We start from the raw sequence: 144,179 nt of genomic DNA, 5'->3' as shown, positions 1-144,179 counted from the left end.
TTCAGATGACTGTGTAGATATTTCCATGTTTTTACAGATGGCAGTGTGGATATTTCAATGTTTATAGAGATGGCGCTGTAGATATTTCCAAGTTTATACAGATAACGGTGGAGATATTTCCATGTTTATACAGAGAGGAGTCGAGATATTTCCATGTTTATACACATAGCGGTGTACATATTTCCATGATTATAGAGACAGCGGTGTAGGTATTTCCATGTTTATGCAGATAGCGGTGCAGATATTTCCATGTTTACACAGATGCCTATGCAGATATTTCCATATTTACACAGAGGGCTGTGTAGATATTTCTATGTTTATACAGAAGACAGTGTAGATATTTAAATGTTCCTACACATGACTGTGTAGGTATTTCCATGTTTATACAGATGTCTTTGTAGATATTTCCATGTTAATAGAGATAGCGGTGTAGACATTTCCATGTTTATACAGATAGCGGTGTAGATATTTCCATGTTTATACAGATAGTGGTGTAGATATTTCCATGTTTATACAGACCGCGGTGTAGATATTTCCATGTTTATACAAATAGCGGTGCAGATATTTCCATGTTTGTACAGATGGCGGTGTTGATATTTCCATTTATACACAGATGACCGTGTAGATATTTCCATGTTTATACAGACGGCGGCGCAGATATTTCCATGGATATGTAGATGGCGGTGTAGATATTTCCATGTTTATACAGATTGCGGTGTAGTTATTTCCATGTTTATATAGATAGCGGTTAAGTTATTTCCATGTATATACACATGGCTGTGTAGATATTTCCATGTTTATACAGATGGCGGTGTAGATATTTCCATGTTTATAAAGATAACTTTGTATTGCCATGTTTATACAGATGGCGGTGTAGATATTTCCATGTCTATAGAGATAGCAGTGGAGATAATTCCATGTTTATACAGATAGCGGTGTAGATATTTCCATGTTTATTCTGTTCGTGGTGTAGATATTTCCATGTTTATAGAGATGGCGGTGTAGATATTTACATGTTCATAGAGATAGCGGTGTTGATTTTTCCATGTTTATAGAGACAGCGGTGTGGATATTTCCTTGCTTATACAGATAGGGGTGTAGATATTTCCATGTTTATAGAGATAGCGGTGAAGATATTTCCATGTTTATACAGATCACGGTGTAGATATTTCCTTGCTTGTACTAATAGCAGTGTAGTTATTTCCATGTTTATACAGATAGCGGTGTAGATATTTCCATGTATATACAGATGGCTGTGTAGATATTTCCATGTTTATACAGATGGCTGTGTAGATATTTCCATGTTTATACAGATGACTTTGTAGGTATTTGCATGTTTATACAGATGGCGGTGTAGGTTTTCCATGTTTATAGTGATAGCTGTGTAGATATTTCCATGTTTATACAGATAGCGGTGTTGATATTTCCATGTTTATAAAGATCGCGGTGTAGATATTTCCATGTTTATACAGATCGCGGTGCAGATATTTATATCTTTATACAGATGGCATTGTAGATATTTCCTTATTCACACAGATGGCGGTGTAGATGTTTCCATGTTTATACAGATGGCAGAGTAGTTAGTTCCATGTTTATGGAGATGGCAGTGTAGATACTTTCATGTTTACAGAGATGGCGGTGTAGATATTTCCATGTTTATAGAGATAGCAGTGTAGATATTTACATGTTTATACAGATGTCTGTGTAGATATTTCCATGTGTATACAGATGGCATTGTAGATATTTCCATGTTTATACAGATGACTGTATAGGTATTTCCATGTTTTTACAGGTGGCAGTGCAGATATTTCCATGTTTATAGAGATAGCGGTGTAGATATTTCCATGTTTCTACAGATGGCGGTGTTGATATTTCCATCTATACACAGATGGCCGTGTAGATATTTCCATGTTTATACAGATGGCGGCGTAGATATTTCCATGGACATGCAGATGGCGGTGTAGATATTTCCATGTTTAAACAGATAGCGGTGTAGATATTTCCATGTTTACACAGATAGTGGTGTAGATATTTCCGTGTTTATACACATGGCAGAGTAGATACTTCCATCTTTATGGAGATGGCAGTGTAGATATTTTCATGTTTATAGAGATGGCGGTGTAGATATTTCCATATTTATAGAGATAGCGGTGTAGATACTTCCATCTTTCTACAGATGGCAGTGTAGATATTTCCATGTTTATACAGATGGCGGTGTAGATATTTCCATATTTATACAGATGTCTGTGTAGATATTTCCATCTGTATACAGATGGTATTGTAGGTATTTCCATGTTTATACAGATGGTGGTGAAGATATTTCCATGTTTATTCAGATGACTGTGTAGATATTTCCTTGTTTTTACAGATGGCAGTGTGGATATTTCAATGTTTATAGAGATGGCGCTGTAGATATTTCCAAGTTTATACAGATAACGGTGGAGATGTTTCCATGTTTATACACATAGCGGTGTACATATTTCCATGATTATAGAGACAGCGGTGTAGGTATTTCCATGTTTATGCAGATAGCGGTGCAGATATTTCCATGTTTACACAGATGCCTATGCAGATATTTCCATATTTACACAGAGGGCTGTGTAGATATTTCTATGTTTATACAGAAGACAGTGTAGATATTTAAATGTTCCTACACATGACTGTGTAGGTATTTCCATGTTTATACAGATGTCTTTGTAGATATTTCCATGTTAATAGAGATAGCGGTGTAGACATTTCCATGTTTATACAGATAGCGGTGTAGATATTTCCATGTTTATACAGATAGTGGTGTAGATATTTCCATGTTTATACAGACCGCGGTGTAGATATTTCCATGTTTATACAAATAGCGGTGCAGATATTTTCATGTTTGTACAGATGGCGGTGTCGATATTTCCATTTATACACAGATGACCGTGTAGATATTTCCATGTTTATACAGATGTCGGTGCAGATATTTCCATGGATATGAAGATGGCGGTGTAGATATTTCCATGTTTATACAGATTGCGGTGTAGTTATTTCCATGTTTATATAGATAGCGGTGTAGTTATTTCCATGTATATACACATGGCTGTGTAGATATTTCCATGTTTATACAGATGGCGGTGTAGATATTTCCATGTTTATACAGATAGTGGTGTAGATATTTCCATGTTTATACAGACCGCGGTGTAGATATTTCCATGTTTATACAAATAGCGGTGCAGATATTTCCATGTTTGTACAGATGGCGGTGTTGATATTTCCATTTATACACAGATGACCGTGTAGATATTTCCATGTTTATACAGATTGCGGCGCAGATATTTCCATGGATATGTAGATGGCGGTGTAGTTATTTCCATGTTTATACAGATTGCGGTGTAGTTATTTCCATGTTTATATAGATAGCGGTGTAGTTATTTCCATGTATATACACATGGCTGTGTAGATATTTCCATGTTTATACAGATGGCGGTGTAGATATTTCCATGTTTATACAGATAACTTTGTATTTCCATGTTTATACAGATGGCGGTGTAGATATTTCCATGTCTATAGAGATAGCAGTGGAGATAATTCCATGTTTATACAGATAGCGGTGTAGATATTTCCATGTTTATTCTGATCGTGGTGTAGATATTTCCATGTTTATAGAGACGGCAGTGTAGATATTTACATGTTCATAGACATAGCGGTGTTGATTTTTCCATGTTTATAGAGACAGCGGTGTGGATATTTCCTTGCTTATACAGATAGGGGTGTAGATATTTCCATGTTTATAGAGATAGCGGTGAAGATATTTCCATGTTTTTACAGATCACGGTGTAGATATTTCCTTGCTTGTACTAATAGCGGTGTAGTTATTTCCATGTTTATACAGATAGCGGTGTAGATACTTCCATGTATATACAGATGGCTGTGTAGATATTTCCATGTTTATACAGATGGCTGTGTAGATATTTCCATGTTTATACAGATGACTTTGTAGGTATTTGCATGTTTATACAGATGGCGGTGTAGGTTTTCCATGTTTATAGTGATAGCTGTGTAGATATTTCCATGTTTATACAGATAGCGGTGTTGATATTTCCATGTTTATAAAGATCGCGGTGTAGATATTTCCATGTTTATACAGATCGCGGTGCAGATATTTATGTCTTTATACAGATGGCATTGTAGATATTTCCTTATTCACACAGATGGCGGTGTAGATGTTTCCATGTTTATACAGATGGCAGAGTAGTTAGTTCCATGTTTATGGAGATGGCAGTGTAGATACTTTCATGTTTACAGAGATGGCGGTGTAGATATTTCCATGTTTATAGAGATAGCAGTGTAGATATTTACATGTTTATACAGATGTCTGTGTAGATATTTCCATGTGTATACAGATGGCATTGAAGATATTTCCATGTTTATACAGATGACTGTATAGGTATTTCCATGTTTTTACAGGTGGCAGTGCAGATATTTCCATGTTTATAGAGATAGCGGTGTAGATATTTCCATGTTTCTACAGATGGCGGTGTTGATATTTCCATCTATACACAGATGGCCGTGTAGATATTTCCATGTTTATACAGATGGCGGCGTAGATATTTCCATGGACATGCAGATGGTGGTGTAGATATTTCCATGTTTAAACAGATAGCGGTGTAGATATTTCCATGTTTACACAGATAGTGGTGTAGATATTTCCGTGTTTATACACATGGCAGAGTAGATACTTCCATCTTTATGGAGATGGCAGTGTAGATATTTTCATGTTTATAGAGATGGCGGTGTAGATATTTCCATATTTATAGAGATAGCGGTGTAGATATTTCCATCTTTCTACAGATGGCAGTGTAGATATTTCCATGTTTATACAGATGGCGGTGTAGATATTTCCATATTTATACAGATGTCTGTGTAGATATTTCCATCTGTATACAGATGGTATTGTAGGTATTTCCATGTTTATACAGATGGTGGTGAAGATATTTCCATGTTTATTCAGATGACTGTGTAGATATTTCCATGTTTTTACAGATGGCAGTGTGGATATTTCAATGTTTATAGAGATGGCGCTGTAGATATTTCCAAGTTTATACAGATAACGGTGGAGATATTTCCATGTTTATACAGAGAGGAGTCGAGTTATTTCCATGGTTCGAGTTATTTCCATGTTTATACACATAGCGGTGTACATATTTCCATGATTATAGAGACAGCGGTGTAGGTATTTCCATGTTTATGCAGATAGCGGTGCAGATATTTCCATGTTTACACAGATGCCTATGCAGATATTTCCATATTTACACAGAGGACTGTGTAGATATTTCTATGTTTATACAGAAGACAGTGTAGATATTTAAAAGTTCCTACACATGACTGTGTAGGTATTTCCATGTTTATACAGATGTCTTTGTAGGTATTTCCATGTTAATAGAGATAGCGGTGTAGACATTTCCATGTTTATACAGATAGCGATGTAGATATTTCCATGTTTATACAGATAGTGGTGTAGATATTTCCATGTTTATACAGACCGCGGTGTAGATATTTCCATGTTTATACAAATAGCGGTGCAGATATTTCCATGTTTGTACAGATGGCGGTGTTGATATTTCCATTTATACACAGATGACCGTGTAGATATTTCCATGTTTATACAGATGGCGATGCAGATATTTCCATGGATATGTAGATGGCGGTGTAGATATTTCCATGTTTGTACAGATTGCGGTGTAGTCATTTCCATGTTTATATAGATAGCGGTGTAGTTATTTCCATGTATATACACATGGCTGTGTAGATATTTCCATGTTTATACAGATGGTGGTGTAGATATTTCCATGTTTATACAGATAACTTTGTATTTCCATGTTTATACAGATGGCGGTGTAGATATTTCCATGTCTATAGAGATAGCAGTGAAGATAATTCCATGTTTATACAGATAGCGGTGTAGATATTTCCATGTTTATTCTGATCGTGGTGTAGATATTTCCATGTTTATAGAGATAGCGGTGTAGATATTTACATGTTCATAGAGATAGCGGTGTTGATTTTTCCATGTTTATAGAGACAGCGGTGTGGATATTTCCTTGCTTATACAGATAGGGGTGTAGATATTTCCATGTTTATAGAGATAGCGGTGAAGATATTTCCATGTTTATACAGATCACGGTGTAGATATTTCCTTGCTTGTACTAATAGCGGTGTAGTTATTTCCATGTTTATACAGATAGCGGTGTAGATATTTCCATGTATATACAGATGGCTGTGTAGATATTTCCATGTTTATACAGATGGCTGTGTAGATATTTCCATGTTTATACAGATGACTTTGTAGGAATTTGCATGTTTATACAGATGGCGGTGTAGGTTTTCCATGTTTATAGTGATAGCTGTGTAGTTATTTCCATGTTTATACAGATAGCGGTGTTGATATTTCCATGTTTATAAAGATCGCGGTGTAGATATTTCCATGTTTATACAAATAGCGGTGCAGATATTTCCATGTTTGTACAGATGGCGGTGTTGATATTTCCATTTATACACAGATGACCGTGTAGATATTTCCATGTTTATACAGATGGCGGTGCAGATATTTCCATGGATATGTAGATGGCGGTGTAGATATTTCCATGTTTATACAGATTGCGGTGTAGTTATTTCCATGTTTATATAGATAGCGGTGTAGTTATTTCCATGTATATACACATGGCTGTGTAGATATTTCCATGTTTATACAGATGGCGGTGTAGATATTTCCATGTTTATACAGATGGCGGTGTAGATATTTCCATGTCTATAGAGATAGCAGTGGAGATAATTCCATGTTTATACAGATAGCGGTGTAGATATTTCCATGTTTATTCTGATCGTGGTGTAGATATTTCCATGTTTATAGAGATGGCGGTGTAGATATTTACATGTTCATAGAGATAGCGGTGTTGATTTTTCCATGTTTATAGAGACAGCGGTGTGGATATTTCCTTGCTTATACAGATAGGGGTGTAGATATTTCCATGTTTATAGAGATAGCGGTGAGGATATTTCCATGTTTATACAGATCACGGTGTAGATATTTCCTTGCTTGTACTAATAGCGGTGTAGTTATTTCCAAGTTTATACAGATAGCGGTGTAGATATTTCCATGTATATACAGATGGCTGTGTAGATATTTCCATGTTTATATAGATGGCTGTGTAGATATTTCCATGTTTATACAGATGACTTTGTAGGTATTTGCATGTTTATACAGATGGCGGTGTAGGTTTTCCATGTTTATAGTGATAGCTGTGTAGATATTTCCATGTTTATACAGATAGCGGTGTTGATATTTCCATGTTTATAAAGATCGCGGTGTAGATATTTCCATGTTTATACAGATCGCGGTGCAGATATTTATATCTTTATACAGATGGCATTGTAGATATTTCCTTATTCACACCGATGGCGGTGTAGATGTTTCCATGTTTATACAGATGGCAGAGTAGTTAGTTCCATGTTTATGGAGATGGCAGTGTAGATACTTTCATGTTTACAGAGATGGCGGTGTAGATATTTCCATGTTTATAGAGATAGCAGTGTAGATATTTACATGTTTATACAGATGTCTGTGTAGATATTTCCATGTGTATACAGATGGCATTGTAGATATTTCCATGTTTATACAGATGACTGTATAGGTATTTCCATGTTTTTACAGGTGGCAGTGCAGATATTTCCATGTTTATAGAGATAGCGGTGTAGATATTTCCATGTTTCTACAGATGGCGGTGTTGATATTTCCATCTATACACAGATGGCCGTGTAGATATTTCCATGTTTATACAGATGGCGGCGTAGATATTTCCATGGACATGCAGATGGCGGTGTAGATATTTCCATGTTTAAACAGATAGCGGTGTAGATATTTCCATGTTTACACAGATAGTGGTGTAGATATTTCCGTGTTTATACACATGGCAGAGTAGATACTTCCATCTTTATGGAGATGGCAGTGTAGATATTTTCATGTTTATAGAGATGGCGGTGTAGATATTTCCATATTTATAGAGATAGCGGTGTAGATATTTCCATCTTTCTACAGATGGCAGTGTAGATATTTCCATGTTTATACAGATGGCGGTGTAGATATTTCCATATTTATACAGATGTCTGTGTAGATATTTCCATCTGTATACAGATGGTATTGTAGGTATTTCCATGTTTATACAGATGGTGGTGAAGATATTTCCATGTTTATTCAGATGACTGTGTAGATATTTCCATGTTTTTACAGATGGCAGTGTGGATATTTCAATGTTTATAGAGATGGCGCTGTAGATATTTCCAAGTTTATACAGATAACGGTGGAGATATTTCCATGTTTATACAGAGAGGAGTCGAGATATTTCCATGTTTATACACATAGCGGTGTACATATTTCCATGATTATAGAGACAGCGGTGTAGGTATTTCCATGTTTATGCAGATAGCGGTGCAGATATTTCCATGTTTACACAGATGCCTATGCAGATATTTCCATATTTACACAGAGGGCTGTGTAGATATTTCTATGTTTATACAGAAGACAGTGTAGATATTTAAATGTTCCTACACATGACTGTGTAGGTATTTCCATGTTTATACAGATGTCTTTGTAGATATTTCCATGTAAATAGAGATAGCGGTGTAGACATTTCCATGTTTATACAGATAGCGGTGTAGATATTTCCATGTTTATACAGATAGTGGTGTAGATATTTCCATGTTTATACAGACCGCGGTGTAGATATTTCCATGTTTATACAAATAGCGGTGCAGATATTTCCATGTTTGTACAGATGGCGGTGTTGATATTTCCATTTATACACAGATGACCGTGTAGATATTTCCATGTTTATACAGATGGCGGTGCAGATATTTCCATGGATATGTAGATGGCGGTGTAGATATTTCCATGTTTATACAGATTGCGGTGTAGTTATTTCCATGTTTATATAGATAGCGGTGTAGTTATTTCCATGTATATACACATGGCTGTGTAGATATTTCCATGTTTATACAGATGGCGGTGTAGATATTTCCATGTTTATACAGATGGCGGTGTAGATATTTCCATGTCTATAGAGATAGCAGTGGAGATAATTCCATGTTTATACAGATAGCGGTGTAGATATTTCCATGTTTATTCTGATCGTGGTGTAGATATTTCCATGTTTATAGAGATGGCGGTGTAGATATTTACATGTTCATAGAGATAGCGGTGTTGATTTTTCCATGTTTATAGAGACAGCGGTGTGGATATTTCCTTGCTTATACAGATAGGGGTGTAGATATTTCCATGTTTATAGAGATAGCGGTGAGGATATTTCCATGTTTATACAGATCACGGTGTAGATATTTCCTTGCTTGTACTAATAGCGGTGTAGTTATTTCCAAGTTTATACAGATAGCGGTGTAGATATTTCCATGTATATACAGATGGCTGTGTAGATATTTCCATGTTTATATAGATGGCTGTGTAGATATTTCCATGTTTATACAGATGACTTTGTAGGTATTTGCATGTTTATACAGATGGCGGTGTAGGTTTTCCATGTTTATAGTGATAGCTGTGTAGATATTTCCATGTTTATACAGATAGCGGTGTTGATATTTCCATGTTTATAAAGATCGCGGTGTAGATATTTCCATGTTTATACAGATCGCGGTGCAGATATTTATATCTTTATACAGATGGCATTGTAGATATTTCCTTATTCACACCGATGGCGGTGTAGATGTTTCCATGTTTATACAGATGGCAGAGTAGTTAGTTCCATGTTTATGGAGATGGCAGTGTAGATACTTTCATGTTTACAGAGATGGCGGTGTAGATATTTCCATGTTTATAGAGATAGCAGTGTAGATATTTACATGTTTATACAGATGTCTGTGTAGATATTTCCATGTGTATACAGATGGCATTGTAGATATTTCCATGTTTATACAGATGACTGTATAGGTATTTCCATGTTTTTACAGGTGGCAGTGCAGATATTTCCATGTTTATAGAGATAGCGGTGTAGATATTTCCATGTTTCTACAGATGGCGGTGTTGATATTTCCATCTATACACAGATGGCCGTGTAGATATTTCCATGTTTATACAGATGGCGGCGTAGATATTTCCATGGACATGCAGATGGCGGTGTAGATATTTCCATGTTTAAACAGATAGCGGTGTAGATATTTCCATGTTTACACAGATAGTGGTGTAGATATTTCCGTGTTTATACACATGGCAGAGTAGATACTTCCATCTTTATGGAGATGGCAGTGTAGATATTTTCATGTTTATAGAGATGGCGGTGTAGATATTTCCATATTTATAGAGATAGCGGTGTAGATATTTCCATCTTTCTACAGATGGCAGTGTAGATATTTCCATGTTTATACAGATGGCGGTGTAGATATTTCCATATTTATACAGATGTCTGTGTAGATATTTCCATCTGTATACAGATGGTATTGTAGGTATTTCCATGTTTATACAGATGGTGGTGAAGATATTTCCATGTTTATTCAGATGACTGTGTAGATATTTCCATGTTTTTACAGATGGCAGTGTGGATATTTCAATGTTTATAGAGATGGCGCTGTAGATATTTCCAAGTTTATACAGATAACGGTGGAGATATTTCCATGTTTATACAGAGAGGAGTCGAGTTATTTCCATGGTTCGAGTTATTTCCATGTTTATACACATAGCGGTGTACATATTTCCGTGATTATAGAGACAGCGGTGTAGGTATTTCCATGTTTATGCAGATAGCGGTGCAGATATTTCCATGTTTACACAGATGCCTATGCAGATATTTCCATATTTACACAGAGGGCTGTGTAGATATTTCTATGTTTATACAGAAGACAGTGTAGATATTTAAATGTTCCTACACATGACTGTGTAGGTATTTCCATGTTTATACAGATGTCTTTGTAGGTATTTCCATGTTAATAGAGATAGCGGTGTAGACATTTCCATGTTTATACAGATAGCGGTGTAGATATTTCCATGTTTATACAGATAGCGGTGTAGATATTTCCATGTTTATACAGACCGCGGTGTAGATATTTCCATGTTTATACAAATAGCGGTGCAGATATTTCCATGTTTGTACAGATGGCGGTGTTGATATTTCCATTTATACACAGATGACCGTGTAGATATTTCCATGTTTATACAGATGGCGGTGCAGATATTTCCATGGATATGTAGATGGCGGTGTAGATATTTCCATGTTTATACAGATTGCGGTGTAGTCATTTCCATGTTTATATAGATAGCGGTGTAGTTATTTCCATGTATATACACATTGCTGTGTAGATATTTCCATGTTTATACAGATGGCGGTGTAGATATTTCCATGTTTATACAGATAACTTTGTATTTCCATGTTTATACAGATGGCGGTGTAGATATTTCCATGTCTATAGAGATAGCAGTGAAGATAATTCCATGTTTATACAGATAGCGGTGTAGATATTTCCATGTTTATTCTGATCGTGGTGTAGATATTTCCATGTTTATAGAGATAGCGGTGTAGATATTTACATGTTCATAGAGATAGCGGTGTTGATTTTTCCATGTTTATAGAGACAGCGGTGTGGATATTTCCTTGCTTATACAGATAGGGGTGTAGATATTTCCATGTTTATAGAGATAGCGGTGAAGATATTTCCATGTTTATACAGATCACGGTGTAGATATTTCCTTGCTTGTACTAATAGCGGTGTAGTTATTTCCATGTTTATACAGATAGCGGTGTAGATATTTCCATGTATATACAGATGGCTGTGTAGATATTTCCATGTTTATACACATGGCTGTGTAGATATTTCCATGTTTATACAGATGACTTTGTAGGAATTTGCATGTTTATACAGATGGCGGTGTAGGTTTTCCATGTTTATAGTGATAGCTGTGTAGATATTTCCATGTTTATACAGATAGCGGTGTTGATATTTCCATGTTTATAAAGATCGCGGTGTAGATATTTCCATGTTTATACAGATCGCGGTGCAGATATTTATATCTTTATACAGATGGCATTGTAGATATTTCCTTATTCACACAGATGGCGGTGTAGATGTTTCCATGTTTATACAGATGGCAGAGTAGTTAGTTCCATGTTTATGGAGATGGCAGTGTAGATACTTTCATGTTTACAGAGATGGCGGTGTAGATATTTCCATGTTTATAGAGATAGCAGTGTAGATATTTACATGTTTATACAGATGTCTGTGTAGATATTTCCATGTGTATACAGATGGCATTGTAGATATTTCCATGTTTATACAGATGACTGTATAGCTATTTCCATGTTTTTACAGGTGGCAGTGCAGATATTTCCATGTTTATAGAGATAGAGGTGTAGATATTTCCATGTTTCTACAGATGGCGGTGTTGATATTTCCATCTATACACAGATGGCCGTGTAGATATTTCCATGTTTATACAGATGGCGGCGTAGATATTTCCATGGACATGCAGATGGCGGTGTAGATATTTCCATGTTTAAACAGATAGCGGTGTAGATATTTCCATGTTTACACAGATAGTGGTGTAGATATTTCCGTGTTTATACACATGGCAGAGTAGATACTTCCATCTTTATGGAGATGGCAGTGTAGATATTTTCATGTTTATAGAGATGGCGGTGTAGATATTTCCATATTTAAAGAGATAGCGGTGTAGGTATTTCCATCTTTCTACAGATGGCAGTGCAGATATTTCCATGTTTATACAGATGGCGGTGTAGATATTTCCATATTTATACAGATGTCTGTGAAGATATTTCCATCTGTATACAGACGGTATTGTAGGTATTTCCATGTTTATACAGATGGTGGTGAAGATATTTCCATGTTTATTCAGATGACTGTGTAGATATTTCCATGTTTTTACAGATGGCAGTGTGGATATTTCAATGTTTATAGAGATGGCGCTGTAGATATTTCCAAGTTTATACAGATAACGGTGGAGATATTTCCATGTTTATACAGAGAGGAGTCGAGATATTTCCATGTTTATACACATAGCGGTGTACATATTTCCATGATTATAGAGACAGCGGTGTAGGTATTTCCATGTTTATGCAGATAGCGGTGCAGATATTTCCATGTTTACACAGATGCCTATGCAGATATTTCCATATTTACACAGAGGGCTGTGTAGATATTTCTATGTTTATACAGAAGACAGTGTAGATATTTAAATGTTCCTACACATGACTGTGTAGGTATTTCCATGTTTATACAGATGTCTTTGTAGATATTTCCATGTAAATAGAGATAGCGGTGTAGACATTTCCATGTTTATACAGATAGCGGTGTAGATATTTCCATGTTTATACAGATAGTGGTGTAGATATTTCCATGTTTATACAGACCGCGGTGTAGATATTTCCATGTTTATACAAATAGCGGTGCAGATATTTCCATGTTTGTACAGATGGCGGTGTTGATATTTCCATTTATACACAGATGACCGTGTAGATATTTCCATGTTTATACAGATTGCAGTGTAGTTATTTCCATGTTTATATAGATAGCGGTGTAGTTATTTCCATGTATATACACATGGCTGTGTAGATATTTCCATGTTTATACAGATGGCGGTGTAGATATTTCCATGTTTATACAGATGGCGGTGTAGATATTTCCATCTCTATAGAGATAGCAGTGGAGATAATTCCATGTTTATACAGATAGCGGTGTAGATATTTCCATGTTTATTCTGATCGTGGTGTAGATATTTCCATGTTTATAGAGATGGCGGTGTAGATATTTACATGTTCATAGAGATAGCGGTGTTGATTTTTCCATGTTTATAGAGACAGCGGTGTGGATATTTCCTTGCTTATACAGATAGGGGTGTAGATATTTCCATGTTTATAGAGATAGAGGTGAGGATATTTCCATGTTTATACAGATCACGGTGTAGATATTTCCTTGCTTGTACTAATAGCGGTGTAGTTATTTCCAAGTTTATACAGATAGCGGTGTAGATATTTCCATGTATATACAGATGGCTGTGTAGATATTTCCATGTTTATATAGATGGCTGTGTAGATATTTCCATGTTTATACAGATGACTTTGTAGGTATTTGCATGTTTATACAGATGGCGGTGTAGGTTTTCCATGTTTATAGTGATAGCTGTGTAGATATTTCCATGTTTATACAGATAGCGGTGTTGATATTTCCATGTTTATAAAGATCGCGGTGTAGATATTTCCATGTTTATACAGATCGCGGTGCAGATATTTATATCTTTATACAGATGGCATTGTAGATATTTCCTTATTCACACCGATGGCGGTGTAGATGTTTCCATGTTTATACAGATGGCAGAGTAGTTAGTTCCATGTTTATGGAGATGGCAGTGTAGATACTTTCATGTTTACAGAGATGGCGGTGTAGATATTTCCATGTTTATAGAGATAGCAGTGTAGATATTTACATGTTTATACAGATGTCTGTGTAGATATTTCCATGTGTATACAGATGGCATTGTAGATATTTCCATGTTTATACAGATGACTGTATAGGTATTTCCATGTTTTTACAGGTGGCAGTGCAGATATTTCCATGTTTATAGAGATAGCGGTGTAGATATTTCCATGTTTCTACAGATGGCGGTGTTGATATTTCCATCTATACACAGATGGCCGTGTAGATATTTCCATGTTTATACAGATAACGGTGGAGATATTTCCATGTTTATACAGATGGCGGCGTAGATATTTCCATGGACATGCAGATGGCGGTGTAGATATTTCCATGTTTAAACAGATAGCGGTGTAGATATTTCCATGTTTACACAGATAGTGGTGTAGATATTTCCGTGTTTATACACATGGCAGAGTAGATACTTCCATCTTTATGGAGATGGCAGTGTAGATATTTTCATGTTTATAGAGATGGCGGTGTAGATATTTCCATATTTATAGAGATAGCGGTGTAGATATTTCCATCTTTCTACAGATGGCAGTGTAGATATTTCCATGTTTATACAGATGGCGGTGTAGATATTTCCATATTTATACAGATGTCTGTGTAGATATTTCCATCTGTATACAGATGGTATTGTAGGTATTTCCATGTTTATACAGATGGTGGTGAAGATATTTCCATGTTTATTCAGATGACTGTGTAGATATTTCCATGTTTTTACAGATGGCAGTGTGGATATTTCAATGTTTATAGAGATGGCGCTGTAGATATTTCCAAGTTTATACAGATAACGGTGGAGATATTTCCATGTTTATACAGATGGCGGCGTAGATATTTCCATGGACATGCAGATGGCGGTGTAGATATTTCCATGTTTAAACAGATAGCGGTGTAGATATTTCCATGTTTACACAGATAGTGGTGTAGATATTTCCGTGTTTATACACATGGCAGAGTAGATACTTCCATCTTTATGGAGATGGCAGTGTAGATATTTTCATGTTTATAGAGATGGCGGTGTAGATATTTCCATATTTATAGAGATAGCGGTGTAGATATTTCCATCTTTCTACAGATGGCAGTGTAGATATTTCCATGTTTATACAGATGGCGGTGTAGATATTTCCATATTTATACAGATGTCTGTGTAGATATTTCCATCTGTATACAGATGGTATTGTAGGTATTTCCATGTTTATACAGATGGTGGTGAAGATATTTCCATGTTTATTCAGATGACTGTGTAGATATTTCCATGTTTTTACAGATGGCAGTGTGGATATTTCAATGTTTATAGAGATGGCGCTGTAGATATTTCCAAGTTTATACAGATAACGGTGGAGATATTTCCATGTTTATACAGAGAGGAGTCGAGTTATTTCCATGGTTCGAGTTATTTCCATGTTTATACACATAGCGGTGTACATATTTCCATGATTATAGAGACAGCGGTGTAGGTATTTCCATGTTTATGCAGATAGCGGTGCAGATATTTCCATGTTTACACAGATGCCTATGCAGATATTTCCATATTTACACAGAGGGCTGTGTAGATATTTCTATGTTTATACAGAAGACAGTGTAGATATTTAAATCTTCCTACACATGACTGTGTAGGTATTTCCATGTTTATACAGATGTCTTTGTAGGTATTTCCATGTTAATAGAGATAGCGGTGTAGACATTTCCATGTTTATACAGATAGCGGTGTAGATATTTCCATGTTTATACAGATAGCGGTGTAGATATTTCCATGTTTATACAGACCGCGGTGTAGATATTTCCATGTTTATACAAATAGCGGTGCAGATATTTCCATGTTTGTACAGATGGCGGTGTTGATATTTCCATTTATACACAGATGACCGTGTAGATATTTCCATGTTTATACAGATGGCGGTGCAGATATTTCCATGGATATGTAGATGGCGGTGTAGATATTTCCATGTTTATACAGATTGCGGTGTAGTCATTTCCATGTTTATATAGATAGCGGTGTAGTTATTTCCATGTATATACACATTGCTGTGTAGATATTTCCATGTTTATACAGATGGCGGTGTAGATATTTCCATGTTTATACAGATAACTTTGTATTTCCATGTTTATACAGATGGCGGTGTAGATATTTCCATGTCTATAGAGATAGCAGTGAAGATAATTCCATGTTTATACAGATAGCGGTGTAGATATTTCCATGTTTATTCTGATCGTGGTGTAGATATTTCCATGTTTATAGAGATAGCGGTGTAGATATTTACATGTTCATAGAGATAGCGGTGTTGATTTTTCGATGTTTATAGAGACAGCGGTGTGGATATTTCCTTGCTTATACAGATAGGGGTGTAGATATTTCCATGTTTATAGAGATAGCGGTGAAGATATTTCCATGTTTATACAGATCACGGTGTAGATATTTCCTTGCTTGTACTAATAGCGGTGTAGTTATTTCCATGTTTATACAGATAGCGGTGTAGATATTTCCATGTATATACAGATGGCTGTGTAGATATTTCCATGTTTATACAGATGGCTGTGTAGATATTTCCATGTTTATACAGATGACTTTGTAGGAATTTGCATGTTTATACAGATGGCGGTGTAGGTTTTCCATGTTTATAGTGATAGCTGTGTAGATATTTCCATGTTTATACAGATAGCGGTGTTGATATTTCCATGTTTATAAAGATCGCGGTGTAGATATTTCCATGTTTATACAGATCGCGGTGCAGATATTTATATCTTTATACAGATGGCATTGTAGATATTTCCTTATTCACACAGATGGCGGTGTAGATGTTTCCATGTTTATACAGATGGCAGAGTAGTTAGTTCCATGTTTATGGAGATGGCAGTGTAGATACTTTCATGTTTACAGAGATGGCGGTGTAGATATTTCCATGTTTATAGAGATAGCAGTGTAGATATTTACATGTTTATACAGATGTCTGTGTAGATATTTCCATGTGTATACAGATGGCATTGTAGATATTTCCATGTTTATACAGATGACTGTATAGCTATTTCCATGTTTTTACAGGTGGCAGTGCAGATATTTCCATGTTTATAGAGATAGAGGTGTAGATATTTCCATGTTTCTACAGATGGCGGTGTTGATATTTCCATCTATACACAGATGGCCGTGTAGATATTTCCATGTTTATACAGATGGCGGCGTAGATATTTCCATGGACATGCAGATGGCGGTGTAGATATTTCCATGTTTAAACAGATAGCGGTGTAGATATTTCCATGTTTACACAGATAGTGGTGTAGATATTTCCGTGTTTATACACATGGCAGAGTAGATACTTCCATCTTTATGGAGATGGCAGTGTAGATATTTTCATGTTTATAGAGATGGCGGTGTAGATATTTCCATATTTAAAGAGATAGCGGTGTAGGTATTTCCATCTTTCTACAGATGGCAGTGTAGATATTTCCATGTTTATACAGATGGCGGTGTAGATATTTCCATATTTATACAGATGTCTGTGAAGATATTTCCATCTGTATACAGACGGTATTGTAGGTATTTCCATGTTTATACAGATGGTGGTGAAGATATTTCCATGTTTATTCAGATGACTGTGTAGATATTTCCATGTTTTTACAGATGGCAGTGTGGATATTTCAATGTTTATAGAGATGGCGCTGTAGATATTTCCAAGTTTATACAGATAACGGTGGAGATATTTCCATGTTTATACAGAGAGGAGTCGAGATATTTCCATGTTTATACATATAGCGGTGTACATATTTCCATGATTATAGAGACAGCGGTGTAGGTATTTCCATGTTTATGCAGATAGCGGTGCAGATATTTCCATGTTTACACAGATGCCTATGCAGATATTTCCATATTTACACAGAGGACTGTGTAGATATTTCTATGTTTATACAGAAGACAGTGTAGATATTTAAAAGTTCCTACATATGACTGTGTAGGTATTTCCATGTTTATACAGATGTCTTTGTAGGTATTTCCATGTTAATAGAGATAGCGGTGTAGACATTTCCATGTTTATACAGATAGCGATGTAGATATTTCCATGTTTATACAGATAGTGGTGTAGATATTTCCATGTTTATACAGACCGCGGTGTAGATATTTCCATGTTTATACAAATAGCGGTGCAGATATTTCCATGTTTGTACAGATGGCGGTGTTGATATTTCCATTTATACACAGATGACCGTGTAGATATTTCCATGTTTATACAGATGGCGATGCAGATATTTCCATGGATATGTAGATGGCGGTGTAGATATTTCCATGTTTGTACAGATTGCGGTGTAGTCATTTCCATGTTTATATAGATAGCGGTGTAGTTATTTCCATGTATATACACATGGCTGTGTAGATATTTCCATGTTTATACAGATGGCGGTGTAGATATTTCCATGTTTATACAGATAACTTTGTATTTCCATGTTTATACAGATGGCGGTGTAGATATTTCCATGTCTATAGAGATAGCAGTGAAGATAATTCCATGTTTATACAGATAGCGGTGTAGATATTTCCATGTTTATTCTGATCGTGGTGTAGATATTTCCATGTTTATAGAGATAGCGGTGTAGATATTTACATGTTCATAGAGATAGCGGTGTTGATTTTTCCATGTTTATAGAGACAGCGGTGTGGATATTTCCTTGCTTATACAGATAGGGGTGTAGATATTTCCATGTTTATAGAGATAGCGGTGAAGATATTTCCATGTTTATACAGATCACGGTGTAGATATTTCCTTGCTTGTACTAATAGCGGTGTAGTTATTTCCATGTTTATACAGATAGCGGTGTAGATATTTCCATGTATATACAGATGGCTGTGTAGATATTTCCATGTTTATACAGATGGCTGTGTAGATATTTCCATGTTTATACAGATGACTTTGTAGGAATTTGCATGTTTATACAGATGGCGGTGTAGGTTTTCCATGTTTATAGTGATAGCTGTGTAGTTATTTCCATGTTTATACAGATAGCGGTGTTGATATTTCCATGTTTATAAAGATCGCGGTGTAGATATTTCCATGTTTATACAGATCGCGGTGCAGATATTTATATCTTTATACAGATGGCATTGTAGATATTTCCTTATTCACACCGATGGCGGTGTAGATGTTTCCATGTTTATACAGATGGCAGAGTAGTTAGTTCCATGTTTATGGAGATGGCAGTGTAGATACTTTCATGTTTACAGAGATGGCGGTGTAGATATTTCCATGTTTATAGAGATAGCAGTGTAGATATTTACATGTTTATACAGATGTCTGTGTAGATATTTCCATGTGTATACAGATGGCATTGTAGATATTTCCATGTTTATACAGATGACTGTATAGGTATTTCCATGGTTTTACAGGTGGCAGTGCAGATATTTCCATGTTTATAGAGATAGCGGTGTAGATATTTCCATGTTTCTACAGATGGCGGTGTTGATATTTCCATCTATACACAGATGGCCGTGTAGATATTTCCATGTTTATACAGATGGCGGCGTAGATATTTCCATGGACATGCAGATGGCGGTGTAGATATTTCCATGTTTAAACAGATAGCGGTGTAGATATTTCCATGTTTACACAGACAGTGGTGTAGATATTTCCGTGTTTATACACATGGCAGAGTAGATACTTCCATCTTTATGGAGATGGCAGTGTAGATATTTTCATGTTTATAGAGATGGCGGTGTAGATATTTCCATATTTATAGAGATAGCGGTGTAGATATTTCCATCTTTCTACAGATGGCAGTGTAGATATTTCCATGTTTATACAGATGGCGGTGTAGATATTTCCATATTTATACAGATGTCTGTGAAGATATTTCCATCTGTATACAGATGGTATTTTAGGTATTTCCATGTTTATACAGATGGTGGTGAAGGTATTTCCATGTTTATTCAGATGACTGTGTAGATATTTCCATGTTTTTACAGATGGCAGTGTGGATATTTCAATGTTTATAGAGATGGCGCTGTAGATATTTCCAAGTTTATACAGATAACGGTGGAGATATTTCCATGTTTATACAGAGAGGAGTCGAGATATTTCCATGGTTCGAGATATTTCCATGTTTATACACATAGCGGTGTACATATTTCCATGATTATAGAGACAGCGGTGTAGGTATTTCCATGTTTATGCAGATAGCGGTGCACATATTTCCATGTTTACACAGATGCCTATGCAGATATTTCCATATTTACACAGAGGGCTGTGTAGATATTTCTATGTTTATACAGAAGACAGTGTAGATATTTAAATGTTCCTACACATGACTGTGTAGGTATTTCCATGTTTATACAGATGTCTTTGTAGATATTTCCATGTTAATAGAGATAGCGGTGTAGACATTTCCATGTTTATACAGATAGCGGTGTAGATATTTCCATGTTTATACAGATAGTGGTGTAGATATTTCCATGTTTATACAGACCGCGGTGTAGATATTTCCATGTTTATACAAATAGCGGTGCAGATATTTCCATGTTTGTACAGATGGCGGTGTTGATATTTCCATTTATACACAGATGACCGTGTAGATATTTCCATGTTTATACAGATGGCGGTGCAGATATTTCCACGGATATGTAGATGGCGGTGTAGATATTTCCATGTTTATACAGATTGCGGTGTAGTTATTTCCATGTTTATATAGATAGCGGTGTAGTTATTTCCATGTATATACACATGGCTGTGTAGATATTTCCATGTTTATACAGATGGCGGTGTAGATATTTCCATGTTTATACAGATGGCGGTGTAGATATTTCCATGTCTATAGAGATAGCAGTGGAGATAATTCCATGTTTATACAGATAGCGGTGTAGATATTTCCATGTTTATTCTGATCGTGGTGTAGATATTTCCATGTTTATAGAGATGGCGGTGTAGATATTTACATGTTCATAGAGATAGCGGTGTTGATTTTTCCATGTTTATAGAGACAGCGGTGTGGATATTTCCTTGCTTATACAGATAGGGGTGTAGATATTTCCATGTTTATAGAGATAGCGGTGAAGATATTTCCATGTTTATACAGATCACGGTGTAGATATTTCCTTGCTTGTACTAATAGCGGTGTAGTTATTTCCAAGTTTATACAGATAGCGGTGTAGATATTTCCATGTATATACAGATGGCTGTGTAGATATTTCCATGTTTATACAGATGGCTGTGTAGATATTTCCATGTTTATACAGATGACTTTGTAGGTATTTGCATGTTTATACAGATGGCGGTGTAGGTTTTCCATGTTTATAGTGATAGCTGTGTAGATATTTCCATGTTTATACAGATAACGGTGTTGATATTTCCATGTTTATAAAGATCGCGGTGTAGATATTTCCATGTTTATACAGATCGCAGTGCAGATATTTATATCTTTATACAGATGGCATTGTAGATATTTCCTTATTCACACCGATGGCGGTGTAGATGTTTCCATGTTTATACAGATGGCAGAGTAGTTAGTTCCATGTTTATGGAGATGGCAGTGTAGATACTTTCATGTTTACAGAGATGGCGGTGTAGATATTTCCATGTTTATAGAGATAGCAGTGTAGATATTTACATGTTTATACAGATGTCTGTGTAGATATTTCCATGTGTATACAGATGGCATTGTAGATATTTCCATGTTTATACAGATGACTGTATAGGTATTTCCATGTTTTTACAGGTGGCAGTGCAGATATTTCCATGTTTATAGAGATAGCGGTGTAGATATTTCCATGTTTCTACAGATGGCGGTGTTGATATTTCCATCTATACACAGATGGCCGTGTAGATATTTCCATGTTTATACAGATGGCGGCGTAGATATTTCCATGGACATGCAGATGGCGGTGTAGATATTTCCATGTTTAAACAGATAGCGGTGTAGATATTTCCATGTTTACACAGATAGTGGTGTAGATATTTCCGTGTTTATACACATGGCAGAGTAGATACTTCCATCTTTATGGAGATGGCAGTGTAGATATTTTCATGTTTATAGAGATGGCGGTGTAGATATTTCCATATTTATAGAGATAGCGGTGTAGATATTTCCATCTTTCTACAGATGGCAGTGTAGATATTTCCATGTTTATACAGATGGCGGTGTAGATATTTCCATATTTATACAGATGTCTGTGTAGATATTTCCATCTGTATACAGATGGTATTGTAGGTATTTCCATGTTTATACAGATGGTGGTGAAGATATTTCCATGTTTATTCAGATGACTGTGTAGATATTTCCATGTTTTTACAGATGGCAGTGTGGATATTTCAATGTTTATAGAGATGGCGCTGTAGATATTTCCAAGTTTATACAGATAACGGTGGAGATATTTCCATGTTTATACAGAGAGGAGTCGAGATATTTCCATGTTTATACACATAGCGGTGTACATATTTCCATGATTATAGAGACAGCGGTGTAGGTATTTCCATGTTTATGCAGATAGCGGTGCAGATATTTCCATGTTTACACAGATGCCTATGCAGATATTTCCATATTTACACAGAGGGCTGTGTAGATATTTCTATGTTTATACAGAAGACAGTGTAGATATTTAAATGTTCCTACACATGTCTGTGTAGGTATTTCCATGTTTATACAGATGTCTTTGTAGATATTTCCATGTTAATAGAGATAGCGGTGTAGACATTTCCATGTTTATACAGATAGCGGTGTAGATATTTCCATGTTTATACAGATAGTGGTGTAGATATTTCCATGTTTATACAGACCGCGGTGTAGATATTTCCATGTTTATACAAATAGCGGTGCAGATATTTCCATGTTTGTACAGATGGCGGTGTTGATATTTCCATTTATACACAGATGACCGTGTAGATATTTCCATGTTTATACAGATGGCGGTGCAGATATTTCCATGGATATGTAGATGGCGGTGTAGATATTTCCATGTTTATACAGATTGCGGTGTAGTTATTTCCATGTTTATATAGATAGCGGTGTAGTTATTTCCATGTATATACACATGGCTGTGTAGATATTTCCATGTTTATACAGATGGCGGTGTAGATATTTCCATGTTTATACAGATAACTTTGTATTTCCATGTTTATACAGATGGCGGTGTAGATATTTCCATGTCTATAGAGATAGCAGTGGAGATAATTCCATGTTTATACAGATAGCGGTGTAGATATTTCCATGTTTATTCTGATCGTGGTGTAGATATTTCCATGTTTATGGAGATAGCGGTGTAGATATTTACATGTTCATAGAGATAGCGGTGTTGATTTTTCCATGTTTATAGAGAGAGCGGTGTGGATATTTCCTTGCTTATACAGATAGGGGTGTAGATATTTCCATGTTTATAGAGATAGCGGTGAAGATATTTCCATGTTTATACAGATCACGGTGTAGATATTTCCTTGCTTGTACTAATAGCGGTGTAGTTATTTCCATGTTTATACAGATAGCGGTGTAGATATTTCCATGTATATACAGATGGCTGTGTAGATATTTCCATGTTTATACAGATGGCTGTGTAGATATTTCCATGTTTATTCAGATGACTTTGTAGGTATTTGCATGTTTATACAGATGGCGGTGTAGGTTTTCCATGTTTATAGTGATAGCTGTGTAGATATTTCCATGTTTATACAGATAGCGGTGTTGATATTTCCATGTTTATAAAGATCGCGGTGTAGATATTTCCATGTTTATACAGATCGCGGTGCAGATATTTATATCTTTATACAGATGGCATTGTAGATATTTCCTTATTCACACAGATGGCAGTGTAGATGTTTCCATGTTTATACAGATGGCAGAGTAGCTATTTCCATGTTTATGGAGATGGCAGTGTAGATACTTTCATGTTTACAGAGATGGCGGTGTAGATATTTCCATGTTTATAGAGATAGCAGTGTAGATATTTACATGTTTATACAGATGTCTGTGTAGACATTTCCATGTGTATACAGATGGCATTGTAGATATTTCCATGTTTATACAGATGACTGTATAGGTATTTCCATGTTTTTACAGGTGGCAGTGCAGATATTTCCATGTTTATAGAGATAGCGGTGTAGATATTTCCATGTTTCTACAGATGGCGGTGTTGATATTTCCATCTATACACAGATGGCCGTGTAGATATTTCCATGTTTATACAGATGGCGGCGTAGATATTTCCATGGACATGCAGATGGCGGTGTAGATATTTCCATGTTTAAACAGATAGCGGTGTAGATATTTCCATGTTTACACAGATAGTGGTGTAGATATTTCCGTGTTTATACACATGGCAGAGTAGATACTTCCATCTTTATGGAGATGGCAGTGTAGATATTTTCATGTTTATAGAGATGGCGGTGTAGATATTTCCATATTTATAGAGATAGCGGTGTAGATATTTCCATCTTTCTACAGATGGCAGTGTAGATATTTCCATGTTTATACAGATGGCAGTGTAGATATTTCCATGTTTATACAGACGGCAGTGTAGATATTTCCATAATTATACAGATGTCTGTGTAGATATTTCCATCTGTATACAGATGGTATTGTAGGTATTTCCATGTTTATACAGATGGTGGTGAAGATATTTCCATGTTTATTCAGATGACTGTGTAGATATTTCCATGTTTTTACAGATGGCAGTGTGGATATTTCAATGTTTATAGAGATGGCGCTGTAGATATTTCCAAGTTTATACAGATAACGGTGGAGATATTTCCATGTTTATACAGAGAGGAGTCGAGATATTTCCATGTTTATACACATAGCGGTGTACATATTTCTATGATTATAGAGACAGCGGTGTAGGTATTTCCATGTTTATGCAGATAGCGGTGCAGATATTTCCATGTTTACACAGATGCCTATGCAGATATTTCCATATTTACACAGAGGGCTGTGTAGATATTTCTATGTTTATACAGAAGACAGTGTAGATATTTAAATGTTCCTACACATGACTGTGTAGGTATTTCCATGTTTATACAGATGTCTTTGTAGATATTTCCATGTTAATAGAGATAGCGGTGTAGACATTTCCATGTTTATACAGATAGCGGTGTAGATATTTCCATGTTTATACAGATAGTGGTGTAGATATTTCCATGTTTATACAGACCGCGGTGTAGATATTTCCATGTTTATACAAATAGCGGTGCAGATATTTCCATGTTTGTACAGATGGCGGTGTTGATATTTCCATTTATACACAGATGACCGTGTAGATATTTCCATGTTTATACAGACGGCGGTGCAGATATTTCCATGGATATGTAGATGGCGGTGTAGATATTTCCATGTTTATACAGATTGCGGTGTAGTTATTTCCATGTTTATATAGATAGCGGTGTAGTTATTTCCATGTATATACACATGGCTGTGTAGATATTTCCATGTTTATACAGATGGCGGTGTAGATATTTCCATGTTTATACAGATAACTTTGTATTTCCATGTTTATACAGATGGCGGTGTAGATATTTCCATGTCTATAGAGATAGCAGTGGAGATAATTCCATGTTTATACAGATAGCGGTGTAGATATTTCCATGTTTATTCTGTTCGTGGTGTAGATATTTCCATGTTTATAGAGATGGCGGTGTAGATATTTACATGTTCATAGAGATAGCGGTGTTGATTTTTCCATGTTTATAGAGACAGCGGTGTGGATATTTCCTTGCTTATACAGATAGGGGTGTAGATATTTCCATGTTTATAGAGATAGCGGTGAAGATATTTCCATGTTTATACAGATCACGGTGTAGATATTTCCTTGCTTGTACTAATAGCGGTGTAGTTATTTCCATGTTTATACAGATAGCGGTGTAGATATTTCCATGTATATACAGATGGCTGTGTAGATATTTCCATGTTTATACAGATGGCTGTGTAGATATTTCCATGTTTATACAGATGACTTTGTAGGTATTTGCATGTTTATACAGATGGCGGTGTAGGTTTTCCATGTTTATAGTGATAGCTGTGTAGATATTTCCATGTTTATACAGATAGCGGTGTTGATATTTCCATGTTTATAAAGATCGCGGTGTAGATATTTCCATGTTTATACAGATCGCGGTGCAGATATTTATATCTTTATACAGATGGCATTGTAGATATTTCCTTATTCACACAGATGGCGGTGTAGATGTTTCCATGTTTATACAGATGGCAGAGTAGTTAGTTCCATGTTTATGGAGATGGCAGTGTAGATACTTTCATGTTTACAGAGATGGCGGTGTAGATATTTCCATGTTTATAGAGATAGCAGTGTAGATATTTACATGTTTATACAGATGTCTGTGTAGATATTTCCATGTGTATACAGATGGCATTGTAGATATTTCCATGTTTATACAGATGACTGTATAGGTATTTCCATGGTTTTACAGGTGGCAGTGCAGATATTTCCATGTTTATAGAGATAGCGGTGTAGATATTTCCATGTTTCTACAGATGGCGGTGTTGATATTTCCATCTATACACAGATGGCCGTGTAGATATTTCCATGTTTATACAGATGGCGGCGTAGATATTTCCATGGACATGCAGATGGCGGTGTAGATATTTCCATGTTTAAACAGATAGCGGTGTAGATATTTCCATGTTTACACAGATAGTGGTGTAGATATTTCCGTGTTTATACACATGGCAGAGTAGATACTTCCATCTTTATGGAGATGGCAGTGTAGATATTTTCATGTTTATAGAGATGGCGGTGTAGATATTTCCATATTTATAGAGATAGCGGTGTAGATATTTCCATCTTTCTACAGATGGCAGTGTAGATATTTCCATGTTTATACAGATGGCGGTGTAGATATTTCCATATTTATACAGATGTCTGTGTAGATATTTCCATCTGTATACAGATGGTATTGTAGGTATTTCCATGTTTATACAGATGGTGGTGAAGATATTTCCATGTTTATTCAGATGACTGTGTAGATATTTCCATGTTTTTACAGATGGCAGTGTGGATATTTCAATGTTTATAGAGATGGCGCTGTAGATATTTCCAAGTTTATACAGATAACGGTGGAGATATTTCCATGTTTATACAGAGAGGAGTCGAGATATTTCCATGTTTATACACATAGCGGTGTACATATTTCCATGATTATAGAGACAGCGGTGTAGGTATTTCCATGTTTATGCAGATAGCGGTGCAGATATTTCCATGTTTACACAGATGCCTATGCAGATATTTCCATATTTAAACAGAGGGCTGTGTAGATATTTCTATGTTTATACAGAAGACAGTGTAGATATTTAAATGTTCCTACACATGACTGTGTAGGTATTTCCATGTTTATACAGATGTCTTTGTAGATATTTCCATGTTAATAGAGATAGCGGTGTAGACATTTCCATGTTTATACAGATAGCGGTGTAGATATTTCCATGTTTATACAGGTAGTGGTGTAGATATTTCCATGTTTATACAGACCGCGGTGTAGATATTTCCATGTTTATACAAATAGCGGTGCAGATATTTCCATGTTTGTACAGATGGCGGTGTTGATATTTCCATTTATACACAGATGACCGTGTAGACATTTCCATGTTTATACAGACGGCGGCGCAGATATTTCCATGGATATGTAGATGGCGGTGTAGATATTTCCATGTTTATACAGATTGCGGTGTAGTTATTTCCATGTTTATATAGATAGCGGTGTAGTTATTTCCATGTATATACACATGGCTGTGTAGATATTTCCATGTTTATACAGTTGGCGGTGTAGATATTTCCATGTTTATACAGATAACTTTGTATTTCCATGTTTATACAGATGGCGGTGTAGATATTTCCATGTCTATAGAGATAGCAGTGGAGATAATTCCATGTTTATACAGATAGCGGTGTAGATATTTCCATGTTTATTCTGTTCGTGGTGTAGATATTTCCATGTTTATAGAGATGGCGGTGTAGATATTTACATGTTCATGGAGATAGCGGTGTTGATTTTTCCATGTTTATAGAGACAGCGGTGTGGATATTTCCTTGCTTATACAGATAGGGGTGTAGATATTTCCATGTTTATAGAGATAGCGGTGAAGATATTTCCATGTTTATACAGATCACGGTGTAGATATTTCCTTGCTTGTACTAATAGCGGTGTAGTTATTTCCATGTTTATACAGATAGCGGTGTAGATATTTCCATGTATATACAGATGGCTGTGTAGATATTTCCATGTTTATACAGATGGCTGTGTAGATATTTCCATGTTTATACAGATGACTTTGTAGGTATTTGCATGTTTATACAGATGACGGTGTAGGTTTTCCATGTTTATAGTGATAGCTGTGTAGATATTTCCATGTTTATACAGATAGCGGTGTTGATATTTCCATGTTTATAAAGATCGCGGTGTAGATATTTCCATGTTTATACAGATCGCGGTGCAGATATTTATATCTTTATTCAGATGGCATTGTAGATATTTCCTTATTCACACAGATGGCGGTGTAGATGTTTCCATGTTTATACAGATGGCAGAGTAGTTAGTTCCATGTTTATGGAGATGGCAGTGTAGATACTTTCATGTTTACGGAGATGGCGGTGTAGATATTTCCATGTTTATAGAGATAGCAGTGTAGATATTTACATGTTTATACAGATGTCTGTGTAGATATTTCCATGTGTATACAGATGGCATTGTAGATATTTCCATGTTTATACAGATGACTGTATAGGTATTTCCATGTTTTTACAGGTGGCAGTGCAGATATTTCCATGTTTATAGAGATAGCGGTGTAGATATTTCCATGTTTCTACAGATGGCGGTGTTGATATTTCCATCTATACACAGATGGCCGTGTAGATATTTCCATGTTTATACAGATGGCGGCGTAGATATTTCCATGGACATGCAGATGGCGGTGTAGATATTTCCATGTTTAAACAGATAGCGGTGTAGATATTTCCATGTTTACACAGATAGTGGTGTAGATATTTCCGTGTTTATACACATGGCAGAGTAGATACTTCCATCTTTATGGAGATGGCAGTGTAGATATTTTCATGTTTATAGAGATGGCGGTGTAGATATTTCCATATTTATAGAGATAGCGGTGTAGATATTTCCATCTTTCTACAGATGGCAGTGTAGATATTTCCATGTTTATACAGATGGCGGTGTAGATATTTCCATGTTTATACAGATGTCTTTGTAGATATTTCCATGTTAATAGAGATAGCGGTGTAGACATTTCCATGTTTATACAGATAGCGGTGTAGATATTTCCATGTTTATACAGATAGTGGTGTAGATATTACCATGTTTATACAGACCGCGGTGCAGATATTTCCATGTTTATACAAATAGCGGTGCAGATATTTCCATGTTTGTACAGATGGCGGTGTTGATATTTCCATTTATACACAGATGACCGTGTAGATATTTCCATGTTTATACAGACGGCGGCGCAGATATTTCCATGGATATGTAGATGGCGGTGTAGATATTTCCATGTTTATACAGATTGCGGTGTAGTTATTTCCATGTTTATATAGATAGCGGTGTAGTTATTTCCATGTATATACACATGGCTGTGTAGATATTGCCATGTTTATACAGATGGCGGTGCAGGTATTTCCATGTTTATACAGATAACTTTGTATTTCCATGTTTATACAGATGGCGGTGTAGATATTTCCATGTCTATAGAGATAGCAGTGGAGATAATTCCATGTTTATACAGATAGCGGTGTAGATATTTCCATGTTTATTCTGATCGTGGTGTAGATATTTCCATGTTTATAGAGATGGCGGTGTAGATATTTACATGTTCATAGAGATAGCGGTGTTGATTTTTCCATGTTTATAGAGACAGCGGTGTGGATATTTCCTTGCTTATACAGATAGGGTTGTAGATATTTCCATGTTTATAGAGATAGCGGTGAAGATATTTCCATGTTTATACAGATCACGGTGTAGATATTTCCTTGCTTGTACTAATAGCGGTGTAGTTATTTCCATGTTTATACAGATAGCGGTGTAGATATTTCCATGTATATACAGATGGCTGTGTAGATATTTCCATGTTTATACAGATGGCTGTGTAGATATTTCCATGTTTATACAGATGACTTTGTAGGTATTTGCATGTTTATACAGATGGCGGTGTAGGTTTTCCATGTTTATAGTGATAGCTGTGTAGATATTTCCATGTTTATACAGATAGCGGTGTTGATATTTCCATGTTTATAAAGATCGCGGTGTAGATATTTCCATGTTTATACAGATCGCGGTGCAGATATTTATATCTTTATACAGATGGCATTGTAGATATTTCCTTATTCACACAGATGGCGGTGTAGATGTTTCCATGTTTATACAGATGGCAGAGTAGTTAGTTCCATGTTTATGGAGATGGCAGTGTAGATACTTTCATGTTTACAGAGATGGCGGTGTAGATATTTCCATGTTTATAGAGATAGCAGTGTAGATATTTACATGTTTATACAGATGTCTGTGTAGATATTTCCATGTGTATACAGATGGCATTGTAGATATTTCCATGTTTATACAGATGACTGTATAGGTATTTCCATGTTTTTACAGGTGGCAGTGCAGATATTTCCATGTTTATAGAGATAGCGGTGTAGATATTTCCATGTTTCTACAGATGGCGGTGTTGATATTTCCATCTATACACAGATGGCCGTGTAGATATTTCCATGTTTATACAGATGGCGGCGTAGATATTTCCATGGACATGCAGATGGCGGTGTAGATATTTCCATGTTTAAACAGATAGCGGTGTAGATATTTCCATGTTTACACAGATAGTGGTGTAGATATTTCCGTGTTTATACACATGGCAGAGTAGATACTTCCATCTTTATGGAGATGGCAGTGTAGATATTTTCATGTTTATAGAGATGGCGGTGTAGATATTTCCATATTTATAGAGATAGCGGTGTAGATATTTCCATCTTTCTACAGATGGCAGTGTAGATATTTCCATGTTTATACAGATGGCGGTGTAGATATTTCCATATTTATACAGATGTCTGTGTAGATATTTCCATCTGTATACAGATGGTATTGTAGGTATTTCCATGTTTATACAGATGGTGGTGAAGATATTTCCATGTTTATTCAGATGACTGTGTAGATATTTCCATGTTTTTACAGATGGCAGTGTGGATATTTCAATGTTTATAGAGATGGCGCTGTAGATATTTCCAAGTTTATACAGCTAACGGTGGAGATATTTCCATGTTTATACAGAGAGGAGTCGAGATATTTCCATGTTTATACACATAGCGGTGTACATATTTCCATGATTATAGAGACAGCGGTGTAGGTATTTCCATGTTTATGCAGATAGCGGTGCAGATATTTCCATGTTTACACAGATGCCTATGCAGATATTTCCATATTTACACAGAGGGCTGTGTAGATATTTCTATGTTTATACAGAAGACAGTGTAGATATGTAAATGTTCCTACACATGACTGTGTAGGTATTTCCATGTTTATACAGATGTCTTTGTAGATATTTCCATGTTAATAGAGATAGCGGTGTAGAAATTTCCATGTTTATACAGATAGCGGTGTAGATATTTCCATGTTTATACAGATAGTGGTGTAGATATTACCATGTTTATACAGACCGCGGTGTAGATATTTCCATGTTTATACAAATAGCGGTGCAGATATTTCCATGTTTGTACAGATGGCGGTGTTGATATTTCCATTTATACACAGATGACCGTGTAGATATTTCCATGTTTATACTGACGGCGGCGCAGATATTTCCATGGATATGTAGATGGCGGTGTAGATATTTCCATGTTTATACAGATTGCGGTGTAGTTATTTCCATGTTTATATAGATAGCGGTGTAGTTATTTCCATGTATATACACATGGCTGTGTAGATAGTGCCATGTTTATACAGATGGCGGTGTAGGTATTTCCATGTTTATACAGATAACTTTGTATTTCCATGTTTATACAGATGGCGGTGTAGATATTTCCATGTCTATAGAGATAGCAGTGGAGATAATTCCATGTTTATACAGATAGCGGTGTAGATATTTCCATGTTTATTCTGATCGTGGTGTAGATATTTCCATGTTTATAGAGATGGCGGTGTAGATATTTACATGTTCATAGAGATAGCGGTGTTGATTTTTCCATGTTTATAGAGACAGCGGTGTGGATATTTCCTTGCTTATACAGATAGGGTTGTAGATATTTCCATGTTTATAGAGATAGCGGTGAAGATATTTCCATGTTTATACAGATCACGGTGTAGATATTTCCTTGCTTGTACTAATAGCGGTGTAGTTATTTCCATGTTTATACAGATAGCGGTGTAGATATTTCCATGTATATACAGATGGCTGTGTAGATATTTCCATGTTTATACAGATGGCTGTGTAGATATTTCCATGTTTATACAGATGACTTTGTAGGTATTTGCATGTTTATACAGATGGCGGTGTAGGTTTTCCATGTTTATAGTGATAGCTGTGTAGATATTTCCATGTTTATACAGATAGCGGTGTTGATATTTCCATGTTTATAAAGATCGTGGTGTAGATATTTCCATGTTTATACAGATCGCGGTGCAGATATTTATATCTTTATTCAGATGGCATTGTAGATATTTCCTTATTCACACAGATGGCGGTGTAGATGTTTCCATGTTTATACAGATGGCAGAGTAGTTAGTTCCATGTTTATGGAGATGGCAGTGTAGATACTTTCATGTTTACAGAGATGGCGGTGTAGATATTTCCATGTTTATAGAGATAGCAGTGTAGATATTTACATGTTTATACAGATGTCTTTGTAGATATTTCCATGTGTATACAGATGGCATTGTAGATATTTCCATGTTTATACAGATGACTGTATAGGTATTTCCATGTTTTTACAGGTGGCAGTGCAGATATTTCCATGTTTATAGAGATAGCGGTGTAGATATTTCCATGTTTCTACAGATGGCGGTGTTGATATTTCCATCTATACACAGATGGCCGTGTAGATATTTCCATGTTTATACAGATGGCGGCGTAGATATTTCCATGGACATGCAGATGGCGGTGTAGATATTTCCATGTTTAAACAGATAGCGGTGTAGATATTTCCATGTTTACACAGATAGTGGTGTAGATATTTCCGTGTTTATACACATGGCAGAGTAGATACTTCCATCTTTATGGAGATGGCAGTGTAGATATTTTCATGTTTATAGAGATGGCGGTGTAGATATTTCCATATTTATAGAGATAGCGGTGTAGATATTTCCATCTTTCTACAGATGGCAGTGTAGATATTTCCATGTTTATACAGATGGCGGTGTAGATATTTCCATATTTATACAGATGTCTGTGTAGATATTTCCATCTGTATACAGATGGTATTGTAGGTATTTCCATGTTTATACAGATGGTGGTGAAGATATTTCCATGTTTATTCAGATGACTGTGTAGATATTTCCATGTTTTTACAGATGGCAGTGTGGATATTTCAATGTTTATAGAGATGGCGCTGTAGATATTTCCAAGTTTATACAGATAACGGTGGAGATATTTCCATGTTTATACAGAGAAGAGTCGAGATATTTCCATGTTTATACACATAGCGGTGTACATATTTCCATGATTATAGAGACAGCGGTGTAGGTATTTCCATGTTTATGCAGATAGCGGTGCAGATATTTCCATGTTTACACAGATGCCTATGCAGATATTTCCATATTTACACAGAGGGCTGTGTAGATATTTCTATGTTTATACAGAAGACAGTGTAGATATGTAAATGTTCCTACACATGACTGTGTAGGTATTTCCATGTTTATACAGATGTCTTTGTAGATATTTCCATGTTAATAGAGATAGCGGTGTAGACATTTCCATGTTTATACAGAGAGCGGTGTAGATATTTCCATGTTTATACAGATAGTGGTGTAGATATTTCCATGTTTATACAGACCGCGGTGTAGATATTTCCATGTTTATACAAATAGCGGTGCAGATATTTCCATGTTTGTACAGATGGCGGTGTTGATATTTCCATTTATACACAGATGACCGTGTAGATATTTCCATGTTTATACAGATGGTGGCGCAGATATTTCCATGGATATGTAGATGGCGGTGTAGATATTTCCATGTTTATACAGATTGCGGTGTAGTTATTTCCATGTTTATATAGATAGCGGTGTAGTTATTTCCATGTATATACACATGGCTGTGTAGATATTTCCATGTTTATACAGATGGCGGTGTAGATATTTCCATGTTTATACAGATAACTTTGTATTTCCATGTTTATACAGATGGCGGTGTAGATATTTCCATGTCTATAGAGATAGCAGTGGAGATAATTCCATGTTTATACAGATAGCGGTGTAGATATTTCCATGTTTATTCTGATCGTGGTGTAGATATTTCCATGTTTATAGAGATGGCGGTGTAGATATTTACATGTTCATAGAGATAGCGGTGTTGATTTTTCCATGTTTATAGAGACAGCGGTGTGGATATTTCCTGGCTTATACAGATAGGGTTGTAGATATTTCCATGTTTATAGAGATAGCGGTGAAGATATTTCCATGTTTATACAGATCACGGTGTAGATATTTCCTTGCTTGTACTAATAGCGGTGTAGTTATTTCCATGTTTATACAGATAGCGGTGTAGATATTTCCATGTATATACAGATGGCTGTGTAGATATTTCCATGTTTATACAGATTGCTGTGTAGATATTTCCATGTTTATACAGATGACTTTGTAGGCATTTGCATGTTTATACAGATGGCGGTGTAGGTTTTCCATGTTTATAGTGATAGCTGTGTAGATATTTCCATGTTTATACAGATAGCGGTGTTGATATTTCCATGTTTATAAAGATCGCGGTGTAGATATTTCCATGTTTATACAGATCGCGGTGCAGATATTTATATCTTTATACAGATGGCATTGTAGATATTTCCTTATTCACACAGATGGCGGTGTAGATGTTTCCATGTTTATACAGATGGCAGAGTATTTAGTTCCATGTTTATGGAGATGGCAGTGTAGATACTTTCATGTTTACAGAGATGGCGGTGTAGATATTTCCATGTTTATAGAGATAGCAGTGTAGATATTTACATGTTTATACAGATGTCTGTGTAGATATTTCCATGTGTATACAGATGGCATTGTAGATATTTCCATGTTTATACAGATGACTGTATAGGTATTTCCATGTTTTTACAGGTGGCAGTGCAGATATTTCCATGTTTATAGAGATAGCGGTGTAGATATTTCCATGTTTCTACAGATGGCGGTGTTGATATTTCCATCTATACACAGATGGCCGTGTAGATATTTCCATGTTTATACAGATGGCGGCGTAGATATTTCCATGGACATGCAGATGGCGGTGTAGATATTTCCATGTTTAAACAGATAGCGGTGTAGATATTTCCATGTTTACACAGATAGTGGTGTAGATATTTCCGTGTTTATACACATGGCAGAGTAGATACTTCCATCTTTATGGAGATGGCAGTGTAGATATTTTCATGTTTATAGAGATGGCGGTGTAGATATTTCCATATTTATAGAGATAGCGGTGTAGATATTTCCATCTTTCTACAGATGGCAGTGTAGATATTTCCATGTTTATACAGATGGCGGTGTAGATATTTCCATATTTATACAGATGTCTGTGTAGATATTTCCATCTGTATACAGATGGTATTGTAGGTATTTCCATGTTTATACAGATGGTGGTGAAGATATTTCCATGTTTATTCAGATGACTGTGTAGATATTTCCATGTTTTTACAGATGGCAGTGTGGATATTTCAATGTTTATAGAGATGGCGCTGTAGATATTTCCAAGTTTATACAGCTAACGGTGGAGATATTTCCATGTTTATACAGAGAGGAGTCGAGATATTTCCATGTTTATACACATAGCGGTGTACATATTTCCATGATTATAGAGACAGCGGTGTAGGTATTTCCATGTTTATGCCGATTGCGGTGCAGATATTTCCATGTTTACACAGATGCCTATGCAGATATTTCCATATTTACACAGAGGGCTGTGTAGATATTTCTATGTTTATACAGAAGACAGTGTAGATATGTAAATGTTCCTACACATGACTGTGTAGGTATTTCCATGTTTATACAGATGTCTTTGTAGATATTTCCATGTTAATAGAGATAGCGGTGTAGACATTTCCATGTTTATACAGATAGCGGTGTAGATATTTCCATGTTTATACAGATAGTGGTGTAGATATTTCCATGTTTATACAGACCGCGGTGTAGATATTTCCATGTTTATACAAATAGTGGTGCAGATATTTCCATGTTTGTACAGATGGCGGTGTTGATATTTCCATTTATACACAGATGACCGTGTAGATATTTCCATGTTTATACAGACGGCGGCGCAGATATTTCCATGGATATGTAGATGGCGGTGTAGATATTTCCATGTTTATACAGATTGCGGTGTAGTTATTTCCATGTTTATATAGATAGCGGTGTAGTTATTTCCATGTATATACACATGGCTGTGTAGATATTTCCATGTTTATACAGATGGCGGTGTAGATATTTCCATGTTTATACAGATAACTTTGTATTTCCATGTTTATACAGATGGCGGTGTAGATATTTCCATGTCTATAGAGATAGCAGTGGAGATAATTCCATGTTTATACAGATAGCGGTGTAGATATTTCCATGTTTATTCTGTTCGTGGTGTAGATATTTCCATGTTTATAGAGATGGCGGTGTAGGTATTTACATGTTCATAGAGATAGCGGTGTTGATTTTTCCATGTTTATAGAGACAGCGGTGTGGATATTTCCTTGTTTATACAGATAGGGGTGTAGATATTTCCATGTTTATAGAGATAGCGGTGAAGATATTTCCATGTTTATACAGATCACGGTGTAGATATTTCCTTGCTTGTACTAATAGCGGTGTAGTTATTTCCATGTTTATACAGATAGCGGTGTAGATATTTCCATGTATATACAGATGGCTGTGTAGATATTTCCATGTTTATACAGATGGCTGTGTAGATATTTCCATGTTTATACAGATGACTTTGTAGGTATTTGCATGTTCATACAGATGGCGGTGTAGGTTTTCCATGTTTATAGTGATAGCTGTGTAGATATTTCCATGTTTATACAGATAGCGGTGTTGATATTTCCATGTTTATAAAGATCGCGGTGTAGATATTTCCATGTTTATACAGATCGCGGTGCAGATATTTATATCTTTATACAGATGGCATTGTAGATATTTCCTTATTCACACAGATGGCGGTGTAGATGTTTCCATGTTTATACAGATGGCAGAGTAGTTAGTTCCATGTTTATGGAGATGGCAGTGTAGATACTTTCATGTTTACAGAGATGGCGGTGTAGATATTTCCATGTTTATAGAGATAGCAGTGTAGATATTTACATGTTTATACAGATGTCTGTGTAGATATTTCCATGTGTATACAGATGGCATTGTAGATATTTCCATGTTTATACAGATGACTGTATAGGTATTTCCATGTTTTTACAGGTGGCAGTGCAGATATTTCCATGTTTATAGAGATAGCGGTGTAGATATTTCCATGTTTCTACAGATGGCGGTGTTGATATTTCCATCTATACACAGATGGCCGTGTAGATATTTCCATGTTTATACAGATGGCGGCGTAGATATTTCCATGGACATGCAGATGGCGGTGTAGATATTTCCATGTTTAAACAGATAGCGGTGTAGATATTTCCATGTTTACACAGATAGTGGTGTAGATATTTCCGTGTTTATACACATGGCAGAGTAGATACTTCCATCTTTATGGAGATGGCAGTGTAGATATTTTCATGTTTATAGAGATGGCGGTGTAGATATTTCCATATTTATAGAGATAGCGGTGTAGATATTTCCATCTTTCTACAGATGGCAGTGTAGATATTTCCATGTTTATACAGATGGCGGTGTAGATATTTCCATATTTATACAGATGTCTGTGTAGATATTTCCATCTGTATACAGATGGTATTGTAGGTATTTCCATGTTTATACAGATGGTGGTGAAGATATTTCCATGTTTATTCAGATGACTGTGTAGATATTTCCATGTTTTTACAGATGGCAGTGTGGATATTTCAATGTTTATAGAGATGGCGCTGTAGATATTTCCAAGTTTATACAGCTAACGGTGGAGATATTTCCATGTTTATACAGAGAGGAGTCGAGATATTTCCATGTTTATACACATAGCGGTGTACATATTTCCATGATTATAGAGACAGCGGTGTAGGTATTTCCATGTTTATGCCGATTGCGGTGCAGATATTTCCATGTTTACACAGATGCCTATGCAGATATTTCCATATTTACACAGAGGGCTGTGTAGATATTTCTATGTTTATGCAGAAGACAGTGTAGATATGTAAATGTTCCTACACATGACTGTGTAGGTATTTCCATGTTTATACAGATGTCTTTGTAGATATTTCCATGTTAATAGAGATAGCGGTGTAGACATTTCCATGTTTATACAGATAGCGGTGTAGATATTTCCATGTTTATACAGATAGTGGTGTAGATATTTCCATGTTTATACAGACCGCGGTGTAGATATTTCCATGTTTATACAAATAGCGGTGCAGATATTTCCATGTTTGTACAGATGGCGGTGTTGATATTTCCATTTATACACAGATGACCGTGTAGATATTTCCATGTTTATACAGACGGCGGCGCAGATATTTCCATGGATATGTAGATGGCGGTGTAGATATTTCCATGTTTATACAGATTGCGGTGTAGATATTTCCATGTTTATATAGATAGCGGTGTAGTTATTTCCATGTATATACACATGGCTGTGTAGATATTTCCATGTTTATACAGATGGCGGTGTAGATATTTCCATGTTTATACAGATAACTTTGTATTTCCATGTTTATACAGATGGCGGTGTAGATATTTCCATGTCTATAGAGATAGCAGTGGAGATAATTCCATGTTTATACACATAGCGGTGCAGATATTTCCATGTTTATTCTGTTCGTGGTGTAGATATTTCCATGTTTATAGAGATGGCGGTGTAGGTATTTACATGTTCATAGAGATAGCGGTGTTGATTTTTCCATGTTTATAGAGACAGCGGTGTGGATATTTCCTTGTTTATACAGATAGGGGTGTAGATATTTCCATGTTTATAGAGATAGCGGTGAAGATATTTCCATGTTTATACAGATCACGGTGTAGATATTTCCTTGCTTGTACTAATAGCGGTGTAGTTATTTCCATGTTTATACAGATAGCGGTGTAGATATTTCCATGTATATACAGATGGCTGTGTAGATATTTCCATGTTTATACAGATGGCTGTGTAGATATTTCCATGTTTATACAGATGACTTTGTAGGTATTTGCATGTTCATACAGATGGCGGTGTAGGTTTTCCATGTTTATAGTGATAGCTGTGTAGATATTTCCATGTTTATACAGATAGCGGTGTTGATATTTCCATGTTTATAAAGATCGCGGTGTAGATATTTCCATGTTTATACAGATCGCGGTGCAGATATTTATATCTTTATACAGATGGCATTGTAGATATTTCCTTATTCACACAGATGGCGGTGTAGATGTTTCCATGTTTATACAGATGGCAGAGTAGTTAGTTCCATGTTTATGGAGATGGCAGTGTAGATACTTTCATGTTTACAGAGATGGCGGTGTAGATATTTCCATGTTTATAGAGATAGCAGTGTAGATATTTACATGTTTATACAGATGTCTGTGTAGATATTTCCATGTGTATACAGATGGCATTGTAGATATTTCCATGTTTATACAGATGACTGTATAGGTATTTCCATGTTTTTACAGGTGGCAGTGCAGATATTTCCATGTTTATAGAGATAGCGGTGTAGATATTTCCATGTTTCTACAGATGGCGGTGTTGATATTTCCATCTATACACAGATGGCCGTGTAGATATTTCCATGTTTATACAGATGGCGGCGTAGATATTTCCATGGACATGCAGATGGCGGTGTAGATATTTCCATGTTTAAACAGATAGCGGTGTAGATATTTCCATGTTTACACAGATAGTGGTGTAGATATTTCCGTGTTTATACACATGGCAGAGTAGATACTTCCATCTTTATGGAGATGGCAGTGTAGATATTTTCATGTTTATAGAGATGGCGGTGTAGATATTTCCATATTTATAGAGATAGCGGTGTAGATATTTCCATCTTTCTACAGATGGCAGTGTAGATATTTCCATGTTTATACAGATGGCGGTGTAGATATTTCCATATTTATACAGATGTCTGTGTAGATATTTCCATCTGTATACAGATGGTATTGTAGGTATTTCCATGTTTATACAGATGGTGGTGAAGATATTTCCATGTTTATTCAGATGACTGTGTAGATATTTCCATGTTTTTACAGATGGCAGTGTGGATATTTCAATGTTTATAGAGATGGCGCTGTAGATATTTCCAAGTTTATACAGCTAACGGTGGAGATATTTCCATGTTTATACAGAGAGGAGTCGAGATATTTCCATGTTTGTACACATAGCGGTGTACATATTTCCATGATTATAGAGACAGCGGTGTAGGTATTTCCATGTTTATGCAGATAGCGGTGCAGATATTTCCATGTTTACACAGATGTCTATGCAGATATTTCCATATTTACACAGAGGGCTGTGTAGATATTTCTATGTTTATACAGAAGACAGTGTGGATATTTAAATGTTCCCACACATGACTGTGTAGGTATTTCCATGTTTATACAGATGTCTTTGTAGGTATTTCCATGTTAATAGAGATAGCGGTGTGGACATTTCCATGTTTATACAGATAGTGGTGTAGATATTTCCATGTTTATACAGACCGCGGTGTAGATATTTCCATGTTTATACAAATAGCGGTGCAGATATTTCCATGTTTGTACAGATGGCGGTGTTGATATTTCCATTTATACACAGATGACCGTGTAGATATTTCCATGTTTATACAGATGGTGGCGCAGATATTTCCATGGATATGTAGATGGCGGTGTAGATATTTCCATGTTTATACAGATTGCGGTGTAGTTATTTCCATGTTTATATAGATAGCGGTGTAGTTATTTCCATGTATATACACATGGCTGTGTAGATATTTCCATGTTTATACAGATGGCGGTGTAGATATTTCCATGTTTATACAGATAACTTTGTATTTCCATGTTTATACAGATGGCGGTGTAGATATTTCCATGTCTATAGAGATAGCAGTGGAGATAATTCCATGTTTATACAGATAGCGGTGTAGATATTTCCATGTTTATTCTGATCGTGGTGTAGATATTTCCATGTTTATAGAGATGGCGGTGTAGATATTTACATGTTCATAGAGATAGCGGTGTTGATTTTTCCATGTTTATAGAGACAGCGGTGTGGATATTTCCTTGCTTATACAGATAGGGTTGTAGATATTTCCATGTTTATAGAGATAGCGGTGAAGATATTTCCATGTTTATACAGATCACGGTGTAGATATTTCCTTGCTTGTACTAATAGCGGTGTAGTTATTTCCATGTTTATACAGATAGCGGTGTAGATATTTCCATGTTTATACAGAGAGGAGTCGAGATATTTCCATGTTTATACACATAGCGGTGTACATATTTCCATGATTATAGAGACAGCGGTGTAGGTATTTCCATGTTTATGCAGATAGCGGTGCAGATATTTCCATGTTTACACAGATGCCTATGCAGATATTTCCATATTTACACAGAGGGCTGTGTAGATATTTCTATGTTTATACAGAAGACAGTGTAGATATGTAAATGTTCCTACACATGACTGTGTAGGTATTTCCATGTTTATACAGATGTCTTTGTAGATATTTCCATGTTAATAGAGATAGCGGTGTAGACATTTCCATGTTTATACAGATAGCGGTGTAGATATTTCCATGTTTATACAGATAGTGGTGTAGATATTTCCATGTTCATGCAGACCACGGTGTAGATATTTCCATGTTTATACAAATAGCGGTGCAGATATTTCCATGTTTGTACAGATGGCGGTGTTGATATTTCCATTTATACACAGATGACCGTGTAGATATTTCCATGTTTATACAGACGGCGGCGCAGATATTTCCATGGATATGTAGATGGCGGTGTAGATATTTCCATGTTTATACAGATTGCGGTGTAGTTATTTCCATGTTTATATAGATAGCGGTGTAGTTATTTCCATGTATATACACATGGCTGTGTAGATATTTCCATGTTTATACAGATGGCGGTGTAGATATTTCCATGTTTATACAGATAACTTTGTATTTCCATGTTTATACAGATGGCGGTGTAGATATTTCCATGTCTATAGAGATAGCAGTGGAGATAATTCCATGTTTATACAGATAGCGGTGCAGATATTTCCATGTTTATTCTGTTCGTGGTGTAGATATTTCCATGTTTGTAGAGATGGCGGTGTAGGTATTTACATGTTCATAGAGATAGCGGTGTTGATTTTTCCATGTTTATAGAGACAGCGGTGTGGATATTTCCTTGCTTATACAGATAGGGGTGTAGATATTTCCATGTTTATAGAGATAGCGGTGAAGATATTTCCATGTTTATACAGATCACGGTGTAGATATTTCCTTGCTTGTACTAATAGCGGTGTAGTTATTTCCATGTTTATACAGATAGCGGTGTAGATATTTCCATGTATATACAGATGGCTGTGTAGATATTTCCATGTTTATACAGATGGCTGTGTAGATATTTCCATGTTTATACAGATGACTTTGTAGGTATTTGCATGTTTATACAGATGGCGGTGTAGGTTTTCCATGTTTATAGTGATAGCTGTGTAGATATTTCCATGTTTATACAGATAGCGGTGTTGATATTTCCATGTTTATAAAGATCGCGGTGTAGATATTTCCATGTTTATACAGATCGCGGTGCAGATATTTATATCTTTATACAGATGGCATTGTAGATATTTCCTTATTCACACAGATGGCGGTGTAGATGTTTCCATGTTTATACAGATGGCAGAGTAGTTAGTTCCATGTTTATGGAGATGGCAGTGTAGATACTTTCATGTTTACAGAGATGGCGGTGTAGATATTTCCATGTTTATAGAGATAGCAGTGTAGATATTTACATGTTTATACAGATGTCTGTGTAGATATTTCCATGTGTATACAGATGGCATTGTAGATATTTCCATGTTTATACAGATGACTGTATAGGTATTTCCATGTTTTTACAGGTGGCAGTGCAGATATTTCCATGTTTATAGAGATAGCGGTGTAGATATTTCCATGTTTCTACAGATGGCGGTGTTGATATTTCCATCTATACACAGATGGCCGTGTAGATATTTCCATGTTTATACAGATGGCGGCGTAGATATTTCCATGGACATGCAGATGGCGGTGTAGATATTTCCATGTTTAAACAGATAGCGGTGTAGATATTTCCATGTTTACACAGATAGTGGTGTAGATATTTCCGTGTTTATACACATGGCAGAGTAGATACTTCCATCTTTATGGAGATGGCAGTGTAGATATTTTCATGTTTATAGAGATGGCGGTGTAGATATTTCCATATTTATAGAGATAGCGGTGTAGATATTTCCATCTTTCTACAGATGGCAGTGTAGATATTTCCATGTTTATACAGATGGCGGTGTAGATATTTCCATATTTATACAGATGTCTGTGTAGATATTTCCATCTGTATACAGATGGTATTGTAGGTATTTCCATGTTTATACAGATGGTGGTGAAGATATTTCCATGTTTATTCAGATGACTGTGTAGATATTTCCATGTTTTTACAGATGGCAGTGTGGATATTTCAATGTTTATAGAGATGGCGCTGTAGATATTTCCAAGTTTATACAGATAACGGTGGAGATATTTCCATGTTTATACAGAGAGGAGTCGAGATATTTCCATGTTTATACACATAGCGGTGTACATATTTCCATGATTATAGACACAGCGGTGTAGGTATTTCCATGTTTATGCAGATAGCGGTGCAGATATTTCCATGTTTACACAGATGCCTATGCAGATATTTCCATATTTACACAGAGGGCTGTGTAGATATTTCTATGTTTATACAGAAGACAGTGTAGATATGTAAATGTTCCTACACATGACTGTGTAGGTATTTCCATGTTTATACAGATGTCTTTGTAGATATTTCCATGTTAATAGAGATAGCGGTGTAGACATTTCCATGTTTATACAGATAGCGGTGTAGATATTTCCATGTTTATACAGATAGTGGTGTAGATATTTCCATGTTTATGCAGACCACGGTGTAGATATTTCCATGTTTATACAAATAGCGGTGCAGATATTTCCATGTTTGTACAGATGGCGGTGTTGATATTTCCATTTATACACAGATGACCGTGTAGATATTTCCATGTTTATACAGACGGCGGCGCAGATATTTCCATGGATATGTAGATGGCGGTGTAGATATTTCCATGTTTATACAGATTGCGGTGTAGTTATTTCCATGTTTATATAGATAGCGGTGTAGTTATTTCCATGTATATACACATGGCTGTGTAGATATTTCCATGTTTATACAGATGGCGGTGTAGATATTTCCATGTTTATACAGATAACTTTGTATTTCCATGTTTATACAGATGGCGGTGTAGATATTTCCATGTCTATAGAGATAGCAGTGGAGATAATTCCATGTTTATACAGATAGCGGTGTAGATATTTCCATGTTTATTGTGATCGTGGTGTAGATATTTCCATGTTTATAGAGATGGCGGTGTAGATATTTACATGTTCATAGAGATAGCGGTGTTGATTTTTCCATGTTTATAGAGACAGCGGTGTGGATATTTCCTGGCTTATACAGATAGGGTTGTAGATATTTCCATGTTTATAGAGATAGCGGTGAAGATATTTCCATGTTTATACAGATCACGGTGTAGATATTTCCTTGCTTGTACTAATAGCGGTGTAGTTATTTCCATGTTTATACAGATAGCGGTGTAGATATTTCCATGTATATACAGATGGCTGTGTAGATATTTCCATGTTTATACAGATTGCTGTGTAGATATTTCCATGTTTATACAGATGACTTTGTAGGCATTTGCATGTTTATACAGATGGCGGTGTAGGTTTTCCATGTTTATAGTGATAGCTGTGTAGATATTTCCATGTTTATACAGATAGCGGTGTTGATATTTCCATGTTTATAAAGATCGCGGTGTAGATATTTCCATGTTTATACAGATCGCGGTGCAGATATTTATATCTTTATACAGATGGCATTGTAGATATTTCCTTATTCACACAGATGGCGGTGTAGATGTTTCCATGTTTATACAGATGGCAGAGTATTTAGTTCCATGTTTATGGAGATGGCAGTGTAGATACTTTCATGTTTACAGAGATGGCGGTGTAGATATTTCCATGTTTATAGAGATAGCAGTGTAGATATTTACATGTTTATACAGATGTCTGTGTAGATATTTCCATGTGTATACAGATGGCATTGTAGATATTTCCATGTTTATACAGATGACTGTATAGGTATTTCCATGTTTTTACAGGTGGCAGTGCAGATATTTCCATGTTTATAGAGATAGCGGTGTAGATATTTCCATGTTTCTACAGATGGCGGTGTTGATATTTCCATCTATACACAGATGGCCGTGTAGATATTTCCATGTTTATACAGATGGCGGCGTAGATATTTCCATGGACATGCAGATGGCGGTGTAGATATTTCCATGTTTAAACAGATAGCGGTGTAGATATTTCCATGTTTACACAGATAGTGGTGTAGATATTTCCGTGTTTATACACATGGCAGAGTAGATACTTCCATCTTTATGGAGATGGCAGTGTAGATATTTTCATGTTTATAGAGATGGCGGTGTAGATATTTCCATATTTATAGAGATAGCGGTGTAGATATTTCCATCTTTCTACAGATGGCAGTGTAGATATTTCCATGTTTATACAGATGGCGGTGTAGATATTTCCATATTTATACAGATGTCTGTGTAGATATTTCCATCTGTATACAGATGGTATTGTAGGTATTTCCATGTTTATACAGATGGTGGTGAAGATATTTCCATGTTTATTCAGATGACTGTGTAGATATTTCCATGTTTTTACAGATGGCAGTGTGGATATTTCAATGTTTATAGAGATGGCGCTGTAGATATTTCCAAGTTTATACAGCTAACGGTGGAGATATTTCCATGTTTATACAGAGAGGAGTCGAGATATTTCCATGTTTATACACATAGCGGTGTACATATTTCCATGATTATAGAGACAGCGGTGTAGGTATTTCCATGTTTATGCCGATTGCGGTGCAGATATTTCCATGTTTACACAGATGCCTATGCAGATATTTCCATATTTACACAGAGGGCTGTGTAGATATTTCTATGTTTATACAGAAGACAGTGTAGATATGTAAATGTTCCTACACATGACTGTGTAGGTATTTCCATGTTTATACAGATGTCTTTGTAGATATTTCCATGTTAATAGAGATAGCGGTGTAGACATTTCCATGTTTATACAGATAGCGGTGTAGATATTTCCATGTTTATACAGATAGTGGTGTAGATATTTCCATGTTTATACAGACCGCGGTGTAGATATTTCCATGTTTATACAAATAGTGGTGCAGATATTTCCATGTTTGTACAGATGGCGGTGTTGATATTTCCATTTATACACAGATGACCGTGTAGATATTTCCATGTTTATACAGACGGCGGCGCAGATATTTCCATGGATATGTAGATGGCGGTGTAGATATTTCCATGTTTATACAGATTGCGGTGTAGTTATTTCCATGTTTATATAGATAGCGGTGTAGTTATTTCCATGTATATACACATGGCTGTGTAGATATTTCCATGTTTATACAGATGGCGGTGTAGATATTTCCATGTTTATACAGATAACTTTGTATTTCCATGTTTATACAGATGGCGGTGTAGATATTTCCATGTCTATAGAGATAGCAGTGGAGATAATTCCATGTTTATACAGATAGCGGTGTAGATATTTCCATGTTTATTCTGTTCGTGGTGTAGATATTTCCATGTTTATAGAGATGGCGGTGTAGGTATTTACATGTTCATAGAGATAGCGGTGTTGATTTTTCCATGTTTATAGAGACAGCGGTGTGGATATTTCCTTGTTTATACAGATAGGGGTGTAGATATTTCCATGTTTATAGAGATAGCGGTGAAGATATTTCCATGTTTATACAGATCACGGTGTAGATATTTCCTTGCTTGTACTAATAGCGGTGTAGTTATTTCCATGTTTATACAGATAGCGGTGTAGATATTTCCATGTATATACAGATGGCTGTGTAGATATTTCCATGTTTATACAGATGGCTGTGTAGATATTTCCATGTTTATACAGATGACTTTGTAGGTATTTGCATGTTCATACAGATGGCGGTGTAGGTTTTCCATGTTTATAGTGATAGCTGTGTAGATATTTCCATGTTTATACAGATAGCGGTGTTGATATTTCCATGTTTATAAAGATCGCGGTGTAGATATTTCCATGTTTATACAGATCGCGGTGCAGATATTTATATCTTTATACAGATGGCATTGTAGATATTTCCTTATTCACACAGATGGCGGTGTAGATGTTTCCATGTTTATACAGATGGCAGAGTAGTTAGTTCCATGTTTATGGAGATGGCAGTGTAGATACTTTCATGTTTACAGAGATGGCGGTGTAGATATTTCCATGTTTATAGAGATAGCAGTGTAGATATTTACATGTTTATACAGATGTCTGTGTAGATATTTCCATGTGTATACAGATGGCATTGTAGATATTTCCATGTTTATACAGATGACTGTATAGGTATTTCCATGTTTTTACAGGTGGCAGTGCAGATATTTCCATGTTTATAGAGATAGCGGTGTAGATATTTCCATGTTTCTACAGATGGCGGTGTTGATATTTCCATCTATACACAGATGGCCGTGTAGATATTTCCATGTTTATACAGATGGCGGCGTAGATATTTCCATGGACATGCAGATGGCGGTGTAGATATTTCCATGTTTAAACAGATAGCGGTGTAGATATTTCCATGTTTACACAGATAGTGGTGTAGATATTTCCGTGTTTATACACATGGCAGAGTAGATACTTCCATCTTTATGGAGATGGCAGTGTAGATATTTTCATGTTTATAGAGATGGCGGTGTAGATATTTCCATATTTATAGAGATAGCGGTGTAGATATTTCCATCTTTCTACAGATGGCAGTGTAGATATTTCCATGTTTATACAGATGGCGGTGTAGATATTTCCATATTTATACAGATGTCTGTGTAGATATTTCCATGTGTATACAGATGGTATTGTAGGTATTTCCATGTTTATACAGATGGTGGTGAAGATATTTCCATGTTTATTCAGATGACTGTGTAGATATTTCCATGTTTTTACAGATGGCAGTGTGGATATTTCAATGTTTATAGAGATGGCGCTGTAGATATTTCCAAGTTTATACAGCTAACGGTGGAGATATTTCCATGTTTATACAGAGAGGAGTCGAGATATTTCCATGTTTATACACATAGCGGTGTACATATTTCCATGATTATAGAGACAGCGGTGTAGGTATTTCCATGTTTATGCCGATTGCGGTGCAGATATTTCCATGTTTACACAGATGCCTATGCAGATATTTCCATATTTACACAGAGGGCTGTGTAGATATTTCTATGTTTATGCAGAAGACAGTGTAGATATGTAAATGTTCCTACACATGACTGTGTAGGTATTTCCATGTTTATACAGATGTCTTTGTAGATATTTCCATGTTAATAGAGATAGCGGTGTAGACATTTCCATGTTTATACAGATAGCGGTGTAGATATTTCCATGTTTATACAGATAGTGGTGTAGATATTTCCATGTTTATACAGACCGCGGTGTAGATATTTCCATGTTTATACAAATAGTGGTGCAGATATTTCCATGTTTGTACAGATGGCGGTGTTGATATTTCCATTTATACACAGATGACCGTGTAGATATTTCCATGTTTATACAGACGGCGGCGCAGATATTTCCATGGATATGTAGATGGCGGTGTAGATATTTCCATGTTTATACAGATTGCGGTGTAGATATTTCCATGTTTATATAGATAGCGGTGTAGTTATTTCCATGTATATACACATGGCTGTGTAGATATTTCCATGTTTATACAGATGGCGGTGTAGATATTTCCATGTTTATACAGATAACTTTGTATTTCCATGTTTATACAGATGGCGGTGTAGATATTTCCATGTCTATAGAGATAGCAGTGGAGATAATTCCATGTTTATACACATAGCGGTGCAGATATTTCCATGTTTATTCTGTTCGTGGTGTAGATATTTCCATGTTTATAGAGATGGCGGTGTAGGTATTTACATGTTCATAGAGATAGCGGTGTTGATTTTTCCATGTTTATAGAGACAGCGGTGTGGATATTTCCTTGTTTATACAGATAGGGGTGTAGATATTTCCATGTTTATAGAGATAGCGGTGAAGATATTTCCATGTTTATACAGATCACGGTGTAGATATTTCCTTGCTTGTACTAATAGCGGTGTAGTTATTTCCATGTTTATACAGATAGCGGTGTAGATATTTCCATGTATATACAGATGGCTGTGTAGATATTTCCATGTTTATACAGATGGCTGTGTAGATATTTCCATGTTTATACAGATGACTTTGTAGGTATTTGCATGTTCATACAGATGGCGGTGTAGGTTTTCCATGTTTATAGTGATAGCTGTGTAGATATTTCCATGTTTATACAGATAGCGGTGTTGATATTTCCATGTTTATAAAGATCGCGGTGTAGATATTTCCATGTTTATACAGATCGCGGTGCAGATATTTATATCTTTATACAGATGGCATTGTAGATATTTCCTTATTCACACAGATGGCGGTGTAGATGTTTCCATGTTTATACAGATGGCAGAGTAGTTAGTTCCATGTTTATGGAGATGGCAGTGTAGATACTTTCATGTTTACAGAGATGGCGGTGTAGATATTTCCATGTTTATAGAGATAGCAGTGTAGATATTTACATGTTTATACAGATGTCTGTGTAGATATTTCCATGTGTATACAGATGGCATTGTAGATATTTCCATGTTTATACAGATGACTGTATAGGTATTTCCATGTTTTTACAGGTGGCAGTGCAGATATTTCCATGTTTATAGAGATAGCGGTGTAGATATTTCCATGTTTCTACAGATGGCGGTGTTGATATTTCCATCTATACACAGATGGCCGTGTAGATATTTCCATGTTTATACAGATGGCGGCGTAGATATTTCCATGGACATGCAGATGGCGGTGTAGATATTTCCATGTTTAAACAGATAGCGGTGTAGATATTTCCATGTTTACACAGATAGTGGTGTAGATATTTCCGTGTTTATACACATGGCAGAGTAGATACTTCCATCTTTATGGAGATGGCAGTGTAGATATTTTCATGTTTATAGAGATGGCGGTGTAGATATTTCCATATTTATAGAGATAGCGGTGTAGATATTTCCATCTTTCTACAGATGGCAGTGTAGATATTTCCATGTTTATACAGATGGCGGTGTAGATATTTCCATATTTATACAGATGTCTGTGTAGATATTTCCATCTGTATACAGATGGTATTGTAGGTATTTCCATGTTTATACAGATGGTGGTGAAGATATTTCCATGTTTATTCAGATGACTGTGTAGATATTTCCATGTTTTTACAGATGGCAGTGTGGATATTTCAATGTTTATAGAGATGGCGCTGTAGATATTTCCAAGTTTATACAGCTAACGGTGGAGATATTTCCATGTTTATACAGAGAGGAGTCGAGATATTTCCATGTTTGTACACATAGCGGTGTACATATTTCCATGATTATAGAGACAGCGGTGTAGGTATTTCCATGTTTATGCAGATAGCGGTGCAGATATTTCCATGTTTACACAGATGCCTATGCAGATATTTCCATATTTACACAGAGGGCTGTGTAGATATTTCTATGTTTATACAGAAGACAGTGTGGATATTTAAATGTTCCCACACATGACTGTGTAGGTATTTCCATGTTTATACAGATGTCTTTGTAGATATTTCCATGTTAATAGAGATAGCGGTGTAGACATTTCCATGTTTATACAGATAGTGGTGTAGATATTTCCATGTTTATACAGACCGCGGTGTAGATATTTCCATGTTTATACAAATAGCGGTGCAGATATTTCCATGTTTGTACAGATGGCGGTGTTGATATTTCCATTTATACACAGATGACCGTGTAGATATTTCCATGTTTATACAGATGGTGGCGCAGATATTTCCATGGATATGTAGATGGCGGTGTAGATATTTCCATGTTTATACAGATTGCGGTGTAGTTATTTCCATGTTTATATAGATAGCGGTGTAGTTATTTCCATGTATATACACATGGCTGTGTAGATATTTCCATGTTTATACAGATGGCGGTGTAGATATTTCCATGTTTATACAGATAACTTTGTATTTCCATGTTTATACAGATGGCGGTGTAGATATTTCCATGTCTATAGAGATAGCAGTGGAGATAATTCCATGTTTATACAGATAGCGGTGTAGATATTTCCATGTTTATTCTGATCGTGGTGTAGATATTTCCATGTTTATAGAGATGGCGGTGTAGATATTTACATGTTCATAGAGATAGCGGTGTTGATTTTTCCATGTTTATAGAGACAGCGGTGTGGATATTTCCTTGCTTATACAGATAGGGTTGTAGATATTTCCATGTTTATAGAGATAGCGGTGAAGATATTTCCATGTTTATACAGATCACGGTGTAGATATTTCCTTGCTTGTACTAATAGCGGTGTAGTTATTTCCATGTTTATACAGATAGCGGTGTAGATATTTCCATGTATATACAGATGGCTGTGTAGATATTTCCATGTTTATACAGATGGCTGTGTAGATATTTCCATGTTTATACAGATGACTTTGTAGGTATTTGCATGTTTATACAGATGGCGGTGTAGGTTTTCCATGTTTATAGTGATAGCTGTGTAGATATTTCCATGTTTATACAGATAGCGGTGTTGATATTTCCATGTTTATACAGATCGCGGTGTAGATATTTCCATGTTTAAACAGATCGCGGTGCAGATATTTATATCTTTATACAGATGGCATTGTAGATATTTCCTTATTCACACAGATGGCGGTGTAGATGTTTCCATGTTTATACAGATGGCAGAGTAGTTAGTTCCATGTTTATGGAGATGGCAGTGTAGATACTTTCATGTTTACAGAGATGGCGGTGTAGATATTTCCATGTTTATAGAGATAGCAGTGTAGATATTTACATGTTTATACAGATGTCTGTGTAGATATTTCCATGTGTATACAGATGGCATTGTAGATATTTCCATGTTTATACAGATGACTGTATAGGTATTTCCATGTTTTTACAGGTGGCAGTGCAGATATTTCCATGTTTATAGAGATAGCGGTGTAGATATTTCCATGTTTCTACAGATGGCGGTGTTGATATTTCCATCTATACACAGATGGCCGTGTAGATATTTCCATGTTTATACAGATGGCGGTGTAGATATTTCCATGGACATGCAGATGGCGGTGTAGATATTTCCATGTTTAAACAGATAGCGGTGTAGATATTTCCATGTTTACACAGATAGTGGTGTAGATATTTCCGTGTTTATACACATGGCAGAGTAGATACTTCCATCTTTATGGAGATGGCAGTGTAGATATTTTCATGTTTATAGAGATGGCAGTGTAGATATTTCCATATTTATAGAGATAGCGGTGTAGATATTTCCATCTTTCTACAGATGGCAGTGTAGATATTTCCATGTTTATACAGATGGCGGTGTAGATATTTCCATATTTATACAGATGTCTGTGTAGATATTTCCATCTGTATACAGATGGTATTGTGGGTATTTCCATGTTTATACAGATGGTGGTGAAGATATTTCCATGTTTATTCAGATGACTGTGTAGATATTTCCATGTTTTTACAGATGGCAGTGTGGATATTTCAATGTTTATAGAGATGGCGCTGTAGATATTTCCAAGTTTATACAGCTAACGGTGGAGATATTTCCATGTTTATACAGAGAGGAGTCGAGATATTTCCATGTTTATACACATAGCGGTGTACATATTTCCATGATTATAGAGACAGCGGTGTAGGTATTTCCATGTTTATGCAGATAGCGGTGCAGATATTTCCATGTTTACACAGATGCCTATGCAGATATTTCCATATTTACACAGAGGGCTGTGTAGATATTTCTATGTTTATACAGAAGACAGTGTAGATATGTAAATGTTCCTACACATGACTGTGTAGGTATTTCCATGTTTATACAGATGTCTTTGTAGATATTTCCATGTTAATAGAGATAGCGGTGTAGACATTTCCATGTTTATACAGATAGCGGTGTAGATATTTCCATGTTTATACAGATAGTGGTGTAGATATTTCCATGTTTATGCAGACCACGGTGTAGATATTTCCATGTTTATACAAATAGCGGTGCAGATATTTCCATGTTTGTACAGATGGCGGTGTTGATATTTCCATTTATACACAGATGACCGTGTAGATATTTCCATGTTTATACAGACGGCGGCGCAGATATTTCCATGGATATGTAGATGGCGGTGTAGATATTTCCATGTTTATACAGATTGCGGTGTAGTTATTTCCATGTTTATATAGATAGCGGTGTAGTTATTTCCATGTATATACACATGGCTGTGTAGATATTTCCATGTTTATACAGATGGCGGTGTAGATATTTCCATGTTTATACAGATAACTTTGTATTTCCATGTTTATACAGATGGCGGTGTAGATATTTCCATGTCTATAGAGATAGCAGTGGAGATAATTCCATGTTTATACAGATAGCGGTGCAGATATTTCCATGTTTATTCTGTTCGTGGTGTAGATATTTCCATGTTTGTAGAGATGGCGGTGTAGGTATTTACATGTTCATAGAGATAGCGGTGTTGATTTTTCCATGTTTATAGAGACAGCGGTGTGGATATTTCCTTGTTTATACAGATAGGGGTGTAGATATTTCCATGTTTATAGAGATAGCGGTGAAGATATTTCCATGTTTATACAGATCACGGTGTAGATATTTCCTTGCTTGTACTAATAGCGGTGTAGTTATTTCCATGTTTATACAGATAGCGGTGTAGATATTTCCATGTATATACAGATGGCTGTGTAGATATTTCCATGTTTATACAGATGGCTGTGTAGATATTTCCATGTTTATACAGATGACTTTGTAGGTATTTGCATGTTCATACAGATGGCGGTGTAGGTTTTCCATGTTTATAGTGATAGCTGTGTAGATATTTCCATGTTTATACAGATAGCGGTGTTGATATTTCCATGTTTATAAAGATCGCGGTGTAGATATTTCCATGTTTATACAGATCGCGGTGCAGATATTTATATCTTTATACAGATGGCATTGTAGATATTTCCTTATTCACACAGATGGCGGTGTAGATGTTTCCATGTTTATACAGATGGCAGAGTAGTTAGTTCCATGTTTATGGAGATGGCAGTGTAGATACTTTCATGTTTACAGAGATGGCGGTGTAGATATTTCCATGTTTATAGAGATAGCAGTGTAGATATTTACATGTTTATACAGATGTCTGTGTAGATATTTCCATGTGTATACAGATGGCATTGTAGATATTTCCATGTTTATACAGATGACTGTATAGGTATTTCCATGTTTTTACAGGTGGCAGTGCAGATATTTCCATGTTTATAGAGATAGCGGTGTACATATTTCCATGTTTCTACAGATGGCGGTGTTGATATTTCCATCTATACACAGATGGCCGTGTAGATATTTCCATGTTTATACAGATGGCGGCGTAGATATTTCCATGGACATGCAGATGGCGGTGTAGATATTTCCATGTTTAAACAGATAGCGGTGTAGATATTTCCATGTTTACACAGATAGTGGTGTAGATATTTCCGTGTTTATACACATGGCAGAGTAGATACTTCCATCTTTATGGAGATGGCAGTGTAGATATTTTCATGTTTATAGAGATGGCGGTGTAGATATTTCCATATTTATAGAGATAGCGGTGTAGATATTTCCATCTTTCTACAGATGGCAGTGTAGATATTTCCATGTTTATACAGATGGCGGTGTAGATATTTCCATATTTATACAGATGTCTGTGTAGATATTTCCATCTGTATACAGATGGTATTGTAGGTATTTCCATGTTTATACAGATGGTGGTGAAGATATTTCCATGTTTATTCAGATGACTGTGTAGATATTTCCATGTTTTTACAGATGGCAGTGTGGATATTTCAATGTTTATAGAGATGGCGCTGTAGATATTTCCAAGTTTATACAGCTAACGGTGGAGATATTTCCATGTTTATACAGAGAGGAGTCGAGATATTTCCATGTTTGTACACATAGCGGTGTACATATTTCCATGATTATAGAGACAGCGGTGTAGGTATTTCCATGTTTATGCAGATAGCGGTGCAGATATTTCCATGTTTACACAGATGCCTATGCAGATATTTCCATATTTACACAGAGGGCTGTGTAGATATTTCTATGTTTATACAGAAGACAGTGTGGATATTTAAATGTTCCCACACATGACTGTGTAGGTATTTCCATGTTTATACAGATGTCTTTGTAGATATTTCCATGTTAATAGAGATAGCGGTGTAGACATTTCCATGTTTATACAGATAGTGGTGTAGATATTTCCATGTTTATACAGACCGCGGTGTAGATATTTCCATGTTTATACAAATAGCGGTGCAGATATTTCCATGTTTGTACAGATGGCGGTGTTGATATTTCCATTTATACACAGATGACCGTGTAGATATTTCCATGTTTATACAGATGGTGGCGCAGATATTTCCATGGATATGTAGATGGCGGTGTAGATATTTCCATGTTTATACAGATTGCGGTGTAGTTATTTCCATGTTTATATAGATAGCGGTGTAGTTATTTCCATGTATATACACATGGCTGTGTAGATATTTCCATGTTTATACAGATGGCGGTGTAGATATTTCCATGTTTATACAGATAACTTTGTATTTCCATGTTTATACAGATGGCGGTGTAGATATTTCCATGTCTATAGAGATAGCAGTGGAGATAATTCCATGTTTATACAGATAGCGGTGTAGATATTTCCATGTTTATTCTGATCGTGGTGTAGATATTTCCATGTTTATAGAGATGGCGGTGTAGATATTTACATGTTCATAGAGATAGCAGTGTTGATTTTTCCATGTTTATAGAGACAGCGGTGTGGATATTTCCTTGCTTATACAGATAGGGTTGTAGATATTTCCATGTTTATAGAGATAGCGGTGAAGATATTTCCATGTTTATACAGATCACGGTGTAGATATTTCCTTGCTTGTACTAATAGCGGTGTAGTTATTTCCATGTTTATACAGATAGCGGTGTAGATATTTCCATGTTTATACAGAGAGGAGTCGAGATATTTCCATGTTTATACACATAGCGGTGTACATATTTCCATGATTATAGAGACAGCGGTGTAGGTATTTCCATGTTTATGCAGATAGCGGTGCAGATATTTCCATGTTTACACAGATGCCTATGCAGATATTTCCATATTTACACAGAGGGCTGTGTAGATATTTCTATGTTTATACAGAAGACAGTGTAGATATGTAAATGTTCCTACACATGACTGTGTAGGTATTTCCATGTTTATACAGATGTCTTTGTAGATATTTCCATGTTAATAGAGATAGCGGTGTAGACATTTCCATGTTTATACAGATAGCGGTGTAGATATTTCCATGTTTATACAGATAGTGGTGTAGATATTTCCATGTTCATGCAGACCACGGTGTAGATATTTCCATGTTTATACAAATAGCGGTGCAGATATTTCCATGTTTGTACAGATGGCGGTGTTGATATTTCCATTTATACACAGATGACCGTGTAGATATTTCCATGTTTATACAGACGGCGGCGCAGATATTTCCATGGATATGTAGATGGCGGTGTAGATATTTCCATGTTTATACAGATTGCGGTGTAGTTATTTCCATGTTTATATAGATAGCGGTGTAGTTATTTCCATGTATATACACATGGCTGTGTAGATATTTCCATGTTTATACAGATGGCGGTGTAGATATTTCCATGTTTATACAGATAACTTTGTATTTCCATGTTTATACAGATGGCGGTGTAGATATTTCCATGTCTATAGAGATAGCAGTGGAGATAATTCCATGTTTATACAGATAGCGGTGCAGATATTTCCATGTTTATTCTGTTCGTGGTGTAGATATTTCCATGTTTGTAGAGATGGCGGTGTAGGTATTTACATGTTCATAGAGATAGCGGTGTTGATTTTTCCATGTTTATAGAGACAGTGGTGTGGATATTTCCTTGCTTATACAGATAGGGGTGTAGATATTTCCATGTTTATAGAGATAGCGGTGAAGATATTTCCATGTTTATACAGATCACGGTGTAGATATTTCCTTGCTTGTACTAATAGCGGTGTAGTTATTTCCATGTTTATACAGATAGCGGTGTAGATATTTCCATGTATATACAGATGGCTGTGTAGATATTTCCATGTTTATACAGATGGCTGTGTAGATATTTCCATGTTTATACAGATGACTTTGTAGGTATTTGCATGTTTATACAGATGGCGGTGTAGGTTTTCCATGTTTATAGTGATAGCTGTGTAGATATTTCCATGTTTATACAGATAGCGGTGTTGATATTTCCATGTTTATAAAGATCGCGGTGTAGATATTTCCATGTTTATACAGATCGCGGTGCAGATATTTATATCTTTATACAGATGGCATTGTAGATATTTCCTTATTCACACAGATGGCGGTGTAGATGTTTCCATGTTTATACAGATGGCAGAGTAGTTAGTTCCATGTTTATGGAGATGGCAGTGTAGATACTTTCATGTTTACAGAGATGGCGGTGTAGATATTTCCATGTTTATAGAGATAGCAGTGTAGATATTTACATGTTTATACAGATGTCTGTGTAGATATTTCCATGTGTATACAGATGGCATTGTAGATATTTCCATGTTTATACAGATGACTGTATAGGTATTTCCATGTTTTTACAGGTGGCAGTGCAGATATTTCCATGTTTATAGAGATAGCGGTGTAGATATTTCCATGTTTCTACAGATGGCGGTGTTGATATTTCCATCTATACACAGATGGCCGTGTAGATATTTCCATGTTTATACAGATGGCGGCGTAGATATTTCCATGGACATGCAGATGGCGGTGTAGATATTTCCATGTTTAAACAGATAGCGGTGTAGATATTTCCATGTTTACACAGATAGTGGTGTAGATATTTCCGTGTTTATACACATGGCAGAGTAGATACTTCCATCTTTATGGAGATGGCAGTGTAGATATTTTCATGTTTATAGAGATGGCGGTGTAGATATTTCCATATTTATAGAGATAGCGGTGTAGATATTTCCATCTTTCTACAGATGGCAGTGTAGATATTTCCATGTTTATACAGATGGCGGTGTAGATATTTCCATATTTATACAGATGTCTGTGTAGATATTTCCATCTGTATACAGATGGTATTGTAGGTATTTCCATGTTTATACAGATGGTGGTGAAGATATTTCCATGTTTATTCAGATGACTGTGTAGATATTTCCATGTTTTTACAGATGGCAGTGTGGATATTTCAATGTTTATAGAGATGGCGCTGTAGATATTTCCAAGTTTATACAGATAACGGTGGAGATATTTCCATGTTTATACAGAGAGGAGTCGAGATATTTCCATGTTTATACACATAGCGGTGTACATATTTCCATGATTATAGACACAGCGGTGTAGGTATTTCCATGTTTATGCAGATAGCGGTGCAGATATTTCCATGTTTACACAGATGCCTATGCAGATATTTCCATATTTACACAGAGGGCTGTGTAGATATTTCTATGTTTATACAGAAGACAGTGTAGATATGTAAATGTTCCTACACATGACTGTGTAGGTATTTCCATGTTTATACAGATGTCTTTGTAGATATTTCCATGTTAATAGAGATAGCGGTGTAGACATTTCCATGTTTATACAGATAGCGGTGTAGATATTTCCATGTTTATACAGATAGTGGTGTAGATATTTCCATGTTTATGCAGACCACGGTGTAGATATTTCCATGTTTATACAAATAGCGGTGGAGATATTTCCATGTTTGTACAGATGGCGGTGTTGATATTTCCATTTATACACAGATGACCGTGTAGATATTTCCATGTTTATACAGACGGCGGCGCAGATATTTCCATGGATATGTAGATGGCGGTGTAGATATTTCCATGTTTATACAGATTGCGGTGTAGTTATTTCCATGTTTATATAGATAGCGGTGTAGTTATTTCCATGTATATACACATGGCTGTGTAGATATTTCCATGTTTATACAGATGGCGGTGTAGATATTTCCATGTTTATACAGATAACTTTGTATTTCCATGTTTATACAGATGGCGGTGTAGATATTTCCATGTCTATAGAGATAGCAGTGGAGATAATTCCATGTTTATACAGATAGCGGTGCAGATATTTCCATGTTTATTCTGTTCGTGGTGTAGATATTTCCATGTTTGTAGAGATGGCGGTGTAGGTATTTACATGTTCATAGAGATAGCGGTGTTGATTTTTCCATGTTTATAGAGACAGCGGTGTGGATATTTCCTTGCTTATACAGATAGGGGTGTAGATATTTCCATGTTTATAGAGATAGCGGTGAAGATATTTCCATGTTTATACAGATCACGGTGTAGATATTTCCTTGCTTGTACTAATAGCGGTGTAGTTATTTCCATGTTTATACAGATAGCGGTGTAGATATTTCCATGTATATACAGATGGCTGTGTAGATATTTCCATGTTTATACAGATGGCTGTGTAGATATTTCCATGTTTATACAGATGACTTTGTAGGTATTTGCATGTTTATACAGATGGCGGTGTAGGTTTTCCATGTTTATAGTGATAGCTGTGTAGATATTTCCATGTTTATACAGATAGCGGTGTTGATATTTCCATGTTTATAAAGATCGCGGTGTAGATATTTCCATGTTTATACAGATCGCGGTGCAGATATTTATATCTTTATACAGATGGCATTGTAGATATTTCCTTATTCACACAGATGGCGGTGTAGATGTTTCCATGTTTATACAGATGGCAGAGTAGTTAGTTCCATGTTTATGGAGATGGCAGTGTAGATACTTTCATGTTTACAGAGATGGCGGTGTAGATATTTCCATGTTTATAGAGATAGCAGTGTAGATATTTACATGTTTATACAGATGTCTGTGTAGATATTTCCATGTGTATACAGATGGCATTGTAGATATTTCCATGTTTATACAGATGACTGTATAGGTATTTCCATGTTTTTACAGGTGGCAGTGCAGATATTTCCATGTTTATAGAGATAGCGGTGTAGATATTTCCATGTTTCTACAGATGGCGGTGTTGATATTTCCATCTATACACAGATGGCCGTGTAGATATTTCCATGTTTATACAGATGGCGGCGTAGATATTTCCATGGACATGCAGATGGCGGTGTAGATATTTCCATGTTTAAACAGATAGCGGTGTAGATATTTCCATGTTTACACAGATAGTGGTGTAGATATTTCCGTGTTTATACACATGGCAGAGTAGATACTTCCATCTTTATGGAGATGGCAGTGTAGATATTTTCATGTTTATAGAGATGGCGGTGTAGATATTTCCATATTTATAGAGATAGCGGTGTAGATATTTCCATCTTTCTACAGATGGCAGTGTAGATATTTCCATGTTTATACAGATGGCGGTGTAGATATTTCCATATTTATACAGATGTCTGTGTAGATATTTCCATCTGTATACAGATGGTATTGTAGGTATTTCCATGTTTATACAGATGGTGGTGAAGATATTTCCATGTTTATTCAGATGACTGTGTAGATATTTCCATGTTTTTACAGATGGCAGTGTGGATATTTCAATGTTTATAGAGATGGCGCTGTAGATATTTCCAAGTTTATACAGATAACGGTGGAGATATTTCCATGTTTATACAGAGAGGAGTCGAGATATTTCCATGTTTATACACATAGCAGTGTACATATTTCCATGATTATAGACACAGCGGTGTAGGTATTTCCATGTTTATGCAGATAGCGGTGCAGATATTTCCATGTTTACACAGATGCCTATGCAGATATTTCCATATTTACACAGAGGGCTGTGTAGATATTTCTATGTTTATACAGAAGACAGTGTAGATATTTAAATGTTCCTACACATGACTGTGTAGGTATTTCCATGTTTATACAGATGTCTTTGTAGATATTTCCATGTTAATAGAGATAGCGGTGTAGACATTTCCATGTTTATACAGATAGCGGTGTAGATATTTCCATGTTTATACAGATAGTGGTGTAGATATTTCCATGTTTATACAGACCGCGGTGTAGATATTTCCATGTTTATACAAATAGCGGTGCAGATATTTCCATGTTTGTACAGATGGCGGTGTTGATATTTCCAGTTATACACAGATGACCGTGTAGATATTTCCATGTTTATACAGACGGCGGCGCAGATATTTCCATGGATATGTAGATGGCGGTGTAGATATTTCCATGTTTATACAGATTGCGGTGTAGTTATTTCCATGTTTATATAGATAGCGGTGTAGTAATTTCCATGTATATACACATGGCTGTGTAGATATTTCCATGTTTATACAGATGGCGGTGTAGATATTTCCATGTTTATACAGATAACTTTGTATTTCCATGTTTATACAGATGGCGGTGTAGATATTTCCATGTCTATAGAGATAGCAGTGGAGATAATTCCATGTTTATACAGATAGCGGTGTAGATATTTCCATGTTTATTCTGATCGTGGTGTAGATATTTCCATGTTTTTAGAGATGGCGGTGTAGATATTTACATGTTCATAGAGATAGCGGTGTTGATTTTTCCATGTTTATAGAGACAGCGGTGTGAATATTTCCTTGCTTATACAGATAGGGTTGTAGATATTTCCATGTTTATAGTGATAGCGGTGAAGATATTTCCATGTTTATACAGATCACGGTGTAGATATTTCCTTGCTTGTACTAATAGCGGTGTAGTTATTTCCATGTTTATACAGATAGCGGTGTAGATATTTCCATGTATATACAGATGGCTGTGTAGATATTTCCATGTTTATACAGATGGCTGTGTAGATATTTCCATGTTTATACAGATGGCTGTGTAGATATTTCCATGTTTATACAGATGACTTTGTAGGTATTTGCATGTTTATACAGATGGCGGTGTAGGTTTTCCATGTTTATAGTGATAGCTGTGTAGATATTTCCATGTTTATACAGATAGCGGTGTTGATATTTCCATGTTTATAAAGATCGCGGTGTAGATATTTCCATGTTTATACAGATCGCGGTGCAGATAATTATATCTTTATTCAGATGGCATTGTAGATATTTCCTTATTCACACAGATGGCGGTGTAGATGTTTCCATGTTTATACAGATGGCAGAGTAGTTAGTTCCATGTTTATGGTTATGGCAGTGTAGATACTTTCATGTTTACAGAGATGGCGGTGTAGATATTTCCATGTTTATAGAGATAGCAGTGTAGATATTTACATGTTTATACAGATGTCTGTGTAGATATTTCCATGTGTATACAGATGGCATTGTAGATATTTCCATGTTTATACAGATGACTGTATAGGTATTTCCATGTTTTTACAGGTGGCAGTGCAGATATTTCCATGTTTATAGAGATAGCGGTGTAGATATTTCCATGTTTCTACAGATGGCGGTGTTGATATTTCCATCTATACACAGATGGCCGTGTAGATATTTCCATGTTTATACAGATGGCGGCGTAGATATTTCCATGGACATGCAGATGGCGGTGTAGATATTTCCATGTTTAAACAGATAGCGGTGTAGATATTTCCATGTTTACACAGATAGTGGTGTAGATATTTCCGTGTTTATACACATGGCAGAGTAGATACTTCCATCTTTATGGAGATGGCAGTGTAGATATTTTCATGTTTATAGAGATGGCGGTGTAGATATTTCCATATTTATAGAGATAGCGGTGTAGATATTTCCATCTTTCTACAGATGGCAGTGTAGATATTTCCATGTTTATACAGATGGCGGTGTAGATATTTCCATATTTATACAGATGTCTGTGTAGATATTTCCATCTGTATACAGATGGTATTGTAGGTATTTCCATGTTTATACAGATGGTGGTGAAGATATTTCCATGTTTATTCAGATGACTGTGTAGATATTTCCATGTTTTTACAGATGGCAGTGTGGATATTTCAATGTTTATAGAGATGGCGCTGTAGATATTTCCAAGTTTATACAGATAACGGTGGAGATATTTCCATGTTTATACAGAGAGGAGTCGAGATATTTCCATGTTTATACACATAGCGGTGTACATATTTCCATGATTATAGAGACAGCGGTGTAGGTATTTCCATGTTTATGCAGATAGCGGTGCAGATATTTCCATGTTTACACAGATGCCTATGCAGATATTTCCATATTTACACAGAGGGCTGTGTAGATATTTCTATGTTTATACAGAAGACAGTGTAGATATTTAAATGTTCCTACACATGACTGTGTAGGTATTTCCATGTTTATACAGATGTCTTTGTAGATATTTCCATGTTAATAGAGATAGCGGTGTAGACATTTCCATGTTTATACAGATAGCGGTGTAGATATTTCCATGTTTATACAGATAGTGGTGTAGATATTTCCATGTTTATACAGACCGCGGTGTAGATATTTCCATGTTTATACAAATAGCGGTGCAGATATTTCCATGTTTGTACAGATGGCGGTGTTGATATTTCCAGTTATACACAGATGACCGTGTAGATATTTCCATGTTTATACAGACGGCGGCGCAGATATATCCATGGATATGTAGATGGCGGTGTAGATATTTCCATGTTTATACAGATTGCGGTGTAGTTATTTCCATGTTTATATAGATAGCGGTGTAGTTATTTCCATGTATATACACATGGCTGTGTAGATATTTCCATGTTTATACAGATGGCGGTGTAGGTATTTCCATGTTTATACAGATAACTTTGTATTTCCATGTTTATACAGATGGCGGTGTAGATATTTCCATGTCTATAGAGATAGCAGTGGAGATAATTCCATGTTTATACAGATAGTGGTGTAGATATTTCCATGTTTATTCTGATCGTGGTGTAGATATTTCCATGTTTATAGAGATGGCGGTGTAGATATTTACATGTTCATAGAGATAGCGGTGTTGATTTTTCCATGTTTATAGAGACAGCGGTGTGGATATTTCCTTGCTTATACAGATAGGGGTGTAGATATTTCCATGTTTATAGAGATAGCGGTGAAGATATTTCCATGTTTATACAGATCACGTTGTAGATATTTCCTTGCTTGTACTAATAGCGGTGTAGTTATTTCCATGTTTATACAGATAGCGGTGTAGATATTTCCATGTATATACAGATGGCTGTGTAGATATTTCCATGTTTATACAGATGGCTGTGTAGATATTTCCATGTTTATACAGATGACTTTGTAGGTATTTGCATGTTTATACAGATGGCGGTGTAGGTTTTCCATGTTTATAGTGATAGCTGTGTAGATATTTCCATGTTTATACAGATAGCGGTGTTGATATTTCCATGTTTATAAAGATCGCGGTGTAGATATTTCCATGTTTATACAGATCGCGGTGCAGATATTTATATCTTTATACAGATGGCATTGTAGATATTTCCTTATTCACACAGATTGCGGTGTAGATGTTTCCATGTTTATACAGATGGCAGAGTAGTTAGTTCCATGTTTATGGAGATGGCAGTGTAGATACTTTCATGTTTACAGAGATGGCTGTGTAGATATTTCCATGTTTATAGAGATAGCAGTGTAGATATTTACATGTTTATACAGATGTCTGTGTAGATATTTCCATGTGTATACAGATGGCATTGTAGATATTTCCATGTTTATACAGATGACTGTATAGGTATTTCCATGGTTTTACAGGTGGCAGTGCAGATATTTCCATGTTTATAGAGATAGCGGTGTAGATATTTCCATGTTTCTACAGATGGCGGTGTTGATATTTCCATCTATACACAGATGGCCGTGTAGATATTTCCATGTTTATACAGATGGCGGCGTAGATATTTCCATGGACATGCAGATGGCGGTGTAGATATTTCCATGTTTAAACAGATAGCAGTGTAGATATTTCCATGTTTACACAGATAGTGGTGTAGATATTTCCGTGTTTATACACATGGCAGAGTAGATACTTCCATCTTTATGGAGATGGCAGTGTAGATATTTTCATGTTTATAGAGATGGCGGTGTAGATATTTCCATATTTATAGAGATAGCGGTGTAGATATTTCCATCTTTCTACAGATGGCAGTGTAGATATTTCCATGTTTATACAGATGGCGGTGTAGATATTTCCATATTTATACAGATGTCTGTGTAGATATTTCCATCTGTATACAGATGGTATTGTAGGTATTTCCATGTTTATACAGATGGTGGTGAAGATATTTCCATGTTTATTCAGATGACTGTGTAGATATTTCCATGTTTTTACAGATGGCAGTGTGGATATTTCAATGTTTATAGAGATGGCGCTGTAGATATTTCCAAGTTTATACAGCTAACGGTGGAGATATTTCCATGTTTATACAGAGAGGAGTCGAGATATTTCCATGTTTATACACATAGCGGTGTACATATTTCCATGATTATAGAGACAGCGGTGTAGGTATTTCCATGTTTATGCAGATAGCGGTGCAGATATTTCCATGTTTACACAGATGCCTATGCAGATATTTCCATATTTACACAGAGGGCTGTGTAGATATTTCTATGTTTATACAGAAGACAGTGTAGATATTTAAATGTTCCTACACATGACTGTGTAGGTATTTCCATGTTTATACAGATGTCTTTGTAGATATTTCCATGTTAATAGAGATAGCGGTGTAGACATTTCCATGTTTATACAGATAGCGGTGTAGATATTTCCATGTTTATACAGATAGTGGTGTAGATATTTCCATGTTTATACAGACCGCGGTGTAGATATTTCCATGTTTATTCAAATAGCGGTGCAGATATTTCCATGTTTGTACAGATGGCGGTGTTGATATTTCCATTTTTACACAGATGACCGTGTAGATATTTCCATGTTTATACAGACGGCGGCGCAGATATTTCCATGGATATGTAGATGGCGGTGTAGATATTTCCATGTTTATACAGATTGCGGTGTAGTTATTTCCATGTTTATATAGATAGCGGTGTAGTTATTTCCATGTATATACACATGGCTGTGTAGATATTTCCATGTTTATACAGATGGCGGTGTAGATATTTCCATGTTTATACAGATAACTTTGTGTTTCCATGTTTATACAGATGGCGGTGTAGATATTTCCATGTCTATAGAGATAGCAGTGGAGATAATTCCATGTTTATACAGATAGCGGTGTAGATATTTCCATGTTTATTCTGATCGTGGTGTAGATATTTCCATGTTTATAGAGATGGCGGTGTAGATATTTTCATGTTCATAGAGATAGCGGTGTTGATTTTTCCATGTTTATAGAGACAGCGGTGTGGATATTTCCTTGCTTATACAGATAGGGGTGTAGATATTTCCATGTTTATAGAGATAGCGGTGAAGATATTTCCATGTTTATACAGATCACGGTGTAGATATTTCCTTGCTTGTACTAATAGCGGTGTAGTTATTTCCATGTTTATACAGATAGCGGTGTAGATATTTCCATGTATATACAGATGGCTGTGTAGATATTTCCATGTTTATACAGATGGCTGTGTAGATATTTCCATGTTTATACAGATGACTTTGTAGGTATTTGCATGTTCATACAGATGGCGGTGTAGGTTTTCCATGTTTATAGTGATAGCTGTGTAGATATTTCCATGTTTATACAGATAGCGGTGTTGATATTTCCATGTTTATAAAGATCGCGGTGTAGATATTTCCATGTTTATACAGATCGCGGTGCAGATATTTATATCTTTATACAGATGGCATTGTAGATATTTCCTTATTCACACAGATGGCGGTGTAGATGTTTCCATGTTTATACAGATGGCAGAGTAGTTAGTTCCATGTTTATGGAGATGGCAGTGTAGATACTTTCATGTTTACAGAGATGGCGGTGTAGATATTTCCATGTTTATAGAGATAGCAGTGTAGATATTTACATGTTTATACAGATGTCTGTGTAGATATTTCCATGTGTATACAGATGGCATTGTAGATATTTCCATGTTTATACAGATGACTGTATAGGTATTTCCATGTTTTTACAGGTGGCAGTGGAGATATTTCCATGTTTATAGAGATAGCGGTGTAGATATTTCCATGTTTCTACAGATGGCGGTGTTGATATTTCCATCTATACACAGATGGCCGTGTAGATATTTCCATGTTTATACAGATGGCGGCGTAGATATTTCCATGGACATGCAGATGGCGGTGTAGATATTTCCATGTTTAAACAGATAGCGGTGTAGATATTTCCATGTTTACACAGATAGTGGTGTAGATATTTCCGTGTTTATACACATGGCAGAGTAGATACTTCCATCTTTATGGAGATGGCAGTGTAGATATTTTCATGTTTATAGAGATGGCGGTGTAGATATTTCCATATTTATAGAGATAGCGGTGTAGATATTTCCATCTTTCTACAGATGGCAGTGTAGATATTTCCATGTTTATACAGATGGCGGTGTAGATATTTCCATATTTATACAGATGTCTGTGTAGATATTTCCATCTGTATACAGATGGTATTGTAGGTATTTCCATGTTTATACAGATGGTGGTGAAGATATTTCCATGTTTATTCAGATGACTGTGTAGATATTTCCATGTTTTTACAGATGGCAGTGTGGATATTTCAATGTTTATAGAGATGGCGCTGTAGATATTTCCAAGTTTATACAGATAACGGTGGAGATATTTCCATGTTTATACAGAGAGGAGTCGAGATATTTCCATGTTTATACACATAGCGGTGTACATATTTCCATGATTATAGAGACAGCGGTGTAGGTATTTCCATGTTTATGCAGATAGCGGTGCAGATATTTCCATGTTTACACAGATGCCTATGCAGATATTTCCATATTTACACAGAGGGCTGTGTAGATATTTCTATGTTTATACAGAAGACAGTGTAGATATTTAAATGTTCCTACACATGACTGTGTAGGTATTTCCATGTTTATACAGATGTCTTTGTAGATATTTCCATGTTAATAGAGATAGCGGTGTAGACATTTCCATGTTTATACAGATAGCGGTGTAGATATTTCCATGTTTATACAGATAGTGGTGTAGATATTTCCATGTTTATACAGACCGCGGTGTAGATATTTCCATGTTTATTCAAATAGCGGTGCAGATATTTCCATGTTTGTACAGATGGCGGTGTTGATATTTCCATTTTTACACAGATGACCGTGTAGATATTTCCATGTTTATACAGACGGCGGCGCAGATATTTCCATGGATATGTAGATGGCGGTGTAGATATTTCCATGTTTATACAGATTGCGGTGTAGTTATTTCCATGTTTATATAGATAGCGGTGTAGTTATTTCCATGTATATACACATGGCTGTGTAGATATTTCCATGTTTATACAGATGGCGGTGTAGATATTTCCATGTTTATACAGATAACTTTGTGTTTCCATGTTTATACAGATGGCGGTGTAGATATTTCCATGTCTATAGAGATAGCAGTGGAGATAATTCCATGTTTATACAGATAGCGGTGTAGATATTTCCATGTTTATTCTGATCGTGGTGTAGATATTTCCATGTTTATAGAGATGGCGGTGTAGATATTTTCATGTTCATAGAGATAGCGGTGTTGATTTTTCCATGTTTATAGAGACAGCGGTGTGGATATTTCCTTGCTTATACAGATAGGGGTGTAGATATTTCCATGTTTATAGAGATAGCGGTGAAGATATTTCCATGTTTATACAGATCACGGTGTAGATATTTCCTTGCTTGTACTAATAGCGGTGTAGTTATTTCCATGTTTATACAGATAGCGGTGTAGATATTTCCATGTATATACAGATGGCTGTGTAGATATTTCCATGTTTATACAGATGGCTGTGTAGATATTTCCATGTTTATACAGATGACTTTGTAGGTATTTGCATGTTCATACAGATGGCGGTGTAGGTTTTCCATGTTTATAGTGATAGCTGTGTAGATATTTCCATGTTTATACAGATAGCGGTGTTGATATTTCCATGTTTATAAAGATCGCGGTGTAGATATTTCCATGTTTATACAGATCGCGGTGCAGATATTTATATCTTTATACAGATGGCATTGTAGATATTTCCTTATTCACACAGATGGCGGTGTAGATGTTTCCATGTTTATACAGATGGCAGAGTAGTTAGTTCCATGTTTATGGAGATGGCAGTGTAGATACTTTCATGTTTACAGAGATGGCGGTGTAGATATTTCCATGTTTATAGAGATAGCAGTGTAGATATTTACATGTTTATACAGATGTCTGTGTAGATATTTCCATGTGTATACAGATGGCATTGTAGATATTTCCATGTTTATACAGATGACTGTATAGGTATTTCCATGTTTTTACAGGTGGCAGTGGAGATATTTCCATGTTTATAGAGATAGCGGTGTAGATATTTCCATGTTTCTACAGATGGCGGTGTTGATATTTCCATCTATACACAGATGGCCGTGTAGATATTTCCATGTTTATACAGATGGCGGCGTAGATATTTCCATGGACATGCAGATGGCGGTGTAGATATTTCCATGTTTAAACAGATAGCGGTGTAGAAATTTCCATGTTTACACAGATAGTGGTGTAGATATTTCCGTGTTTATACACATGGCAGAGTAGATACTTCCATCTTTATGGAGATGGCAGTGTAGATATTTTCATGTTTATAGAGATGGCGGTGTAGATATTTCCATATTTATAGAGATAGCGGTGTAGATATTTCCATCTTTCTACAGATGGCAGTGTAGATATTTCCATGTTTATACAGATGGCGGTGTAGATATTTCCATATTTATACAGATGTCTGTGTAGATATTTCCATCTGTATACAGATGGTATTGTAGGTATTTCCATGTTTATACAGATGGTGGTGAAGATATTTCCATGTTTATTCAGATGACTGTGTAGATATTTCCATGTTTTTACAGATGGCAGTGTGGATATTTCAATGTTTATAGAGATGGCGCTGTAGATATTTCCAAGTTTATACAGATAACGGTGGAGATATTTCCATGTTTATACAGAGAGGAGTCGAGATATTTCCATGTTTATACACATAGCGGTGTACATATTTCCATGATTATAGAGACAGCGGTGTAGGTATTTCCATGTTTATGCAGATAGCGGTGCAGATATTTCCATGTTTACACAGATGCCTATGCAGATATTTCCATATTTACACAGAGGGCTGTGTAGATATTTCTATGTTTATACAGAAGACAGTGTAGATATTTAAATGTTCCTACACATGACTGTGTAGGTATTTCCATGTTTATACAGATGTCTTTGTAGATATTTCCATGTTAATAGAGATAGCGGTGTAGACATTTCCATGTTTATACAGATAGCGGTGTAGATATTTCCATGTTTATACAGATAGTGGTGTAGATATTTCCATGTTTATACAGACCGCGGTGTAGATATTTCCATGTTTATTCAAATAGCGGTGCAGATATTTCCATGTTTGTACAGATGGCGGTGTTGATATTTCCATTTATACACAGATGACCGTGTAGATATTTCCATGTTTATACAGATGGCGGCGCAGATATTTCCATGGATATGTAGATGGCGGTGTAGATATTTCCATGTTTATACAGATTGCGGTGTAGTTATTTCCATGTTTATATAGATAGCGGTGTAGTTATTTCCATGTATATACACATGGCTGTGTAGATATTTCCATGTTTATACAGATGGCGGTGTAGATATTTCCATGTTTATACAGATAACTTTGTATTTCCATGTTTATACAGATGGCGGTGTAGATATTTCCATGTCTATAGAGATAGCAGTGGAGATAATTCCATGTTTATACAGATAGCGGTGTAGATATTTCCATGTTTATTCTGATCGTGGTGTAGATATTTCCATGTTTATAGAGATGGCGGTGTAGATATTTACATGTTCATAGAGATAGCGGTGTTGATTTTTCCATGTTTATAGAGACAGCGGTGTGGATATTTCCTTGCTTATACAGATAGGGGTGTAGATATTTCCATGTTTATAGAGATAGCGGTGAAGATATTTCCATGTTTATACAGATCACGGTGTAGATATTTCCTTGCTTGTACTAATAGCGGTGTAGTTATTTCCATGTTTATACAGATAGCGGTGTAGATATTTCCATGTATATACAGATGGCTGTGTAGATATTTCCATGTTTATACAGATGGCTGTGTAGATATTTCCATGTTTATACAGATGACTTTGTAGGTATTTGCATGTTTATACAGATGGCGGTGTAGGTTTTCCATGTTTATAGTGATAGCTGTGTAGATATTTCCATGTTTATACAGATAGCGGTGTTGATATTTCCATGTTTATAAAGATCGCGGTGTAGATATTTCCATGTTTATACAGATCGCGGTGCAGATATTTATATCTTTATACAGATGGCATTGTAGATATTTCCTTATTCACACAGATGGCGGTGTAGATGTTTCCATGTTTATACAGTTGGCAGAGAAGTTAGTTCCATGTTTATGGAGATGGCAGTGTAGATACTTTCATGTTTACAGAGATGGCGGTGTAGATATTTCCATGTTTATAGAGATAGCAGTGTAGATATTTACATGTTTATACAGATGTCTGTGTAGATATTTCCATGTGTATACAGATGGCATTGTAGATATTTCCATGTTTATACAGATGACCGTATAGGTATTTCCATGGTTTTACAGGTGGCAGTGCAGATATTTCCATGTTTATAGAGATAGCGGTGTAGATATTTCCATGTTTCTACAGATGGCGGTGTTGATATTTCCATCTATACACAGATGGCCGTGTAGATATTTCCATGTTTATACAGATGGCAGCGTAGATATTTCCATGGACATGCAGATGGCGGTGTAGATATTTCCATGTTTAAACAGATAGCGGTGTAGATATTTCCATGTTTACACAGATAGTGGTGTAGATATTTCCGTGTTTATACACATGGCAGAGTAGATACTTCCATCTTTATGGAGATGGCAGTGTAGATATTTTCATGTTTATAGAGATGGCGGTGTAGATATTTCCATATTTATAGAGATAGCGGTGTAAATATTTCCATCTTTCTACAGATGGCAGTGTAGATATTTCCATGTTTATACAGATGGCGGTGTAGTTATTTCCATATTTATACAGATGTCTGTGTAGATATTTCCATCTGTATACAGATGATATTGTAGGTATTTCCATGTTTCTACAGATGGTGGTGAAGATATTTCCATGTTTATTCAGATGACTGTGTAGATATTTCCATGTTTTTACAGATGGCAGTGTGGATATTTCAATGTTTATAGAGATGGCGCTGTAGATATTTCCAAGTTTATACAGATAACGGTGGAGATATTTCCATGTTTATACAGAGAGGAGTCGAGATATTTCCATGTTTATACACATAGCGGTGTACATATTTCCATGATTATAGAGACAGCGGTGTAGGTATTTCCATGTTTATGCAGATAGCGGTGCAGATATTTCCATGTTTACACAGATGCCTATGCAGATATTTCCATATTTACACAGAGGGCTGTGTAGATATTTCTATGTTTATACAGAAGACAGTGTAGATATGTAAATGTTCCTACACATGACTGTGTAGGTATTTCCATGTTTATACAGATGTCTTTGTAGATATTTCCATGTTAATAGAGATAGCGGTGTAGACATTTCCATGTTTATACAGATAGCGGTGTAGATATTTCCATGTTTATACAGATAGTGGTGTAGATATTTCCATGTTTATACAGACCGCTGTGTAGATATTTCCATGTTTATTCAAATAGCGGTGCAGATATTTCCATGTTTGTACAGATGGCGGTGTTGATATTTCCATTTATACACAGATGACCGTGTAGATATTTCCATGTTTATACAGACGGCGGCGCAGATATTTCCATGGATATGTAGATGGCGGTGTAGATATTTCCATGTTTATACAGATTGCGGTGTAGTTATTTCCATGTTTATATAGATAGCGGTGTAGTTATTTCCATGTATATACACATGGCTGTGTAGATATTTCCATGTTTATACAGATGGCGGTGTAGATATTTCCATGTTTATACAGATAACTTTGTATTTCCATGTTTATACAGATGGCGGTGTAGATATTTCCATGTCTATAGAGATAGCAGTGGAGATAATTCCATGTTTATACAGATAGCGGTGTAGATATTTCCATGTTTATTCTGATCGTGGTGTAGATATTTCCATGTTTATAGAGATGGCGGTGTAGATATTTACATGTTCATAGAGATAGCGGTGTTGATTTTTCCATGTTTATAGAGACAGCGGTGTGGATATTTCCTTGCTTATACAGATGGGGTGTAGATATTTCCATGTTTATAGAGATAGCGGTGAAGATATTTCCATGTTTATACAGATCACGGTGTAGATATTTCCTTGCTTGTACTAATAGCGGTGTAGTTATTTCCATGTTTATACAGATAGCGGTGTAGATATTTCCATGTATATACAGATGGCTGTGTAGATATTTCCATGTTTATACAGATGGCTGTGTAGATATTTCCATGTTTATACAGATGACTTTGTAGGTATTTGCATGTTCATACAGATGGCGGTGTAGGTTTTCCATGTTTCTACTAGTGATAGCTGTGTAGATATTTCCATGTTTATACAGATAGCGGTGTTGATATTTCCATGTTTATAAAGATCGCGGTGTAGATATTTCCATGTTTATACAGATCGCGGTGCAGATATTTATATCTTTATACAGATGGCATTGTAGATATTTCCTTATTCACACAGATGGCGGTGTAGATGTTTCCATGTTTATACAGATGGCAGAGTAGTTAGTTCCATGTTTATGGAGATGGCAGTGTAGATACTTTCATGTTTACAGAGATGGCGGTGTAGATATTTCCATATTTATAGAGATAGCAGTGTGGATATTTACATGTTTATACAGATGTCTGTGTAGATATTTCCATGTGTATACAGATGGCATTGTAGATATTTCCATGTTTATACAGATGACTGTATAGGTATTTCCATGTTTTTACAGGTGGCAGTGCAGATATTTCCATGTTTATAGAGATAGCGGTGTAGATATTTCCATGTTTCTACAGATGGCGGTGTTGATATTTCCATCTATACACAGATGGCCGTGTAGATATTTCCATGTTTATACAGATGGCGGCGTAGATATTTCCATGGACATGCAGATGGCGGTGTAGATATTTCCATGTTTAAACAGATAGCGGTGTAGATATTTCCATGTTTACACAGATAGTGGTGTAGATATTTCCGTGTTTATACACATGGCAGAGTAGATACTTCCATCTTTATGGAGATGGCAGTGTAGATATTTTCATGTTTATAGAGATGGCGGTGTAGATATTTCCATATTTATAGAGATAGCGGTGTAGATATTTCCATCTTTCTACAGATGGCAGTGTAGATATTTCCATGTTTATACAGATGGCGGTGTAGATATTTCCATATTTATACAGATGTCTGTGTAGATATTTCCATCTGTATACAGATGGTATTGTAGGTATTTCCATGTTTATACAGATGGTGGTGAAGATATTTCCATGTTTATTCAGATGACTGTGTAGATATTTCCATGTTTTTACAGATGGCAGTGTGGATATTTCAATGTTTATAGAGATGGCGCTGTAGATATTTCCAAGTTTATACAGATAACGGTGGAGATATTTCCATGTTTATACAGAGAGGAGTCGAGATATTTCCATGTTTATACACATAGCGGTGTACATATTTCCATGATTATAGAGACAGCGGTGTAGGTATTTCCATGTTTATGCAGATAGCGGTGCAGATATTTCCATGTTTACACAGATGCCTATGCAGATATTTCCATATTTACACAGAGGGCTGTGTAGATATTTCTATGTTTATACAGAAGACAGTGTAGATATGTAAATGTTCCTACACATGACTGTGTAGGTATTTCCACGTTTATACAGATGTCTTTGTAGATATTTCCATGTTAATAGAGATAGCGGTGTAGACATTTCCATGTTTATACAGATAGCGGTGTAGATATTTCCATGTTTATACAGACCGCGGTGTAGATATTTCCATGTTTATACAAATAGCGGTGCAGATATTTCCATGTTTGTACAGATGGCGGTGTTGATATTTCCATTTATACACAGATGACCGTGTAGATATTTCCATGTTTATACAGATGGTGGCGCAGATATTTCCATGGATATGTAGATGGCGGTGTAGATATTTCCATGTTTATACAGATTGCGGTGTAGTTATTTCCATGTTTATATAGATAGCGGTGTAGTTATTTCCATGTATATACACATGGCTGTGTAGATATTTCCATGTTTATACAGATGGCGGTGTAGATATTTCCATGTCTATAGAGATAGCAGTGGAGATAATTCCATGTTTATACAGATAGCGGTGTAGATATTTCCATGTTTATTCTGATCGTGGTGTAGATATTTCCATGTTTATAGAGATGGCGGTGTAGATATTTACATGTTCATAGAGATAGCGGTGTTGATTTTTCCATGTTTATAGAGACAGCGGTGTGGATATTTCCTTGCTTATACAGATAGGGTTGTAGATATTTCCATGTTTATAGAGATAGCGGTGAAGATATTTCCATGTTTATACAGATCACGGTGTAGATATTTCCTTGCTTGTACTAATAGCGGTGTAGTTATTTCCATGTTTATACAGATAGCGGTGTAGATATTTCCATGTATATACAGATGGCTGTGTAGATATTTCCATGTTTATACAGATGGCTGTGTAGATATTTCCATGTTTATACAGATGACTTTGTAGGTATTTGCATGTTTATACAGATGGCGGTGTAGGTTTTCCATGTTTATAGTGATAGCTGTGTAGATATTTCCATGTTTACACAGATAGCGGTGTTGATATTTCCATGTTTATAAAGATCGCGGTGTAGATATTTCCATGTTTAAACAGATCGCGGTGCAGATATTTATATCTTTATACAGATGGCATTGTAGATATTTCCTTATTCACACAGATGGCGGTGTAGATGTTTCCATGTTTATACAGATGGCAGAGTAGTTAGTTCCATGTTTATGGAGATGGCAGTGTAGATACTTTCATGTTTACAGAGATGGCGGTGTAGATATTTCCATGTTTATAGAGATAGCAGTGTAGATATTTACATGTTTATACAGATGTCTGTGTAGATATTTCCATGTGTATACAGATGGCATTGTAGATATTTCCATGTTTATACAGATGACTGTATAGGTATTTCCATGTTTTTACAGGTGGCAGTGCAGATATTTCCATGTTTATAGAGATAGCGGTGTAGATATTTCCATGTTTCTACAGATGGCGGTGTTGATATTTCCATCTATACACAGATGGCCGTGTAGATATTTCCATGTTTATACAGATGGCGGCGTAGATATTTCCATGGACATGCAGATGGCGGTGTAGATATTTCCATGTTTAAACAGATAGCGGTGTACATATTTCCATGTTTACACAGATAGTGGTGTAGATATTTCCGTGTTTATACACATGGCAGAGTAGATACTTCCATCTTTATGGAGATGGCAGTGTAGATATTTTCATGTTTATAGAGATGGCAGTGTAGATATTTCCATATTTATAGAGATAGCGGTGTAGATATTTCCATCTTTCTACAGATGGCAGTGTAGATATTTCCATGTTTATACAGATGGCGGTGTAGATATTTCCATATTTATACAGATGTCTGTGTAGATATTTCCATCTGTATACAGATGGTATTGTAGGTATTTCCATGTTTATACAGATGGTGGTGAAGATATTTCCATGTTTATTCAGATGACTGTGTAGATATTTCCATGTTTTTACAGATGGCAGTGTGGATATTTCAATGTTTATAGAGATGGCGCTGTAGATATTTCCAAGTTTATACAGCTAACGGTGGAGATATTTCCATGTTTATACAGAGAGGAGTCGAGATATTTCCATGTTTATACACATAGCGGTGTACATATTTCCATGATTATAGAGACAGCGGTGTAGGTATTTCCATGTTTATGCAGATAGCGGTGCAGATATTTCCATGTTTACACAGATGCCTATGCAGATATTTCCATATTTACACAGAGGGCTGTGTAGATATTTCTATGTTTATACAGAAGACAGTGTAGATATGTAAATGTTCCTACACATGACTGTGTAGGTATTTCCATGTTTATACAGATGTCTTTGTAGATATTTCCATGTTAATAGAGATAGCGGTGTAGACATTTCCATGTTTATACAGATAGCGGTGTAGATATTTCCATGTTTATACAGATAGTGGTGTAGATATTTCCATGTTTATACAGACCGCGGTGTAGATATTTCCATGTTTATACAAATAGCGGTGCAGATATTTCCATGTTTGTACAGATGGCGGTGTTGATATTTCCATTTATACACAGATGACCATGTAGATATTTCCATGTTTATACAGACGGCGGCGCAGATATTTCCATGGATATGTAGATGGCGGTGTAGATATTTCCATGTTTATACAGATTGCGGTGTAGTTATTTCCATGTTTATATAGATAGCGGTGTAGTTATTTCCATGTATATACACATGGCTGTGTAGATATTTCCATGTTTATACAGATGGCGGTGTAGATATTTCCATGTTTATACAGATAACTTTGTATTTCCATGTTTATACAGATGGCGGTGTAGATATTTCCATGTCTATAGAGATAGCAGTGGAGATAATTCCATGTTTATAAAGATAGCGGTGCAGATATTTCCATGTTTATTCTGTTCGTGGTGTAGATATTTCCATGTTTGTAGAGATGGCGGTGTAGGTATTTACATGTTCATAGAGATAGCGGTGTTGATTTTTCCATGTTTATAGAGACAGCGGTGTGGATATTTCCTTGCTTATACAGATAGGGGTGTAGATATTTCCATGTTTATAGAGATAGCGGTGAAGATATTTCCATGTTTATACAGATCACGGTGTAGATATTTCCTTGCTTGTACTAATAGCGGTGTAGTTATTTCCATGTTTATACAGATCGCGGTGCAGATATTTATATCTTTATACAGATGGCATTGTAGATATTTCCTTATTCACACAGATGGCGGTGTAGATGTTTCCATGTTTATACAGTTGGCAGAGAAGTTAGTTCCATGTTTATGGAGATGGCAGTGTAGATACTTTCATGTTTACAGAGATGGCGGTGTAGATATTTCCATGTTTATAGAGATAGCAGTGTAGATATTTACATGTTTATACAGATGTCTATGTAGATATTTCCATGTGTATACAGATGGCATTGTAGATATTTCCATGTTTATACAGATGACCGTATAGGTATTTCCATGGTTTTACAGGTGGCAGTGCAGATATTTCCATGTTTATAGAGATAGCGGTGTAGATATTTCCATGTTTCTACAGATGGCGGTGTTGATATTTCCATCTATACACAGATGGCCGTGTAGATATTTCCATGTTTATACAGATGGCAGCGTAGATATTTCCATGGACATGCAGATGGCGGTGTAGATATTTCCATGTTTAAACAGATAGCGGTGTAGATATTTCCATGTTTACACAGATAGTGGTGTAGATATTTCCGTGTTTATACACATGGCAGAGTAGATACTTCCATCTTTATGGAGATGGCAGTGTAGATATTTTCATGTTTATAGAGATGGCGGTGTAGATATTTCCATATTTATAGAGATAGCGGTGTAAATATTTCCATCTTTCTACAGATGGCAGTGTAGATATTTCCATGTTTATACAGATGGCGGTGTAGTTATTTCCATATTTATACAGATGTCTGTGTAGATATTTCCATCTGTATACAGATGATATTGTAGGTATTTCCATGTTTCTACAGATGGTGGTGAAGATATTTCCATGTTTATTCAGATGACTGTGTAGATATTTCCATGTTTTTACAGATGGCAGTGTGGATATTTCAATGTTTATAGAGATGGCGCTGTAGATATTTCCAAGTTTATACAGATAACGGTGGAGATATTTCCATGTTTATACAGAGAGGAGTCGAGATATTTCCATGTTTATACACATAGCGGTGTACATATTTCCATGATTATAGAGACAGCGGTGTAGGTATTTCCATGTTTATGCAGATAGCGGTGCAGATATTTCCATGTTTACACAGATGCCTATGCAGATATTTCCATATTTACACAGAGGGCTGTGTAGATATTTCTATGTTTATACAGAAGACAGTGTAGATATGTAAATGTTCCTACACATGACTGTGTAGGTATTTCCATGTTTATACAGATGTCTTTGTAGATATTTCCATGTTAATAGAGATAGCGGTGTAGACATTTCCATGTTTATACAGATAGCGGTGTAGATATTTCCATGTTTATACAGATAGTGGTGTAGATATTTCCAGGTTTATACAGACCGCTGTGTAGATATTTCCATGTTTATTCAAATAGCGGTGCAGATATTTCCATGTTTGTACAGATGGCGGTGTTGATATTTCCATTTATACACAGATGACCGTGTAGATATTTCCATGTTTATACAGACGGCGGCGCAGATATTTCCATGGATATGTAGATGGCGGTGTAGATATTTCCATGTTTATACAGATTGCGGTGTAGTTATTTCCATGTTTATATAGATAGCGGTGTAGTTATTTCCATGTATATACACATGGCTGTGTAGATATTTCCATGTTTATACAGATGGCGGTGTAGATATTTCCATGTTTATACAGATAACTTTGTATTTCCATGTTTATACAGATGGCGGTGTAGATATTTCCATGTCTATAGAGATAGCAGTGGAGATAATTCCATGTTTATACAGATAGCGGTGTAGATATTTCCATGTTTATTCTGATCGTGGTGTAGATATTTCCATGTTTATAGAGATGGCGGTGTAGATATTTACATGTTCATAGAGATAGCGGTGTTGATTTTTCCATGTTTATAGAGACAGCGGTGTGGATATTTCCTTGCTTATACAGATGGGGTGTAGATATTTCCATGTTTATAGAGATAGCGGTGAAGATATTTCCATGTTTATACAGATCACGGTGTAGATATTTCCTTGCTTGTACTAATAGCGGTGTAGTTATTTCCATGTTTATACAGATAGCGGTGTAGATATTTCCATGTATATACAGATGGCTGTGTAGATATTTCCATGTTTATACAGATGGCTGTGTAGATATTTCCATGTTTATACAGATGACTTTGTAGGTATTTGCATGTTCATACAGATGGCGGTGTAGGTTTTCCATGTTTCTACTAGTGATAGCTGTGTAGATATTTCCATGTTTATACAGATAGCGGTGTTGATATTTCCATGTTTATAAAGATCGCGGTGTAGATATTTCCATGTTTATACAGATCGCGGTGCAGATATTTATATCTTTATACAGATGGCATTGTAGATATTTCCTTATTCACACAGATGGCGGTGTAGATGTTTCCATGTTTATACAGATGGCAGAGTAGTTAGTTCCATGTTTATGGAGATGGCAGTGTAGATACTTTCATGTTTACAGAGATGGCGGTGTAGATATTTCCATATTTATAGAGATAGCAGTGTGGATATTTACATGTTTATACAGATGTCTGTGTAGATATTTCCATGTGTATACAGATGGCATTGTAGATATTTCCATGTTTATACAGATGACTGTATAGGTATTTCCATGTTTTTACAGGTGGCAGTGCAGATATTTCCATGTTTATAGAGATAGCGGTGTAGATATTTCCATGTTTCTACAGATGGCGGTGTTGATATTTCCATCTATACACAGATGGCCGTGTAGATATTTCCATGTTTATACAGATGGCGGCGTAGATATTTCCATGGACATGCAGATGGCGGTGTAGATATTTCCATGTTTAAACAGATAGCGGTGTAGATATTTCCATGTTTACACAGATAGTGGTGTAGATATTTCCGTGTTTATACACATGGCAGAGTAGATACTTCCATCTTTATGGAGATGGCAGTGTAGATATTTTCATGTTTATAGAGATGGCGGTGTAGATATTTCCATATTTATAGAGATAGCGGTGTAGATATTTCCATCTTTCTACAGATGGCAGTGTAGATATTTCCATGTTTATACAGATGGCGGTGTAGATATTTCCATATTTATACAGATGTCTGTGTAGATATTTCCATCTGTATACAGATGGTATTGTAGGTATTTCCATGTTTATACAGATGGTGGTGAAGATATTTCCATGTTTATTCAGATGACTGTGTAGATATTTCCATGTTTTTACAGATGGCAGTGTGGATATTTCAATGTTTATATAGATGGCGCTGTAGATATTTCCAAGTTTATACAGATAACGGTGGAGATATTTCCATGTTTATACAGAGAGGAGTCGAGATATTTCCATGTTTATACACATAGCGGTGTACATATTTCCATGATTATAGAGACAGCGGTGTAGGTATTTCCATGTTTATGCAGATAGCGGTGCAGATATTTCCATGTTTACACAGATGCCTATGCAGATATTTCCATATTTACACAGAGGGCTGTGTAGATATTTCTATGTTTATACAGAAGACAGTGTAGATATGTAAATGTTCCTACACATGACTGTGTAGGTATTTCCACGTTTATACAGATGTCTTTGTAGATATTTCCATGTTAATAGAGATAGCGGTGTAGACATTTCCATGTTTATACAGATAGCGGTGTAGATATTTCCATGTTTATACAGACCGCGGTGTAGATATTTCCATGTTTATACAAATAGCGGTGCAGATATTTCCATGTTTGTACAGATGGCGGTGTTGATATTTCCATTTATACACAGATGACCGTGTAGATATTTCCATGTTTATACAGATGGTGGCGCAGATATTTCCATGGATATGTAGATGGCGGTGTAGATATTTCCATGTTTATACAGATTGCGGTGTAGTTATTTCCATGTTTATATAGATAGCGGTGTAGTTATTTCCATGTATATACACATGGCTGTGTAGATATTTCCATGTTTATACAGATGGCGGTGTAGATATTTCCATGTCTATAGAGATAGCAGTGGAGATAATTCCATGTTTATACAGATAGCGGTGTAGATATTTCCATGTTTATTCTGATCGTGGTGTAGATATTTCCATGTTTATAGAGATGGCGGTGTAGATATTTACATGTTCATAGAGATAGCGGTGTTGATTTTTCCATGTTTATAGAGACAGCGGTGTGGATATTTCCTTGCTTATACAGATAGGGTTGTAGATATTTCCATGTTTATAGAGATAGCGGTGAAGATATTTCCATGTTTATACAGATCACGGTGTAGATATTTCCTTGCTTGTACTAATAGCGGTGTAGTTATTTCCATGTTTATACAGATAGCGGTGTAGATATTTCCATGTATATACAGATGGCTGTGTAGATATTTCCATGTTTATACAGATGGCTGTGTAGATATTTCCATGTTTATACAGATGACTTTGTAGGTATTTGCATGTTTATACAGATGGCGGTGTAGGTTTTCCATGTTTATAGTGATAGCTGTGTAGATATTTCCATGTTTACACAGATAGCGGTGTTGATATTTCCATGTTTATAAAGATCGCGGTGTAGATATTTCCATGTTTAAACAGATCGCGGTGCAGATATTTATATCTTTATACAGATGGCATTGTAGATATTTCCTTATTCACACAGATGGCGGTGTAGATGTTTCCATGTTTATACAGATGGCAGAGTAGTTAGTTCCATGTTTATGGAGATGGCAGTGTAGATACTTTCATGTTTACAGAGATGGCGGTGTAGATATTTCCATGTTTATAGAGATAGCAGTGTAGATATTTACATGTTTATACAGATGTCTGTGTAGATATTTCCATGTGTATACAGATGGCATTGTAGATATTTCCATGTTTATACAGATGACTGTATAGGTATTTCCATGTTTTTACAGGTGGCAGTGCAGATATTTCCATGTTTATAGAGATAGCGGTGTAGATATTTCCATGTTTCTACAGATGGCGGTGTTGATATTTCCATCTATACACAGATGGCCGTGTAGATATTTCCATGTTTATACAGATGGCGGCGTAGATATTTCCATGGACATGCAGATGGCGGTGTAGATATTTCCATGTTTAAACAGATAGCGGTGTACATATTTCCATGTTTACACAGATAGTGGTGTAGATATTTCCGTGTTTATACACATGGCAGAGTAGATACTTCCATCTTTATGGAGATGGCAGTGTAGATATTTTCATGTTTATAGAGATGGCAGTGTAGATATTTCCATATTTATAGAGATAGCGGTGTAGATATTTCCATCTTTCTACAGATGGCAGTGTAGATATTTCCATGTTTATACAGATGGCGGTGTAGATATTTCCATATTTATACAGATGTCTGTGTAGATATTTCCATCTGTATACAGATGGTATTGTAGGTATTTCCATGTTTATACAGATGGTGGTGAAGATATTTCCATGTTTATTCAGATGACTGTGTAGATATTTCCATGTTTTTACAGATGGCAGTGTGGATATTTCAATGTTTATAGAGATGGCGCTGTAGATATTTCCAAGTTTATACAGCTAACGGTGGAGATATTTCCATGTTTATACAGAGAGGAGTCGAGATATTTCCATGTTTATACACATAGCGGTGTACATATTTCCATGATTATAGAGACAGCGGTGTAGGTATTTCCATGTTTATGCAGATAGCGGTGCAGATATTTCCATGTTTACACAGATGCCTATGCAGATATTTCCATATTTACACAGAGGGCTGTGTAGATATTTCTATGTTTATACAGAAGACAGTGTAGATATGTAAATGTTCCTACACATGACTGTGTAGGTATTTCCATGTTTATACAGATGTCTTTGTAGATATTTCCATGTTAATAGAGATAGCGGTGTAGACATTTCCATGTTTATACAGATAGCGGTGTAGATATTTCCATGTTTATACAGATAGTGGTGTAGATATTTCCATGTTTATACAGACCGCGGTGTAGATATTTCCATGTTTATACAAATAGCGGTGCAGATATTTCCATGTTTGTACAGATGGCGGTGTTGATATTTCCATTTATACACAGATGACCATGTAGATATTTCCATGTTTATACAGACGGCGGCGCAGATATTTCCATGGATATGTAGATGGCGGTGTAGATATTTCCATGTTTATACAGATTGCGGTGTAGTTATTTCCATGTTTATATAGATAGCGGTGTAGTTATTTCCATGTATATACACATGGCTGTGTAGATATTTCCATGTTTATACAGATGGCGGTGTAGATATTTCCATGTTTATACAGATAACTTTGTATTTCCATGTTTATACAGATGGCGGTGTAGATATTTCCATGTCTATAGAGATAGCAGTGGAGATAATTCCATGTTTATAAAGATAGCGGTGCAGATATTTCCATGTTTATTCTGTTCGTGGTGTAGATATTTCCATGTTTGTAGAGATGGCGGTGTAGGTATTTACATGTTCATAGAGATAGCGGTGTTGATTTTTCCATGTTTATAGAGACAGCGGTGTGGATATTTCCTTGCTTATACAGATAGGGGTGTAGATATTTCCATGTTTATAGAGATAGCGGTGAAGATATTTCCATGTTTATACAGATCACGGTGTAGATATTTCCTTGCTTGTACTAATAGCGGTGTAGTTATTTCCATGTTTATACAGATAGCGGTGTAGATATTTCCATGTATATACAGATGGCTGTGTAGATATTTCCATGTTTATACAGATGGCTGTGTAGATATTTCCATGTTTATAGAGATGACTTTGTAGGTATTTGCATGTTTATACAGATGGCGGTGTAGGTTTTCCATGTTTATAGTGATAGCTGTGTAGATATTTCCATGTTTATACAGATAGCGGTGTTGATATTTCCATGTTTATAAAGATCGCGGTGTTGATATTTCCATGTTTATACAGATCGCGGTGCAGATATTTATATCTTTATACAGATGGCATTGTAGATATTTCCTTATTCACACAGATGGCGGTGTAGATGTTTCCATGTTTATACAGATGGCAGAGTAGTTAGTTCCATGTTTATGGAGATGGCAGTGTAGATACTTTCATGTTTACAGAGATGGCGGTGTAGATATTTCCATGTTTATAGAGATAGCAGTGTAGATATTTACATGTTTATACAGATGTCTGTGTAGATATTTCCATGTGTATACGGATGGCATTGTAGATATTTCCATGTTTATACAGATGACTGTATAGGTATTTCCATGTTTTTACAGGTGGCAGTGCAGATATTTCCATGTTTATAGAGATAGCGGTGTAGATATTTCCATGTTTCTACAGATGGCGGTGTTGATATTTCCATCTATACACAGATGGCCGTGTAGATATTTCCATGTTTATACAGATGGCGGCGTAGATATTTCCATGGACATGCAGATGGCGGTGTAGATATTTCCATGTTTAAACAGATAGCGGTGTAGATATTTCCATGTTTACACAGATAGTGGTGTAGATATTTCCGTGTTTATACACATGGCAGAGTAGATACTTCCATCTTTATGGAGATGGCAGTGTAGATATTTTCATGTTTATAGAGATGGCGGTGTAGATATTTCCATATTTATAGAGATAGCGGTGTAGATATTTCCATCTTTCTACAGATGGCAGTGTAGATATTTCCATGTTTATACAGATGGCGGTGTAGATATTTCCATATTTATACAGATGTCTGTGTAGATATTTCCATCTGTATACAGATGGTATTGTAGGTATTTCCATGTTTATACAGATGGTGGTGAAGATATTTCCATGTTTATTCAGATGACTGTGTAGATATTTCCATGTTTTTACAGATGGCAGTGTGGATATTTCAATGTTTATAGAGATGGCGCTGTAGATATTTCCAAGTTTATACAGATAACGGTGGAGATATTTCCATGTTTATACAGAGAGGAGTCGAGATATTTCCATGTTTATACACATAGCGGTGTACATATTTCCATGATTATAGAGACAGCGGTGTAGGTATTTCCATGTTTATGCAGATAGCGGTGCAGATATTTCCATGTTTACACAGATGCCTATGCAGATATTTCCATATTTACACAGAGGGCTGTGTAGATATTTCTATGTTTATACAGAAGACAGTGTAGATATTTAAATGTTCCTACACATGACTGTGTAGGTATTTCCATGTTTATACAGATGTCTTTGTAGATATTTCCATGTTAATAGAGATAGCGGTGTAGACATTTCCATGTTTATACAGATAGCGGTGTAGATATTTCCATGTTTATACAGATAGTGGTGTAGATATTTCCATGTTTATACAGACCGCGGTGTAGATATTTCCATGTTTATACAAATAGCGGTGCAGATATTTCCATGTTTGTACAGATGGCGGTGTTGATATTTCCAGTTATACACAGATGACCGTGTAGATATTTCCATGTTTATACAGACGGCGGCGCAGATATTTCCATGGATATGTAGATGGCGGTGTAGATATTTCCATGTTTATACAGAATGCGGGGTAGTTATTTCCATGTTTATATAGATAGCGGTGTAGTTATTTCCATGTATATACACATGGCTGTGTAGATATTTCCATGTTTATACAGATGGCGGTGTAGATATTTCCATGTTTATACAGATAACTTTGTATTTCCATGTTTATACAGATGGCGGTGTAGATATTTCCATGTCTATAGAGATAGCAGTGGAGATAATTCCATGTTTATACAGATAGCGGTGTAGATATTTCCATGTTTATTCTGATTGTGGTGTAGATATTTCCATGTTTATAGAGATGGCGGTGTAGATATTTACATGTTCATAGAGATAGCGGTGTTGATTTTTCCATGTTTATAGAGACAGCGGTGTGAATATTTCCTTGCTTATACAGATAGGGTTGTAGATATTTCCATGTTTATAGAGATAGCGGTGAAGATATTTCCATGTTTATACAGATCACGGTGTAGATATTTCCTTGCTTGTACTAATAGCGGTGTAGTTATTTCCATGTTTATACAGATAGCGGTGTAGATATTTCCATGTATATACAGATGGCTGTGTAGATATTTCCATGTTTATACAGATGGCTGTGTAGATATTTCCATGTTTATACAGATGACTTTGTAGGTATTTGCATGTTTATACAGATGGCGGTGTAGGTTTTCCATGTTTATAGTGATAGCTGTGTAGATATTTCCATGTTTATACAGATAGCGGTGTTGATATTTCCATGTTTATAAAGATCGCGGTGTAGATATTTCCATGTTTATACAGATCGCGGTGCAGATATTTATATCTTTATTCAGATGGCATTGTAGATATTTCCTTATTCACACAGATGGCGGTGTAGATGTTTCCATGTTTATACAGATGGCAGAGTAGTTAGTTCCATGTTTATGGAGATGGCAGTGTAGATACTTTCATGTTTACAGAGATGGCGGTGTAGATATTTCCATGTTTATAGAGATAGCAGTGTAGATATTTACATGTTTATACAGATGTCTGTGTAGATATTTCCATGTGTATACAGATGGCATTGTAGATATTTCCATGTTTATACAGATGACTGTATAGGTATTTCAATGTTTTTACAGGTGGCAGTGCAGATATTTCCATGTTTATAGAGATAGCGGTGTACATATTTCCATGTTTCTACAGATGGCGGTGTTGATATTTCCATCTATACACAGATGGCCGTGTAGATATTTCCATGTTTATACAGATGGCGGCGTAGATATTTCCATGGACATGCAGATGGCGGTGTAGATATTTCCATGTTTAAACAGATAGCGGTGTAGATATTTCCATGTTTACACAGATAGTGGTGTAGATATTTCCGTGTTTATACACATGGCAGAGTAGATACTTCCATCTTTATGGAGATGGCAGTGTAGATATTTTTATGTTTATAGAGATGGCGGTGTAGATATTTCCATATTTATAGAGATAGCGGTGTAGATATTTCCATCTTTCTACAGATGGCAGTGTAGATATTTCCATGTTTATACAGATGGCGGTGTAGATATTTCCATATTTATACAGATGTCTGTGTAGATATTTCCATCTGTATACAGATGGTATTGTAGGTATTTCCATGTTTATACAGATGGTGGTGAAGATATTTCCATGTTTATTCAGATGACTGTGTAGATATTTCCATGTTTTTACAGATGGCAGTGTGGATATTTCAATGTTTATAGAGATGGCGCTGTAGATATTTCCAAGTTTATACAGCTAACGGTGGAGATATTTCCATGTTTATACAGAGAGGAGTCGAGATATTTCCATGTTTATACACATAGCGGTGTACATATTTCCATGATTATAGAGACAGCGGTGTAGGTATTTCCATGTTTATGCTGATAGCGGTGCAGATATTTCCATGTTTACACAGATGCCTATGCAGATATTTCCATATTTACACAGAGGGCTGTGTAGATATTTCTATGTTTATACAGAAGCAGTGTAGATATTTAAATGTTCCTACACATGACTGTGTATGTATTTCCATGTTTATACAGATGTCTTTGTAGATATTTCCATGTTAATAGAGATAGCGGTGTAGACATTTCCATGTTTATACAGATAGCGGTGTAGATATTTCCATGTTTATACAGATAGTGGTGTAGATATTTCCATGTTTATACAGACCGCGGTGTAGATATTTCCATGTTTATACAAATAGCGGTGCAGATATTTCCATGTTTGTACAGATGGCGGTGTTGATATTTCCAGTTATACACAGATGACCGTGTAGATATTTCCATGTTTATACAGATGGCGGCGCAGATATTTCCATGGATATGTAGATGGCGGTGTAGATATTTCAATGTTTATACAGATTGCGGTGTAGTTATTTCCATGTTTATATAGATAGCGGTGTAGTTATTTCCATTTATATACACATGGCTGTGTAGATATTTCCATGTTTATATAGATGGCGGTGTAGATATTTCCATGTTTATACAGATAACTTTGTATTTCCATGTTTATACAGATGGCGGTGTAGATATTTCCATGTCTATAGAGATAGCAGTGGAGATAATTCCATGTTTATACAGATAGCGGTGTAGATATTTCCATGTTTATTCTGATCGTGGTGTAGATATTTCCATGTTTATAGAGATGGCGGTGTAGATATTTACATGTTCATAGAGATAGCGGTGTTGATTTTTCCATGTTTATAGAGACAGCGGTGTGGATATTTCCTTGCTTATACAGATAGGGGTGTAGATATTTCCATGTTTATAGAGATAGCGGTGAAGATATTTCCATGTTTATACAGATCACGGTGTAGATATTTCCTTGCTTGTACTAATAGCGGTGTAGTTATTTCCATGTTTATACAGATAGCGGTGTAGATATTTCCATGTATATACAGATGGCTGTGTAGATATTTCCATGTTTATACAGATGGCTCTGTAGATATTTCCATGTTTATACGGATGACTTTGTAGGTATTTGCATGTTTATACAGATGGCGGTGTAGGTTTTCCATGTTTATAGTGATAGCTGTGTAGATATTTCCATGTTTATACAGATAGCGGTGTTGATATTTCCATGTTTATAAAGATCGCAGTGTAGATATTTCCATGTTTATACAGATCGCGGTGCAGATATTTATATCTTTATACAGATGGCATTGTAGATATTTCCTTATTCACACAGATGGCGGTGTAGATGTTTCCATGTTTATACAGATGGCAGAGTAGTTAGTTCCATGTTTATGGAGATGGCAGTGTAGATAGTTTCATGTTTACAGAGATGGCGGTGTAGATATTTCCATGTTTATAGAGATAGCAGTGTAGATATTTACATGTTTATACAGATGTCTGTGTAGATATTTCCATGTGTATACAGATGGCATTGTAGATATTTCCATGTTTATACAGATGACTGTATAGGTATTTCCATGTTTTTACAAGTGGCAGTGCAGATATTTCCATGTTTATAGAGATAGCGGTGTAGATATTTCCATGTTTCTACAGATGGCGGTGTTGATATTTCCATCTATACACAGATGGCCGTGTAGATATTTCCATGTTTATACAGATGGCAGCGTAGATATTTCCATGGACATGCAGATGGCGATGTAGATATTTCCATGTTTAAACAGATAGCGGTGTAGATATTTCCATGTTTACACAGATAGTGGTGTAGATATTTCCGTGTTTATACACATGGCAGAGTAGATACTTCCATCTTTATGGAGATGGCAGTGTAGATATTTTCATGTTTATAGAGATGGCGGTGTAGATATTTCCATATTTATAGAGATAGCGGTGTAGATATTTCCATCTTTCTACAGATGGCAGTGTAGATATTTCCATGTTTATACAGATGGCGGTGTAGATATTTCCATATTTATACAAATGTCTGTGTAGATATTTCCATCTGTATACAGATGATATTGTAGGTATTTCCATGTTTATACAGATGGTGGTGAAGATATTTCCATGTTTATTCAGATGACTGTGTAGATATTTCCATGTTTTTACAGATGGCAGTGTGGATATTTCAATGTTTATAGAGATGGCGCTGTAGATATTTCCAAGTTTATACAGATAACGGTGGAGATATTTCCATGTTTATACAGAGAGGAGTCGAGATATTTCCATGTTTATACACATAGCGGTGTACATATTTCCATGATTATAGAGACAGCGGTGTAGGTATTTCCATGTTTATGCAGATAGCGGTGCAGATATTTCCATGTTTACACAGATGCCTATGCAGATATTTCCATATTTACACAGAGGGCTGTGTAGATATTTCTATGTTTATACAGAAGACAGTGTAGATATGTAAATGTTCCTACACATGACTGTGTAGGTATTTCCACGTTTATACAGATGTCTTTGTAGATATTTCCATGTTAATAGAGATAGCGGTGTAGACATTTCCATGTTTATACAGATAGCGGTGTAGATATTTCCATGTTTATACAGATAGTGGTGTAGATATTTCCATGTTTATACAGACCGCGGTGTAGATATTTCCATGTTTACACAAATAGCGGTGCAGATATTTCCATGTTTGTACAGATGGCGGTGTTGGTATTTCCATTTATACACAGATGACCGTGTAGATATTTCCATGTTTATACAGACGGTGGTGCAGATATTTCCATGGATATGTAGATGGCGGTGTAGATATTTCCATGTTTATACAGATTGCGGTGTAGTTATTTCCATGTTTATATAGATAGCGGTGTATTTATTTCCATGTATATACACATGGCTGTGTAGATATTTCCATGTTTATACAGATGGCGGTGTAGATATTTCCATGTTTATACAGATAACTTTGTATTTCCATGTTTATACAGATGGCGGTGTAGATATTTCCATGTCTATAGAGATAGCAGTGGAGATAATTCCATGTTTATACAGATAGCGGTGTAGATATTTCCATGTTTATTCTGATCGTGGTGTAGATATTTCCATGTTTATAGAGATGGCGGTGTAGATATTTACATGTTCATAGAGATAGCTGTGTTGATTTTTCCATCTTTATAGAGACAGCGGTGTGGATATTTCCTTGCTTATGCAGATAGGGGTGTAGATATTTCCATGTTTATAGAGATAGCGGTGAAGATATTTCCATGTTTATACAGATCACGGTGTAGATATTTCCTTGCTTGTACTAATAGCGGTGTAGTTATTTCCATGTTTATACAGATAGCGGTGTAGATATTTCCATGTATATACAGATGGCTGTGTAGGTATTTCCATGTTTATACAGATGGCTGTGTAGATATTTCCATGTTTATACAGATGACTTTGTAGGTATTTGCATGTTTATACAGATGGCGGTGTAGGTTTTCCATGTTTATAGTGATAGCTGTGTAGATATTTCCATGTTTATACAGATAGCGGTGTTGATATTTCCATGTTTATAAAGATCGCGGTGTAGATATTTCCATGTTTATACAGATCGCGGTGCAGATATTTATATCTTTATACAGATGGCATTGTAGATATTTCCTTATTCACACAGATGGCGGTGTAGATGTTTCCATGTTTATACAGATGGCAGAGTAGTTAGTTCCATGTTTATGGAGATGGCAGTGTAGATACTTTCATGTTTACAGAGATGGCGGTGTAGATATTTCCATGTTTATAGAGATAGCAGTGTAGATATTTACATGTTTATACAGATGTCTGTGTAGATATTTCCATGTGTATACGGATGGCATTGTAGATATTTGCATGTTTATACAGATGACTGTATAGGTATTTCCATGTTTTTACAGGTGGCAGTGCAGATATTTCCATGTTTATAGAGATAGCGGTGTAGATATTTCCATGTTTCTACAGATGGCGGTGTTGATATTTCCATCTATACACAGATGGCCGTGTAGATATTTCCATGTTTATACAGATGGCGGCGTAGATATTTCCATGGACATGCAGATGGCGGTGTAGATATTTCCATGTTTAAACAGATAGCGGTGTAGATATTTCCATGTTTACACAGATAGTGGTGTAGATATTTCCGTGTTTATACACATGGCAGAGTAGATACTTCCATCTTTATGGAGATGGCAGTGTAGATATTTTCATGTTTATAGAGATGGCGGTGTAGATATTTCCATATTTATAGAGATAGCGGTGTAGATATTTCCATCTTTCTACAGATGGCAGTGTAGATATTTCCATGTTTATACAGATGGCGGTGTAGATATTTCCATATTTATACAGATGTCTGTGTAGATATTTCCATCTGTATACAGATGGTATTGTAGGTATTTCCATGTTTATACAGATGGTGGTGAAGATATTTCCATGTTTATTCAGATGACTGTGTAGATATTTCCATGTTTTTACAGATGGCAGTGTGGATATTTCAATGTTTATAGAGATGGCGCTGTAGATATTTCCAAGTTTATACAGATAACGGTGGAGATATTTCCATGTTTATACAGAGGAGTCGAGATATTTCCATGTTTATACACATAGCGGTGTACATATTTCCATGATTATAGAGACAGCGGTGTAGGTATTTCCATGTTTATGCAGATAGCGGTGCAGATATTTCCATGTTTACACAGATGCCTATGCAGATATTTCCATATTTACACAGAGGGCTGTGTAGATATTTCTATGTTTATACAGAAGACAGTGTACATATTTAAATGTTCCTACACATGACTGTGTAGGTATTTCCATGTTTATACAGATGTCTTTGTAGATATTTCCATGTTAATAGAGATAGCGGTGTAGACATTTCCATGTTTATACAGATAGCGGTGTAGATATTTCCATGTTTATACAGATAGTGGTGTAGATATTTCCATGTTTATACAGACCGCGGTGTAGATATTTCCATGTTTATACAAATAGCGGTGCAGATATTTCCATGTTTGTACAGATGGCGGTGTTGATATTTCCATTTATACACAGATGACCGAGTAGATATTTCCATGTTTATACAGACGGCGGCGCAGATATTTCCATGGATATGTAGATGGCGGTGTAGATATTTCCATGTTTATACAGATTGCGGTGTAGTTATTTCCATGTTTATATAGATAGCGGTGTAGTTATTTCCACGTATATACACATGGCTGTGTAGATATTTCCATGTTTATACAGATGGCGGTGTAGATATTTCCATGTTTATACAGATAACTTTGTATTTCCATGTTTATACAGATGGCGGTATAGATATTTCCATGTCTATAGAGATAGCAGTGGAGATAATTCCAGGTTTATACAGATAGCGGTGTAGATATTTCCATGTTTATTCTGATCATGGTGTAGATATTTCCATGTTTATAGCGATGGCGGTGTAGATATTTACATGTTCATAGAGATAGCGGTGTTGATTTTTCCATGTTTATAGAGACAGCGGTGTGGATATTTCCTTGCTTATACAGATAGGGGTGTAGATATTTCCATGTTTATAGAGATAGCGGTGAAGATATTTCCATGTTTATACAGATCACGGTGTAGATATTTCCTTGCTTGTACTAATAGCGGTGTAGTTATTTCCATGTTTATACAGATAGCGGTGTAGATATTTCCATGTATATACAGATGGCTGTGTAGATATTTCCATGTTTATACAGATGGCTGTGTAGATATTTCCATGTTTATACAGATGACTTTGTAGGTATTTGCATGTTTATACAGATGGCGGTGTAGGTTTTCCATGTTTATAGTGATAGCTGTGTAGATATTTCCATGTTTATACAGATAGCGGTGTTGATATTTCCATGTTTATAAAGATCGCGGTGTAGATATTTCCATGTTTATACAGATCGCGGTGCAGATATTTATATCTTTATACAGATGGCATTGTAGATATTTCCTTATTCACACAGATGGCGGTGTAGATGTTTCCATGTTTATACAGATGGCAGAGTAGTTAGTTCCATGTTTATGGAGATGGCAGTGTAGATACTTTCATGTTTACAGAGATGGCGGTGTAGATATTTCCATGTTTATAGAGATAGCAGTGTAGATATTTACATGTTTATACAGATGTCTGTGTAGATATTTCCATGTGTATACAGATGGCATTGTAGATATTTCCATGTTTATACAGATGACTGTATAGGTATTTCCATGTTTTTACAGGTGGCAGTGCAGATATTTCCATGTTTATAGAGATAGCGGTGTAGATATTTCCATGTTTCTACAGATGGCGGTGTTGATATTTCCATCTATACACAGATGGCCGTGTAGATATTTCCATGTTTATACAGATGGCGGCGTAGATATTTCCATGGACATGCAGATGGCGGTGTAGATATTTCCATGTTTAAACAGATAGCGGTGTAGATATTTCCATGTTTACACAGATAGTGGTGTAGATATTTCCGTGTTTATACACATGGCAGAGTAGATACTTCCATCTTTATGGAGATGGCAGTGTAGATATTTTCATGTTTATAGAGATGGCGGTGTAGATATTTCCATATTTATAGAGATAGCGGTGTAGATATTTCCATCTTTCTACAGATGGCAGTGTAGATATTTCCATGTTTATACAGATGGCGGTGTAGATATTTCCATATTTATACAGATGTCTGTGTAGATATTTCCATCTGTATACAGATGGTATTGTAGGTATTTCCATGTTTATACAGATGGTGGTGAAGATATTTCCATGTTTATTCAGATGACTGTGTAGATATTTCCATGTTTTTACAGATGGCAGTGTGGATATTTCAATGTTTATAGAGATGGCGCTGTAGATATTTCCAAGTTTATACAGATAACGGTGGAGATATTTCCATGTTTATACAGAGAGGAGTCGAGATATTTCCATGTTTATACACATAGCGGTGTACATATTTCCATGATTATAGAGACAGCGGTGTAGGTATTTCCATGTTTATGCAGATAGCGGTGCAGATATTTCCATGTTTACACAGATGCCTATGCAGATATTTCCATATTTACACAGAGGGCTGTGTAGATATTTCTATGTTTATACAGAAGACAGTGTAGATATTGAAATGTTCCTACACATGACTGTGTAGGTATTTCCATGTTTATACAGATGTCTTTGTAGATATTTCCATGTTAATAGAGATAGCGGTGTAGACATTTCCATGTTTATACAGATAGCGGTGTAGATATTTCCATGTTTATACAGATAGTGGTGTAGATATTTCCATGTTTATACAGACCGCGGTGTAGATATTTCCATGTTTATACAAATAGCGGTGCAGATATTTCCATGTTTGTACAGATGGCGGTGTTGATATTTCCATTTATACACAGATGACCGTGTAGATATTTCCATGTTTATACAGACGGCGGCGCAGATATTTCCATGGATATGTAGATGGCGGTGTAGATATTTCCATGTTTATACAGATTGCGGTGTAATTATTTCCATGTTTATATAGATAGCGGTGTAGTTATTTCCACGTATATACACATGGCTGTGTAGATATTTCCATGTTTATACAGATGGCGGTGTAGATATTTCCATGTTTATACAGATAACTTTGTATTTCCATGTTTATACAGATGGCGGTGTAGATATTTCCATGTCTATAGAGATAGCAGTGGAGATAATTCCAGGTTTATACAGATAGCGGTGTAGATATTTCCATGTTTATTCTGATCATGGTGTAGATATTTCCATGTTTATAGCGATGGCGGTGTAGATATTTACATGTTCATAGAGATAGCGGTGTTGATTTTTCCATGTTTATAGAGACAGCGGTGTGGATATTTCCTTGCTTATACAGATAGGGGTGTAGATATTTCCATGTTTATAGAGATAGCGGTGAAGATATTTCCATGTTTATACAGATCACGGTGTAGATATTTCCTTGCTTGTACTAATAGCGGTGTAGTTATTTCCATGTTTATACAGATAGCGGTGTAGATATTTCCATGTATATACAGATGGCTGTGTAGATATTTCCATGTTTATACAGATGGCTGTGTAGATATTTCCATGTTTATACAGATGACTTTGTAGGTATTTGCATGTTTATACAGATGGCGGTGTAGGTTTTCCATGTTTATAGTGATAGCTGTGTAGATATTTCCATGTTTATACAGATAGCGGTGTTGATATTTCCATGTTTATAAAGATCGCGGTGTAGATATTTCCATGTTTATACAGATCGCGGTGCAGATATTTATATCTTTATACAGATGGCATTGTAGATATTTCCTTATTCACACAGATGGCGGTGTAGATGTTTCCATGTTTATACAGATGGCAGAGTAGTTAGTTCCATGTTTATGGAGATGGCAGTGTAGATACTTTCATGTTTACAGAGATGGCGGTGTAGATATTTCCATGTTTATAGAGATAGCAGTGTAGATATTTACATGTTTATACAGATGTCTGTGTAGATATTTCCATGTGTATACAGATGGCATTGTAGATATTTCCATGTTTATACAGATGACTGTATAGGTATTTCCATGTTTTTACAGGTGGCAGTGCAGATATTTCCATGTTTATAGAGATAGCGGTGTAGATATTTCCATGTTTCTACAGATGGTGGTGTTGATATTTCCATCTATACACAGATGGCCGTGTAGATATTTCCATGTTTATACAGATGGCGGCGTAGATATTTCCATGGACATGCAGATGGCGGTGTAGATATTTCCATGTTTAAACAGATAGCGGTGTAGATATTTCCATGTTTACACAGATAGTGGTGTAGATATTTCCGTGTTTATACACATGGCAGAGTAGATACTTCCATCTTTATGGAGATGGCAGTGTAGATATTTTCATGTTTATAGAGATGGCGGTGTAGATATTTCCATATTTATAGAGATAGCGGTGTAGATATTTCCATCTTTCTACAGATGGCAGTGTAGATATTTCCATGTTTATACAGATGGCAGTGTAGATATTTCCATATTTATACAGATGTCTTTGTAGATATTTCCATCTGTATACAGATGGTATTGTAGGTATTTCCATGTTTATACAGATGGTGGTGAAGATATTCCCATGTTTATTCAGATGACTGTGTAGATATTTCGATGTTTTTACAGATGGCAGTGTGGATATTTCAATGTTTATAGAGATGGCGCTGTAGATATTTCCAAGTTTATACAGATAACGGTGGAGATATTTCCATGTTTATACAGAGAGGAGTCGAGATATTTCCATGTTTATACACATAGCGGTGTACATATTTCCATGATTATAGAGACAGCGGTGTAGGTATTTCCATGTTTATGCCGATAGCGGTGCAGATATTTCGATGTTACACAGATGCCTATACAGATATTTCCATATTTACACAGAGGGCTGTGTAGATATTTCTATGTTTATACAGAAGACAGTGTAGATATGTAAATGTTCCTACACATGACTGTGTAGGTATTTCCATGTTTATACAGATGTCTTTGTAGATATTTCCATGTTAATAGAGATAGCGGTGTAGACATTTCCATGTTTATACAGATAGTGGTGTAGATATTTCCATGTTTATACAGACCACGGTGTAGATATTTCCATGTTTATACAAATAGCGGTGCAGATATTTCCATGTTTGTACAGATGGCGGTGTTGATATTTCCAGTTATACACAGATGACCGTGTAGATATTTCCATGTTTATACAGATGGCGGCGCAGATATTTCCATGGATATGTAGACGGCGGTGTAGATATTTCCATGTTTATACAGATTGCGGTGTAGTTATTTCCATGTTTATATAGATAGCGGTGAAGTTATTTCCAGGTATATACACATGGCTGTGTAGATATTTCCATGTTTATACAGATGGCGGTGTAGGTATTTCCATGTTTATACAGATAACTTTGTATTTCCATGTTTATACAGATGGCGGTGTAGATATTTCCATGTCTATAGAGATAGCAGTGGAGATAATTCCATGTTTATACAGATAGCGGTGTAGATATTTCCATGTTTATTCTGATCGTGGTGTAGATATTTCCATGTTTATAGAGATGGCGGTGTAGATATTTACATGTTCATAGAGATAGCGGTGTTGATTTTTCCATGTTTATAGAGACAGCGTTGTGGATATTTCCTTGCTTATACAGATAGGGGTGTAGATATTTCCATGTTTATAGAGATAGCGGTGAAGATATTTCCATGTTTATACAGATCACGGTGTAGATATTTCCTTGCTTGTACTAATAGCGGTGTAGTTATTTCCATGTTTATACAGATAGCGGTGTAGATATTTCCATGTATATACAGATGGCTGTGTAGATATTTCCATGTTTATACAGATGGCTGTGTAGATATTTCCATGTTTATACAGATGACTTTGTAGGTATTTGCATGTTTATACAGATGGCGGTGTAGGTTTTCCATGTTTATAGTGATAGCTGTGTAGATATTTCCATGTTTATACAGATAGCGGTGTTGATATTTCCATGTTTATAAAGATCGCGGTGTAGATATTTCCATGTTTATACAGATCGCGGTGCAGATATTTATATCTTTATACAGATGGCATTGTAGATATTTCCTTATTCACACAGATGGCGGTGTAGATGTTTCCATGTTTATACAGATGGCAGAGTAGTTAGTTCCATGTTTATGGAGATGGCAGTGTAGATACTTTCATGTTTACAGAGATGGCGGTGTAGATATTTCCATGTTTATAGAGATAGCAGTGTAGATATTTACATGTTTATACAGATGTCTGTGTAGATATTTCCATGTGTATACAGATGGCATTGTAGATATTTGCATGTTTATACAGATGACTGTATAGGTATTTCCATGTTTTTACAGGTGGCAGTGCAGATATTTCCATGTTTATAGAGATAGCGGTGTAGATATTTCCATGTTTCTACAGATGGCGGTGTTGATATTTCCATCTATACACAGATGGCCGTGTAGATATTTCCATGTTTATACAGATGGCGGCGTAGATATTTCCATGGACATGCAGATGGCGGTGTAGATATTTCCATGTTTAAACAGATAGCGGTGTAGATATTTCCATGTTTACACAGATAGTGGTGTAGATATTTCCGTGTTTATACACATGGCAGAGTAGATACTTCCATCTTTATGGAGATGGCAGTGTAGATATTTTCATGTTTATAGAGATGGCGGTGTAGATATTTCCATATTTATAGAGATAGCGGTGTAGATATTTCCATCTTTCTACAGATGGCAGTGTAGATATTTCCATGTTTATACAGATGGCGGTGTAGATATTTCCATATTTATACAGATGTCTGTGTAGATATTTCCATCTGTATACAGATGGTATTGTAGGTATTTCCATGTTTATACAGATGGTGGTGAAGATATTTCCATGTTTATTCAGATGACTGTGTAGATATTTCCATGTTTTTACAGATGGCAGTGTGGATATTTCAATGTTTATAGAGATGGCGCTGTAGATATTTCCAAGTTTATACAGCTAACGGTGGAGTTATTTCCATGTTTATACAGAGAGGAGTCGAGATATTTCCATGTTTATACACATAGCGGTGTACATATTTCCATGATTATAGAGACAGCGGTGTAGGTATTTCCATGTTTATGCAGATAGCGGTGCAGATATTTCCATGTTTACACAGATGCCTATGCAGATATTTCCATATTTACACAGAGGGCTGTGTAGATATTTCTATGTTTATACAGAAGACAGTGTAGATATTTAAATGTTCCTACACATGACTGTGTAGGTATTTCCATGTTTATACAGATGTCTTTGTAGATATTTCCATGTTAATAGAGATAGCGGTGTAGACATTTCCATGTTTATACAGATAGCGGTGTAGATATTTCCATGTTTATACTGATAGTGGTGTAGATATTTCCATGTTTATACAGACCGCGGTGTAGATATTTCCATGTTTATACAAATAGCGGTGCAGATATTTCCATGTTTGTACAGATGGCGGTGTTGATATTTCCATTTATACACAGATGACCGTGTAGATATTTCCATGTTTATACAGACGGCGGCGCAGATATTTCCATGGATATGTAGATGGCGGTGTAGATATTTCCATGTTTATACAGATTGCGGTGTAGTTATTTCCATGTTTATATAGATAGCGGTGTAGTTATTTCCACGTATATACACATGGCTGTGTAGATATTTCCATGTTTATACAGATGGCGGTGTAGATATTTCCATGTTTATACAGAAAACTTTGTATTTCCATGTTTATACAGATGGCGGTGTAGATATTTCCATGTCTATAGAGATAGCAGTGGAGATAATTCCATGTTTATACAGATAGCGGTGTAGATATTTCCATGTTTATTCTGATCGTGGTGTAGATATTTCCATGTTTATAGAGATGGCGGTGTAGATATTTACATGTTCATAGAGATAGCGGTGTTGATTTTTCCATGTTTATAGAGACAGCGGTGTGGATATTTCCTTGCTTATACAGATAGGGGTGTAGATATTTCCATGTTTATAGAGATAGCGGTGAAGATATTTCCATGTTTATACAGATCACGGTGTAGATATTTCCTTGCTTGTACTAATAGCAGTGTAGTTATTTCCATGTTTATACAGATAGCGGTGTAGATATTTCCATGTATATACAGATGGCTGTGTAGATATTTCCATGTTTATACAGATGGCTGTGTAGATATTTCCATGTTTATACAGATGACTTTGTAGGTATTTGCATGTTTATACAGATGGCGGTGTAGGTTTTCCATGTTTATAGTGATAGCTGTGTAGATATTTCCATGTTTATACAGATAGCGGTGTTGATATTTCCATGTTTATAAAGATCGCGGTGTAGATATTTCCATGTTTATACAGATCGCTGTGCAGATATTTATATCTTTATACAGATGGCATTGTAGATATATCCTTATTCACACAGATGGCGGTGTAGATGTTTCCATGTTTACACAGATGGCAGAGTAGTTAGTTCCATGTTTATGGAGATGGCAGTGTAGATACTTTCATGTTTACAGAGATGGCGGTGTAGATATTTCCATGTTTATAGAGATAGCAGTGTAGATATTTACATGTTTATACAGATGTCTGTGTAGATATTTCCATGTGTATACAGATGGCATTGTAGATATTTCCATGTTTATACAGATGACTGTATAGGTATTTCCATGTTTTTACAGGTGGCAGTGCAGATATTTCCATGTTTATAGAGATAGCGGTGTAGATATTTCCATGTTTCTACAGATGGCGGTGTTGATATTTCCATCTATACACAGATGGCCGTGTAGATATTTCCATGTTTATACAGATGGCGGCGTAGATATTTCCATGTTTACACAGATAGTGGTGTAGATATTTCCGTGTTTATACACATGGCAGAGTAGATACTTCCATCTTTATGGAGATGGCAGTGTAGATATTTTCATGTTTATAGAGATGGCGGTGTAGATATTTCCATATTTATAGAGATAGCGGTGTAGATATTTCCATCTTTCTACAGATGGCAGTGTAGATATTTCCATGTTTATACAGATGGCGGTGTAGATATTTCCATATTTATACAGATGTCTGTGTAGATATTTCCATCTGTATACAGATGGTATTGTAGGTATTTCCATGTTTATACAGATGGTGGTGAAGATATTTCCATGTTTATTCAGATGACTGTGTAGATATTTCCATGTTTTTACAGATGGCAGTGTGGATATTTCAATGTTTATAGAGATGGCGCTGTAGATATTTCCAAGTTTATACAGCTAACGGTGGAGATATTTCCATGTTTATACAGAGAGGAGTCGAGATATTTCCATGTTTATACACATAGCGGTGTACATATTTCCATGATTATAGAGACAGCGGTGTAGGTATTTCCATGTTTATGCAGATAGCGGTGCAGATATTTCCATGTTTACACAGATGCCTATGCAGATATTTCCATATTTACACAGAGGGCTGTGTAGATATTTCTATGTTTATACAGAAGACAGTGTAGATATGTAAATGTTCCTACACATGACTGTGTTGGTATTTCCATGTTTATACAGATGTCTTTGTAGATATTTCCATGTTAATAGAGATAGCGGTGTAGACATTTCCATGTTTATACAGATAGCGGTGTAGATATTTCCATGTTTATACAGATAGTGGTGTAGATATTTCCATGTTTATACAGACCGCGGTGTAGTTATTTCCATGTTTATACAAATAGCGGTGCAGATATTTCCATGTTTGTACAGATGGCGGTGTTGATATTTCCATTTATACACAGATGACCGTGTAGATATTTCCATGTTTATACAGACGGCGGCGCAGATATTTCCATGGATATGTAGATGGCGGTGTAGATATTTCCATGTTTATACAGATTGCGGTGTAGTTATTTCCATGTTTATATAGATAGCGGTGTAGTTATTTCCACGTATATACACATGGCTGTGTAGATATTTCCATGTTTATACAGATGGCAGTGTAGATATTTCCATGTTTATACAGATAACTTTGTATTTCCATGTTTATACAGATGGCAGTGTAGATATTTCCATGTTTATACAGATAACTTTGTATTTCCATGTTTATACAGATGGCGGTGTAGATATTTCCATGTCTATAGAGATAGATGTGGAGATAATTCCATGTTTATACAGATAGCGGTGTAGATATTTCCATGTTTATTCTGATCGTGGTGTAGATATTTCCATGTTTATAGAGATGGCGGTGTAGATATTTACATGTTCATAGAGATAACGGTGTTGATTTTTCCATGTTTATAGAGACAGCGGTGTGGATATTTCCTTGCTTATACAGATAGGGGTGTAGATATTTCCATGTTTATAGAGATAGCGGTGAAGATATTTCCATGTTTATACAGATCACGGTGTAGATATTTCCTTGCTTGTACTAATAGCGGTGTAGTTATTTCCATGTTTATACAGATAGCGGTGTAGATATTTCCATGTATATACAGATGGCTGTGTAGATATTTCCATGTTTATACAGATGGCTGTGTAGATATTTCCATGTTTATACAGATGACTTTGTAGGTATTTGCATGTTTATACAGATGGCGGTGTAGGTTTTCCATGTTTATAGTGATAGCCTTGTAGATATTTCCATGTTTATACAGATAGCGGTGTTGATATTTCCATGTTTATAAAGATCGCGGTCTAGATATTTCCATGTTTATACAGATCGCGGTGCAGATATTTATATCTTTATACAGATGGCATTGTAGATATTTCCTTATTCACACAGATGGTGGTGTAGATGTTTCCATGTTTATACAGATGGCAGAGTAGTTAGTTCCATGTTTATGGAGATGGCAGTGTAGATACTTTCATGTTTACAGAGATGGCGGTGTAGATATTTCCATGTTTATAGAGATAGCAGTGTAGATATTTACATGTTTATACAGATGTCTGTGTAGATATTTCCATGTGTATACAGATGGCATTGTAGATATTTCCTTGTTTATACAGATGACTGTATAGGTATTTCCATGTTTTTACAGGTGGCAGTGCAGATATTTCCATGTTTATAGAGATAGCGGTGTAGATATTTCCATGTTTCTACAGATTGCGGTGTTGATATTTCCATCTATACACAGATGGCCGTGTAGATATTTCCATGTTTATACAGATGGCGGCGTAGATATTTCCATGTTTACACAGATAGTGGTGTAGATATTTCCGTGTTTATACACATGGCAGAGTAGATACTTCCATCTTTATGGAGATGGCAGTGTAGATATTTTCATGTTTATAGAGATGGCGGTGTAGATATTTCCATATTTATAGAGATAGCGGTGTAGATATTTCCATCTTTCTACAGATGGCAGTGTAGATATTTCCATGTTTATACAGATGGTGGTGTAGATATTTCCATATTTATACAGATGTCTGTGTAGATATTTCCATCTGTATACAGATGGTATTGTAGGTATTTCCATGTTTATACAGATGGTGGTGAAGATATTTCCATGTTTATTCAGATGACTGTGTAGATATTTCCATGTTTTTACAGATGGCAGTGTGGATATTTCAATGTTTATAGAGATGGCGCTGTAGATATTTCCAAGTTTATACAGATAACGGTGGAGATATTTCCATGTTTATACAGAGAGGAGTCGAGATATTTCCATGTTTATACACATAGCGGTGTACATATTTCCATGATTATAGAGACAGCGGTGTAGGTATTTCCATGTTTATGCAGATAGCGGTGCAGATATTTCCATGTTTACACAGATGCCTATGCAGATATTTCCATATTTACACAGAGGGCTGTGTAGATATTTCTATGTTTATACAGAAGACAGTGTAGATATTTAAATGTTCCTACACATGACTGTGTAGGTATTTCCATGTTTATACAGATGTCTTTGTAGATATTTCCATGTTAATAGAGATAGCGGTGTAGACATTTCCATGTTTATACAGATAGCGGTGTAGATATTTCCATGTTTATACTGATAGTGGTGTAGATATTTCCATGTTTATACAGACCGCGGTGTAGATATTTCCATGTTTATACAAATAGCGGTGCAGATATTTCCATGTTTGTACAGATGGCGGTGTTGTTATTTCCATTTATACACAGATGACCGTGTAGATATTTCCATGTTTATACAGACGGCGGCGCAGATATTTCCATGGATATGTAGATGGCGGTGTAGATATTTCCATGTTTATACAGATTGCGGTGTAGTTATTTCCATGTTTATATAGATAGCGGTGTAGTTATTTCCACGTATATACACATGGCTGTGTAGATATTTCCATGTTTATACAGATGGCGGTGTAGATATTTCCATGTTTATACAGAAAACTTTGTATTTCCATGTTTATACAGATGGCGGTGTAGATATTTCCATGTCTATAGAGATAGCAGTGGAGATAATTCCATGTTTATACAGATAGCGGTGTAGATATTTCCATGTTTATTCTGATCGTGGTGTAGATATTTCCATGTTTATAGAGATGGCGGTGTAGATATTTACATGTTCATAGAGATAGCGGTGTTGATTTTTCCATGTTTATAGAGACAGCGGTGTGGATATTTCCTTGCTTATACAGATAGGGGTGTAGATATTTCCATGTTTATAGAGATAGCGGTGAAGATATTTCCATGTTTATACAGATCACGGTGTAGATATTTCCTTGCTTGTACTAATAGCGGTGTAGTTATTTCCATGTTTATACAGATAGCGGTGTAGATATTTCCATGTATATACAGATGGCTGTGTAGATATTTCCATGTTTATACAGATGGCTGTGTAGATATTTCCATGTTTATACAGATGACTTTGTAGGTATTTGCATGTTTATACAGATGGCGGTGTAGGTTTTCCATGTTTATAGTGATAGCTGTGTAGATATTTCCATGTTTATACAGATAGCGGTGTTGATATTTCCATGTTTATAAAGATCGCGGTGTAGATATTTCCATGTTTATACAGATCGCGGTGCAGATATTTATATCTTTATACAGATGGCATTGTAGATATATCCTTATTCACACAGATGGCGGTGTAGATGTTTCCATGTTTACACAGATGGCAGAGTAGTTAGTTCCATGTTTATGGAGATGGCAGTGTAGATACTTTCATGTTTACAGAGATGGCGGTGTAGATATTTCCATGTTTATAGAGATAGCAGTGTAGATATTTACATGTTTATACAGATGTCTGTGTAGATATTTCCATGTGTATACAGATGGCATTGTAGATATTTCCATGTTTATACAGATGACTGTATAGGTATTTCCATGTTTTTACAGGTGGCAGTGCAGATATTTCCATGTTTATAGAGATAGCGGTGTAGATATTTCCATGTTTCTACAGATGGCGGTGTTGATATTTCCATCTATACACAGATGGCCGTGTAGACATTTCCATGTTTATACAGATGGCGGCGTAGATATTTCCATGTTTACACAGATAGTGGTGTAGATATTTCCGTGTTTATACACATGGCAGAGTAGATAATTCCATCTTTATGGAGATGGCAGTGTAGATATTTTCATGTTTATAGAGATGGCGGTGTAGATATTTCCATATTTATAGAGATAGCGGTGTAGATATTTCCATCTTTCTACAGATGGCAGTGTAGATATTTCCATGTTTATACAGATGGCGGTGTAGATATTTCCATGTCTATAGAGATAGCAGTGGAGATAATTCCATGTTTATACAGATAGCGGTGTAGATATTTCCATGTTTATTCTGAACGTGGTGTAGATGTTTCCATGTTTATAGAGATGGCGGTGTAGATATTTACATGTTCATAGAGATAGCGGTGTTGATTTTTCCATGTTTATAGAGACAGCGGTGTGGATATTTCCTTGCTTATACAGATAGGGGTGTAGATATTTCCATGTTTATAGAGATAGCGGTGAAGATATTTCCATGTTTATACAGATCACGGTGTAGATATTTCCTTGCTTGTACTAATAGCGGTGTAGTTATTTCCATGTTTATACAGATAGCGGTGTAGATATTTCCATGTATATACAGATGGCTGTGTAGATATTTCCATGTTTATACAGATGGCTGTGTAGATATTTCCATGTTTATACAGATGACTTTGTAGGTATTTGCATGTTTATACAGATGGCGGTGTAGGTTTTCCATGTTTATAGTGATAGCTGTGTAGATATTTCCATGTTTATACAGATAGCGGAGTTGATATTTCCATGTTTATAAAGATCGCGGTGTAGATATTTCCATGTTTATACAGATCGCGGTGCAGATATTTATATCTTTATACAGATGGCATTGTAGATATTTCCTTATTCACACAGATGGCGGTGTAGATGTTTCCATGTTTATACAGATGGCAGAGTAGTTAGTTCCATGTTTATGGAGATGGCAGTGTAGATACTATCATGTTTACAGAGATGGCGGTGTAGATATTTCCATGTTTATAGAGATAGCAGTGTAGATATTTACATGTTTATACAGATGTCTGTGTAGATATTTCCATGTGTATACAGATGGCATTGTAGATATTTCCATGTTTATACAGATGACTGTATAGGTATTTCCATGTTTTTACAGGTGGCAGTGCAGATATTTCCATGTTTATAGAGATAGCGGTGTAGATATTTCCATGTTTCTACAGATGGCGGTGTTGATATTTCCATCTATACACAGATGGCCGTGTAGATATTTCCATGTTTATACAGATGGCGGCATAGATATTTCCATGGACATGCATATGGCGGTGTAGATATTTCCATGTTTAAACAGATAGCGGTGTAGATATTTCCATGTTTACACAGATAGTGGTGTAGATATTTCCGTGTTTATACACATGGCAGAGTAGATACTTCCATCTTTATGGAGATGGCAGTGTAGATATTTTCATGTTTATAGAGATGGCGGTGTAGATATTTCCATATTTATAGAGATAGCGGTGTAGATATTTCCATCTTTCTACAGATGGCAGTGTAGATATTTCCATGTTTATACAGATGGCGGTGTAGATATTTCCATATTTATACAGATGTCTGTGTAGATATTTCCATCTGTATACAGATGGTATTGTAGGTATTTCCATGTTTATACAGATGGTGGTGAAGATATTTCCATGTTTATTCAGATGACTGTGTAGATATTTCCATGTTTTTACAGATGGCAGTGTGGATATTTCAATGTTTATAGAGATGGCGCTGTAGATATTTCCAAGTTTATACAGATAACGGTGGAGATATTTCCATGTTTATACAGAGAGGAGTCGAGATATTTCCATGTTTATACACATAGCGGTGTACATATTTCCATGATTATAGAGACAGCGGTGTAGGTATTTCCATGTTTATGCAGATAGCGGTGCAGATATTTCCATGTTTACACACATGCCTATGCAGATATTTCCATATTTACACAGAGGGCTGTGTAGATATTTCTATGTTTATACAGAAGACAGTGTAGATATTTAAATGTTCCTACACATGACTGTGTAGGTATTTCCATGTTTATACAGATGTCTTTGTAGATATTTCCATGTTAATAGAGATAGCGGTGTAGACATTTCCATGTTTATACAGATAGCGGTGTAGATATTTCCATGTTTATACAGATAGTGGTGTAGATATTTCCATGTTTATACAGACCGCGGTGTAGATATTTCCATGTTTATACAAATAGCGGTGCAGATATTTCCATGTTTGTACAGATGGCGGTGTTGATATTTCCATTTATACACAGATGACCGTGTAGATATTTCCATGTTTATACAGACGGCGGCACAGATATTTCCATGGATATGTAGATGGCGGTGTAGATATTTCCATGTTTATACAGATTGCGGTGTAGTTATTTCCATGTTTATATAGATAGTGGTGTAGTTATTTCCACGTATATACACATGGCTGTGTAGATATTTCCATGTTTATACAGATGGCGGTGTAGATATTTCCATGTTTATACAAATAACTTTGTATTTCCATGTTTATACAGATGGCGGTATAGATATTTCCATGTCTATAGAGATAGCAGTGGAGATAATTCCAGGTTTATACAGATAGCGGTGTAGATATTTCCATGTTTATTCTGATCATGGTGTAGATATTTCCATGTTTATAGCGATGGCGGTGTAGATATTTACATGTTCATAGAGATAGCGGTGTTGATTTTTCCATGTTTATAGAGACAGCGGTGTGGATATTTCCTTGCTTATACAGATAGGGGTGTAGATATTTCCATGTTTATAGAGATAGCGGTGAAGATATTTCCATGTTTATACAGATCACGGTGTAGATATTTCCTTGCTTGTACTAATAGCGGTGTAGTTATTTCCATGTTTATACAGATAGCGGTGTAGATATTTCCATGTATATACAGATGGCTGTGTAGATATTTCCATGTTTATACAGATGGCTGTGTAGATATTTCCATGTTTATACAGATGACTTTGTAGGTATTTGCATGTTTATACAGATGGCGGTGTAGGTTTTCCATGTTTATAGTGATAGCTGTGTAGATATTTCCATGTTTATACAGATAGCGGTGTTGATATTTCCATGTTTATAAAGATCGCGGTGTAGATATTTCCATGTTTATACAGATCGCGGTGCAGATATTTATATCTTTATACAGATGGCATTGTAGATATTTCCTTATTCACACAGATGGCGGTGTAGATGTTTCCATGTTTATACAGATGGCAGAGTAGTTAGTTCCATGTTTATGGAGATGGCAGTGTAGATACTATCATGTTTACAGAGATGGCGGTGTAGATATTTCCATGTTTATAGAGATAGCAGTGTAGATATTTACATGTTTATACAGATGTCTGTGTAGATATTTCCATGTGTATACAGATGGCATTGTAGATATTTCCATGTTTATACAGATGACTGTATAGGTATTTCCATGTTTTTACAGGTGGCAGTGCAGATATTTCCATGTTTATAGAGATAGCGGTGTAGATATTTCCATGTTTCTACAGATGGCGGTGTTGATATTTCCATCTATACACAGATGGCCGTGTAGATATTTCCATGTTTATACAGATGGCGGCATAGATATTTCCATGGACATGCATATGGCGGTGTAGATATTTCCATGTTTAAACAGATAGCGGTGTAGATATTTCCATGTTTACACAGATAGTGGTGTAGATATTTCCGTGTTTATACACATGGCAGAGTAGATACTTCCATCTTTATGGAGATGGCAGTGTAGATATTTTCATGTTTATAGAGATGGCGGTGTAGATATTTCCATATTTATAGAGATAGCGGTGTAGATATTTCCATCTTTCTACAGATGGCAGTGTAGATATTTCCATGTTTATACAGATGGCGGTGTAGATATTTCCATATTTATACAGATGTCTGTGTAGATATTTCCATCTGTATACAGATGGTATTGTAGGTATTTCCATGTTTATACAGATGGTGGTGAAGATATTTCCATGTTTATTCAGATGACTGTGTAGATATTTCCATGTTTTTACAGATGGCAGTGTGGATATTTCAATGTTTATAGAGATGGCGCTGTAGATATTTCCAAGTTTATACAGATAACGGTGGAGATATTTCCATGTTTATACAGAGAGGAGTCGAGATATTTCCATGTTTATACACATAGCGGTGTACATATTTCCATGATTATAGAGACAGCGGTGTAGGTATTTCCATGTTTATGCAGATAGCGGTGCAGATATTTCCATGTTTACACACATGCCTATGCAGATATTTCCATATTTACACAGAGGGCTGTGTAGATATTTCTATGTTTATACAGAAGACAGTGTAGATATTTAAATGTTCCTACACATGACTGTGTAGGTATTTCCATGTTTATACAGATGTCTTTGTAGATATTTCCATGTTAATAGAGATAGCGGTGTAGACATTTCCATGTTTATACAGATAGCGGTGTAGATATTTCCATGTTTATACAGATAGTGGTGTAGATATTTCCATGTTTATACAGACCGCGGTGTAGATATTTCCATGTTTATACAAATAGCGGTGCAGATATTTCCATGTTTGTACAGATGGCGGTGTTGATATTTCCATTTATACACAGATGACCGTGTAGATATTTCCATGTTTATACAGACGGCGGCGCAGATATTTCCATGGATATGTAGATGGCGGTGTAGATATTTCCATGTTTATACAGATTGCGGTGTAGTTATTTCCATGTTTATATAGATAGTGGTGTAGTTATTTCCACGTATATACACATGGCTGTGTAGATATTTCCATGTTTATACAGATGGCGGTGTAGATATTTCCATGTTTATACAAATAACTTTGTATTTCCATGTTTATACAGATGGCGGTATAGATATTTCCATGTCTATAGAGATAGCAGTGGAGATAATTCCAGGTTTATACAGATAGCGGTGTAGATATTTCCATGTTTATTCTGATCATGGTGTAGATATTTCCATGTTTATAGCGATGGCGGTGTAGATATTTACATGTTCATAGAGATAGCGGTGTTGATTTTTCCATGTTTATAGAGACAGCGGTGTGGATATTTCCTTGCTTATACAGATAGGGGTGTAGATATTTCCATGTTTATAGAGATAGCGGTGAAGATATTTCCATGTTTATACAGATCACGGTGTAGATATTTCCTTGCTTGTACTAATAGCGGTGTAGTTATTTCCATGTTTATACAGATAGCGGTGTAGATATTTCCATGTATATACAGATGGCTGTGTAGATATTTCCATGTTTATACAGATGGCTGTGTAGATATTTCCATGTTTATACAGATGACTTTGTAGGTATTTGCATGTTTATACAGATGGCGGTGTAGGTTTTCCATGTTTATAGTGATAGCTGTGTAGATATTTCCATGTTTATACAGATAGCGGTGTTGATATTTCCATGTTTATAAAGATCGCGGTGTAGATATTTCCATGTTTATACAGATCGCGGTGCAGATATTTATATCTTTATACAGATGGCATTGTAGATATTTCCTTATTCACACAGATGGCGGTGTAGATGTTTCCATGTTTATACAGATGGCAGAGTAGTTAGTTCCATGTTTATGGAGATGGCAGTGTAGATACTTTCATGTTTACAGAGATGGCGGTGTAGATATTTCCATGTTTATAGAGATAGCAGTGTAGATATTTACATGTTTATACAGATGTCTGTGTAGATATTTCCATGTGTATACAGATGGCATTGTAGATATTTCCATGTTTATACAGATGACTGTATAGGTATTTCCATGTTTTTACAGGTGGCAGTGCAGATATTTCCATGTTTATAGAGATAGCGGTGTAGATATTTCCATGTTTCTACAGATGGCGGTGTTGATATTTCCATCTATACACAGATGGCCGTGTAGATATTTCCATGTTTATACAGATGGCGGCGTAGATATTTCCATGGACATGCAGATGGCGGTGTAGATATTTCCATGTTTAAACAGATAGCGGTGTAGATATTTCCATGTTTACACAGATAGTGGTGTAGATATTTCCGTGTTTATACACATGGCAGAGTAGATACTTCCATCTTTATGGAGATGGCAGTGTAGATATTTTCATGTTTATAGAGATGGCGGTGTAGATATTTCCATATTTATAGAGATAGCGGTGTAGATATTTCCATCTTTCTACAGATGGCAGTGTAGATATTTCCATGTTTATACAGATGGCGGTGTAGATATTTCCATATTTATACAGATGTCTGTGTAGATATTTCCATCTGTATACAGATGGTATTGTAGGTATTTCCATGTTTATACAGATGGTGGTGAAGATATTTCCATGTTTATTCAGATGACTGTGTAGATATTTCCATGTTTTTACAGATGGCAGTGTGGATATTTCAATGTTTATAGAGATGGCGCTGTAGATATTTCCAAGTTTATACAGATAACGGTGGAGATATTTCCATGTTTATACAGAGAGGAGTCGAGATATTTCCATGTTTATACACATAGCGGTGTACATATTTCCATGATTATAGAGACAGCGGTGTAGGTATTTCCATGTTTATGCAGATAGCGGTGCAGATATTTCCATGTTTACACAGATGCCTATGCAGATATTTCCATATTTACACAGAGGGCTGTGTAGATATTTCTATGTTTATACAGAAGACAGTGTAGATATTGAAATGTTCCTACACATGACTGTGTAGGTATTTCCATGTTTATACAGATGTCTTTGTAGATATTTCCATGTTAATAGAGATAGCGGTGTAGACATTTCCATGTTTATACAGATAGCGGTGTAGATATTTCCATGTTTATACAGATAGTGGTGTAGATATTTCCATGTTTATACAGACCGCGGTGTAGATATTTCCATGTTTATACAAATAGCGGTGCAGATATTTCCATGTTTGTACAGATGGCGGTGTTGATATTTCCATTTATACACAGATGACCGTGTAGATATTTCCATGTTTATACAGACGGCGGCGCAGATATTTCCATGGATATGTAGATGGCGGTGTAGATATTTCCATGTTTATACAGATTGCGGTGTAATTATTTCCATGTTTATATAGATAGCGGTGTAGTTATTTCCACGTATATACACATGGCTGTGTAGATATTTCCATGTTTATACAGATGGCGGTGTAGATATTTCCATGTTTATACAGATAACTTTGTATTTCCATGTTTATACAGATGGCGGTGTAGATATTTCCATGTCTATAGAGATAGCAGTGGAGATAATTCCAGGTTTATACAGATAGCGGTGTAGATATTTCCATGTTTATTCTGATCATGGTGTAGATATTTCCATGTTTATAGCGATGGCGGTGTAGATATTTACATGTTCATAGAGATAGCGGTGTTGATTTTTCCATGTTTATAGAGACAGCGGTGTGGATATTTCCTTGCTTATACAGATAGGGGTGTAGATATTTCCATGTTTATAGAGATAGCGGTGAAGATATTTCCATGTTTATACAGATCACGGTGTAGATATTTCCTTGCTTGTACTAATAGCGGTGTAGTTATTTCCATGTTTATACAGATAGCGGTGTAGATATTTCCATGTATATACAGATGGCTGTGTAGATATTTCCATGTTTATACAGATGGCTGTGTAGATATTTCCATGTTTATACAGATGACTTTGTAGGTATTTGCATGTTTATACAGATGGCGGTGTAGGTTTTCCATGTTTATAGTGATAGCTGTGTAGATATTTCCATGTTTATACAGATAGCGGTGTTGATATTTCCATGTTTATAAAGATCGCGGTGTAGATATTTCCATGTTTATACAGATCGCGGTGCAGATATTTATATCTTTATACAGATGGCATTGTAGATATTTCCTTATTCACACAGATGGCGGTGTAGATGTTTCCATGTTTATACAGATGGCAGAGTAGTTAGTTCCATGTTTATGGAGATGGCAGTGTAGATACTTTCATGTTTACAGAGATGGCGGTGTAGATATTTCCATGTTTATAGAGATAGCAGTGTAGATATTTACATGTTTATACAGATGTCTGTGTAGATATTTCCATGTGTATACAGATGGCATTGTAGATATTTCCATGTTTATACAGATGACTGTATAGGTATTTCCATGTTTTTACAGGTGGCAGTGCAGATATTTCCATGTTTATAGAGATAGCGGTGTAGATATTTCCATGTTTCTACAGATGGCGGTGTTGATATTTCCATCTATACACAGATGGCCGTGTAGATATTTCCATGTTTATACAGATGGCGGCGTAGATATTTCCATGGACATGCAGATGGCGGTGTAGATATTTCCATGTTTAAACAGATAGCGGTGTAGATATTTCCATGTTTACACAGATAGTGGTGTAGATATTTCCGTGTTTATACACATGGCAGAGTAGATACTTCCATCTTTATGGAGATGGCAGTGTAGATATTTTCATGTTTATAGAGATGGCGGTGTAGATATTTCCATATTTATAGAGATAGCGGTGTAGATATTTCCATCTTTCTACAGATGGCAGTGTAGATATTTCCATGTTTATACAGATGGCAGTGTAGATATTTCCATATTTATACAGATGTCTTTGTAGATATTTCCATCTGTATACAGATGGTATTGTAGGTATTTCCATGTTTATACAGATGGTGGTGAAGATATTCCCATGTTTATTCAGATGACTGTGTAGATATTTCGATGTTTTTACAGATGGCAGTGTGGATATTTCAATGTTTATAGAGATGGCGCTGTAGATATTTCCAAGTTTATACAGATAACGGTGGAGATATTTCCATGTTTATACAGAGAGGAGTCGAGATATTTCCATGTTTATACACATAGCGGTGTACATATTTCCATGATTATAGAGACAGCGGTGTAGGTATTTCCATGTTTATGCCGATAGCGGTGCAGATATTTCGATGTTACACAGATGCCTATACAGATATTTCCATATTTACACAGAGGGCTGTGTAGATATTTCTATGTTTATACAGAAGACAGTGTAGATATGTAAATGTTCCTACACATGACTGTGTAGGTATTTCCATGTTTATACAGATGTCTTTGTAGATATTTCCATGTTAATAGAGATAGCGGTGTAGACATTTCCATGTTTATACAGATAGTGGTGTAGATATTTCCATGTTTATACAGACCACGGTGTAGATATTTCCATGTTTATACAAATAGCGGTGCAGATATTTCCATGTTTGTACAGATGGCGGTGTTGATATTTCCAGTTATACACAGATGACCGTGTAGATATTTCCATGTTTATACAGATGGCGGCGCAGATATTTCCATGGATATGTAGACGGCGGTGTAGATATTTCCATGTTTATACAGATTGCGGTGTAGTTATTTCCATGTTTATATAGATAGCGGTGAAGTTATTTCCAGGTATATACACATGGCTGTGTAGATATTTCCATGTTTATACAGATGGCGGTGTAGGTATTTCCATGTTTATACAGATAACTTTGTATTTCCATGTTTATACAGATGGCGGTGTAGATATTTCCATGTCTATAGAGATAGCAGTGGAGATAATTCCATGTTTATACAGATAGCGGTGTAGATATTTCCATGTTTATTCTGATCGTGGTGTAGATATTTCCATGTTTATAGAGATGGCGGTGTAGATATTTACATGTTCATAGAGATAGCGGTGTTGATTTTTCCATGTTTATAGAGACAGCGTTGTGGATATTTCCTTGCTTATACAGATAGGGGTGTAGATATTTCCATGTTTATAGAGATAGCGGTGAAGATATTTCCATGTTTATACAGATCACGGTGTAGATATTTCCTTGCTTGTACTAATAGCGGTGTAGTTATTTCCATGTTTATACAGATAGCGGTGTAGATATTTCCATGTATATACAGATGGCTGTGTAGATATTTCCATGTTTATACAGATGGCTGTGTAGATATTTCCATGTTTATACAGATGACTTTGTAGGTATTTGCATGTTTATACAGATGGCGGTGTAGGTTTTCCATGTTTATAGTGATAGCTGTGTAGATATTTCCATGTTTATACAGATAGCGGTGTTGATATTTCCATGTTTATAAAGATCGCGGTGTAGATATTTCCATGTTTATACAGATCGCGGTGCAGATATTTATATCTTTATACAGATGGCATTGTAGATATTTCCTTATTCACACAGATGGCGGTGTAGATGTTTCCATGTTTATACAGATGGCAGAGTAGTTAGTTCCATGTTTATGGAGATGGCAGTGTAGATACTTTCATGTTTACAGAGATGGCGGTGTAGATATTTCCATGTTTATAGAGATAGCAGTGTAGATATTTACATGTTTATACAGATGTCTGTGTAGATATTTCCATGTGTATACAGATGGCATTGTAGATATTTGCATGTTTATACAGATGACTGTATAGGTATTTCCATGTTTTTACAGGTGGCAGTGCAGATATTTCCATGTTTATAGAGATAGCGGTGTAGATATTTCCATGTTTCTACAGATGGCGGTGTTGATATTTCCATCTATACACAGATGGCCGTGTAGATATTTCCATGTTTATACAGATGGCGGCGTAGATATTTCCATGGACATGCAGATGGCGGTGTAGATATTTCCATGTTTAAACAGATAGCGGTGTAGATATTTCCATGTTTACACAGATAGTGGTGTAGATATTTCCGTGTTTATACACATGGCAGAGTAGATACTTCCATCTTTATGGAGATGGCAGTGTAGATATTTTCATGTTTATAGAGATGGCGGTGTAGATATTTCCATATTTATAGAGATAGCGGTGTAGATATTTCCATCTTTCTACAGATGGCAGTGTAGATATTTCCATGTTTATACAGATGGCGGTGTAGATATTTCCATATTTATACAGATGTCTGTGTAGATATTTCCATCTGTATACAGATGGTATTGTAGGTATTTCCATGTTTATACAGATGGTGGTGAAGATATTTCCATGTTTATTCAGATGACTGTGTAGATATTTCCATGTTTTTACAGATGGCAGTGTGGATATTTCAATGTTTATAGAGATGGCGCTGTAGATATTTCCAAGTTTATACAGCTAACGGTGGAGTTATTTCCATGTTTATACAGAGAGGAGTCGAGATATTTCCATGTTTATACACATAGCGGTGTACATATTTCCATGATTATAGAGACAGCGGTGTAGGTATTTCCATGTTTATGCAGATAGCGGTGCAGATATTTCCATGTTTACACAGATGCCTATGCAGATATTTCCATATTTACACAGAGGGCTGTGTAGATATTTCTATGTTTATACAGAAGACAGTGTAGATATTTAAATGTTCCTACACATGACTGTGTAGGTATTTCCATGTTTATACAGATGTCTTTGTAGATATTTCCATGTTAATAGAGATAGCGGTGTAGACATTTCCATGTTTATACAGATAGCGGTGTAGATATTTCCATGTTTATACTGATAGTGGTGTAGATATTTCCATGTTTATACAGACCGCGGTGTAGATATTTCCATGTTTATACAAATAGCGGTGCAGATATTTCCATGTTTGTACAGATGGCGGTGTTGATATTTCCATTTATACACAGATGACCGTGTAGATATTTCCATGTTTATACAGACGGCGGCGCAGATATTTCCATGGATATGTAGATGGCGGTGTAGATATTTCCATGTTTATACAGATTGCGGTGTAGTTATTTCCATGTTTATATAGATAGCGGTGTAGTTATTTCCACGTATATACACATGGCTGTGTAGATATTTCCATGTTTATACAGATGGCGGTGTAGATATTTCCATGTTTATACAGAAAACTTTGTATTTCCATGTTTATACAGATGGCGGTGTAGATATTTCCATGTCTATAGAGATAGCAGTGGAGATAATTCCATGTTTATACAGATAGCGGTGTAGATATTTCCATGTTTATTCTGATCGTGGTGTAGATATTTCCATGTTTATAGAGATGGCGGTGTAGATATTTACATGTTCATAGAGATAGCGGTGTTGATTTTTCCATGTTTATAGAGACAGCGGTGTGGATATTTCCTTGCTTATACAGATAGGGGTGTAGATATTTCCATGTTTATAGAGATAGCGGTGAAGATATTTCCATGTTTATACAGATCACGGTGTAGATATTTCCTTGCTTGTACTAATAGCAGTGTAGTTATTTCCATGTTTATACAGATAGCGGTGTAGATATTTCCATGTATATACAGATGGCTGTGTAGATATTTCCATGTTTATACAGATGGCTGTGTAGATATTTCCATGTTTATACAGATGACTTTGTAGGTATTTGCATGTTTATACAGATGGCGGTGTAGGTTTTCCATGTTTATAGTGATAGCTGTGTAGATATTTCCATGTTTATACAGATAGCGGTGTTGATATTTCCATGTTTATAAAGATCGCGGTGTAGATATTTCCATGTTTATACAGATCGCTGTGCAGATATTTATATCTTTATACAGATGGCATTGTAGATATATCCTTATTCACACAGATGGCGGTGTAGATGTTTCCATGTTTACACAGATGGCAGAGTAGTTAGTTCCATGTTTATGGAGATGGCAGTGTAGATACTTTCATGTTTACAGAGATGGCGGTGTAGATATTTCCATGTTTATAGAGATAGCAGTGTAGATATTTACATGTTTATACAGATGTCTGTGTAGATATTTCCATGTGTATACAGATGGCATTGTAGATATTTCCATGTTTATACAGATGACTGTATAGGTATTTCCATGTTTTTACAGGTGGCAGTGCAGATATTTCCATGTTTATAGAGATAGCGGTGTAGATATTTCCATGTTTCTACAGATGGCGGTGTTGATATTTCCATCTATACACAGATGGCCGTGTAGATATTTCCATGTTTATACAGATGGCGGCGTAGATATTTCCATGTTTACACAGATAGTGGTGTAGATATTTCCGTGTTTATACACATGGCAGAGTAGATACTTCCATCTTTATGGAGATGGCAGTGTAGATATTTTCATGTTTATAGAGATGGCGGTGTAGATATTTCCATATTTATAGAGATAGCGGTGTAGATATTTCCATCTTTCTACAGATGGCAGTGTAGATATTTCCATGTTTATACAGATGGCGGTGTAGATATTTCCATATTTATACAGATGTCTGTGTAGATATTTCCATCTGTATACAGATGGTATTGTAGGTATTTCCATGTTTATACAGATGGTGGTGAAGATATTTCCATGTTTATTCAGATGACTGTGTAGATATTTCCATGTTTTTACAGATGGCAGTGTGGATATTTCAATGTTTATAGAGATGGCGCTGTAGATATTTCCAAGTTTATACAGCTAACGGTGGAGATATTTCCATGTTTATACAGAGAGGAGTCGAGATATTTCCATGTTTATACACATAGCGGTGTACATATTTCCATGATTATAGAGACAGCGGTGTAGGTATTTCCATGTTTATGCAGATAGCGGTGCAGATATTTCCATGTTTACACAGATGCCTATGCAGATATTTCCATATTTACACAGAGGGCTGTGTAGATATTTCTATGTTTATACAGAAGACAGTGTAGATATGTAAATGTTCCTACACATGACTGTGTTGGTATTTCCATGTTTATACAGATGTCTTTGTAGATATTTCCATGTTAATAGAGATAGCGGTGTAGACATTTCCATGTTTATACAGATAGCGGTGTAGATATTTCCATGTTTATACAGATAGTGGTGTAGATATTTCCATGTTTATACAGACCGCGGTGTAGTTATTTCCATGTTTATACAAATAGCGGTGCAGATATTTCCATGTTTGTACAGATGGCGGTGTTGATATTTCCATTTATACACAGATGACCGTGTAGATATTTCCATGTTTATACAGACGGCGGCGCAGATATTTCCATGGATATGTAGATGGCGGTGTAGATATTTCCATGTTTATACAGATTGCGGTGTAGTTATTTCCATGTTTATATAGATAGCGGTGTAGTTATTTCCACGTATATACACATGGCTGTGTAGATATTTCCATGTTTATACAGATGGCAGTGTAGATATTTCCATGTTTATACAGATAACTTTGTATTTCCATGTTTATACAGATGGCAGTGTAGATATTTCCATGTTTATACAGATAACTTTGTATTTCCATGTTTATACAGATGGCGGTGTAGATATTTCCATGTCTATAGAGATAGATGTGGAGATAATTCCATGTTTATACAGATAGCGGTGTAGATATTTCCATGTTTATTCTGATCGTGGTGTAGATATTTCCATGTTTATAGAGATGGCGGTGTAGATATTTACATGTTCATAGAGATAACGGTGTTGATTTTTCCATGTTTATAGAGACAGCGGTGTGGATATTTCCTTGCTTATACAGATAGGGGTGTAGATATTTCCATGTTTATAGAGATAGCGGTGAAGATATTTCCATGTTTATACAGATCACGGTGTAGATATTTCCTTGCTTGTACTAATAGCGGTGTAGTTATTTCCATGTTTATACAGATAGCGGTGTAGATATTTCCATGTATATACAGATGGCTGTGTAGATATTTCCATGTTTATACAGATGGCTGTGTAGATATTTCCATGTTTATACAGATGACTTTGTAGGTATTTGCATGTTTATACAGATGGCGGTGTAGGTTTTCCATGTTTATAGTGATAGCCTTGTAGATATTTCCATGTTTATACAGATAGCGGTGTTGATATTTCCATGTTTATAAAGATCGCGGTCTAGATATTTCCATGTTTATACAGATCGCGGTGCAGATATTTATATCTTTATACAGATGGCATTGTAGATATTTCCTTATTCACACAGATGGTGGTGTAGATGTTTCCATGTTTATACAGATGGCAGAGTAGTTAGTTCCATGTTTATGGAGATGGCAGTGTAGATACTTTCATGTTTACAGAGATGGCGGTGTAGATATTTCCATGTTTATAGAGATAGCAGTGTAGATATTTACATGTTTATACAGATGTCTGTGTAGATATTTCCATGTGTATACAGATGGCATTGTAGATATTTCCTTGTTTATACAGATGACTGTATAGGTATTTCCATGTTTTTACAGGTGGCAGTGCAGATATTTCCATGTTTATAGAGATAGCGGTGTAGATATTTCCATGTTTCTACAGATTGCGGTGTTGATATTTCCATCTATACACAGATGGCCGTGTAGATATTTCCATGTTTATACAGATGGCGGCGTAGATATTTCCATGTTTACACAGATAGTGGTGTAGATATTTCCGTGTTTATACACATGGCAGAGTAGATACTTCCATCTTTATGGAGATGGCAGTGTAGATATTTTCATGTTTATAGAGATGGCGGTGTAGATATTTCCATATTTATAGAGATAGCGGTGTAGATATTTCCATCTTTCTACAGATGGCAGTGTAGATATTTCCATGTTTATACAGATGGTGGTGTAGATATTTCCATATTTATACAGATGTCTGTGTAGATATTTCCATCTGTATACAGATGGTATTGTAGGTATTTCCATGTTTATACAGATGGTGGTGAAGATATTTCCATGTTTATTCAGATGACTGTGTAGATATTTCCATGTTTTTACAGATGGCAGTGTGGATATTTCAATGTTTATAGAGATGGCGCTGTAGATATTTCCAAGTTTATACAGATAACGGTGGAGATATTTCCATGTTTATACAGAGAGGAGTCGAGATATTTCCATGTTTATACACATAGCGGTGTACATATTTCCATGATTATAGAGACAGCGGTGTAGGTATTTCCATGTTTATGCAGATAGCGGTGCAGATATTTCCATGTTTACACAGATGCCTATGCAGATATTTCCATATTTACACAGAGGGCTGTGTAGATATTTCTATGTTTATACAGAAGACAGTGTAGATATTTAAATGTTCCTACACATGACTGTGTAGGTATTTCCATGTTTATACAGATGTCTTTGTAGATATTTCCATGTTAATAGAGATAGCGGTGTAGACATTTCCATGTTTATACAGATAGCGGTGTAGATATTTCCATGTTTATACTGATAGTGGTGTAGATATTTCCATGTTTATACAGACCGCGGTGTAGATATTTCCATGTTTATACAAATAGCGGTGCAGATATTTCCATGTTTGTACAGATGGCGGTGTTGTTATTTCCATTTATACACAGATGACCGTGTAGATATTTCCATGTTTATACAGACGGCGGCGCAGATATTTCCATGGATATGTAGATGGCGGTGTAGATATTTCCATGTTTATACAGATTGCGGTGTAGTTATTTCCATGTTTATATAGATAGCGGTGTAGTTATTTCCACGTATATACACATGGCTGTGTAGATATTTCCATGTTTATACAGATGGCGGTGTAGATATTTCCATGTTTATACAGAAAACTTTGTATTTCCATGTTTATACAGATGGCGGTGTAGATATTTCCATGTCTATAGAGATAGCAGTGGAGATAATTCCATGTTTATACAGATAGCGGTGTAGATATTTCCATGTTTATTCTGATCGTGGTGTAGATATTTCCATGTTTATAGAGATGGCGGTGTAGATATTTACATGTTCATAGAGATAGCGGTGTTGATTTTTCCATGTTTATAGAGACAGCGGTGTGGATATTTCCTTGCTTATACAGATAGGGGTGTAGATATTTCCATGTTTATAGAGATAGCGGTGAAGATATTTCCATGTTTATACAGATCACGGTGTAGATATTTCCTTGCTTGTACTAATAGCGGTGTAGTTATTTCCATGTTTATACAGATAGCGGTGTAGATATTTCCATGTATATACAGATGGCTGTGTAGATATTTCCATGTTTATACAGATGGCTGTGTAGATATTTCCATGTTTATACAGATGACTTTGTAGGTATTTGCATGTTTATACAGATGGCGGTGTAGGTTTTCCATGTTTATAGTGATAGCTGTGTAGATATTTCCATGTTTATACAGATAGCGGTGTTGATATTTCCATGTTTATAAAGATCGCGGTGTAGATATTTCCATGTTTATACAGATCGCGGTGCAGATATTTATATCTTTATACAGATGGCATTGTAGATATATCCTTATTCACACAGATGGCGGTGTAGATGTTTCCATGTTTACACAGATGGCAGAGTAGTTAGTTCCATGTTTATGGAGATGGCAGTGTAGATACTTTCATGTTTACAGAGATGGCGGTGTAGATATTTCCATGTTTATAGAGATAGCAGTGTAGATATTTACATGTTTATACAGATGTCTGTGTAGATATTTCCATGTGTATACAGATGGCATTGTAGATATTTCCATGTTTATACAGATGACTGTATAGGTATTTCCATGTTTTTACAGGTGGCAGTGCAGATATTTCCATGTTTATAGAGATAGCGGTGTAGATATTTCCATGTTTCTACAGATGGCGGTGTTGATATTTCCATCTATACACAGATGGCCGTGTAGACATTTCCATGTTTATACAGATGGCGGCGTAGATATTTCCATGTTTACACAGATAGTGGTGTAGATATTTCCGTGTTTATACACATGGCAGAGTAGATAATTCCATCTTTATGGAGATGGCAGTGTAGATATTTTCATGTTTATAGAGATGGCGGTGTAGATATTTCCATATTTATAGAGATAGCGGTGTAGATATTTCCATCTTTCTACAGATGGCAGTGTAGATATTTCCATGTTTATACAGATGGCGGTGTAGATATTTCCATGTCTATAGAGATAGCAGTGGAGATAATTCCATGTTTATACAGATAGCGGTGTAGATATTTCCATGTTTATTCTGAACGTGGTGTAGATGTTTCCATGTTTATAGAGATGGCGGTGTAGATATTTACATGTTCATAGAGATAGCGGTGTTGATTTTTCCATGTTTATAGAGACAGCGGTGTGGATATTTCCTTGCTTATACAGATAGGGGTGTAGATATTTCCATGTTTATAGAGATAGCGGTGAAGATATTTCCATGTTTATACAGATCACGGTGTAGATATTTCCTTGCTTGTACTAATAGCGGTGTAGTTATTTCCATGTTTATACAGATAGCGGTGTAGATATTTCCATGTATATACAGATGGCTGTGTAGATATTTCCATGTTTATACAGATGGCTGTGTAGATATTTCCATGTTTATACAGATGACTTTGTAGGTATTTGCATGTTTATACAGATGGCGGTGTAGGTTTTCCATGTTTATAGTGATAGCTGTGTAGATATTTCCATGTTTATACAGATAGCGGTGTTGATATTTCCATGTTTATAAAGATCGCGGTGTAGATATTTCCATGTTTATACAGATCGCGGTGCAGATATTTATATCTTTATACAGATGGCATTGTAGATATTTCCTTATTCACACAGATGGCGGTGTAGATGTTTCCATGTTTATACAGATGGCAGAGTAGTTAGTTCCATGTTTATGGAGATGGCAGTGTAGATACTATCATGTTTACAGAGATGGCGGTGTAGATATTTCCATGTTTATAGAGATAGCAGTGTAGATATTTACATGTTTATACAGATGTCTGTGTAGATATTTCCATGTGTATACAGATGGCATTGTAGATATTTCCATGTTTATACAGATGACTGTATAGGTATTTCCATGTTTTTACAGGTGGCAGTGCAGATATTTCCATGTTTATAGAGATAGCGGTGTAGATATTTCCATGTTTCTACAGATGGCGGTGTTGATATTTCCATCTATACACAGATGGCCGTGTAGATATTTCCATGTTTATACAGATGGCGGCATAGATATTTCCATGGACATGCATATGGCGGTGTAGATATTTCCATGTTTAAACAGATAGCGGTGTAGATATTTCCATGTTTACACAGATAGTGGTGTAGATATTTCCGTGTTTATACACATGGCAGAGTAGATACTTCCATCTTTATGGAGATGGCAGTGTAGATATTTTCATGTTTATAGAGATGGCGGTGTAGATATTTCCATATTTATAGAGATAGCGGTGTAGATATTTCCATCTTTCTACAGATGGCAGTGTAGATATTTCCATGTTTATACAGATGGCGGTGTAGATATTTCCATATTTATACAGATGTCTGTGTAGATATTTCCATCTGTATACAGATGGTATTGTAGGTATTTCCATGTTTATACAGATGGTGGTGAAGATATTTCCATGTTTATTCAGATGACTGTGTAGATATTTCCATGTTTTTACAGATGGCAGTGTGGATATTTCAATGTTTATAGAGATGGCGCTGTAGATATTTCCAAGTTTATACAGATAACGGTGGAGATATTTCCATGTTTATACAGAGAGGAGTCGAGATATTTCCATGTTTATACACATAGCGGTGTACATATTTCCATGATTATAGAGACAGCGGTGTAGGTATTTCCATGTTTATGCAGATAGCGGTGCAGATATTTCCATGTTTACACACATGCCTATGCAGATATTTCCATATTTACACAGAGGGCTGTGTAGATATTTCTATGTTTATACAGAAGACAGTGTAGATATTTAAATGTTCCTACACATGACTGTGTAGGTATTTCCATGTTTATACAGATGTCTTTGTAGATATTTCCATGTTAATAGAGATAGCGGTGTAGACATTTCCATGTTTATACAGATAGCGGTGTAGATATTTCCATGTTTATACAGATAGTGGTGTAGATATTTCCATGTTTATACAGACCGCGGTGTAGATATTTCCATGTTTATACAAATAGCGGTGCAGATATTTCCATGTTTGTACAGATGGCGGTGTTGATATTTCCATTTATACACAGATGACCGTGTAGATATTTCCATGTTTATACAGACGGCGGCGCAGATATTTCCATGGATATGTAGATGGCGGTGTAGATATTTCCATGTTTATACAGATTGCGGTGTAGTTATTTCCATGTTTATATAGATAGTGGTGTAGTTATTTCCACGTATATACACATGGCTGTGTAGATATTTCCATGTTTATACAGATGGCGGTGTAGATATTTCCATGTTTATACAAATAACTTTGTATTTCCATGTTTATACAGATGGCGGTATAGATATTTCCATGTCTATAGAGATAGCAGTGGAGATAATTCCAGGTTTATACAGATAGCGGTGTAGATATTTCCATGTTTATTCTGATCATGGTGTAGATATTTCCATGTTTATAGCGATGGCGGTGTAGATATTTACATGTTCATAGAGATAGCGGTGTTGATTTTTCCATGTTTATAGAGACAGCGGTGTGGATATTTCCTTGCTTATACAGATAGGGGTGTAGATATTTCCATGTTTATAGAGATAGCGGTGAAGATATTTCCATGTTTATACAGATCACGGTGTAGATATTTCCTTGCTTGTACTAATAGCGGTGTAGTTATTTCCATGTTTATACAGATAGCGGTGTAGATATTTCCATGTATATACAGATGGCTGTGTAGATATTTCCATGTTTATACAGATGGCTGTGTAGATATTTCCATGTTTATACAGATGACTTTGTAGGTATTTGCATGTTTATACAGATGGCGGTGTAGGTTTTCCATGTTTATAGTGATAGCTGTGTAGATATTTCCATGTTTATACAGATAGCGGTGTTGATATTTCCATGTTTATAAAGATCGCGGTGTAGATATTTCCATGTTTATACAGATCGCGGTGCAGATATTTATATCTTTATACAGATGGCATTGTAGATATTTCCTTATTCACACAGATGGCGGTGTAGATGTTTCCATGTTTATACAGATGGCAGAGTAGTTAGTTCCATGTTTATGGAGATGGCAGTGTAGATACTATCATGTTTACAGAGATGGCGGTGTAGATATTTCCATGTTTATAGAGATAGCAGTGTAGATATTTACATGTTTATACAGATGTCTGTGTAGATATTTCCATGTGTATACAGATGGCATTGTAGATATTTCCATGTTTATACAGATGACTGTATAGGTATTTCCATGTTTTTACAGGTGGCAGTGCAGATATTTCCATGTTTATAGAGATAGCGGTGTAGATATTTCCATGTTTCTACAGATGGCGGTGTTGATATTTCCATCTATACACAGATGGCCGTGTAGATATTTCCATGTTTATACAGATGGCGGCATAGATATTTCCATGGACATGCATATGGCGGTGTAGATATTTCCATGTTTAAACAGATAGCGGTGTAGATATTTCCATGTTTACACAGATAGTGGTGTAGATATTTCCGTGTTTATACACATGGCAGAGTAGATACTTCCATCTTTATGGAGATGGCAGTGTAGATATTTTCATGTTTATAGAGATGGCGGTGTAGATATTTCCATATTTATAGAGATAGCGGTGTAGATATTTCCATCTTTCTACAGATGGCAGTGTAGATATTTCCATGTTTATACAGATGGCGGTGTAGATATTTCCATATTTATACAGATGTCTGTGTAGATATTTCCATCTGTATACAGATGGTATTGTAGGTATTTCCATGTTTATACAGATGGTGGTGAAGATATTTCCATGTTTATTCAGATGACTGTGTAGATATTTCCATGTTTTTACAGATGGCAGTGTGGATATTTCAATGTTTATAGAGATGGCGCTGTAGATATTTCCAAGTTTATACAGATAACGGTGGAGATATTTCCATGTTTATACAGAGAGGAGTCGAGATATTTCCATGTTTATACACATAGCGGTGTACATATTTCCATGATTATAGAGACAGCGGTGTAGGTATTTCCATGTTTATGCAGATAGCGGTGCAGATATTTCCATGTTTACACACATGCCTATGCAGATATTTCCATATTTACACAGAGGGCTGTGCAGATATTTCTATGTTTATACAGAAGACAGTGTAGATATTTAAATGTTCCTACACATGACTGTGTAGGTATTTCCATGTTTATACAGATGTCTTTGTAGATATTTCCATGTTAATAGAGATAGCGGTGTAGACATTTCCATGTTTATACAGATAGCGGTGTAGATATTTCCATGTTTATACAGATAGTGGTGTAGATATTTCCATGTTTATACAGACCGCGGTGTAGATATTTCCATGTTTATACAAATAGCGGTGCAGATATTTCCATGTTTGTACAGATGGCGGTGTTGATATTTCCATTTATACACAGATGACCGTGTAGATATTTCCATGTTTATACAGACGGCGGCGCAGATATTTCCATGGATATGTAGATGGCGGTGTAGATATTTCCATGTTTATACAGATTGCGGTGTAGTTATTTCCATGTTTATATAGATAGTGGTGTAGTTATTTCCACGTATATACACATGGCTGTGTAGATATTTCCATGTTTATACAGATGGCGGTGTAGATATTTCCATGTTTATACAAATAACTTTGTATTTCCATGTTTATACAGATGGCGGTATAGATATTTCCATGTCTATAGAGATAGCAGTGGAGATAATTCCAGGTTTATACAGATAGCGGTGTAGATATTTCCATGTTTATTCTGATCATGGTGTAGATATTTCCATGTTTATAGCGATGGCGGTGTAGATATTTACATGTTCATAGAGATAGCGGTGTTGATTTTTCCATGTTTATAGAGACAGCGGTGTGGATATTTCCTTGCTTATACAGATAGGGGTGTAGATATTTCCATGTTTATAGAGATAGCGGTGAAGATATTTCCATGTTTATACAGATCACGGTGTAGATATTTCCTTGCTTGTACTAATAGCGGTGTAGTTATTTCCATGTTTATACAGATAGCGGTGTAGATATTTCCATGTATATACAGATGGCTGTGTAGATATTTCCATGTTTATACAGATGGCTGTGTAGATATTTCCATGTTTATACAGATGACTTTGTAGGTATTTGCATGTTTATACAGATGGCGGTGTAGGTTTTCCATGTTTATAGTGATAGCTGTGTAGATATTTCCATGTTTATACAGATAGCGGTGTTGATATTTCCATGTTTATAAAGATCGCGGTGTAGATATTTCCATGTTTATACAGATCGCGGTGCAGATATTTATATCTTTATACAGATGGCATTGTAGATATTTCCTTATTCACACAGATGGCGGTGTAGATGTTTCCATGTTTATACAGATGGCAGAGTAGTTAGTTCCATGTTTATGGAGATGGCAGTGTAGATACTTTCATGTTTACAGAGATGGCGGTGTAGATATTTCCATGTTTATAGAGATAGCAGTGTAGATATTTACATGTTTATACAGATGTCTGTGTAGATATTACCATGTGTATACAGATGGCATTGTAGATATTTCCATGTTTATACAGATGACTGTATAGTTATTTCCATGGTTTTACAGGTGGCAGTGCAGATATTTCCATGTTTATAGAGATAGCGGTGTAGATATTTCCATGTTTCTACAGATGGCGGTGTTGATATTTCCATCTATACACAGATGGCCGTGTAGATATTTCCATGTTTATACAGATGGCGGCGTAGATATTTCCATGGACATGCAGATGGCGGTGTAGATATTTCCATGTTTAAACAGATAGCGGTGTAGATATTTCCATGTTTACACAGATAGTGGTGTAGATATTTCCGTGTTTATACACATGGCAGAGTAGATACTTCCATCTTTATGGAGATGGCAGTGTAGATATTTTCATGTTTATAGAGATGGCGGTGTAGATATTTCCATATTTATAGAGATAGCGGTGTAGATATTTCCATCTTTCTACAGATGGCAGTGTAGATATTTCCATGTTTATACAGATGGCGGTGTAGATATTTCCATATTTATACAGATGTCTGTGTAGATATTTCCATCTGTATACAGATGGTATTGTAGGTATTTCCATGTTTATACAGATGGTGGTGAAGATATTTCCATGTTTATTCAGATGACTGTGTAGATATTTCCATGTTTTTACAGATGGCAGTGTGGATATTTCAATGTTTATAGAGATGGCGCTGTAGATATTTCCAAGTTTATACAGATAACGGTGGAGATATTTCCATGTTTATACAGAGAGGAGTCGAGATATTTCCATGTTTATACACATAGCGGTGTACATATTTCCATGATTATAGAGACAGCGGTGTAGGTATTTCCATGTTTATGCCGATAGCGGTGCAGATATTTCAATGTTACACAGATGCCTATGCAGATATTTCCATATTTACACAGAGGGCTGTGTAGATATTTCTATGTTTATACAGAAGACAGTGTAGATATGTAAATGTTCCTACACATGACTGTGTAGGTATTTCCATGTTTATACAGATGTCTTTGTAGATATTTCCATGTTAATAGAGATAGCGGTGTAGACATTTCCATGTTTATACAGATAGTGGTGTAGATATTTCCATGTTTATACAGACCGCGGTGTAGATATTTCCATGTTTATACAAATAGCGGTGCAGATATTTCCATGTTTGTACAGATGGCGGTGTTGATATTTCCAGTTATACACAGATGACCGTGTAAATATTTCCATGTTTATACAGATGGTGGCGCAGATATTTCCATGGATATGTAGATGGCGGTGTAGATATTTCCATGTTTATACAGATTGCGGTGTAGTTATTTCCATGTTTATATAGATAGCGGTGTAGTTATTTCCATGTATATACACATGGCTGTGTAGATATTTCCATGTTTATACAGATGGCGGTGTAGGTATTTCCATGTTTATACAGATAACTTTGTATTTCCATGTTTATACAGATGGCGGTGTAGATATTTCCATGTCTATAGAGATAGCAGTGGAGATAATTCCATGTTTATACAGATAGCGGTGTAGATATTTCCATGTTTATTCTGATCGTGGTGTAGATATTTCCATGTTTATAGAGATGGCGGTGTAGATATTTACATGTTCATAGAGATAGCGGTGTTGATTTTTCCATGTTTATAGAGACAGCGGTGTGGATATTTCCTTGCTTATACAGATAGGGGTGTAGATATTTCCATGTTTATAGAGATAGCGGTGAAGATATTTCCATGTTTATACAGATCACGGTGTAGATATTTCCTTGCTTGTACTAATAGCGGTGTAGTTATTTCCATGTTTATACAGATAGCGGTGTAGATATTTCCATGTATATACAGATGGCTGTGTAGATATTTCCATGTTTATACAGATGGCTGTGTAGATATTTCCATGTTTATACAGATGACTTTGTAGGTATTTGCATGTTTATACAGATGGCGGTGTAGGTTTTCCATGTTTATAGTGATAGCTGTGTAGATATTTCCATGTTTATACAGATAGCGGTGTTGATATTTCCATGTTTATAAAGATCGCGGTGTAGATATTTCCATGTTTATACAGATCGCGGTGCAGATATTTATATCTTTATACAGATGGCATTGTAGATATTTCCTTATTCACACAGATGGCGGTGTAGATGTTTCCATGTTTATACAGATGGCAGAGTAGTTAGTTCCATGTTTATGGAGATGGCAGTGTAGATACTTTCATGTTTACAGAGATGGCGGTGTAGATATTTCCATGTTTATAGAGATAGCAGTGTAGATATTTACATGTTTATACAGATGTCTGTGTAGATATTACCATGTGTATACAGATGGCATTGTAGATATTTCCATGTTTATACAGATGACTGTATAGTTATTTCCATGGTTTTACAGGTGGCAGTGCAGATATTTCCATGTTTATAGAGATAGCGGTGTAGATATTTCCATGTTTCTACAGATGGCGGTGTTGATATTTCCATCTATACACAGATGGCCGTGTAGATATTTCCATGTTTATACAGATGGCGGCGTAGATATTTCCATGGACATGCAGATGGCGGTGTAGATATTTCCATGTTTAAACAGATAGCGGTGTAGATATTTCCATGTTTACACAGATAGTGGTGTAGATATTTCCGTGTTTATACACATGGCAGAGTAGATACTTCCATCTTTATGGAGATGGCAGTGTAGATATTTTCATGTTTATAGAGATGGCGGTGTAGATATTTCCATATTTATAGAGATAGCGGTGTAGATATTTCCATCTTTCTACAGATGGCAGTGTAGATATTTCCATGTTTATACAGATGGCGGTGTAGATATTTCCATATTTATACAGATGTCTGTGTAGATATTTCCATCTGTATACAGATGGTATTGTAGGTATTTCCATGTTTATACAGATGGTGGTGAAGATATTTCCATGTTTATTCAGATGACTGTGTAGATATTTCCATGTTTTTACAGATGGCAGTGTGGATATTTCAATGTTTATAGAGATGGCGCTGTAGATATTTCCAAGTTTATACAGATAACGGTGGAGATATTTCCATGTTTATACAGAGAGGAGTCGAGATATTTCCATGTTTATACACATAGCGGTGTACATATTTCCATGATTATAGAGACAGCGGTGTAGGTATTTCCATGTTTATGCCGATAGCGGTGCAGATATTTCAATGTTACACAGATGCCTATGCAGATATTTCCATATTTACACAGAGGGCTGTGTAGATATTTCTATGTTTATACAGAAGACAGTGTAGATATGTAAATGTTCCTACACATGACTGTGTAGGTATTTCCATGTTTATACAGATGTCTTTGTAGATATTTCCATGTTAATAGAGATAGCGGTGTAGACATTTCCATGTTTATACAGATAGTGGTGTAGATATTTCCATGTTTATACAGACCGCGGTGTAGATATTTCCATGTTTATACAAATAGCGGTGCAGATATTTCCATGTTTGTACAGATGGCGGTGTTGATATTTCCAGTTATACACAGATGACCGTGTAAATATTTCCATGTTTATACAGATGGTGGCGCAGATATTTCCATGGATATGTAGATGGCGGTGTAGATATTTCCATGTTTATACAGATTGCGGTGTAGTTATTTCCATGTTTATATAGATAGCGGTGTAGTTATTTCCATGTATATACACATGGCTGTGTAGATATTTCCATGTTTATACAGATGGCGGTGTAGGTATTTCCATGTTTATACAGATAACTTTGTATTTCCATGTTTATACAGATGGCGGTGTAGATATTTCCATGTCTATAGAGATAGCAGTGGAGATAATTCCATGTTTATACAGATAGCGGTGTAGATATTTCCATGTTTATTCTGATCGTGGTGTAGATATTTCCATGTTTATAGAGATGGCGGTGTAGATATTTACATGTTCATAGAGATAGCGGTGTTGATTTTTCCATGTTTATAGAGACAGCGGTGTGGATATTTCCTTGCTTATACAGATAGGGGTGTAGATATTTCCATGTTTATAGAGATAGCGGTGAAGATATTTCCATGTTTATACAGATCACGGTGTAGATATTTCCTTGCTTGTACTAATAGCGGTGTAGTTATTTCCATGTTTATACATATAGCGGTGTAGATATTTCCATGTATATACAGATGGCTGTGTAGATATTTCCATGTTTATACAGATGGCTGTGTAGATATTTCCATGTTTATACAGATGACTTTGTAGGTATTTGCATGTTTATACAGATGGCGGTGTAGGTTTTCCATGTTTATAGTGATAGCTGTGTAGATATTTCCATGTTTATACAGATAGCGGTGTTGATATTTCCATGTTTATAAAGATCGCGGTGTAGATATTTCCATGTTTATACAGATCGCGGTGCAGATATTTATATCTTTATACAGATGGCATTGTAGATATTTCCTTATTCACACAGATGGCGGTGTAGATGTTTCCATGTTTATACAGATGGCAGAGTAGTTAGTTCCATGTTTATGGAGATGGCAGTGTAGATACTTTCATGTTTACAGAGATGGCGGTGTAGATATTTCCATGTTTATAGAGATAGCAGTGTAGATATTTACATGTTTATACAGATGTCTGTGTAGATATTTCCATGTGTATACAGATGGCATTGTAGATATTTGCATGTTTATACAGATGACTGTATAGGTATTTCCATGTTTTTACAGGTGGCAGTGCAGATATTTCCATGTTTATAGAGATAGCGGTGTAGATATTTCCATGTTTCTACAGATGGCGGTGTTGATATTTCCATCTATACACAGATGGCCGTGTAGATATTTCCATGTTTATACAGATGGCGGCGTAGATATTTCCATGGACATGCAGATGGCGGTGTAGATATTTCCATGTTTAAACAGATAGCGGTGTAGATATTTCCATGTTTACACAGATAGTGGTGTAGATATTTCCGTGTTTATACACATGGCAGAGTAGATACTTCCATCTTTATGGAGATGGCAGTGTAGATATTTTCATGTTTATAGAGATGGCGGTATAGATATTTCCATATTTATAGAGATAGCGGTGTAGATATTTCCATCTTTCTACAGATGGCGGTGTAGATATTTCCATATTTATACAGATGTCTGTGTAGATATTTCCATCTGTATACAGATGGTATTGTAGGTATTTCCATGTTTATACAGATGGTGGTGAAGATATTTCCATGTTTATTCAGATGACTGTGTAGATATTTCCATGTTTTTACAGATGGCAGTGTGGATATTTCAATGTTTATAGAGATGGCGCTGTAGATATTTCCAAGTTTATACAGCTAACGGTGGAGATATTTCCATGTTTATACAGAGAGGAGTCGAGATATTTCCATGTTTATACACATAGCGGTGTACATATTTCCATGATTATAGAGACAGCGGTGTAGGTATTTCCATGTTTATGCAGATAGCGGTGCAGATATTTCCATGTTTACACAGATGCCTATGCAGATATTTCCATATTTACACAGAGGGCTGTGTAGATATTTCTATGTTTATACAGAAGACAGTGTAGATATTTAAATGTTCCTACACATGACTGTGTAGGTATTTCCATGTTTATACAGATGTCTTTGTAGATATTTCCATGTTAATAGAGATAGCGGTGTAGACATTTCCATGTTTATACAGATAGCGGTGTAGATATTTCCATGTTTATACTGATAGTGGTGTAGATATTTCCATGTTTATACAGACCGCGGTGTAGATATTTCCATGTTTATACAAATAGCGGTGCAGATATTTCCATGTTTGTACAGATGGCGGTGTTGATATTTCCATTTATACACAGATGACCGTGTAGATATTTCCATGTTTATACAGACGGCGGCGCAGATATTTCCATGGATATGTAGATGGCGGTGTAGATATTTCCATGTTTATACAGATTGCGGTGTAGTTATTTCCATGTTTATATAGATAGCGGTGTAGTTATTTCCACGTATATACACATGGCTGTGTAGATATTTCCATGTTTATACAGATGGCGGTGTAGATATTTCCATGTTTATACAGAAAACTTTGTATTTCCATGTTTATACAGATGGCGGTGTAGATATTTCCATGTCTATAGAGATAGCAGTGGAGATAATTCCATGTTTATACAGATAGCGGTGTAGATATTTCCATGTTTATTCTGATCGTGGTGTAGATATTTCCATGTTTATAGAGATGGCGGTGTAGATATTTACATGTTCATAGAGATAGCGGTGTTGATTTTTCCATGTTTATAGAGACAGCGGTGTGGATATTTCCTTGCTTATACAGATAGGGGTGTAGATATTTCCATGTTTATAGAGATAGCGGTGAAGATATTTGCATGTTTATACAGATCACGGTGTAGATATTTCCTTGCTTGTACTAATAGCGGTGTAGTTATTTCCATGTTTATACAGATAGCGGTGTAGATATTTCCATGTATATACAGATGGCTGTGTAGATATTTCCATGTTTATACAGATGGCTGTGTAGATATTTCCATGTTTATACAGATGACTTTGTAGGTATTTGCATGTTTATACAGATGGCGGTGTAGGTTTTCCATGTTTATAGTGATAGCTGTGTAGATATTTCCATGTTTATACAGATAGCGGTGTTGATATTTCCATGTTTATAAAGATCGCGGTGTAGATATTTCCATGTTTATACAGATCGCGGTGCAGATATTTATATCTTTATACAGATGGCATTGTAGATATATCCTTATTCACACAGATGGCGGTGTAGATGTTTCCATGTTTACACAGATGGCAGAGTAGTTAGTTCCATGTTTATGGAGATGGCAGTGTAGATACTTTCATGTTTACAGAGATGGCGGTGTAGATATTTCCATGTTTATAGAGATAGCAGTGTAGATATTTACATGTTTATACAGATGTCTGTGTAGATATTTCCATGTGTATACAGATGGCATTGTAGATATTTCCATGTTTATACAGATGACTGTATAGGTATTTCCATGTTTTTACAGGTGGCAGTGCAGATATTTCCATGTTTATAGAGATAGCGGTGTAGATATTTCCATGTTTCTACAGATGGCGGTGTTGATATTTCCATCTATACACAGATGGCCGTGTAGATATTTCCATGTTTATACAGATGGCGGCGTAGATATTTCCATGTTTACACAGATAGTGGTGTAGATATTTCCGTGTTTATACACATGGCAGAGTAGATACTTCCATCTTTATGGAGATGGCAGTGTAGATATTTTCATGTTTATAGAGATGGCGGTGTAGATATTTCCATATTTATAGAGATAGCGGTGTAGATATTTCCATCTTTCTACAGATGGCAGTGTAGATATTTCCATGTTTATACAGATGGCGGTGTAGATATTTCCATATTTATACAGATGTCTGTGTAGATATTTCCATCTGTATACAGATGGTATTGTAGGTATTTCCATGTTTATACAGATGGTGGTGAAGATATTTCCATGTTTATTCAGATGACTGTGTAGATATTTCCATGTTTTACAGATGGCAGTGTGGATATTTCAATGTTTATAGAGATGGCGCTGTAGATATTTCCAAGTTTATACAGCTAACGGTGGAGATATTTCCATGTTTATACAGAGAGGAGTCGAGATATTTCCATGTTTATACACATAGCGGTGTACATATTTCCATGATTATAGAGACAGCGGTGTAGGTATTTCCATGTTTATGCAGATAGCGGTGCAGATATTTCCATGTTTACACAGATGCCTATGCAGATATTTCCATATTTACACAGAGGGCTGTGTAGATATTTCTATGTTTATACAGAAGACAGTGTAGATATTTAAATGTTCCTACACATGACTGTGTAGGTATTTCCATGTTTATACAGATGTCTTTGTAGATATTTCCATGTTAATAGAGATAGCGGTGTAGACATTTCCATGTTTATACAGATAGCGGTGTAGATATTTCCATGTTTATACAGATAGTGGTGTAGATATTTCCATGTTTATACAGACCGCGGTGTAGTTATTTCCATGTTTATACAAATAGCGGTGCAGATATTTCCATGTTTGTACAGATGGCGGTGTTGATATTTCCATTTATACACAGATGACCGTGTAGATATTTCCATGTTTATACAGACGGCGGCGCAGATATTTCCATGGATATGTAGATGGCGGTGTAGATATTTCCATGTTTATACAGATTGCGGTGTAGTTATTTCCATGTTTATATAGATAGCGGTGTAGTTATTTCCACGTATATACACATGGCTGTGTAGATATTTCCATGTTTATACAGATGGCAGTGTAGATATTTCCATGTTTATGCAGATAACTTTGTATTTCCATGTTTATACAGATGGCGGTGTAGATATTTCCATGTCTATAGAGATAGATGTGGAGATAATTCCATGTTTATACAGATAGCGGTGTAGATAATTCCATGTTTATTCTGATCGTGGTGTAGATATTTCCATGTTTATAGAGATGGCGGTGTAGATATTTACATGTTCATAGAGATAGCGGTGTTGATTTTTCCATGTTTATAGAGACAGCGGTGTGGATATTTCCTTGCTTATACAGATAGGGGTGTAGATATTTCCATGTTTATAGAGATAGCGGTGAAGATATTTCCATGTTTATACAGATCACGGTGTAGATATTTCCTTGCTTGTACTAATAGCGGTGTAGTTATTTCCATGTTTATACAGATAGCGGTGTAGATATTTCCATGTATATACAGATGGCTGTGTAGATATTTCCATGTTTATACAGATGGCTGTGTAGATATTTCCATGTTTATACAGATGACTTTGTAGGTATTTGCATGTTTATACAGATGGCGGTGTAGGTTTTCCATGTTTATAGTGATAGCCTTGTAGATATTTCCATGTTTATACAGATAGCGGTGTTGATATTTCCATGTTTATAAAGATCGCGGTCTAGATATTTCCATGTTTATACAGATCGCGGTGCAGATATTTATATCTTTATACAGATGGCATTGTAGATATTTCCTTATTCACACAGATGGTGGTGTAGATGTTTCCATGTTTATACAGATGGCAGAGTAGTTAGTTCCATGTTTATGGAGATGGCAGTGTAGATACTTTCATGTTTACAGAGATGGCGGTGTAGATATTTCCATGTTTATAGAGATAGCAGTGTAGATATTTACATGTTTATACAGATGTCTGTGTAGATATTTCCATGTGTATACAGATGGCATTGTAGATATTTCCATGTTTATACAGATGACTGTATAGGTATTTCCATGTTTTTACAGGTGGCAGTGCAGATATTTCCATGTTTATAGAGATAGCGGTGTAGATATTTCCATGTTTCTACAGATTGCGGTGTTGATATTTCCATCTATACACAGATGGCCGTGTAGATATTTCCATGTTTATACAGATGGCGGCGTAGATATTTCCATGTTTACACAGATAGTGGTGTAGATATTTCCGTGTTTATACACATGGCAGAGTAGATACTTCCATCTTTATGGAGATGGCAGTGTAGATATTTTCATGTTTATAGAGATGGCGGTGTAGATATTTCCATATTTATAGAGATAGCGGTGTAGATATTTCCATCTTTCTACAGATGGCAGTGTAGATATTTCCATGTTTATACAGATGGTGGTGTAGATATTTCCATATTTATACAGATGTCTGTGTAGATATTTCCATCTGTATACAGATGGTATTGTAGGTATTTCCATGTTTATACAGATGGTGGTGAAGATATTTCCATGTTTATTCAGATGACTGTGTAGATATTTCCATGTTTTTACAGATGGCAGTGTGGATATTTCAATGTTTATAGAGATGGCGCTGTAGATATTTCCAAGTTTATACAGATAACGGTGGAGATATTTCCATGTTTATACAGAGAGGAGTCGAGATATTTCCATGTTTATACACATAGCGGTGTACATATTTCCATGATTATAGAGACAGCGGTGTAGGTATTTCCATGTTTATGCAGATAGCGGTGCAGATATTTCCATGTTTACACAGATGCCTATGCAGATATTTCCATATTTACACAGAGGGCTGTGTAGATATTTCTATGTTTATACAGAAGACAGTGTAGATATTTAAATGTTCCTACACATGACTGTGTAGGTATTTCCATGTTTATACAGATGTCTTTGTAGATATTTCCATGTTAATAGAGATAGCGGTGTAGACATTTCCATGTTTATACAGATAGCGGTGTAGATATTTCCATGTTTATACTGATAGTGGTGTAGATATTTCCATGTTTATACAGACCGCGGTGTAGATATTTCCATGTTTATACAAATAGCGGTGCAGATATTTCCATGTTTGTACAGATGGCGGTGTTGATATTTCCATTTATACACAGATGACCGTGTAGATATTTCCATGTTTATACAGACGGCGGCGCAGATATTTCCATGGATATGTAGATGGCGGTGTAGATATTTCCATGTTTATACAGATTGCGGTGTAGTTATTTCCATGTTTATATAGATAGCGGTGTAGTTATTTCCACGTATATACACATGGCTGTGTAGATATTTCCATGTTTATACAGATGGCGGTGTAGATATTTCCATGTTTATACAGAAAACTTTGTATTTCCATGTTTATACAGATGGCGGTGTAGATATTTCCATGTCTATAGAGATAGCAGTGGAGATAATTCCATGTTTATACAGATAGCGGTGTAGATATTTCCATGTTTATTCTGATCGTGGTGTAGATATTTCCATGTTTATAGAGATGGCGGTGTAGATATTTACATGTTCATAGAGATAGCGGTGTTGATTTTTCCATGTTTATAGAGACAGCGGTGTGGATATTTCCTTGCTTATACAGATAGGGGTGTAGATATTTCCATGTTTATAGAGATAGCGGTGAAGATATTTGCATGTTTATACAGATCACGGTGTAGATATTTCCTTGCTTGTACTAATAGCGGTGTAGTTATTTCCATGTTTATACAGATAGCGGTGTAGATATTTCCATGTATATACAGATGGCTGTGTAGATATTTCCATGTTTATACAGATGGCTGTGTAGATATTTCCATGTTTATACAGATGACTTTGTAGGTATTTGCATGTTTATACAGATGGCGGTGTAGGTTTTCCATGTTTATAGTGATAGCTGTGTAGATATTTCCATGTTTATACAGATAGCGGTGTTGATATTTCCATGTTTATAAAGATCGCGGTGTAGATATTTCCATGTTTATACAGATCGCGGTGCAGATATTTATATCTTTATACAGATGGCATTGTAGATATATCCTTATTCACACAGATGGCGGTGTAGATGTTTCCATGTTTACACAGATGGCAGAGTAGTTAGTTCCATGTTTATGGAGATGGCAGTGTAGATACTTTCATGTTTACAGAGATGGCGGTGTAGATATTTCCATGTTTATAGAGATAGCAGTGTAGATATTTACATGTTTATACAGATGTCTGTGTAGATATTTCCATGTGTATACAGATGGCATTGTAGATATTTCCATGTTTATACAGATGACTGTATAGGTATTTCCATGTTTTTACAGGTGGCAGTGCAGATATTTCCATGTTTATAGAGATAGCGGTGTAGATATTTCCATGTTTCTACAGATGGCGGTGTTGATATTTCCATCTATACACAGATGGCCGTGTAGATATTTCCATGTTTATACAGATGGCGGCGTAGATATTTCCATGTTTACACAGATAGTGGTGTAGATATTTCCGTGTTTATACACATGGCAGAGTAGATACTTCCATCTTTATGGAGATGGCAGTGTAGATATTTTCATGTTTATAGAGATGGCGGTGTAGATATTTCCATATTTATAGAGATAGCGGTGTAGATATTTCCATCTTTCTACAGATGGCAGTGTAGATATTTCCATGTTTATACAGATGGCGGTGTAGATATTTCCATATTTATACAGATGTCTGTGTAGATATTTCCATCTGTATACAGATGGTATTGTAGGTATTTCCATGTTTATACAGATGGTGGTGAAGATATTTCCATGTTTATTCAGATGACTGTGTAGATATTTCCATGTTTTACAGATGGCAGTGTGGATATTTCAATGTTTATAGAGATGGCGCTGTAGATATTTCCAAGTTTATACAGCTAACGGTGGAGATATTTCCATGTTTATACAGAGAGGAGTCGAGATATTTCCATGTTTATACACATAGCGGTGTACATATTTCCATGATTATAGAGACAGCGGTGTAGGTATTTCCATGTTTATGCAGATAGCGGTGCAGATATTTCCATGTTTACACAGATGCCTATGCAGATATTTCCATATTTACACAGAGGGCTGTGTAGATATTTCTATGTTTATACAGAAGACAGTGTAGATATTTAAATGTTCCTACACATGACTGTGTAGGTATTTCCATGTTTATACAGATGTCTTTGTAGATATTTCCATGTTAATAGAGATAGCGGTGTAGACATTTCCATGTTTATACAGATAGCGGTGTAGATATTTCCATGTTTATACAGATAGTGGTGTAGATATTTCCATGTTTATACAGACCGCGGTGTAGTTATTTCCATGTTTATACAAATAGCGGTGCAGATATTTCCATGTTTGTACAGATGGCGGTGTTGATATTTCCATTTATACACAGATGACCGTGTAGATATTTCCATGTTTATACAGACGGCGGCGCAGATATTTCCATGGATATGTAGATGGCGGTGTAGATATTTCCATGTTTATACAGATTGCGGTGTAGTTATTTCCATGTTTATATAGATAGCGGTGTAGTTATTTCCACGTATATACACATGGCTGTGTAGATATTTCCATGTTTATACAGATGGCAGTGTAGATATTTCCATGTTTATGCAGATAACTTTGTATTTCCATGTTTATACAGATGGCGGTGTAGATATTTCCATGTCTATAGAGATAGATGTGGAGATAATTCCATGTTTATACAGATAGCGGTGTAGATAATTCCATGTTTATTCTGATCGTGGTGTAGATATTTCCATGTTTATAGAGATGGCGGTGTAGATATTTACATGTTCATAGAGATAGCGGTGTTGATTTTTCCATGTTTATAGAGACAGCGGTGTGGATATTTCCTTGCTTATACAGATAGGGGTGTAGATATTTCCATGTTTATAGAGATAGCGGTGAAGATATTTCCATGTTTATACAGATCACGGTGTAGATATTTCCTTGCTTGTACTAATAGCGGTGTAGTTATTTCCATGTTTATACAGATAGCGGTGTAGATATTTCCATGTATATACAGATGGCTGTGTAGATATTTCCATGTTTATACAGATGGCTGTGTAGATATTTCCATGTTTATACAGATGACTTTGTAGGTATTTGCATGTTTATACAGATGGCGGTGTAGGTTTTCCATGTTTATAGTGATAGCCTTGTAGATATTTCCATGTTTATACAGATAGCGGTGTTGATATTTCCATGTTTATAAAGATCGCGGTCTAGATATTTCCATGTTTATACAGATCGCGGTGCAGATATTTATATCTTTATACAGATGGCATTGTAGATATTTCCTTATTCACACAGATGGTGGTGTAGATGTTTCCATGTTTATACAGATGGCAGAGTAGTTAGTTCCA

Source organism: Pan paniscus, chromosome 19, assembly GCF_029289425.2.
Source record: "Pan paniscus chromosome 19, NHGRI_mPanPan1-v2.0_pri, whole genome shotgun sequence".
In the NCBI taxonomy this organism is placed as follows: Eukaryota; Metazoa; Chordata; class Mammalia; order Primates; family Hominidae; genus Pan; species Pan paniscus.
Note: the sequence above shows the minus strand (reverse complement) of the source record.